The sequence below is a fragment of the Lacerta agilis genome, chromosome 14, assembly GCF_009819535.1.
Source record: "Lacerta agilis isolate rLacAgi1 chromosome 14, rLacAgi1.pri, whole genome shotgun sequence".
NCBI lineage: Eukaryota > Metazoa > Chordata > Lepidosauria > Squamata > Lacertidae > Lacerta > Lacerta agilis.
Genome location: NC_046325.1, coordinates 7,953,604 through 8,096,653, shown reverse-complemented (window position 1 = coordinate 8,096,653; position 143,050 = coordinate 7,953,604). Strand labels below are relative to the sequence as shown.

At 41.0% G+C, this 143,050-nt stretch overlaps 11 protein-coding genes and 2 gene segments (V, D, J or C); 3 read left to right on the top strand and 10 right to left on the bottom strand.

Moving 5' to 3' along the window:
- The window catches only part of LOC117057279, a 593-nt gene extending 432 nt beyond the window's left edge, over positions 1 to 161 (top strand). The window contains 1 exon segment of the V gene segment in view: positions 1 to 161. This exon segment is cut by the window's left edge and continues 267 nt beyond it. Coding sequence covers positions 1 to 161 — 161 coding nt within the window.
- A 22,323-nt stretch (positions 162 to 22,484) lies between these two features.
- On the top strand, positions 22,485 to 23,132 carry LOC117057278. The segment is given in 2 exon segments: positions 22,485 to 22,563; positions 22,780 to 23,132. Coding segments are annotated over 2 exon segments (399 nt in total).
- A 9,687-nt stretch (positions 23,133 to 32,819) lies between these two features.
- Positions 32,820 to 38,522, bottom strand: LOC117057277 (vomeronasal type-2 receptor 26-like). Its single transcript, XM_033168119.1, has 6 exons — positions 38,308 to 38,522; positions 36,219 to 36,510; positions 35,233 to 36,096; positions 34,786 to 35,013; positions 33,814 to 33,940; positions 32,820 to 33,721 (listed from the first exon to the last, which is right to left on the bottom strand). Exons 1-6 carry the CDS (start codon positions 38,520 to 38,522, stop codon positions 32,820 to 32,822), a joined length of 2,628 nt encoding a protein of 875 aa, XP_033024010.1.
- A 5,571-nt stretch (positions 38,523 to 44,093) lies between these two features.
- LOC117057275 (vomeronasal type-2 receptor 26-like) lies at positions 44,094 to 45,172 on the bottom strand. Its single transcript, XM_033168118.1, has 2 exons — positions 45,088 to 45,172; positions 44,094 to 44,995 (listed from the first exon to the last, which is right to left on the bottom strand). The coding sequence occupies exon 2, from the start codon at positions 44,991 to 44,993 to the stop codon at positions 44,094 to 44,096; it is 900 nt and encodes a 299-aa protein (XP_033024009.1). The 5' UTR covers positions 44,994 to 44,995; positions 45,088 to 45,172.
- A 9,645-nt stretch (positions 45,173 to 54,817) lies between these two features.
- Positions 54,818 to 61,254, bottom strand: LOC117058988 (vomeronasal type-2 receptor 26-like). The gene is made up of 6 exons (XM_033170420.1): positions 61,217 to 61,254; positions 60,382 to 60,673; positions 57,055 to 57,918; positions 56,650 to 56,877; positions 55,819 to 55,945; positions 54,818 to 55,719 (listed from the first exon to the last, which is right to left on the bottom strand). The coding sequence occupies exons 1-6, from the start codon at positions 61,252 to 61,254 to the stop codon at positions 54,818 to 54,820; spliced, it is 2,451 nt and encodes an 816-aa protein (XP_033026311.1).
- Positions 61,255 to 65,900: 4,646 nt separating this feature from the next.
- On the bottom strand, positions 65,901 to 66,955 carry LOC117058987 (vomeronasal type-2 receptor 26-like). Its single transcript, XM_033170419.1, has 2 exons — positions 66,895 to 66,955; positions 65,901 to 66,802 (listed from the first exon to the last, which is right to left on the bottom strand). The coding sequence occupies exon 2, from the start codon at positions 66,798 to 66,800 to the stop codon at positions 65,901 to 65,903; it is 900 nt and encodes a 299-aa protein (XP_033026310.1). The 5' UTR covers positions 66,801 to 66,802; positions 66,895 to 66,955.
- Positions 66,956 to 77,772: 10,817 nt separating this feature from the next.
- Positions 77,773 to 79,548, bottom strand: LOC117058986 (vomeronasal type-2 receptor 26-like). The gene is made up of 2 exons (XM_033170418.1): positions 79,431 to 79,548; positions 77,773 to 78,674 (listed from the first exon to the last, which is right to left on the bottom strand). The coding sequence occupies exons 1-2, from the start codon at positions 79,540 to 79,542 to the stop codon at positions 77,773 to 77,775; spliced, it is 1,014 nt and encodes a 337-aa protein (XP_033026309.1). The 5' UTR covers positions 79,543 to 79,548.
- Positions 79,549 to 87,017: 7,469 nt separating this feature from the next.
- LOC117058985 (vomeronasal type-2 receptor 26-like) lies at positions 87,018 to 90,227 on the bottom strand. Its single transcript, XM_033170417.1, has 4 exons — positions 89,427 to 90,227; positions 89,017 to 89,244; positions 88,018 to 88,144; positions 87,018 to 87,919 (listed from the first exon to the last, which is right to left on the bottom strand). The coding sequence occupies exons 1-4, from the start codon at positions 90,225 to 90,227 to the stop codon at positions 87,018 to 87,020; spliced, it is 2,058 nt and encodes a 685-aa protein (XP_033026308.1).
- A 5,093-nt stretch (positions 90,228 to 95,320) lies between these two features.
- Positions 95,321 to 96,440, bottom strand: LOC117058983 (vomeronasal type-2 receptor 26-like). Its single transcript, XM_033170415.1, has 2 exons — positions 96,320 to 96,440; positions 95,321 to 96,222 (listed from the first exon to the last, which is right to left on the bottom strand). Exon 2 carries the CDS (start codon positions 96,218 to 96,220, stop codon positions 95,321 to 95,323), a length of 900 nt encoding a protein of 299 aa, XP_033026306.1. The 5' UTR covers positions 96,221 to 96,222; positions 96,320 to 96,440.
- Positions 96,441 to 103,388: 6,948 nt separating this feature from the next.
- On the bottom strand, positions 103,389 to 106,469 carry LOC117058982 (vomeronasal type-2 receptor 26-like). Its single transcript, XM_033170413.1, has 4 exons — positions 105,669 to 106,469; positions 105,318 to 105,545; positions 104,418 to 104,544; positions 103,389 to 104,290 (listed from the first exon to the last, which is right to left on the bottom strand). The coding sequence occupies exons 1-4, from the start codon at positions 106,467 to 106,469 to the stop codon at positions 103,389 to 103,391; spliced, it is 2,058 nt and encodes a 685-aa protein (XP_033026304.1).
- A 2,956-nt stretch (positions 106,470 to 109,425) lies between these two features.
- On the bottom strand, positions 109,426 to 112,842 carry LOC117058981 (vomeronasal type-2 receptor 26-like). The gene is made up of 4 exons (XM_033170412.1): positions 112,042 to 112,842; positions 111,630 to 111,857; positions 110,423 to 110,549; positions 109,426 to 110,327 (listed from the first exon to the last, which is right to left on the bottom strand). The coding sequence occupies exons 1-4, from the start codon at positions 112,840 to 112,842 to the stop codon at positions 109,426 to 109,428; spliced, it is 2,058 nt and encodes a 685-aa protein (XP_033026303.1).
- A 7,445-nt stretch (positions 112,843 to 120,287) lies between these two features.
- LOC117058980 (vomeronasal type-2 receptor 26-like) lies at positions 120,288 to 121,406 on the bottom strand. Its single transcript, XM_033170411.1, has 2 exons — positions 121,286 to 121,406; positions 120,288 to 121,189 (listed from the first exon to the last, which is right to left on the bottom strand). Exon 2 carries the CDS (start codon positions 121,185 to 121,187, stop codon positions 120,288 to 120,290), a length of 900 nt encoding a protein of 299 aa, XP_033026302.1. The 5' UTR covers positions 121,188 to 121,189; positions 121,286 to 121,406.
- Positions 121,407 to 140,978: 19,572 nt separating this feature from the next.
- LOC117058979 (vomeronasal type-2 receptor 26-like) lies at positions 140,979 to 142,111 on the top strand. The gene is made up of 2 exons (XM_033170410.1): positions 140,979 to 141,108; positions 141,210 to 142,111. The coding sequence occupies exon 2, from the start codon at positions 141,212 to 141,214 to the stop codon at positions 142,109 to 142,111; it is 900 nt and encodes a 299-aa protein (XP_033026301.1). The 5' UTR covers positions 140,979 to 141,108; positions 141,210 to 141,211.
- Positions 142,112 to 143,050: the final 939 nt, after the last annotated feature.

Genomic DNA, 143,050 nt, shown 5'->3' with positions numbered 1-143,050 from the left:
AACTGGAAGATTCCGCCATGTATTACTGTGCAAGAGACACACAGAGAGAAAATGTCTCTCACAGGCTGTGCAAAAACTACTCTTCTGGAAAACCAGTGATACATGTATTTTTGTGCACTGCAGCGAGAAAGGGAACCCTCTTTAGACATTTCATTTCCTGAACCACTGGTGCATTCAATTCCACAGTATTCATATTGCAACAGCCTTGCTTTTAAAAAACAGCAACCTTGAATTCCAGAAGTTTGTTCCTATCAAAATTTGTAATCATCAGTGATAATTTATTTACGTACAAGAGTTCATAATGACATTCTGCGTAGCTGTCAGGTTTTGGGGAATTCTTTCCCTCCCACTGTGGCAGCAAGAAGCAGAGAAAAGCAAAGAAGAGTTCTTACCAATTAGTTTATTCACTAATCACAGCGGGAGACAAAAGAATTCAGTTTCTCTCTCACAAATGGCGTTCCAAGTAAAGTCCCTCCCCCTACATCCCTCCTATTCTACGTCATTTCTGCATTGGCTAATCTGAGCTTTCTGTCACAGAGATCTCTGTTCTACTACCCTCAATGCCTGTCTGGTTCTAGGAGAAGGGGGGGGAGGTCTGGAATGCTTTCTAATGTGTCAACCAGCTGTTTTGGCTCTGCTGCTCCCCCCCTCCATTATCTCCCAGCTCTGTCCTTCTGTCTCAGAATCATGACCTTCTGCAAACCACTGTTGTAAATGTATACTGTCCTCCTCTTCTTGGGAAGGTTCAGGAGGGGGTAGGCTGGCCTCCACCATTCCTCTTCAGTCCAGTCCCTGACAATAGCCATGAAGTTGCATGGATTTAAATTGTGTTGGCGTGTGTGTGTGTGTGAGAGAGACAGACAGACAGACAGACAGACAGACAGACCCTACAGTCCCCATGCTGACGATAGCTGATGAAACTTTTAGTACAGCCTGGATAGTTGGTTAAAACATGGTGCTGATAATGCCAAGGTCGCAGGTTCGATCCCCTTATGGGACAACTGCATATTCCTGCATTGCAGAGGGTTGGACTGGATGATTCTCAGGGTCTTTTCCAAGTCTACAATTCTAGGAAAACATCTGGATGACACCTGGTTAGGGAAAGCTGCTTATATGTGTCCACAACAAAGACCTAGGAGTACACGTCAATACCAGATATTTTAGTATTACAGTGACAATTCTATTCACAGTTACTTGGGAAATTTCTGGGAATCTGATATGAGATAGACACACAGTGGAAATGTGGATCTTGCTCACAGTACCTCTCACCACATGGAAGCAGAGTTCATTCTAAATCTTTTACTGCTGTAGAAGTAGTAGTCTCAGGCTCAGCAAACAGCTTGAAAATATGTTCCAGCTTGTAGGCTTTTCAGTTACAGATATATACAGATACAGTATGTATAGGGTTGCCATATGTCCAGAATTTCCCAGACATAGCTGGAAAACGGTAGCCGCAAGCAGTGTCCAGGAGAAATAGTCTGGGAAAATCCAGACGTCTGGCAGCCCATGTTGGCAGTGTCGATTTTGCTGATTCCCAGCAAGAATGTTACTTGCCCCAAAAGGGCAAGAAGCAGAAGTCCCAGCAAAGGAAGAATGGATACAAAAACTTATGGAATATGTAGAAATGGTAAAATTTACTGGAAGAATAAGAAACCAATATAAAATTATATATATATATATATATATATATATATATATATATATATATATATATGTAAAAGAATGGAAATGGTTTATTGAATATTTACAGATAAATTATAAACAGATAAAAATATTTCCAGGATTATTGTAACAACCTGCCATTTTAGAAGAGTACATATTTAAAGAAGATGAATAATTGAACAAATTATGTTAATTTGGATATCCAGAAGATATTAAAAACAAATTTAAGGAACCGCAGAAAGAGGGGTAAGGAAGTCAAGTTTTGAAATGCCAAAATGATTGTAAAATTAGTGAAGTGTATAAAATTACAGTGGTACCTCGGGTTAAAATCTTAATTCATTCTGGAGGTCCATTCTTAACCTGAAACTGTTCTTAACCAGAGGTACCACTTTAGCTAATGGGGCCTCCCGCTGCCACTGCGCTGCCACTGCATGATTTCTGTTCTCATCCTCTCAAGGTTAGCGGAGTCTGTAACCTGAACCGTCTGTAATCTGAAGCATCTGTAACCTGAGGAACCACTGTAGTGAAATGTATAAATTTGAAAAGAATGAATGAATGAATGTGTGTGAGGGGGAGATTGCATCATAGGAACCAACTCCTAGGGACTGATGTCCCTTTAGCCCCCCCCCCATAAAACATTTAAGGGGCCAGGCCCCCTGAAGTTGATGGGCATTGTCATTCAAATGTTTGTGCACCACAGAATGTGATTGATTGTGTGGGCTGGGGCTTTCCTCCCACCCTCACCCCCCAATATTTCAGCCAAGTTGGCACCCCTGCTATCTAGCTATCTAACTCGCTAGAACTGCACTTTCTGGAGATGGATCAACATGACAAGGCACAGAAAACCAGGGGATCCTGCTGGTACGTTCCCTCAAGCATGAAAACATTGTCCCGTGATATTGTGCAAGAGACCAACTCTTAAGTGTGTGTGTGGGGCGGGGGGGGGGGTGCTCCAAGTCTGCTAAAAAAACAACAACCCTCCCCCCCCCAAAAAAAAGAGTGATCAGTCATTAACATCTGTGTGTGCACAAGCATGTTGAATTCACCTCCCCTGAGAGAAGCACACAGCTGGTTTCTCTAGTCCCTGTTAGCCTTTATGTATGAGAATTAAGCATTGTGAGCATGGGGCACCACAGTGGTTTTCCTCTGCACAAAAACCCAGGAGGTCAGAGAACCATGGGAAGCTGCAGCTGATAGCTACAGAAAAATGCACTTTTGTAGGGTTATGACAACCTGCGAAGCTTTAAAATTTGTGGAGGGTAAGGCTTTTGATGCCTACACCTTAGAGTGGTTATGCTCTCCCCCCTCACTCTTAGAGGCAATATGTCCCTGCATACCATTTGCTGGGAATCACAAGTGGAGAGAGGGCTATTTCACTCATGTCCTGCTGGTGAGGATCCTCTAGACCTCAGTGGTTGCTCATTGGAAGGCATGGTATTTTGGCAAACCTCTGAAGCACGACAAGCCTCTTCTACTCAACAGGTCTTGTTGCACTGGATAGATCTGTCTAAAGGGTCAAAATCTGGTAGTTTCCTTCACCCATCACTGCTCCATTGAAAGGAAGAACAGCTTCATTCCTTTCACTTGAAGTTCCCAATTAATTGTCCCTTGTGTGCATTTCTGATGGTTGAAGTCCATTTGGATATCCCACTCAGAAAGCCTTAGCATTTTGTCCTTCTCTCCACCGCCTGCAACCCTTTTCATCTTAGTTATGCCCCACGCCGCCCAGAATATGTAAAACTCATACACTCTCACTTCCTTTTAAAAGGCCGACCTTTCTCCTCTTCAGGAAAAAAGTAACAACACACAAAGATTTCCTGGAACCTGCTTCAGCCACCAGTAGGGTTCTTCGTTTCAGTGTTCACAATGTTCTGGCTATTGAATTCCTTCATCTTCATAACTGGGCTTTCTTGTAAGTAATTTTTACAGCATATGTTTTGGTAGCATTTATTTTAGCAAAATGTCAATCAAGAAAAATAATAACCTGATCCAACCACAATATTTATTTACAAATTCAGCTGGTTAACCTATGTTCGCCTCTACTCTCTTCAGGGGCCAGTTCGCAGACTGTTCTCACCCAGTCGGGGCCAGAAGTAAAAAAGCCTGGAGAGTCTGTGAGGCTCACCTGTACTACAACAGGAGTTTATATTAACGGTGCTCACATGCACTGGCTCCGTCAGTCTCCAGGGAAAGGGCTGGAATGGTTGGTTCGTTATCAGTCATCATCTAGGTATACCTACTCTGCAACCATCAAAGGGCGTTTCACTGTCTCCAGGGTCGTCTCCAGATTTTATCTTCAGATGAACAGCCTGAGGCAAGAAGACACAGCCATATATTACTGTGCCAGAGAAAGACACAGTGTTGGAAACTGAACTTGAGCTCACACAAAAACCTTTCCCTATTTAACACAAAGACCGCAGGTGGCACTGGAGAGCTTTCAGTTAGAATGAATGCACCAAACTGAACACAATACAATACTCATAAAGTCTCTATATTGGTCCCTCGAGGAAAGAATAGGGGTTGCTGGTGCCATCTGTCTTTGGCAGGTGTGATGGGGGCCTCAGGGTTATATGTCATGGGGGGAGGCATCATGATTTTAGAGATGCTTAGGTGGGTCATAGCCACTGGTCTAGAGCTAAGAGCACCACTGAAAACAGAATCCTCTTCACTGGAAGTTTTTAAGCAGAGGTTGGATAGTCATGGATACTTTAGCTGAGATTCCTGAATGCAGGGGGTTGGACTAAGTGACCCTTGGGTCACTTCCAACTCTATAGTTCTATGACTCTCTGATTCATTATGTACATTTTCTAGACCTCAGATTTCTGATGTCAACAACCAATTCACACAGAACTTTCTTCCTTGTGTAGCAACAAAACAAATCATAGCAAAAGGAAAGTACTTTTCCAAAGCAGGGAACACACAGTGACACACATCACTCTAATCAACATTAGGAAAGCACATTCTTTGAATCCCTCCACAGTCTACCTAAGGCCCCAGTATTTCTTATCAATGCTCCATCAAGGGATTCGTCTTTGCTGGATTTCGGGACTTTGGCAGCATCACTGCTGCATAACTATTGTACTGAGTGCAACCACCTGGTAGAACCATAACATGCTGTTTCGTTGCTGGACATGAGACAATGATGCAGAATTCCATGTGCTTTCTGGAAGGCATTGCTCATTCATTTTTTAAGTCTCCGTTTGAACCCACAACTTTAAAAGCAGAGATCATTAGGATACTAAAATATGTGCTTGCACCAAATCGTGAATTACACCATACCTTTGTGTTGACTTTAGAATATTGCATTGATCTTATCCTGTCTTCTTTAGGCTTTCAGTTATTTCCATTATTAGATGCACCCATGACAACATGCAAATGAGTTTGTGCTGTGGCCTTCTTTAAAGAGGGTGTATGGGCCAAAGATACTAAATTCAGGTCTTCAATAGATTTTAGTTCTTTTTTCTGTTCCTGGGACCACCTGCAACATGGAAATGAATCTTCTGATCAGTTTCCTCATGATCTTCCCTGCCTGTAATAAAGTTTTTAATTTCGCTATGTGAAGGGGGTCCAGGGGTTTTGGTATAATTTTCTCACGTTGTTTCTCCTCCTCCTCCTCCTCCACTTTTTCTATTTCTTTCTGATAAATACAGATCCTTCCTCATAAGTTGGATGCACTTCCGGGTGGGTCCGGGTTGTGGTCAGGCCGCCGAGCTTCCCGCCCCCATGACCCGGCAGCAGATTCAACCTCGGTTAAGTAAGCAAGAGACTGCCTCTCCAGATGAGGAAGAAGTGTCAAGTTTCAGAGCTGACAGTCCACAGCCCCTCCTTTCCAGGACAGACCCTGCTAGCTTGGATGAAGAGGGAAAGTTGGAATGCAGCCAAGGCAAAGCAGGGTTGCAAACAGATAAGATAGGCTCAGAAACTCTGTCCACTGACTGTGCTGAAGGGCCACTCCAGGCTCTCAGTCCTCTCTCCCGGCGATGGGAAAGACTAAAAGAATGGAAGAGGATTGGTAGAAAGACAAGGTTCTTCCGTAGTTCCTGTTGGGGGCAGGGGTATGATTCAGACTAGAGCACCTATCGTTGCTGAGAGAGAGTGCGAAGCCCTGCTCTGGGTGTCTGTTTCTGTAAATAAAACTATCTTGAACTGACCGGAGTCTTCTTACTGCTGGTCAGCCGGCTCATTGCCAGAGATTGGTATACAAGAGCTGCATGGTGATGGGAATCCAGTCAGGGTTTATATGAATCAGTGAATGGTAAAACAACAACAACAACAACCTTTTGTTACAAAAGCTAAACCAATGACTTGCTGATGGTGGCGCTCATGATCCATGGTAGTGGAGACTGAGGAAAACCACAGAACAGCAGGTACTTAGAAAATGATAGAAACCACAAAACCACAAGTAGGGGAGATACTAGAGAGAGAAATCTCCTTTAACCAGAGGAAGCAGGTGTCTAGGAACGGCTTTTTTGAAATAGATGAATACAGGATGCACAAATTTAATGTTTCACATACATCTGCACCACCCAATCTTTTCATCTGTGGTTTGTCCCTTTCTTTCTTTCTTTCTTTCTTTCTTTCTTTCTTTCTTTCTTTCTTTCTTTCTTTCTCTCTTTCTTTCTTTCTTTCTTTCTTTCTTTCTTTCTTTCTTTCTTTCTTTCTTTCTCCCTTTCTTTTGAAGTTCTTTCAATTTCTAAGCTATTCAACCAAAAGAGATAGCCAATTTCAATTTTCACTTAAAATTGAGAGAGTTTCTCTTCTTAGGTTCACAATGTAGCTCCCTAACTAAATATTGTTTCCATATACCCAAGGGATATAACATTTCCTTGAACTGGAAACTTGTCTTCCTCAAGTATGTCCAACATACCAACTCTTTGAGTCACATGATCCAGGGACATTGCCTTTCTCTGAAATGAGATTAGGCTGTCCCATTTTCTGTGTGTCTGGCCACTTCTCACTTCTCACAGCAAAATACAGAGAGGAATCTGTTTGGCCTGTTTTGTTAGATGGACTAATCCAGCCCAGCACTCCTGAGGTTCCTTGTGGATAGGGAGACAACCGTCAGTTAGATTATACATGTCTCCAGATTTTGCATTCTTCACGTGCACATGAAATATAGCATCTTACAGAAAAGATGAGTACAAAACGCATATTCTACTAGTGAATGTGTTGAAGAAAACTGAAGAAATGTGTATGTTGTGAAACACAGTGTGCCCAAAGTATATCCAAAACACAGTAGTACAGAATGGATGGGGTGAAATGGAATGGAATAGGGTGGATTGGACCCAGTGCTTTTTCTGGGGGATGCAGGGGTACGCATGCCCCTAAACATTTTGTGGATCTTTGTACTTTTGTCCATTTACTGTGTTTATTTTCTAATAATAATAATAATAATAATAATAATAATAATAATAATAATAATTTATCAAATTTGAACTATAAAATGGTGATTTTCTTGAGTCAAAATGAGAGTACCCCTAAACATTATTATTATTATTATTTAGGAAAAAAGCACTGATTGGACCCATGAACCAGTGAACCACTAGTTTCTTCTGAGCACCTCCACCAAATGAGTGAAACGGAAAACCTAAAGTGAGAGTGTCCACCCCCCCCCCCCGTTTTTGGTACCCCAGTTATGGTGTCACCTTCCCAATGACTTGTATCATCTTTATGGTCTTTTTGGAGACTAAGGGAAGCTTATTGTATACATCCAGACATTTTATAATCCAGACATATTATATAACTTCAGCTTCCTATTTGTGTTATCATTTAAAAAATAATAATTGGAAATATTTCAAGTTTTTTAATATACTAATATTTAGCTTTGTTTGTGTTTATCTGCACTATGCTTTGTGAGCTAACTCAGATAACTATTGTGATGCCGTGGTGGTGTACATGCAAGAAAAACACAAACAGGGTCTGAAGATAACTTGCCTCAGACACAAGATGCTATAATACACTCCATCTGTGTTTTATATTTTACATGGGATCAAACTCTCTTTAAACAGTTGTGGCTACACCAAAGAATCCTGGGAACTGTAGTTTGTTAAGGGTGCTGAGAGTGGTGAGGCAACCCCTATTCCTCTCACAGACCTACAATACCCAGAGTTCCCTGGGGGAAAGGACTTGGTTGTTAAACCAGGAGGGAACTATCAGTTGAGAAAGGAAATGCTTAAGCTGATATCCAGTGAACCACACCTCTTTCATATCAGATGTTTCCAGGCCCGCCCAAAATATGCAAAAACAAAACCTTTCATTTCACCTTTAAAGGTTGACACCAGTCCCCCTCAGGCTGAATCAAATATCAGCTTCAGTAATTTATTTGAGTCCTCAACACTTCCAATATACTTTTTTTAAAATGCTGTGGCTGTTAAATTTCCTCGTCTTTATAAGCAACTTGCCATGTAAGTCATACATTTTAAAATCTTTATTGTATATACTTAGGGTTGGGTGGGGGGGGGGGCGTTATTACCACATTGGGTCATTCATTTATTCCAGGGTTGTTGATTTTTGTGTGTTTGCTTCAAAATGCACACAGTTAAGCAGCGTGTCTCTTCTCTCTGCAGGGGCCAGTTCACAGGTTGTCCTCACTCAGTCGGGCCCAGAAATGAAAAAGCCTGGAGAATCTGTGAGGTTAACCTGTGCCACGAGAGGTTTTGATCTTAGCAGCTATGGCATGAACTGGGTTCGGCAGTCTCCAGGAAAAGGGCTGGAATGGCTGGTTTACTATTATTCATCATCCAGCAATAACTACTCCCCAATCATCCAAGGGCGTTTCACTGCCTCCAAGGACAGCACCAACCATTATCTTCAAATGAACAGCCTGAAGCAAGAAGACACTGCCGTCTATTACTGTGCCAGACACACAGTGGTGGAAATTGAACTCGAGCCCAGACAAAAACCTTTGTGTTTTAAATTAAACGAATGTAGGTGGCACTGTAGAGCTTTCAGTTCAAATGATTGTACAGTGGTACCTCGGGTTACAGACGCTTCAGGTTATAGACGCTTCAGGTTACAGACTCCACTAACCCAGAAATAATGCTTCAGGTTAAGAACTTTGCTTCAGGATAATAACAGAAATTGTGCTCTGGCGACGCAGAGGCAGCGGGAGGTCCCATTAGCTAATGTGGTGCTTCAGGTTAAGAACGGACCTCCAGAACGAATTAAGTTCTTAACCCGAGGTACCACTGTACTGAATAAACCACAAGCAAATACCGGTAAATACATATCAAGTCTCTCTACATTGGCTTCCCATCTATCCACAAAGGTGGCAGAAACTCCTTATCCTAGCCTCCACAGCTCTTGGGATCAAATAAATCAATTGAGTTACCCTGGCTTTATTTCCCTGCTAGACAAATCATTGTGGGAGTGCAAAGCATTGTTGTGGTTGTTGTTGTTGTTGTTGTTGTTGTTGTTGTTCTTCTTCTTCTTCTTCTTCTTCTTCTTCTTCTTCTTCTTCTTCTTCTTCTTCTTCTTCTTCTTCTTCTTCTTCTTCCTATTTATATACTTCCCGATACACCAAGGTCCCAGGGCAGTTAAGTACTTTTTGTCCCAAAGTACATATTATCCCAAACAATAAACAATAAATTTATTTACTGTCTATTTTCAAAATTAATTCCCATAGTGTACAACACACACCTGTCCATAGATATCATAATGCTACAATCTACAGCAACTGTTCCTGATGCTAGCGTGTAGATGGGAGGTCAAAGCTCGCATTTGTGCAATAGCTGGGAAGAAAGCATCACCAAAAAGTACTATTCCTGCCTATGTCTAATACTGATCAGTTCTCCTTGCAACAATAAAATATACATTAAAAAACCAATTGTAATAATAAGGCATCATAAAACGGTACAGTGGGGGGTGGGATGGGACAATATAAGAAGTTTGTAAGGCATTGGCTTCTCTGAAGCTTTAGCGATGGAACATCAACAGTTTTAGCCAAAGGATCCACACAAAGAGAGATCTAGGGGAACATGGCAGGTTTTGCCACAATGGCTGCAGAGCTTCTGGGACTCCACAGCAGGAGCCACAGCAATGATGTCAAATGGAAGGTGCCGGATTTTGGAGTAACACGGGGTACCACTGAAATTTGAGGTGCCAAGGTCCGCCACTGACTTGCCAACCCTTAAGAATATACAAATGGAAACCAAAGCAACTTTTCATTGCAAAATATCACATTATAAACTACAGTGGTACCTCTGGTTACGAACTTAACTCATTATGGAGGTCTGTTCTTAACCTGAAACCGTTCTTAACCTGAGGTACCACTTTAGCTAATGTTGCCTCCAGCTGCCACTGTGCCGCCAACACACAATTTCTGTTCTCATCCTGGGGCAAAGTTCTTAACCCGAGGTACTACTTCTGGGTTAGCGGAGTCTGTAACCCGAAGTGTTTGTAACCCAAGGTACCACTGTACTTAGATACATGTGACTCCATATTTTAGAAGTCCCTTATTTTTCCTTTTAGAAATATGAATACTATTTTCACTGTTTTCATCATCTATTTCTAGCTCCTGTCTTTCGTTTGCTTACAATTTCATTGCCTGATTCATTGGCATTTTAAAATGGATATTATATTATAATTCAGGACTCCTGTTGCTCACTTTTCAACAAACATTGACTGGCATAAAAAATTAGAGGAGAGATCCTATATTATTAATAATATAAAATAAAGTACATAAATAATGTGTCCTTAATGTTGGGGCAAAATATGTCAGGCCAAAAGTTCTTCTAACAAAATGACAAAGGCAGCGTGTATAGAGGCAAATGGAAACAAAGGCATTAAGGACTAAGAAATGGGATCCTCCTCAGAGAGGGTCTTGGTTGTGCATAGGCCTCAGGACGCCCCCAACCTATTGGTAAGGTCCAAGGGGTGGAGCTAAGCCAGCGTAACATTTAATCGGCAGCGCGACGTGGCCCATGGCACTTGCTTCGTTCTGTGGAATACCCACCCTCCCTCCCTAATTTTGGGTTGTGCTCCTTTGGCCTTGCTTTGGGTTGGGTTGCCTGTTTTGGAACAGGGTAGGATTTTTTTCAATTGGCAGATTGGCTGTAGCCACTTGATTTTTGTCGACCCCCTTAGCAATCGTCACAGCTTTGTAAGGTTTGGCAATTTAGGCATTGGTTTGGGGAGCTGTTTGGGAGGGGAGTTGCGACCATCACCTGCCCCTCCATGAATAAAGGTATTCTGTTAAAGGAATCTGGGGGTCCTGGATCTTGTCCGCCTGAGGGGCTAGGGCCATGCCAAGACCACAGGAACCCTGGGGTGAGCTTCAGTTGATTTACACCTCGTTTGGTGTTTACCCTTCCAGACTTGCTGCCAGAGAGGCAGGAGTTAGTTATAGTCGTTGCCAATGCCTAAGCCAGTGTTTTTCAACCTTTTTTTGGGCAAAGGCACACTTGTTTCATGAAAAAAATCACGAGGCACACCACCATTAGAAAATGTTAAAAAATGTTAAAAAATTTAACTCTGTGCCTATATTGACTATATATAAAGTAATTTTTCAATTTTTCCCATGGCACACCAGGCAACATCTCGCGGCACACTAGTGTGCCGCGGAACAGTGGTTGAAAAACACTGGCCTAAGCCAATACAACTCACTGTTGCTGTATTCAATCAAGTTGTGGCCTAAATTTTGCCCAATAACTTAAACTAAATTATGTGTCAATGTGAAGTTATTTCTTGGGGTGGCTCAGGGCCTCAGGGCACAAGCATTTCAACTGAAAATGTTCCTCTGGGAAATATTATATATAGAGGAGGATATGCAAATAGTGGAACAGTCCACGCTTTAAACCTGAGCTGTCCTCTTGCTGAGGGTTCCAGCTGAGTTTGCAGAAGTATCCTCATCCTGTTAGACAGACACCAGCTTTCCATCCAAACAATCCAGTAGAAATGATTTTGTGGATACATTTCATATTTAGCTTCTTCATTTTCAAAGGTACTTAATCCCTTTGGCTGGAATGCAGTTGGTGTGATTTGTCAGGAAGCTTTTAAAAGCCATATATGTAAGGTTTGCAACTCAACCTCTCTCTCTCTCTCTTTCCAGGTGTCCATGCAGATATTTCTCTGGTGGAATCTGGAGGGGATGTGAAAAGACCCGGAGAGTCCCTTCGACTGACATGTACAACATCAGGATTCAACATAGACAGCTACTGGATGAACTGGGTCCATCAAGTTCCTGGAAAGGGACTCAAATGGCTCTCACGAATTAATACGGGCACCACTTATTATGCAGATTCTGCTAGAGGGCGGTTCACAATCTCCACAGACAGTTCCAAGAAGCTGATCTATCTACATATGACTGGTCTGAAAGCTGAAGATACTGGCATGTATTATTGTGCTAGAGGACACAGTGGTGGAAAGTGAATCTGAGTTTATACAAAAACCCATTTGGATAATAAAGAGAAATAACCTGGTGGCTTCTAAGGGTTGTAAAAGCTGTTGGGATTTCCGTTGGGTGATCAAGCAAATCAGATCGTTGGCACAGATCTTGTAATACGCAGAGGAACTTCTGATGGTGTTTCAGAGCAGATGTTATTGACTCAAACCCTATTCCAGAAATTTTCACATCCAGTGTATTTTTGGGTGTTAATATTCTGTATTGGGTGAGTTTGGGTCCATTTCTGAGCCTAAACTACCACATAGGGTTGTTCTGAGGATATAACAGGGCAAGGAAGAACCCTGCATGCACCCTTGAGCTGTTTGGAGGAACCTTGAGGCTGCATCATCATCATCAACAACAACAACAACAACAACAACAATAACATAGAAGCCATATTTAATCAATTTGACTACTGATTTCTTCATTTAAATAAAATACATTAATATTCAATAGCTGTGTGGTAGAAGTGGGTGGTCCTGTGGGATGCTGTGGTAATCTACGCAGAAGTCAACACTCAGCATTATGCAATGGGGAAAATTATACTGTTGGTTCATAGGGATGATTGGTGGCAATCTAGTTGCCTTGATGATGGAGACTCTGCCACATCACCACATGACTGAGTGGCCTTGTAAAACATAGGGAAGACAGAGAACACGTGGAGCCTCCTACACGTCTCTGAAAGAGGAGGAGCAAGATATTGTACTTATGGAGTCTGAAGGGCTGGGAGGCATAAAATTCCATTCCAAATCATGAGTCATCAGTCATGAAAATCTCTATGTGCACAAGCAGTTGGGAATCATGCTATTGGCCATCCAGTCAAGCACATCCCTGTCTCCTGTGCACTGCATGTGTGTCCCTTGTAGTAAACCCATGACTGGTTACTCTGCCAATATCTATGTCTGATAATTCAGTGGTTTTTTGCAGCTACAGTCTAATGCACTTTGGCAGAGTTATGAAATCGGGGTGAACACAATTTTGTTGGCTTTCAAGGAACATTAGGTGAATTCATGTCAACAATCCATACTTGCCATGTTGTGCCTCCAGTATTGGTAAAAGTATGGCTCTAAATATTAGCTGCTAGGATGCACAAGTGGAATAGTGCTCCTGTGTCGTCAGGTGAAAGCGATCCATGGGAAGGAGCATGATCTCTGGTAGAGGACAAACAACACATATTACTGTTGAATGCATTTAACAACACTGAGAGGTGTGTGTTTCATGGGGGAGGGGAGGGAGAGAAGTGTCCCCAAAATGTGTCCTAAATAAATACAGTGGAACAGAATGGATGCAATACATCACAATAGACTTATGATGCAGTGTCAGTGAGACTGAAGTGAGACAGAATCAACTGTCCAACCATTAGTTTGTTCTTCCGCAAATGAAGTGAAATGGATAACCAAAAAGGAGAGGGCCTTTTTATAGTATTGGTGCCCCAGTTTTGGAGTTGCCATCCCATTAATAGGCACCATATGCAACCAGATATTATAAATAACTTACATTTTAAATTTTTAACTTCCCAGATTGCCATTTCAATGGGTGTTTTCATTTTAAAACAAATTTCTATCAATTTTTTTACATCTAATAATGATTTGCTTTCTTTGTGTTTATTTATGGTGTGCTTTGTGAACCAAGTCAGAGGACTCATGCACTGAGGTGATGATGTAAATGGAGGGGGAAATAAACCATCTGCAGCAAAGTCACAACATGAACAAGCCAGGATTTGGAGACAGGTTCTCCTGGCCCAAGGCCCTATCCTAGGTCCAGCGGGTGAAAATTCAACTGAACCAGAAAATACTGAAGTTGAGGTCCAGCACACCTCATCTCCTTTATATCAGACGTTTCCAGGCCCGCCCAAAATATGCAAAACCAAAAGCTTTCATTTCATCTTTAAAGGTAAACACCAGATCCCTCAGACTGATTCAAGACTCAGTGGATCTGCTTCAGAAATCTATTTAGGTCCTCAACTCTCCCATTATAAGTTTTAAAATGTTGTGGCTGTTACATTTCATCATGACTATAAGCATGTTGCCATGTAAGTCAATTCTTTGTATCTCTATCATAGTAGTGTGGGGAGTTATTTCCACATTGGGTCACTCTTGATATACTTGTTTTTGTGTGTTTGCTTTAAACTGCACACGGTTGAGCAGCATGTCTCTTCTCTCTGCAGGGGCCAGTTCACAGGTTGTCCTCACTCAGTCAGGCCCAGAAATGAAAAAGCCTGGAGAATCTGTGAGGTTAACTTGTGCCACAAGAGGTTTTGATCTTAGCAGCTATTACATGCACTGGGTCCGGCAGTCTCCAGGAAAAGGGCTGGAATGGCTGCTTTACTATTATTCATCATCCAACAATAACTACTCCCCAACCATCCAAGGGCGTTTCATTGCCTCCAAGGACAGCACCAACCTTTATCTTCAAATGAACAGCCTGAAGCAAGAAGACACGGCTGTATATTACTGTGCCAGACACACAGTGGTAGAAACTGAACTCGAGCTCAGACAAAAACCTTTGTGTGTTAAATTAAAAGACTGCTGGTGGCACTGTAGAGCTTTCAGTTCAAATGACTGTACTGAATAAACCACAAGCAAATAAATACATATCAAGTCTCTCTACATTAGTTCCCTATCTATCCACAAGGGTGGCAGAAACCCCTTATCGTAGCTCCTAAAGCTCTTGGGATCAAATAAACCAATTGAGTTACCCTGGCTTTACTTCCCTGCTAGACAAGTTCTTCTTCTTCTTCTTCTTCTTCTTCTTCTTCTTCTTCTTCTTCTTCTTCTTCTTCTTCTTCTTCTTTCTTCTTCATTATTATTATCATTATTAACTGAATTTATATACTGCCCTATACAGGGAGGTCTCAGGGCTTTTTAAGTACATTGTGTCCTAAAGAATAAAGAATAATTTTATTTACTATTTGTTTTCAGAATGAATTCCCATAGTGATAGGACACACACAATAGATATCATAATGCTACAATCTACAGCAACTGTTCCTGATGCTAGTGTGTAGATTGGAGGTCAAAGCTCACATTTGTGCAATAGCTGGGAAGAAAATAACACCAAAAAGTACTATTCCTGCCCATGTCTAATACTGATCAGTTCCCCTTGCAACAAGAAAATATACATTAAAAACCTATTGTAATTATAAGACATCCTAAAACTGTACATTGTGTGTGAAGTGGGGACAACATAAGAAGTCTGTAATGCATTAGCTTCTCTTAACCTTTAGAGAGGAAATATCACGAGTTTTAGCCAAGGGGCAAATACAAAGCAGATCTAGGGGAGCATGACAGTTTTAGCCACACTGGCTGCAGGGCTTCTGGGGATCCATAGCAGGTGCCACAGCAATGATGTCAAATGGAAGGTAAGAATATACAAATGGAAACCAAAATAACTTTTCATTGAGAAAAATCACATTATGTCAAGGCAAAGGCACAGGCAACGTGTACAGAGGCAAATGGAAACAAAGGCATTAAGGACTGAGAAGCATTTCGACTGAAAAAGTTCCTCTGGGAAATATTATATATAGAGGAGGATATGCAAATAGTGGCACAGTCCACGCTTTAAACCTGAGCTGTCCTCTTGCTATGGGTTCCAGCTGAGTTTGCTGAAGTATCCTTGTCCTGGTGGACAGACACCAGCTTTCCATCCAAACAATCCAGTAGAAATGATTTTGTGGATACATTTCATATTTAGCTTCTTCATTTTCAAAGGTATTTTATCCCTTTGGCTGCAATGCAGTTGGTGTGATTTATCACGAAGCCTTTAAAAGCCACATATGTAAGGTTTGCAACTCAATCTCTCTCTCCCTCTCTCTTTCCAGGTGTCCATGCAGATATTTCTCTGGTGGAATCTGGAGGGGATGTGAAAAGACCCGGAGAGTCCCTTCGACTGACATGTACATCAGGATTCAACATAGACAGCTACTGGATGCACTGGGTCCATCAAGCTCCTGGAAAGGGACTCAAATGGCTTTCAGCTATCAATAAGGGCAGCACTGCTTATGCAGATTCTGCTAGAGGACGGTTCACAATATCCACAGAAAGTTCCAAGAAGCTGATCTATCTACATATGACTGGTCTGAAAGCTGAAGATACCGGCATGTATTATTGTGCTAGAGAACACAGTGGTGGAAAGTGAATCTGAGTTTACACAAAACCCATTTGGAGGATTGTATAAAGAGAAAGAATCTGGTGGCTTCTAAGGGTTGTAAAAGCTGTTGGGATTTCCGTTGGGTGATCAAGCAAATCATACCGTTGGCACATATCTTGTAATACTAAGAAAAACTTCTGATAGTGTTTCAGAGCAGATGTTGTTGACTCAAACCCTAGTCCAGAAATCTTCACATACAGTGTATTATTGGGTGTTAAGAATGTGCACTGGGTAACCTTGGATCATTCTCTGAGCCTAAATTACCCCATAGGGTTGATCTGAGGATAGAACAGGGCAAGGAAGAACCCTGAATGCACCCTTGAGCTGTTTGGAGGAAACTTGTGGCAACATCATCAACGACAACATAATACCGGAGAAGCCAAATATATAATCAATTTGCCCTTCAACACCTCTATGCTTGAAGACTGCATTTCATCTAGATGGTATAGAAGAATTCAAGATAAAATCTGTAGTTTGGCATTGCTCTTGAAAGCCTTGAAGCATGTGACGAAAGTTACATATTCCAGACAATCAGGCAGCAGCTCTACGACATGAAAGGTAGCACTTGTTACCTCATACTCCAAGATCCTGTTCCCTGGAGGCCTTAGGTATTACAACTTCCTATGGAACCTGTGCCAAGTATCTAAAGGATCTACTACTCCCTTCCCATCGAAGACACTGCCACATCACCACATGACTGAGTGGCCTTGTAAAACATAGGGATGACAGAGAACATGTGGAGCTTCCTACACTTCTCTGAAAGAGGAGGAGCCAGATACTGTATTTATGGGTCTGAAGGTCTGGGAGGCATAAAATTCCTTTACAAATTCAAGAGTCATCAGTCATGAAAATCCCTATGTGCACTAGCAGTTGTGAATCTTGCTATTGGCCATCCAGCCAAGCTCATCCCTTCCTCCTGTACACTGCATGTGTGTCCATCGTAGTAAAAACATAGCCGGTTACTCTGCCAGCATTTATGTTGAGAATTTAATGGTTTTCTGCAGCTACAGTCCAATGCAGAGTTCTGAAACATGGTGAATACAATTTTGGTGGCTTTCAAGGAACATTACGTGAATTCATGTCAACAATCCGTGCTGGCCATGTTGAGCCTCCAGTATCGGTGAAAGTATGGCTCTAAATATTAGTTGCTAGGGTGCACAAGTGGAGTAGTGATCCTGTGTCGTCACGTGTAGGCGATCCATGGGGAGGGGCAGGATCTCTGGTGGGGGAGAAACCACACATATTACTGTTGAATGCATTTAAGAGCACTGAGAGGTGTGTGTTTTATTGGGGGGGGGGAGAGAAGTGTCCTCAAAATGTGTCCTAAATAAATAAAGGGGGAGTGGGGGTGAAGGGACAACCGGAGCCGGGCTTCAGGGGACATGCCCCAACCGGGATGCAAATGCGGCGACAAAGCCCGCGGTGAGCGTCCAAGTTCTACCTGCGAAGAATGGAGCTAAAAACCCGGTGGTCGTGAGTAAAGATTTGGATTAAAAATCGCGTTTTTGGAACGATCCGGGGGGAAGGGGAAAGGTAGCCTGCCTCCCTCCCTTCGAGCCGAAGAATGTAACCAAATGAGGGTTTACTGCTACAGAACTGGTTTCAATGTAGCTAAAATTGACACATGAGACTGGCAAACTCTTTTTTCGGGCAGTTAATTAGAGGAAAATATCTCCATTTAAAGTTGCGGTGTTTGCGCTTCAGCACAGAAAAATGGCGTTGAACAAAGAGGAGAGCAGAAATACAACACCCACTTCCTCCTCCTCTGCCAGTATGCTGGGTTTTGTCCTTGAACTGGTATTGAACTCTGGACTAACAGATGAACAGAGACTCATTGCCTTGAAGGTGGAACTTGTTTATAGAAAAGTCAAAGTCTTGTGTGGGGATCTGAAAGGGAACCAATTGCCCACAGAGGAGGCTTTTAAAACTTTTGACACTTATGAAGAATGTCTTGCTAATGAGCTGAGAGAGTGGATGGAAAGATGGAGAGAACTGAGTGAGCAACTTCGGAGAAGAAATTCGCTTTTTGGGGGTGGCAGCCCCAAGGCGACGTTAAGATTTGTTATATCCAGTCCCCGGGGTGTGAGCTCGGGGGCCAGGGACAGAGAATTAAGGTATTTACAAGAAGAAAAGGAACGTTACAAAGAACCGAAGAAGCAGGGAGATGATGAGATGGACACCTCTGAACTCGTGGCAAGAAGAGACATGGACTGTGCCTGGATCTGTGGACGTTGGGAGAGAGAAGTTACACGGATGTTCAGTGCCGATGCCACCAGGAGAAGAATAATGGACAGAGGGGGTGTGGGGTGAAGTCTTAAACAAAATTTAAAGTAGTCTAACACGGCAAATCGAAAGTGGAGGGTGAATACTGTCAACAATACTCTGTTATATTTTTGTTTGTATATGAAAGGAGATATTTCAAGTTTTTATGTTACTAGCAGTAATCTTAAGGATAGAAGAATTAGATTTGATGCGAGGAGCAAGATTAAGACTTAGATTAAGTTAAGAAATTGATAAGATTGAATTAAGAAGAACTAGGATGAGGTATTATTATGGTGATGTATTTACTAGTAAGGTGTTGAAAAGATAATTTGATGTAATTTTTTTTTTTTTTTTTTTTTTTTTTCAGAAGAAATGGTTATAAAATAGATTAAGGATATAAAATCGAAGGTGAAAAGGCAGGGGAAGTCAATGGTCAAGATATGGAAAAAGAAATTTTTCTTTTTAGAAAGATACTATAAGAATCTTGACATTGTTTGTATTTGCAATACATCACAATAGACTTATGATGCAGTGTCCGTGAGACTAAAGTGAGACAGAATCAACTGTTCAACCATTAGTTTGTTCTCCAACAAATGAAGTGAAATGGATAACCAAAAGGGAGATGGCCTATTTCTGGTATTGGTGCCCCAGTTATGGAGTTGCCATCCCATTAATAGGCACCATATGCAACCAGATATTATAAATAACTTACATTTTAAATTTTTAACTTCTCAGATTTGCATTTCAATTGGTGTTTTCATTTTAAATTAAATTTCTATCAATTTTTTTACTGCAGATGGCACTGAAGAGCTTTCAGTTCAAATGACTGTACTGAATAAACCACAAGTAAATACATACTTTCCCAGTCTCTCTACATTGGTACCCCATCCAACCCCAAAGGCGGCAGAAACTACTTATCCTAGCCCCCAAACACATATTCCTAACCCCCACGTCCCTGGGAGGATAGAAATCAGTAGGGCTCTCCGAGTTTTATTTGCCTCCTAGCAAGCTATTGTGGACATGCAAAGTGCATTCTCATTCCACATCATAAATTAGGGTTTCATTTCTGTATCTTATGAAAATTTATTCCCAGAGGGTGACAACCTTCCAGTGTTGGCCCATCTATGAGGCAAAGTTGAGGTTGCTGCCTCTGTCTGTAGGATCAACAGGGGCTGCAGATCCAGACTTCAAGGAATGTATCACCTGCTGTTGCCGCCATGGTGGCATCTGTGGCTGAATCATGTTGCTGGATCTGGCTCTTCCTTGGCAGCCTCCCGCTACCACCCCTCTAACACAAATGTTGACCCTACAGTGGCCTCTTGGTAAATAGGAGGCACTGCTGGTCTCCTCCCACCCCTTGGGATGAATTGGCAGCTGCTACTCTCTGGAGTCTCCGGGGTCTGCACCCACCCTTTCCTCTCCACATTGACCTTTAAATCCCACTTTAGCTATTGGATAAGGTTCATTTGATTTTCCCCATCCTGGCATTGTCAGACAAGGAATGTCTAGAGTAAGGAATTAACTATTTATTGTCAAATGTCCATGTAAAAAGTTAGGAAAAGGCATGGTGAGGAAGGTGTCCTGGGGAGAGTCCTAAAGGCTAGATGAAGAGGTTTGGAGGGCCACATTTGGCCCCTGGGCCTGCAGTTCCTCACTCCTGGTCTAGAGTCTGCAGGCACTATTAACAGCAAGACTGGCAAGATCACATTACATTAAACTTACCCTTTCCAATGAATTTGCATAAAAACATAGAGCCAGTTTATCAATAACAATAACACTATTTAAAGTATATGTTGCAATTGTACATAGTTCATAATCTGTTGGTTCAGGGAGCCAGGGAAGTCCAGTGACATCTCCTCCCAGAGGCGGAGCCACAGCGAGCATCCCAGGGGATGAGCCACCCATGGGGGTGGAGCGAGCCACCCATGGGGGGGGGGAGTGAGCTGGCCATGCTGGGCTAGTTCCTGGGCACAGGGGAGCCGCACCGCTTTGCCTGCAGCCTTCCTCCCTTCCTTCTTCCTTTTGACAGCTCGGGGGGAAGCTTCCCCCCCCTGGAAGCAGCCCAGGAGTGGGGGCCAACAGCATGCTGCCCACCCACGACTCCCAAGCCTCCGCCGAGCTGTCGAAACAAAGGTGGAAGACCACTGGCAAGGCAGCACAGCTCTGCCCCTTCCCCCAACGGCTCAGGGTAGGCTTGGGAGTCACGGGCGGCACACCGAATGTCACCCCCCTCAGTGATGACACCCAGGGTGGAACGCCCCCACCGCCCCCTTCCTCCGCCCCTGTCTCCTCCTCCTCCTTCTTTTACAAAGCAATTCTTAGGATGGTTCAGTGGTGTGGGGAGGTGGGGAGGAGGGTTGCGTTTTTCAAGTCCCTTATAAGAGTAATACTCATGGCATAATGCAAATGATTGTATGGTGTGGCCTGTTTAATGCAACTCAAGGTCCTTCCAGTGTTAGCAGTTGTTACCATCTATCAGAATCATGAAACTGAAGCTCTTGATAAGTATCTTAATGAGCATCCCTGCATGTAAGAAAGGGTTAATTTCTTCCTTTGTGCAGATGGCAATCTTGACGATGTGCTATCTGTTACTGATATGCATTTTCACTGTCTATATATTCTTTCCTGTCATGCAGGTATCTCACCACAGTCTTATGCAGCAGCAGATGGTGGAATGAAACGAACTGAAGAGACTCTACAGCTGACCTGTACAGTGTCTGGATTTTCTGTAGACAGCTTTGGTGTACATTGGATCAGTCAGTCACCAGGGAAAGGATGGAAGTGGGCCGGACTCATCCAGGGTAACGGAAAGACATATTATAACAGTGCTTTCCAAAATCGGATCAGCATCACAAGAGACATTGCCAGAAATCAAGTGTTCTTGCAACTCAACTCCCTGAAGGCTGAAGACACTGCCATGTATTGTTGTTCAAGAGATGCACCCACACTGAGAAAATTCCTCTAAGAGACAGTACAAAATCTACCCTCCAGAAAGCGAGTGATCAGCCATGCATGGGTTTTTGTGTGTGCACTAACTCAAAACAGAGTCCTCTCCATTTTCTAAACCACTCATGGAAGAGACAATGCAACATTCCTACTGTTCTTTTGTTATTCTTTTGAATAAAGTTTCTCCAAATATATCACGCAGAGCACCCCTCCATGTTATCCCAAGTGGTAGAGCATCCTGTGGGGTGGGAGGTGGATCTGGCTGATGGGCCAGACCTAGAAGTGACAAGGTCCTGCAAGCCACATGGGGAAATACATTCCAGCCAAACAAAGACACTCAGTGCAGATGTGAAGCAAGGCCTGGGAGGGGCATGGCCCAGGGAGAGGGTGTGTTGTCATGGGAAGAGTGCATGGGACAAGGAAGCTTGGCATACCATGTTTGACCCTTGGACCTGAGGTTCCCCATCTCTATCCAAGAGCTTGGTTTCCCAAGGTCCAAACCTCTCCACTGCTCCCCTTCTCACCTGCACCAGGAACAATAGACTGAAGTGGAATTAGTGTATACATTGAGAAAACCTCTTCATCAAGTAATGGGAACTGGAACAAGGTCCTGTGCCTATTGACTTGCTTGTATATCATCTTTCCGGGGGTCATGTGTAAAGAGGCATCCCATAGCTTTTTCCTGTTTCTTCCATTTCAGGCATCTTGGTCTGTGTTGGACTGACCAGTTTAAATTTACCTGAATGCTATTCAAGCCAGATATAGAGATAGATACTTCCATAGCAGACCTGATGTGCTTTTGTTCCAAGTAAATTTTAACCTAAACCTGATTTTCAATCATATACATGGAAATAATAATTACTGCCCAATGCCATCTCATGGAAACAGCAACCGATGGCCAATCATCTCTACTCAGTCATGAAAGCTGGAGAGGCTTGGATTGCCAAAGGGCTGTGTTGCTCTTTTATCCTGAGCTTTATGTAAATGTGGGCTAGCTTCCTCTATAAATCAGTCACACACCTTCCCTGCCTATAAGAGATACATGTACAGAGAATCACAACACTGTTAGCCAGTGTCAAGTTTCTTCTTAATTTGCCTCAAAACATCACCGGGGCGAAATGCTTCTGTGGATTTATTTTGTTTTATTTTCAGCAGCCATCAGAGGTAATAATCCATTAGATGCGGTTAGCATGCAAAAGATCAATATGTTCTAGGGGTTAATGCAGGGACAGGGAAACTGTGACCATTCAGATGTCATTAGTCTGCTGCAACTCCCATAATTCTGGACTGGGGGTGATGGGAGTTCAACAACAACTAGAGGGCTGCAGGTTCAGATATTATTAATCTGAAGCAGAATTTATAGCATCTCTTTCTTTCTAGATGTCCAATCAGAGATTCAACTGGGAGAATCTGGAGGGGACGTAAAAAGGCCAGGAGAGTCCCTCCGCCTCACCTGCCGAACCTCTGGCTTCACCTTCAGCAGCTACAACATGAACTGGGTGCGACAGGTTCCTGGAAAGGGATTGGAATGGGTTGCCTTTATTGCTACCACTACTATATACTATGCAGACTCAGTGAAGGGTCGATTTACTATCTCCAGGGACAATTCCATCAGCACACTCTACTTGCAGATGAGTGGTTTGAAGGTGGAAGATTCAGGCTTGTACTACTGTGCTAGAGACACAGTGACTGAAAAGCTAGCAGTCAGCGGACAAAATCTTCGGTCTTCTTGACTGCACTTTTCCTGTTCATGGCAAGGGGGAAGCAGACACACAGCAAAAACAGGAGGCAAACCACAAGCAAATGTATGCAGCACAGACACATGTAGCCCAGCAGAATTCAGCTGCAAAGCATATAATATTGTGGGATGTCATCACCATCAGATTTCTAAAAAGAGGGATGAGGGTTTGAACCTCATTTGAAGATAGATCTGGAAAACTTCCACAGAATAACATTTTGAACTGTGGGATAGATGTCAGTGCGTTCCATGTTGTCCTGCATTTCCCATGAAGAGACAAAAAAAATATATAAGAACAGCCTAGCTGATGGATCAAGAAGCATGTCACCTCGCCTGCCAAAAGGTCAAACATAAAAAGGTCAAGACGTTAAGAGTGCAGACATGATTTAAGAGGATACCTTGATATACATATTGAGCACCTAAAATTGTAATTCAGAGGAGCCTCTTTTATGTGAAAGACCATAGCTCAGTGATAGAGCACATCCCTTGTATTCAGGTGGTGCCCAGTTCCAAGCTCAGCATCTCTTTGTAGGGCTGGGACCCCTGCCTAAAATCCAGATAGCTGCTAACATTTATTGTATACAATACTCCGGTAGATGGACGGATGGTCTGGTTCATAATAAGGCAGATACTTATAAAGCTGAATGTGTCTGCCCTATGGAGAAGTATGCAAATAGTGCTAGCAGACACTTCTATAAATTGGCCTTGTTCCAGTCAAACAACATTACTGTAGGTGGGTCAACCTTCACCTCCACATTTCAGAAGAAAATATCAAGAAATCACTTTTAGAATATTTCCCAAACGCTTAAAAATAATGACACTTTGGCTCCATTTGTTGATTCTCATTACAACGTGGGAAGGTATTTTCCTCCTTTTTAAATCTGGAATTAAAAATTGTTTTCCTTGGCTGTAATTATAAACAATATCTTACATATTGATCTTTACGATGAATGAAGCAATTTAATTTATCCGATCATAACTGCTGCTGTTTTCATTTTTTCACGTTTCCTTTGCAGGTTTATATTCACAAAGTGTTGTTCTGACACAAGTGGGTTCAGAACTGAAGAGACCCGGAGAGTCTGTCAGACTGAAATGCGCCACCAGTGGGTTTGTGCTGAATGACTGGGGTATGAACTGGATAAGACAGAAACCAGGGAAGGGACTGGAATGGCTGGTGTGGTACTGGAAACCTTCAGAAACCAATTACTATTTGCCTACGATCCAAGGACGCTTCACCGCCTCCAAGGACAGCTCCAATTTTTATCTGCAAATGAACAATCTGACTCCTGAAGACACTGCTGTGTATTACTGTGCGAGAGACACAGTGGGAGAAAATACATATGTGATCATTCAAAAACTCTTGTAGTGAAGCAACTCTAGAAGGCATTGTCTGGTGGGGGAGCTCAAGAGGCACTGTCGTCAGAATTGAGGGGACTTTTTGTCTTTTCACCAATAAATAACACTGAGATTCTTTTTCTCTCATCTCCCAAATGGGATAACACAGGAAGCAGATGGCCTACGAATTTCACCAGAGCATGACATAATATGAATGAAGAGATGCTTTTGTGTTGTTGTTTTTTGGCACTGTCCTCTATCTGAAGATTAAAGAAAGTTAAGGTGGTTGTTGTGGTTGTTGTTTTTAAAAAAGATTGTGCTGCTGGTTTTTAACACCCACACAGAGCAGAGCATTACTCACAAAGTCCATCTTAATGATGATTGTCAGTGGTAAAATATTACTATATGTCAGAGTGGCCGGGGAGACCCAGCCAGATGGGCGGGAAATAAATAAATAAATAAATAAATAAATAATACATAATATGTATCATTATAAGCCTAGAACAGGGGTCAGCAAACCTTTTCAGCAGGGGAGCGATCCACTGTCCCTCAGACCTTGTGGGGGGCCAGACTATATTTTTTTGCGGGGAAGAAGGAATTCCTATGCCCCACAAATAACCCAGAGATGCATTTTAAATAAAAGGACACATTCTACTCATGTAAAAACACGCTGATTCCCAGACCGTCCGCAGGCCGCATTTAGAAGGCAATTGGGCCGCATCTGGCCCCTGGGCCTTACTTTGGGGACCCCTGGCCTAGAAGGTCACTGGAGCAACCTGGTCAGAGTCAAAGAAGGCATGAAGAGTGAATGGATCTCTAAGGCAGATGGCAGAGGCATATTAATTACTCCACAACCAAAACTAATCACCTAATGAGGGCTTTGTGATTTTAAGTTCACAGAACATATCATCCTTGCATATCCTCCATCAAACTTAGCCTAGTAATCTTTCAGTGCTTTCACTATACTACCAGATACATTCATTCATTCATTCATTCATTCAGCAGCAACAGAATCAGTAAACAAAGATTGTGTGTAGTTCTTTCTCCTTCTTCTGTCTCCAACCTTATACTTCACATCCAAATCATAACATGTACGAATCAAACACCTTGCCCTGTCAAAGTAACACAAAGTCAATTGCTTGGTAACTGTGGGCATTGCACAAACAGAAATCAGAATCTATACTAGCCTACACTTTGAGTACCCAGATTATGACTCTGAGGCAACCCTCAGTTTGTGTATTTATGTTGGGGGATATGCAAATAGAACTGACATTCAGCTCTATAAACGCTATTGTTCTTTCTGCCCTGCATTTGGTAGGTCAGTCCACAAGGCTCCTGTTTCAAGAGGAAGGTCTCGAGCAATTGCCTTTAGAGTTATCTTTCAAATACTAAAAGAAAATGCAGTTTTGGCTCCTTTTCATATCTATTGTTGCTGTGTGGGAAGCTATTTTGCCCAGTAAGTTTTCTTTTTATCTTTATGGTGATTTTATGTATTTATTTCATAGCATTTATATACCCATTGATTGTAAAAGACTTCAAAGTAGATTAAGATATGATTCCCTCCTCTCAATCTCCTTTCCAGGGGTCTGTTCCCAGATTGTTCTGACTCAAGTGGGTTCAGAATTGAAAAGGCCTGGGGAATCAGTTCAACTGCAATGTGCTACAAGTGGATTTGTTTTGACTGACTACTGGATGAACTGGATAAGGCAGAAACCAGGGAAGGGACTGCAGTGGCTGGTGAGGTACTGGAAATCTTCACAAACCAATTACTATTTGCCTGCCATCAAAGGACGCTTCACCGCCTCCAAGGACAGCTCCAATTTTTATCTGCAGATGAACAATCTGACTCCTGAAGACACTGCTGTGTATTACTGTGCAAGAGACACAGTGGAAGAAAGGGTACCAGCTATCATTCAAAAACCCTTGTGAGAAAACAACTCTGGAAGGCATTGTCTGGTGAGGGAGCTCAAGAGACACTGTTGTCAGAACAGAGGGGCCTTTTTAGCTTTTCACCCAGAAATAACACAGAGATCCTTCCTCTTCCATCTCCCGCATGGACAGGAAGCAGATGGCCTATGAACTTCATCAGAGCATAACATGGTAGTAATGAGGATATGGTTCTGTTTTGTCGCAGGAAAACAACCATCCTCTATCTATCCCAAGATATAATGAAGCTTATTTAAACAAAAAAAGTTGCAGTGGTGGTTTATAACATCCTCACAGAGCAGACCAAGCACCACAAATTGCACTTTGAGGATAACTGAAAGGTGACAAACTATTGATCTATTATACATATCCACCATATCTATAATGATAAGCCTAGGAGGTCAGTGAAAAACAACATCAAACCTATGGTTACATACTCAATAAACACACGAGAAGTAACTGGCTGTACTCTTGCATATATACAGTATACTATTCACTGTATCATATTATAGATTTCAACTGAAATAACTAATAAAGTTCAATGGAAAAAGCAGAAGACCCGGTAGATCAGTTCATTCTCTAATCAGTTTGTGCATGAGGTCCATACATGTACTAGTGTCTATTCCCCCTGTGTCTGTTCATAAAGTGCAAACAATCCACATGAAGGGTTGTTACAGTTCCACAGAATCTTTCCACAGAGTCTAAGACAAGGATTTCCGGAATATTGACCTCGTTTTGCTATCCTGGGGTTCATCAGTTGTACTAGTTCTGGGTAATGCAAATAAATACAATGTCGTAACAAGATAGTGGATCTTATGGCACAGTTGTAGCTGCCATAAGATCCACTATCTTGTTACATCACATATGGTATGCACAGTTGCTTATGGTATTTATATTATTCTTTCTGTAAAAGTGTGTGAGATCATGACATTGTATTTATTTGCATTACCCTTGATCATTTTTTGCATTACCCTTGATCATCCTTATTGCCTCCTCTACACATGTTCAAGCTTGTCAATATCCTTCTTAAATTGTGACACCCAGAACTGGACACAGTACTATAGGTGTGGTCTGACCAACAAAGAATAGAGTGGTACTATTACTTCCCTTGAACTGGACACTAGACTTCTGTTGATGCAGCTTAGAATAGCATTCATTTATTTGCTGCCGCATCTCACTTTTGACTCATGTTTAGTTTGTGTTTGCAACAAGTTATACTGTGAATGAGGGTGAAGGGGCAAGGGAACTGGGAATGTGTAAGGGAACTATGAATGTGTATTATTATGAATAATAGCCTTTGTATGTAACTGTGTTTTTTTTTTTTTACATTTACATATACCCCAATAGAAGGTTCTCATGCATTTTATGTTTTCTAACTAGCTAGTACCTATTCCAAATTGTTAAACATTAATAGATAGCTATACTCTGGTAATCAATAGGAAATGGCTATGCTCTCTTTGATCTGTAATTGACTATGAGTTTCTATGTCTGTTAATTAAGAAGAAATAACAATGTGCTTTGATCTATAAGTGAGTTCCATGCAGTTAATTTGCAGCAGCCAGGGCGAATAGTTCAACAGTTAATCAAGGAGCAACTTATCTGTACCGAACTACAGCAATAAATTTGGAATTCCTGAAGGTTAGGTGATAAGACCGGTAACTTTTGTTTTCCTGGAAATCATGTGTTTTAGGGGAAATCACGTGGGGCTCTATTGCCATAGGTTTCGAATTCCTGAACCTGTATATAAAAGGAAGAGCTCACCTCTTAGGGGTTGTGCAGTCGGCAAGCTCATTTGCACTGCACCTTTGCCTAGCATATGCATGACAAATAAATTCAGTTGCACCCTGCATGGCGTATTGCCTCTTTGTGATTGGATCCTTTGCTCCACATCCCGAGGAAGGTTCAGGTCCAACAAAGGCATTGCAAGAGAATTTAATATAAGTTTTAACAATACGCCTACAGTTAGTGTCGCAGTAAAGAATGTATTCCTGAACTCTATCTCCATGGCCTGGAGAAGAGAAGGTTAAGGGGTGATATGATAGCCATGTTCAAATATATCAAAGGATGTCATATAGAGGAGGGAGAAAGGTTGTTTTCTGCTGCTCCAGAGAAGCGGACATGGGGCAATGGATTTAAACTACAAGAAAGAAGATTCCACCTAAACATTAGGAAGAACTTCCTGACAGTAAGAGCTGTTCGGCAGTGGAATTTGCTGCCAAGGAGTGTGGTGGAGTCTCCTTCTTTGGAGGTCTTTAAGCGGAGGCTTGACAGCCATCTGTCAGGAATGCTTTGATGGTGTTTCCTGCTTGGCAGGGGGTTGGACTCGATGGCCCTTGTGGTCTCTTCCAACTCTATGATTCTATAACAATATAACCCACACAAAGTACAGCTATCCATTATTATTTTCTGCTTAGCTGCTCCCTGCAGTTCAGTTCAGGTTTCAAGAGGATGATGTAGCATTTAGGGAGGAAGATACAAGCCAGTACACCAGCACTGGAAGCCAAGATGGAGAAGACCTCCACAGCCACCATGTGTTTCCCTCTTGTGCTTAGGTAGGTTGGAACAAAGGAGACCCACACACTGCAAAATGCCAACATGCTGAATGTTGTAAATTTAGCTTCATTAAAACTGCCCGGTAACTTGCGGGCAAGGAATGCCTCAATGAAGCTGGCAATGGCCAAAAGACCTAAGTAGCCCAGGACACAGTAAAACATTGCAACAAGCCCTTCATTACACTGCACTATAATTTCTTCAGTTACTGAATACATGTCTAAATGGGGGAATGGGGGAGAGGTTGATAACCACACAGCACAAATGCCTACTGGAATAAGGGAGCATGAAAGGACAATGGAAAAAGCCAGTCTTCTCCCCAGCCATTTCTTCATTCTAGAGCCAGGCTTTGAACCCATAAATGCTAGAGAAACAATGGTAGTTTTTGCCAGAACGCATGAAACAACCACTGAGAAGATAACGCCAAATGTTGGTTGTCGGAGAAGGCAGATCGTTTCCCCAGGCTGGCCAACGAATAACAAAGAAGAGAGGAAGCAGAGCAGGAGGGAGATAAGGAGAGTGTAGGTAAGTTCCTGGTTGTTGGCTTTGACTATGGAGGTGTCTCTGTGCTTAAAAAAAGTTCCTAGGATCAAGGCTGTGATCAGAGAAAAAGAAATTGCAAGTGAGGCTAAAGTGATCCCTATTGGTTCTTCATATGAGAGAAAAGTTTTGACTTTGGGGACGCAGCCATTTTTATTCTTGTTTGGATATTGATCTTCTGGGCATCTGAAGCAGTCATCCATATCTGAAAAATAGAACAAGGGGGTGTGGGAGAGAGAGAGATCCAACTTCAGTGTATATTCATCGACTACAGCTAATTATGATGGTAAAATGACATGATATACCAGTCTGGTTTGAAATCTTCCCTTCTGGGCATGGGGCGCAATTATAGCCATACAGCCATACTTTTCTCCTTCCTTTTTTTTTCCTTCTGATGACCAGGCTGGCAGTAATCATTACACATAGAAAGAGGAAGCACCTATTCATAGACATAAAAATGTTTATGCTGGGTGGCATGGGGGGGGAGGAGCTTGTCTAGCCCAGTAGCATGCCTGGTAGCTCATGAAGAAATAGTATTCCTTTATTATCAGCACTATTGACCCACCCTTCATCCTACGTTCCTAGTGTAGGGTATATTCAGAAGTAATGTAATAAGTTTAAACAATATACTAAATGCATTTCCCCCCATAAGAATTGAGATATTTGGCATTGCAACCTTACATATAGTGTTGAAGTTTTAGGTGGCACTGACTGCTTTCCAGAACTTGACGATTCACCAGAAAACCATGTTAGGTGTTAGTAATAAGAATAAGAATATTAATTTTACTATTTATAAAAAAAAAAAAATATTTGAGAGAGACTTCTAAAGGGGGAAGCCCTGTTACTCTTTTGCAGGAATAAAACAAAGTATCTTGTGCATTTTAAATACAAAATTAATGAAGTGGCTAATGCTACCATACTACAACTTTTATCATCCATCATCCATCATGCTTCACTGAGGATAATGGGAGCTGGAGTCCAAAAACGTCTGGTTCATCACTATTGACCAGCAGCATTGTTAAGATATTGTAGAATAGGTTCTCATAAAATCATTACAAAGGCAGTACTGCATGTTATACATTATGCAGTCACAATTTAGAAGTCTGTGCTAATATTCAGTCACCATCTATACCCCAACAGTTCTCATCCAATGTTTTCAGTCTTGCTCATTGGTGCAACAGGGAATAAGTCAAACCATGTGGGTGTGATGTCCTTTCAGTTATATAGTGGGAGAAATTATGGCTTCCCTTTTTCTTCCCGTTTTCATGCTAAACATATTCAGACCTAGAATTACCGCTCACCCATTAAAGTGGTGGGCGGGGTTTGCAACCTGGTGCAGGCTTCCCTAGCCCGGGTGACACCCCCTTCCTGCGTGCTGGCTGTCACTCCGCCCCCCCCCCCAGCTAGCCAATCGGCTGCTGGCTGGGGGGTGGAGCAAGGACCAGGTAGGGAAGTCTCCAGCCGACCACCTCATGTTGTTATTAAATGTGTACACATGTTTTATGACTGTTTTGCTTCCATGATTTTCTTTCCGTCTCATTTTAAATTATATCCATTGGTTGTGTAACTTCATGATAGAAATTAAAAAAAATCAGTTTTTTTGGGGGGGGGGGCATCATGAGTTGTTGACCTTTTCTGGGGCGATTGCCTGCTCATCTCCCCTGCCATCTCTCAATCGCCACACCAATCAAGCAAAAGGGAAGAGGCAGTGGTGGAGGCTCCTGAGATGCAGAGGGGCATTTCTGGGCACTGGATGGGCTCTGGAAGCTCCAGTCCCAGTGTGGCTACCAAATGCTGCCACCACCGGTGGCTTCCTTAGCAGCCGCTCCCAACCCAAGCCAGGAAAGATGCATATGCACACAGATAGCACACAGGCCTCACACACAGTCACATCTGGCCAAGGCAACTGTTTCTGTCTCTGGGGCACAGTTACAAACAAACAAACCCCAAAGACCTGGACATTTCCTATAAAATTCAAAAATCCCCATGGATGGGGATGTAGGCCCTCCAAAAGAGGACTTATCAGGGATTTCCCGGATGTATGGCAACCCTAACATATTTTGAACTGGCAATAAATAACATACCATTATCTAGAAAGGCAAAATAAAAAAGTGCCTGTTGGAACAGTGACAATTATATATTAATAAATATTCATATAACGTATATTTAAAAACAATCTGTAGGTACATCCAATTTTATATAATGTTTATTTTTCCATCTCTCGTGCTCGACTAGGGATAATGGGAGCTGGAGTCCAAAAACATTTTGAATTCAACAAATTCATCACCACTGACCATCAACATTGTTAAGATATTACAGAGTAGCCTCCATTAAAACCATTACAAAGGCAGTTTGTTAAATTAAGCAGTCACAATTTGGAAGCCAATCCTAATATTCAGTCACTCTCCATACCCCCAAATGTTTACATCCACTGTTTGTAGTCTTGCTCACTGGAGAGACAAGGAGTAAATCCACAACATGCAGGGTGTGGTGCCATTTCAGTTATATAGTGGCAGAAATAATGGCTCCCCTTAATCTTCCCTTTTCATGCTAAGCATATTCAGATCTTCAGCATTTTGTTATTTAGAATCTACTCTTTTCTTTCTCGTTACAGGTGGGTAGCCTGGATAAATGGACATAAATCTGATATCAGGAATCACAACACAGAGAAACCAGTATGAGAACACTTCAATCTCCCAGGGCATTCTATAAAAGATCTCAAAGTAGCTGTCTTAATACAAAGAATTTTCAGAAATAGACTGGAAAGAGAAGTGGCTGAATTGCAACTAATCACCAAACTTAAAACCATGGAGAAACCTGGTCTGAACAAAGACATTGGATTCTTATCTCATTATACATGACAAAGCTATCTTTAGCCATCTCACCCTTTGCCTTTCCCTGCAAGACTAATTGCAGCCGTTAAGAGTCGTCAACAGGTTTTCCACACCTATAAGCTGATCACCCATTCCCACCACCATTCTGAGTAATACCCCTCCCCACTCCCTCACTATATTTAAGGATCTGGAGACTTCTGTTTCAGTGTATCTGAAGAAGTGTGCATGCACACGAAAGCTCATACCAAGAACAAACTTAGTTGGTCTCTAAGGTGCTACTGGAAATATTTTTTTTATTTTGTTTTGTCTTTTCTTTCTCGTTTAGCTTCTTTTTTCTGTCTCATATTGAATTATATCATTTTGACATGTAAAGGTAAAGGGACCCCTGACCATTAGGTCCAGTCGTGTCCGACTCTGGGGTTGCAGCGCTCATCTCGCATTACTGGCTGAGGGAGCGCTGTAACAGTATGATAAAAAAGGGGGGGGATAAGGTTTACTCAATGCTTTCTCCTTATCAGTTGCTCCCTGCTATTCAGCTCTGGCCTCAGCAAAATGATGTAGCATTTAGGGCAAAAGATACAACCCAGTAACCCAGCGGTGGAGGCCAAGATGGAGAAGATCTCCACAGCCACCATCCCTTTCCCTCTGGTGCTCAGGTAAGTCGGAATAAAGGACAACCAAACACTGCAAAAGGCCAACATGCTGAAAGTGATGAATTTGGCTTCATTAAAACTATCAGGCAACTTGCGGGCTAGGAATGCCACAATGAAGCTGGTGATGGCCAGAAGACCCATGTAGCCCAAGACGCAGTAGAACATGACGGCTGACCCTTCATTACATTGCACAATGATTTCTTCCTTTGCTGAGTACATGTCTAAATCAGGAAATGGAGGAGCGGTTGCCATCCAAGCAGTACAAAACCACATTTGAACAAATGAACAGCAAATTACAATGGAATAGGACACTTTCCTCCCCACCCATTTCTTTATTCTGGATCCTGGTTTTGTAGCCATGAATGCAAGAGAAACTATGGTGGTCTTTGCCAGCACACAAGAAACAGCCGCTGAGAAGACGATGCCAAATGTTGGTTGTCGGAGAAGGCAGGTCACTTTCCCAGGTTGGCCAAGGAATAGCATAGAAGAAAGGAAACAGAACAGGAGGGAGACGAGGAGAGTATATGAGAGGTCCCGGTTGTTGGCTTTCACCATTGGCGTATCTTTGTGCTTTATAAATATTCCTAACACGAGGGCTGTGAGCAGAGAAAAAGAAACTGCAGCTAAGGCTAAAGTGATTCCTAAAGGTTCTTCATATGATAGAAACGTTTTAACTTTGGGGGTGCAATCATTTTTATTCTTGATTGGATACTGAGCTCCTGGGCATTTGAAACAGTCGTCCACATCTGAAAAATAGTAAAAGGCCCCATTTCAGTGCCAATTTATTAGACACAAGAAAGTACATTAGCCCTTATGGTGGTAGAATTTAGTCAACTACCAGTCTGGTTAGAAATCTTCCCTTCTGGGCACAGAGCACAATCATAGCAGCAAGATTTCTCCCCTTCCCTTTTCTTCTTCTGATTACCAGGCTGGCAGTGTTCATTACACAAAGAAATGGGAAGCACCTATCCACAAAACAGAAGGAAGATTAGTACGGAAGAAAATTATGTCCAGTTTTATTTGATTTCATCCCTACTGCTTCCAGTTTCCAACTTTGCTGTATACTGATCAGAAAATGTGGAGTTAAGTAGTAGAAAATTGTTGAAAGAGCTAATTAAATATGCAAGAGGCGTGAGTCTTCATTTGCAGCTCTACCCTAATGCCTTACACCAGTGGTGTCCAAACTTTTTTCAAAGAGGGCCAGATTTGATGAAGTGAAGGGCCGTGAGGGCCAACCAAAGAGTCAACCCAAGTTGTTAACCTATTTTTAGGATTGAAGTTGTTGAGCTTTTTTATGATTGAAGGATTTTACCCCAGGGGCCAAATTAAAATGACCGGTGGGCTGGATTAGGCCCCTGAAATGGACTTTGGACATGCCTGTCTTAGACTATAGTAACAGAAATTACCAAATTTGTGTTTGCAGATGACATGAACTGAAAATGAGTAAAGTGAAATAGCTCACTTTAGGCAACTAAGGAAGAAAAATGTCTCCTCTCTCACTAAGGGAGAATCTAGTTTCAGAAGATAAAATGCTTTATATCTTCTCATAATGTAATGGGCAAAGTCTACAATATCTGAATTAGACATAAAAACCCAAAAGATTACAAGCTTTGGGAATTTGTTTGGAAAAGATACTTTCAGTGTTTGGTTTTGTGTGTGTTTTTTTTAAAAAAATCAAGAACAATGAAGGCAATTTACAATCCATTCACAGTTTGGTGGCCCATTGCAAAGCCAAGTTATAGAGAAAAGAGAAGTTCATACATCATTATTACCCACCAAGGGTTCTCCAAAGAAACTGCAGAATACATACCTCATTAAAACGTCTTGGCCACACAATTATATCATCATTGATCATGAATTCTTCTCCATCAAGGGTATTGGTATCAACCCTTCCAACTTTCACTCTCTGGAATGACTTGTTTGGGAATGTAATCATGTTTGTTATATCAAAGCCACAACCCATTTCCCATTTATCATTAAATGCCATAGTTTCTCCAACTGAGTTGTTGAATGAAATGCCTTGAAGAAACAGGTGGAGCTGATTGAAAGAAGGAAAGAAAGAAAAATAGAACACAATCGCATAACAACATGCTAAAGATTGCAAGCTTTAGTTATAGGAAGAAATGTAGACCCACTGATCACACCACTGAAAAAAACCTTTTTGATCAGTTATACAAGGTGGAGGAAACTGAATATAGGCACCACTTGTATTAATTATTCTGTTCATTGTATCAACATTTTGTTGTGGAGCTATTACCTGCCAAGCCTGCAGGGGCTGAACGTCAACACTGCTACCAACCATGGTTGGTCTGTGTTTGGATCTAGATGAGTACATGGCATGCACAGCATGGGCAATGACATATACGGCATTATAGATGCTGTAGCTCTGGCCACTCATGTGCATTTCAAAAAGACCTGCAGGGAGACTTTCCAGCCTCTCCTCTCCAGTACAGGTGTCATCATCCATTGCAGGCATCTCTGGATCTGGAAATAAACAATCAAAGGCTTGCTCCCAGAAATCTTTCAGAAAGCCATCTCCTTGAGTCCTGTTTGGCTTTATGTTCTGAATAAATTCCCTGAAACCTGGTACCTCTTTTGTGTGAATTGCAAAGGAAATGGCACCCTGGAACATCTGGAAATCCAATCCTCTTGAAATCCCATATAATGCAAGGTCTATCTGGGTTGTCATAATCCACACCTTCCCAAATAACATGTTTTCATTATTTCCATAATTTTGTGAGCCTATAAAAGTTATCAGCCACAGAATTGTCACAGGATCTCCATATACAATATTTATATTGGCTTTATAATCTGTAGAAGACACGCTAATTAAATTTGCGCCATGAAAGTGATTTAAAAGCTCCTCCATACGAGCTAGTTGTGGAATTCTTTTTGTGAAGGCTGAACAGATTCCATGCCTGGAAAACAATGACTCCAGTATTTTAAGGAATTGTTCTCCACTCTTATCCTCCACCACAAAGAGCCCTACCCATGTCCACCTAAAATGCCGAAATAGCCAGATCATTCCCATAAACTGAAGGTTTTCATTCGGAACCATGCGGTAAAAAGGAGTGCTTTCCATATTTTGGATCTCATCTGGGGCAAATGAACCATATGTAAGCTGTAAAAAAATGGATAACATCAAGTGAGCTATGATTAGTCTTTTTCAATGAAAGTGATTTTAATAATATTTCTTCTTTCTTGTAAACTTGCAAGTTGAGTAATGCTATCCCCACATATTACCTGTGGGATCTTGTAGAGACCTGTGATGTCCCTCATATGAAAAGAGGTGTCAGATCCAAGTCCTCCAATAATTGCTAGGAGGTCTTTGTGTGACCCACATTCGTAGTTGGGAAGAAAACTGTCTGACTTGAAGATCAGATCCAGTGTGGTGCGATAGGTCATCCTTGCATCATGATAGCTGTCAGAGATGTGGAAACCAAGTGTGACGTTAGGTAGCATCTTCGGATTCTTGTTGATGTCATTTATGGCAAACACCAGAGCCAGGATGTGCGAGTAGAACTTGGTCACCACGCTGCCAAGAGAGTTGATTTCATTAATTTAAAAGATGAGTGTATAATGAACAAATTCATGATGCTATAATACAAGAAATTCCTATGTGTAACTAAATCAGAATATTAGATTGAATTAGATTGAATTTTATATTTGTGATTCCCTCACCTCAATGCCACACCATCCTCTTCAGTGGAAAAGTTAATTGTGCAAAATAACATAGAATGAGAATACCTGAAAGAACATTGTAAAAATCTAAATTCTTTGACAGGCCTGGATTGACATCTACATGAAATAAGAGAACTTTACAAAACTAACACAACCGAATAAAGTTAACTGCGCAGTCAAAAATGTAATTTAGGAAGCACATGTGGGAATCATGTGTGAACTTTATTATTATTATTATTATTATTATTATTATTATTATTATTATTATTATTATTGCAAAGAGTATCAATTTTGGATCATTTTTGTTTTGTGTTGTGTTTTTTAAAAAACCAATAATGCATTTAAAAATTAAGAAAAAATAAAAAAGAAAAGCCAGTATTCTGATGCCATGTGTGCATATGCATGAATGTAATATTGTAGTGGTTGTCACAGTACCAGAATTTTGGGAAATCTTTCCTATTTGTTTCCAATATCCTGTGGCTAATAAATCATTTTCAGCTAAATAATGCTTCTAATATATGATGCAACGGATCATACTTGCCATATGTTATTTTTAGGGGATTGACACATTTTGTGGTCTTTCAGTAAATTATAACAATCCATTTCTCCCTCTCTGTGGCCATTCCAGTGGGTGTATCCACATTTTTTTTGTATTTTATTTATGAATTTTTCAGATTGTATTTTACATATATTCATCATTTTGTTATAAGCTTCTTTGGACTTCCCAACCTATCCTTCCCTACACAAATCAATCACTTTTTTGTTTATATTTGAAAGACTATACATTACGCATACTTGATTTGAGACATTTTAAGAGCACTCATTTGGTACCAAGAGGGCAGAGAAGAGAAGAAATAAACATTTTCTTTTTTCCAGAAAGATAAACAAGTGTGTCAAAGGAGTCAGAGGGAAAAGGCAAATACTCTGATGCATGAAAAATGATATTGCAGTAATATATTTTTCCATGTCTTTCTATCTCTCCATTTATGAATCCTCTTCTTTGCTTGCCTGCTCATCTTTTTGTGCAAGTTTTCACATTTAAAATTCTTATACACTTTTTGAAGACTGGTATTGCTAACACTAGGGATGCGGGTCGCTCTGTGGGTTAAACCACAGAGCCTATGGCTTGCTGATCAGAAGATTGGCCATTCGAATCCCTGCAACAGGGTGAGCTCCCGTTGCTCGGTCCCTGCTCCTGCCCACCTAGCAGTTCGAAAGCACGTCAAAGTGCAAGTAGATAAATAGGGACCACTCCGGCAGGAAGGTAAATGGCCTTTATGTGCACTGCTCTGGTTCACCAGAAGCGGCTTAGTCATGCCGGCCACATGACCCAGAAGCTGTACGCCAGCTCCCTCGGCCAGTATCGCGAGATGAGCGCCGAAACCCCAGAGTAGGACACGACTGGACCTCACGGTCAGGGGTCCCTTTACTTTTTTATTGCTAACAGCAGCTCTTTCCCTAGCATTTTCAATGTTCCGCCTGAGTCCTCTCCAATTCCTGCATACAATTTTAAGGCATCTAGAGGCGTACAAAATTAGCAGATTAAATGCAACAATTGAAGTTGTCCCCCATTCTTCAAATGGCAGAAATAGTATTCACTTTTAACAACTAAAATGCAATGCATTCAGGAGGTGTGAATGGGGATTCTTACTGTGGAACATCAAATATTGTCTGAGACGGATGTTCCTGGAAAGAGACTTCATTGAATAAATAAGAGTTCTGAGAAACGATCCCACCAATGCGGAGACCACCTGCCTGGTAGAAATCATGTGGAACAGGCAGGGGATCATCTCCGAGACATCTCATAATATCTACTTGGCAGACAATGGGGGGCAGAAGAAGTAGGAGCATTGTCATTCTCAACATGTTGGCACCAAAATGTCTTTGTAAATGCAAATTCTCTTGCATCCATCTCCTTGTTTCAGCGGGTTAGACTGAATGGTCCCTCACTCTGCCAAATTAGCCCTAGAATTTTCATTAAGAGTGTTACAAATGACTTGAATACTATCTGATATCACCAACTATTCAGTTTCAATGTGGTTTATAAAAAGAAAAGGGGGGAAGTGTAAGAGATGGCCATGTTTACCTCATGTACTTAACCCCAGAAGCCCAAGCTAAAGGGAGTTTTGTATAATCACTTTCAGGCCTGCATAGTGACTGTTTTCTTCTGCATTCTGGAGAGTCTTGGGAGCTTCAGACAGGTGAACACATTATAGTGTTTTGGTTAATTGTAGGGAAAGATAATTACTTCTTCAGAGTGTGGATCCTAAATGGCACTTTTGATAGGAAACATGTCGGCTCTTTTCCACAGTTGGCCAGAAGTCTTCTCTTCTTCCTAAGGAGATGGAACTTGGGACCTCAATTTCAAATTTCCAACTCCAAAAAGGAGTCTGGGAATACTGGCTGCCACTGTGACCACTTAGAGAAATGCTATAACCGTTTCTGACAGTAATGACAAACACTATTAGAAAGTAAAAGATATCAGATTTAGGCACTGGAATGGGTCGCTATCTACAGGCCCCTGACCCAGAAACTGACCCTGACTGAAATGCTGCTCTGTAACAGCTATGAACGAAACAAGAAACTGACAGGTCTCTACTCATGAATAATTAGAAGTAGCAAGAAGAGGGCCAAGACCTGTTGTGGAACAACTTGTAAACAATATCAATTCACTTATCCAAATCAACATATATGAGTGTGAAATCTCCCAGAAAGAATGGCACGGTCTTTTCATACTTAAATTTCAAAGGAGGAATGTCTCAAATATGATGTGATTTAGGGTGAATGAGAGCGTGAATGCACCTCCTAAAATAGGTGAATTTATTTGCTGCTGCTGCTGCAGCAGCAACAACAACAACAATGTTTTCCCCCCTATCAATTCTGAAGGAGTTCAGTTGAAATATTGACATAACTAAGGTCCTGCATTTAATCAGGAAGAACCAGCTGCACAAATATGAGATGAGGGACACCTGCATTGCCAGTAGTACATGTGGAAAGGATCTAGCGGTCTTAGTTGACCACAACCTTAGCATGAGTCAACAGTGAAATGCAAAGGTGCCCAACTGCCCCCTCTCTGCACAGGACTGGTAGGACCCAAACCAATGGCTTCAAGTTACAAGAAAGAAGATACTGACCAAACATCACAAATAAATTCCTGACTATTCAGCCCTTGGAAAGTGAACATATGCCATGGATGCTTTAGCTGAAATTCCTGCATAGCAGGTGGGATGACTAGATGTATCTTGGGTTCCTTTCCAACTCTACAATTCTATGATCCTATGATATATTGATAAGTAGTGTAACCTGTGTTCTTGGCTTAGTTCTAGCCCCCAATCACAACAGACAGTGTTTTGGCCCCTGTAACATCAGATCTCCCTGACTGTATTGAGTTTCTAAATCAATAGTCCTCTAGCACTTTTCATCAGCCACAGGTTGGAATACATCAGGTAGATTAACAATCTATGCCACCTATGGTGGTTGTCAAATTCACTACTACTAGTAGGAGTGAAATCCATAGTTTAACGATGTGTTGTGTAAAGGAGTACTTTCTTCTGTGTCTCCTAAACCTTTCAATAATCACTCTCACTTGATACCCGCAACTTCTAGTGTAATGAAACAGGGAGAAAAACTTTTATCTATGTACATTCCTCATAATATGCGCGCACACACACACACGCACGCACACATGCACCTACACACCTTTACAGTACCATGCCTCCTGGTACTTGCCTTTTTTAAAACTAGAAAGACCTTCCCATATTGTTCTGACTCAAGTGGATTCAGAATTGAAAAAACCTGGATAATCTGCTCAAAGGCAGTGTTCTATGAACTGATTTCTTGTGATTGACTACAGAGTGAGTTGGATAAGGCAGAAATCAGGGAAAGGACTGCAACAGCTGGTGTGGTACTGGAAATCTTAACAAACCTATGTCCTTGCTGTCCTCCAAGGATGCTTACAGCCTCCAAGGACAGCTCCAGTTTTTGTCTGCAAATGAACTATCTGACTGCCCAGGACACTGTTATGTATCACTGTGCATGGGACCCAGTTATCATTCATAAACCCTTGTGATAAAGCAACTCTGGAAGGAATTGTCTGGTGGGACAGATCAAGAGACACTGTTGCCAGATAAGAACTGATGGTGAACAACTTTTCTGTTCACCCAGTGGGAATGCAGAGATTCTTCTTTTTCTATTATTGGAAGAAAATAGTGTATGAACTTTATCAGGGCATAACATGCTGCTAATGAAGAGATAGTTCTGTTTCTAACAGGAAAACCACCATCCTGTAACCCAAGATAAAATAAAGCTTATTTGAAGAAAGAAGTTGCAGTACTGGTTTTTAACATCCACACAGAACAGAACATAGATAACAAATTTCTTTTTAATTATGAGTGGCAGTGGCAAAATATAAACATAGTGCAGATGCTCAGCACATCTATAATGATAGGCCTAGGAGGTCCATGGAACAAGTAACCAGGAGGACGTTAGTCTATTTGCCCTCCCCTGTGTCAGAAGTGTATTAGAGGGAAATCAAGGTCCACACAGATTGACCTGGCATGTGTAACAGACACTTGGTTGGACAAAGCAGATGGGCCTGTCCTTGCCACTGCTTGTCCACCAGGTTTCTCTTACGCACAGCAACCCAGGCCTTGTGGGCGGGGAGGGGGGTTGCAGTGATTTATAGGAAGTAATTAGTTTGCATCAGGCGTCCTATTGGGAAGACCCAGTTCTCTGAGTGCATGTTCTGGAAGTTGGGCAATAAGGGCAGGATTCCTTTTGGTGTACCGACCTCCCCACTGCACCAAGGATTCCCTGCCCAAGTTGCTTCAGGTGGTGGTGGATGTTCTCCTGGAGTCACCTAATTTGGTCATCCTAGGGGATTTTAACATCCATGCTGACAAGACCTTACAAGGGGCCGCTCAGGACTTCGTGGAAAGCGTGGCCTCCATGGGGCTGTCACTGAATAAGTCTGGTCCAACTCATAGCCGAGGACATGCCTTAGACCTGCTATTCACCTCTATGGATGTTGGTGATCTGACATTTAAAAAAAGCGAAACTAAAGAAGTGCCATGGTCAGATCACTTCCTGGTGCAACTGGACTTCTCTGTGACCCTTCCCCTCTGCAGGGAGGTGGGACCAATTCAGATGGTCCACCCCGGCCACTTAATGGATCCAAATGGTTTCCAGAGAGTCGTAGGGGATACTTTATCCCATGTTGATGGCCTTTCAGCTGATTCCCTTGTGGCCTGCTGGAATGTGGAGCTAACCAGGGCTATTGACTGTTTGGCTCCAAAGCGCCCTCTCCGGTTTCATGGAGCCCGGACAGCCCCGTGGTTTTCCCCGGAGCTGTGGGCGATGAAACAATTGTTGAGACGGCTAGAGCGCCGGTGGCAGAAAACCCAGTCTGAATCTGACCAGACACAGGTTAGAGCTCAACGTCGAGCCTACCAAGTGGCGATAGCGATGGCGAAGAAGACTTTCTTCACCGCCTCTATTGAATCTGCAGAAAATAGCAGCAGGAGACTCTTTCAGGTGGTTCGGAATCTATCAGAACCACCATCGTCATTGGGGCCTGGTAGGGACCCCAAGATCTCCTGCAATGCATTTGCAAAGTTTTTTGCAGATAAAACCGCTCAGATTCGGAAAGAGGTCGACTCCGCCGTGGGAGAAGGCCGGGGCGGGAGAGTGCCAGAGTCCTGTCTAGTCCAGTTGCGTGGGATCAATTTCAATCTGTTACCTCCGAGGATGTGGACAGGCGGCTTGGACAAGTGAAACCAACCACCTGTTTCCTTGATCCTTGCCCATCCTGGCTTATAAAAGCTAGCCGGGAGGGGCTGGGCAATGGGCTCCGTGGGGTGGTGAATGCTTCCCTCTGTGAGGGAGCATTCCCAGACCTGCTGAAAGAGGCGGTCATTAAATCGCTTCTTTAAAAAACATCTTTAGACCCGGCCAATATGGCGCTGGTCGATGATCTCCGGCGGGCTAGGGACAAAGGTGAGAGCTGTTTCCTAGTTCTGCTGGATCTCTCAGTGGCCTTTGACACCATCGACCACAACATCCTTCTGGACCAGCTAGAGGGGCTGGGAGCTGTGGGCACTGTTATACAGTGGTTCTGCTCCTTCCTCCTGGGCCGTGTTCAGAAAGTGGTGGTGGGGGATGAGTGTTCAGTCCCCTGGGCTCTCACTTGTGGGGTGCCTCAGGGTTCTGTCCTCTCCCCCATGCTTTTTAATATCTATATGAAGCCGCTGGGAGAGATCATCAGGGGGTTTGGGCTGGGTGTTCATCAGTATGCGGATGATACCCAGCTCTACCTCTCTTTCTAATCAGAACCAGTGAAGGTGGTGAATGTCCTGTGTGAGTGCCTAGAGGTGGGTTGGAGGATGGATGGCAGCTAACGGATTGAGGTTGAATCCTGACAAGACAGAAGTACTGTTTTTGGGGGACAGGAGGAGGTCGGGTGTGGAGGATTCCCTGGTCCTGAATGGGGTAACTGTGCCCCTGAAGGACCAGGTGCGCAGCCTGGGCGTCATTTTGGACTCACAGCTGTCCATGGAGGCACAGGTTAATTCTGTGTCCAGAGCAGCTACCAGCTTCATCTGGTATGCATGCTGAGTCCCTACCTGCCTGTGGACTGTCTCACCAGAGTGGTGCATGCTCTGGTTATCTCCCGCTTGGACTATTGCAATGCGATCTACGTGGGGCTACCTTTGAAGGTGACCCGGAAACTGCAATTAATCCAGAATGCAGCAGCTAGACTGGTGACTGGGAGTGGCCGCCGGGACCACATAACCCCGGTCCTGAGAGATCTACATTTACTCCCAGTACTTTTCCGAGCACAATTCAAAGTGTTGGTGCTGACCTTTAAACAGCCTCGGTCCTGTATACCTGAAGGAGCATCTCCACCCCCATCATTCAGCCCGGACACTGAGATCCTGCGCCGAGGGCCTTCTGGTGGTTCCCTCAATGCGAGAAGCAAAGCTACAGGGAACCAGGCAGAGGGCCTTCTCGGTAGTGGTGCCCGCCCTGTGGAACGCCCTCCCATCAGAGTTCAAGGGAATAAACAACTACCTGACATTCAGAAAATATCTGAAGGCAGCCCTGTTTAGGGAAGTTTTTAATTTGTGACTTTGTATTGTATTTTAATGTTTGTTGGAGGCCTCCCAGGGTGGCCGGGGAGACCCAGCCAGATGGGCGGGGTATAAATAATAAATTATTATTATTATTATTATTATTATTATTATTATTATTATTATTTGGAAGAAATTAAGACTCCTTTTAATCTTCCCATCTTCATGCAATGCTTATTCAGATCTTCTGGAGAATCTAACCTTTCCTTTTTCTTTGGTTTTGCTTCTCTTTTTCTTTCTGTCTCATTTTGAATTATATCCTTTGGACATGTAACAGTATGATAGATAAAAAGGGAAAAAATAAGTTTCCTCATAGCTTTCTCCTTATCAGTTGCTCCCTCCTATTCAGCTCTGGTCGCAACAAAATGATGTAGCATTTAGGGCAAAAGATACAACCCAGTAACCCTGCGGTGGAGGCCAAGATGGAGAAGATCTCCACAGCCACCATGCCTTTCCCTCTGGTGCTCAGGTAAGTTGGAATAAAGGACAGCCAAACACTGCAAAAGGCCAACATGCTGAAAGTGATGAATTTGGCTTCGTTAAAACTATCAGGCAACTTGTGGGCTAGGAATGCCACAATGAAGCTGGTGATGGCCAGAAGACCCATGTAGCCCAAGACGCAGTAGAACATGACAACTGACCCTTCATTACATTGCACAATGATTTCTTCCTTTGCTGAGTACATGTCTAAATCAGGAAATGGAGGAGCGGTTGCCATCCAAGCAGTACAAAACCACATTTGAATGAGTGAACAGCAAATTACAATTGAATAGGACACTTTCCTCCCCACCCATTTCTTTATTCTGGATCCTGGTTTTGTAGCCATGAATGCAAGAGAAACTATGGTGGTCTTTGCCAGCACACAAGAAACAGCCGCTGAGAAGACGATGCCAAATGTTGGTTGTCGGAGAAGGCAGGTCACTTTCCCAGGTTGGCCAAGGAATAGCATAGAAGAAAGGAAACAGAACAGGAGGGAGACGAGGAGAGTATATGAGAGGTCCCGGTTGTTGGCTTTCACCATTGGCGTATCTTTGTGCTTTATAAATATTCCTAACACGAGGGCTGTGAGCAGAGAAAAAGAAACTGCAGCTAAGGCTAAAGTGATTCCTAAAGGTTCTTCATATGATAGAAAGGTTAAAACTTTGGGGGTGCAATCATTTTTATTCTTGCTTGGATACTGAGCTCCTGGGCATTTGAAACAGTCGTCCATATCTGAAAAATAGAAAAAGGTCCCATTTCAGTGCCAATTTATTAGACACAAGAAAATACATTAGCCTTTATGGTGTTAGAATTTCATCAACTACCAGTCTGGTTAGAAATCTTCCCTTCGGGACACAGAGCACAATCATAGCAGCAAGATTTCTCCCCATCCCTTTTCTTCTTCTGATTACCAGGCTGGCAGTGTTCATTGCATGAAGAAAGGGGAGGCACCTATCCACAAAACAGGAGGAAGATTAGTACGGAAGAAAATTATGTCCAGTTTTATTTGATTTCATCCCTACTGCTTCCAGTTTCCAACTTTGCTGTACACTGATGAGTAAATGTGAAGTTAAGTAGTAGAAGATTGTTGAAAGAGCTAATTAAATATGCAAGAGGAGTGAATCTTCATTTGCAGCTGTAGCCTAATGCCTTAGACCAGTGGTGTCCAAACGTTTTTCAAAGAGGGCCAGATTTGATGAAGTGAAGGGCCGTGAGGGCCAACCAAAGAGTCAACCCAAGTTGTTAACCTATTTTTAGGATTGAAGTTGTTGAGCTTTTTAAAGATTTTACTCCAAAGTTTTGAGCTTTTTTATGATTGAAGGATTTTACCCCAGGGGCCAAATTAAAATGACCGGTGGGCTGGATTAGGCCCCCGAAATGGACTTTGGACATGCCTGTCTTAGACTATAGTAACAGAAAAATGTCTCCTCTCTCACTGAGGGAGAATCTAGTTTCAGAAGATAAAATGCTTTATATCTTCTCATAATGTAATGGGCAAAGTCTACAGTATCTGAATTAGACCAAAAAAAAAAAAAAAGATTACAAGCTTTTTAGTGTAAGTAACACTTAATTTTGGGAATTTGTTTGGAAAAGATACTTTCAGTGTTTGGTTTTGTGTTTGTTTGTTTTTTAAATCAAGAACAATGAAGGCAATTTACAATCCATTCACAGCTTGGTGGCCCATTGCAAAGCCAAGTTATAGAGAAAAGAGAAGTTCATACATCATTATTACCCACCAAGGGTTCTCCAAAGAAACTGCAGAATACATGCCTCATTAAAACGTATTGGCCACGCAATTATATCATCATTGATCATGAATTCTTCTCCATCAAGGGTATTGGTATCAACCCTTCCAACTTTCACTCTCTGGAATGACTTGTTTGGGAATGTAATCATGTTTGTTATATCAAAGCCACAACCCATTTCCCATTTATCATTAAATGCCATAGTTTCTCCAACTGAGTTGTTGAATGAAATGCCTTGAAGAAACAGGTGGAGCTGATTGAAAGAAGGAAAGAAAGAAAAATAGAACACAATCGCATAACAACATGCTAAAGATTGCAAGCTTTAGTTATAGGAAGAAATGTAGACCTACTGATCACACCACTGAAAAAAACCTTTTTGATCAGTTATACAAGGTGGAGGAAACTGAATATAGGCACCACTTGTATTAATTATTCTGTTCATTGTATCAGCATTTTGTTGTGGAGCTATTACCTGCCAAGCCGGAAGGGGCTGAACGTCAACATTGCTACCAACCATGGTTGGTCTGTGTTTGGATCTAGATGAGTACATGGCATGCACAGCATGGGCAATGACATATACGGCATTATAGATGCTGTAGCTCTGGCCACTCATGTGCATTTCAAAAAGACCTGCAGGGAGACTTTCCAGCCTCTCCTCTCCAGTACAGGTGTCGTCATCCATTGCAGGCATCTCTGCATCTGGAAATAAACAACCAAAGGCTTGCTCCCAGAAATCTTTCAGAAAGCCATCTCCTTGAGTCCTGTTTGGCTTTATGTTCTGAATAAATTCCCTGAAACCTGGTACCTCTTTTGTGTGAATTGCAAAGGAAATGGCACCCTGGAACATCTGGAAATCCAATTCTCTTGTAATCCCACATAATGCAATGTCTATCTGGGTTGTCATAATCCACACCTTCCCAAATAATATGCTTTCCTTTCCATAATTGTCTGAACCACTAAAAGTTATCAGCCACAGAAATGTTACAGGATCTCCATATACAATATTTATATTGGCTTTATAATCTGTAGAAGACGCGCTAATTAAATTTGCATCATGAAAGTGATATAAAAGCTCCTCCATATGAGCTACTTGTGGAATTCTTTTTGTGAAGGCTGAACAGATTCCATGCCTGGAAAACAATGACTCCAGTATTTTAAGGAATTGTTCTCCACTCTTATCCTCCACCACAAAGAGCCCTACCCATGTCCACCTAAAATGCTGAAATAGCCAGATCATTCCCATAAACTGAAGGTTTTCATTCGGAACCATGCGGTAAAACGGAGTGCCTTCCATACTTTGGATCTCATCTGGGGCAAATGAACCATATGTAAGCTGTAAGAAAATGGATAACATCAAGTGAGTTATGATTAGTCTTTTTCAATGAAAGTAATTTTAATAATATTGCTTCTTTCTTGTAAACTTCCAAATTGAGTAATGCTATCCCCACATATTACCTGTGGGATCTTGTAGAGACCTGTGATGTCCCTCATATGAAAAGAGGTGTCAGATCCAAGTCCTCCAATAATTGCTAGGAGGTTTTTGTGTGACCCACATTCGTAGTTGGGAAGAAAAGTGTATGACTTGAAGATCAGATCCAGTGTGGTGCGATAGGTCATCCTTGCATCATGATAGCTGTCAGAGATGTGGAAACCAAGTGTGACATTAGGTAGCATCTTGGGATTCTTGTTGATGTTATTTATGGCAAACACCAGAGCCAGGATGTGTGAGTAGAACTTGGTGACCACACTGCCAAGAGAGTTGATTTCATTAATTTAAAAGGTGAGTCTATAATGAACAAATTCATAATGCTATAATACCAGAAATTCCTATGTGTAACTGAATCAGAATATTGGACTATATTTTATATTTGTGATTCCCTCCCCTCAATGCCACACCATCCTCCTCAGTGGAAAAGTTAATTGTGCAAAATGACAAAGAGTGGGAAAGCCAGTATTCTGGTCCAAATATTCAACAGAGAGTGGAATATTTACAGAGAATACCTAAAAGAACATTGTAAAAATCTAAATTCTTTGACAGGCCTGGATTGACATCTACATGAAATAAGAGAACTTTACAAAACTAACACAACCGAATAAAGTTAAGTGCACAGTCAAAAATGTAATTTAGGAACAACATGGGCTTGACACATTTTGTGACTTCCTCAGTAAATTATAACAATCCATTTCTCCCTCTCTTTGGCCATTCCAGTGGGTGTACCCACATCTTTTTTGTATTTTATTTATGAATTTTTCTGATTATATTTTACATATATTCATAATTTTGTTATAATCTTCTTTGGACTTCCCAACCTATCCTTCCCTACACAAATCAATCACTTTTTTGTTTATATTTGAAAGACCATACATTACGTATACTTGATTTGAGACATTTTAAGAGCACTCATTTGGTACCAAGAAGGCAGAGAAGAGAAGAAATAAACATTTTCTTTTTCCCCAAAAAAGATAAACAAGTGTGTCAAAGGGGTCAGAGGGAAAAGGCAAATACTCTGATGCATGAAAAATGGTATTGCAGTAATCTATTTTTCCATGTCTTTCTATCTCTCCATTTATGAATCCTCTTCTTTGCTTGCCTGCTCATCTTTTTGTGCAAGTTTTCACATTTTAATTTCTTATACACTTTTTGAAGACTGGTATTGCTAACACCAGGGATGCGGGTGGTGCTGTGGGTTAAACCGCAGAGCCTACGGCTTGCTGATCAGAAGGTTGGCGGTTTGAATCCCCGCAACGGGGTGAGCTCCCGTTGCTCGGTCCCTGCTCCTGCCAACCTAGCAGTTCGAAAGCACATCAAAGTGCAAGTAGATAAATAGGGACCGCTCTGGCGGGAAGGTAAACAGCGTTTCTGTGCACTGCTCTGGTTCACCAGAAGTGGCTTAGTCATGCCGGCCACATGACCCGGCAGCTGTACGCCGGCTCCCTCAGCCAGTAACGTGAGATGAGCGCCGCAATCCCAGAGTCGGACACGACTGGACCTCATGGTCAGGGGTCCCTTTACCTTTTTATTGCTAACACCAGTTCTTTCCCTAGCATTTTCAATGTTCCCCCTGAGTCCTCTCCAATTCCTACATAAAATTTTAAGGCATCTAGAGGAGTAAAAAATTAGCAGTTTACATGCAACAATTGAAGTTGTCCCCCATTCTTCAAATGGCAGAAATAGTAGTGACTTTTAACAACTAAAATGCAATGCATTCAGGAGGTGTGAATGGGGATTCTTACTGTGGAACATCTAATGGTGTCTGAGACGGATGTTCCTGGAAAGAGACTTCACTGAAAAAATAAGAGATCTGAGAAGTGATCCCACCAATGAGGAGACTTCCTGCCTGGTAGAAATCATGTGGAACAGGGAGGGGATCATCTCCGAGACATCTCATAATATCTACTTGGCAGACAATGGGGGGCAGAAGACGTAGGAACATTGTCATTCTCAACATGTTGGCAGCAAAAGTTCTTTGTAAATGCAAATTCTCTTGCATCCATCTCATTGTTTCAGCGGGTTAGACTGAATGGTCCCTCACTCTGCCAAATTAGCCCTAGAATTTTCATTAAGAGTGTTCCAAATGACTTGAATACTATCTGACATCACCAACTTTCCAGTTTCAATGTGGCTTATAAAAAGAAAAGGGGGGGAAGTGTCAGAAATGACCATGTTTACCTCATGTACTTAAACCCAGCAGCCCAAGCTAAAGGGAGTTTTGTATAATCTCTTCCAGGCCTGCATAGTGACTGTTTTCTTCTGCAGAGCCATGGGAGCTTCAGACAGGTGAGCACATTATAGTGTTTTGGTTAATTGTAGGGAAAGATAATTACTTCTTCAGAGTGTGGATCCTGAATGGCACTTTTGATAGGAAACATGTCGGCTCTTTTCCACAGTTGGCCAGAAGTCTTCTCTTCTTCCTAAGGAGATGGAACTTGGGACCTCAATTTCAAATTTCCAACTCCAAAAGGAGTCTGGGAATACTGGCTGCCACTGTGACCACTTAGAGAAATGCTATAACCGTTTCTCACAGTAATGACAAACACTATTAGAAAGTAAAAGATATCAGATTTAGGCACTGGAATGGGTCGCTATCTACAGGCCCCTGACCCAGAAACTGACCCTGACTGAAATGCTGCTCTGTAACTGCTATGAACAAAACAAGAAACTGGCAGGTCTCTACTCTCGAATAATTAGAAGTAGCAAGAAGAGGGCCAAGACCTTTTGTGGAACAACTTGTAAACAATATCAATTCACTTATCCAATTCAACATATATGAGTGTGAAATCTCCCAGAAAGAATGGCACGGTCTTTTCATACTTAAATTTCAAAGGAGGAATGTCTCAAATATGATGTGATTTAGGGTGAATGAGAGCGTGAATGCACCTCCTAAAATAGGTGAATTTATTTGCTGCTGCTGCTGCAGCAGCAACAACAACAACAACAATGTTTTCCCCCCTATCAATTCTGAAGGAGTTCAGTTGAAATATTGACATAACTAAGGTCCTGCATTTAATCAGGAAGAACCAGCTGCACAAATATGAGATGAGGGACACCTGCATTGCCAGTAGTACATGTGGAAAGGATCTAGCGGTCTTAGTTGACCACAACCTTAGCATGAGTCAACAGTGAAATGCAAAGGTGCCCAGCTGCCCCCTCTCTGCACAGGACTGGTAGGACCCAAACCAATGGCTTCAAGTTACAAGAAAGAAGATTCTGACCAAACATCACAAACAAATTCCTGACTATTCAGCCCTTGGAAGGTGAACATATGCCATGGATGCTTTAGCTGAAATTCCTGCATAGCAGGTGGGATGACTAGATGTATCTTGGGTTCCTTTCCAACTCTACAATTCTATGATCCTATGATATATTGATAAGTAGTGTAACCTGTGTTCTTGGCTTAGTTCTAGCCCCCAATCACAACAGACAGTGTTTTGGCCCCTGGAACATCAGATCTCCCTGACTGTATTGAGTTTCTAAATCAATAGTCCTCTAGCACTTTTCATCAGCCACAGGTTGGAATATGTCAGGTAGATTAACAATGTATGCCACCTATGGTGGTTGTCAAATTCACTACTACTAGTAGGAGTGAAATCCATAGTTTAACGATGTGTTGTGTAAAGGAGTACATTATTCTGTGTCTGCTAAACCTTTCAATAATCACTCTCACTTGATACCCCCAACTTCTATTGTAATGAAACAGGGGGAAAACTTTTATCTATGTACATTCTCCATAATATGCACGTGCACGTGCATGCACACACACACACACACACACACACACCCCTACACACCTCTACAGTGTACTTGCCTTTTTTTTAACTAGAAAGACCCTCCCAGATTGTTCTGACTCAAGTGGATTCAGAATTGAAAAAACCTGGACAATCTGTTCAAAGGCAGTGTTCTATGAATTGATTTCTTGTGATTGACTACAGGGTGAGTTGGATAAGGCAGAAATCAGGGAAAGGACTGCAACAGCTGGTGTGCTACTGGAAATCCTAACAAACCTATGTCCTTGCCATCCAAGGATGCTTACAGCCTCCAAGGACAGCTCCAATTTTTGTCTGCAAATGAACTATCTGACTGCCAAGGACACTGTTATGTATCACTGTGCACGGGACCCAGTTATCATTCATAAACCCTTGTGATAAAGCAACTCTGGAAGGAATTGTCTGGTGGGAGAGATCAAGAGACACTGTTGCCAGATCAGAACTGATGGGAACATCTTGTCTGTTCACCCAGTGGGAATGCAGAGAATCTTCTTCTTCTATTATTGGAAGAAAATATTGTATGAACTTTATCAGGGCATAACATGCTGCTAATGAAGAGATAGTTCTGTTTCTAACAAGAAGAAGAAGAAGAAGAAGAAGAAGAAGAAGAAGAAGAAGAAGAAGAAGAAGAAGAAGAAGAAGAGGAAGAGTTTGGATTTTTGGATTTGATATCCCGCGTTTCACTACCCGAAGGAGTCTCAAAGCGGCTCACATTCTCCTTTCCCTTCCTCCCCCACAACAAACACTCTGTGAGGTGAGTGGGGCTGAGAGACTTCAGAGAAGTGTGACTTGCCCAAGGTCACCCAGCAGCTGCATGTGGAGGAGCGGAGACACGAACCCGGTTCCCCAGATTACAAATCTGCTGCTCTTAACCACTACACCACACTGGCTCCCAGAGAGAGAAAGAGAGAAGAAATTGCAAAGTCCTTTCTCAAAGGTAAATCTTAATCCTTGTTTCACACATTGGACCCTGCCAGCTCAAGGTCACCCAGCAGCTGCATGTGGAGGAGTGGAGACACGAACTCGGTTCCCCAGATTACGAGTCTACCACTCTTAACCACTACACTACACTGGCTCTCACCATCCTCTAACCCAAGATAAAATAAAGCTTATTTGAAGAAAGAAGTTGCAGTACTGGTTTTTAACATCCACACAGAACAGAACTTAGATAACAAATTTCTTTTTAATTATGAGTAGCAGTGGCAAAATATTAACATAGTGCAGATGTTCACCACATCTATAATGATAAGCCTAGGAGGTCCATGGAACAAGTAACCAGGAGGACGTTAATCTATTTGCCCTCCCCTGTGCCTGAAGTGTATTAGAGGGAAATCAAGGTCCACACAGATTGTTCTGTACCCCAGTAAAAGAGATTCTGAATCCCAGATTCTTCTTCAGGAGCCCCATTATTCATTTTGAGGCAAACACTTTTGCCATGAGGAAGGTGAAACCTCCAGAGTAGGGGAAATTCCTTCCAGGTTTCAAATAAGGCAACCACCAAAAGACCACAGCAAAGCCTGGCTAGCTGAAAAGAAATGGTCAGAGCAGTAATCAACAATTAATAAAGTGTGGGTGATGCTCCCATCCAACTTGATACTAGGCAAAGTGGTCGGCCAAGCTAAGTAGATGGTCATGCCCACCTTCCCTGGGCCACTGCGGATTGGCTCGTTTGAAGAATGGGTTTGACGGGAACCAGTGAGCTTCCTGTGGAGGGAACCTGTGGCTCTCCAGATATTACACTACAAAACCACAGAGTTCAAAGGGACCATGAGGGTCATCCAATACAACCCCCTTTTTAACTGCACCCCTTGTTACCATCCTTGCTAGGGCTGATGCAAGTAGGAGTCCAGATCATGCAATGCATCCTTGTTTTATGTAATGTGAAATAAAATACAGTCATACCCATGTTCTCGAACGGAATCCACTCCAGAAGTCCGTTCCACTTCCAAAAATGTTTGAAAACCAAGACACAGCTTCTGATTGGCTGCAGGAACTGCCTACACTCAATTGGAAGCCGCATCAGATGTTCGGCTTCTAAAAATAGTTTAAACAAAATAAAAAATTAAAAAAATCCTTCCTTAGAGACCAACTAAGGTGCTACTGGAAGGGTTTTCAAAAAAAAAAAAATATTTTGTTTTGACTATGGCAGACCAACACAGCTCCTACCTGTAACCAAAAATAGTTTGCAATTGTTTGTGGCGTTATGGTGCCAAAATGTTCGAGAACCAAGCTCTTTGAAAACCAAGGTATGACTGCACTATATAACTATGCAATTTTGCATTAGTATGTTCACTTTTAACAAATGCTGATTTCACTTCTGTTCTGATCATTTTTCATTTGTGCATTTTAATGTTAGACTTTATTATAATTTTAATGGATATTATCTATTTTAAATAAGCTGCTTATGGTTATATGGGTTATAAAGCAGTATGTAAATATGAACAGATGATTAAACAAAGTCATCTTGAGGGACACAGGTTTGTCACGCCTGATACAGAGAAAGAGAGGGTGAGTGGGAGACAAATGGAAAGGCAAAATTTCCTCTGCTGCATAAACACTTCACAAATATACAACGTCTGGGAGAATACTATTATATCATCAATTTGCCTGTCTTGCTGTCTTTCTTATCTGAAGACATTCAAAAAAGCTTTAGTAATGTTCTAGTCCCCTTCATGGATCACTGCCTTGTCGTGGCGAAGGGGCTTGAATTACTCAGGAAGCTATGGACAGGTCAAGATGGACAGGTCATAGTGGAGAGTTTGGACCAAACGTGATCCACCTGGAGTAGGAACTGGCAAGCCACTCCAGTATCCCTGCCAAGAAAACTCCATGGACAAAGACAACAGGCATATAAAAGATATGACGCTGGAAGATGAGCCCCTCAGGTCGGAAGGCGTCCAACATGCTACTGGGGAAGAGCGGAGGACAAGTACAAGTAGATCCAGAGCTGATGAAGTGGCTGGGCCAAAGCCGAAAGGACGCACAGTTGCTGATATGCCTGGAAGCGAAAGGAAAGTCCAATGCTGTAAAGAAAAGTATTGCATAGGAACCTGGAATGTAAGAAGCATGAACCCTGGAAAGCTGGATGTGGTAAGAATTGATGCTTTTGAATTATGGTGCTGGAGGAGACTCTTGAGAGTCCCATGGACTGCAAGAAGATCAAACCTATCCATTCTCAAAGAAATCAGCCCTGAGTGCTCACTAGAAGGACAGATCCTGAAGTTGAGGCTCCAGTACTTTGGCCACCTCATGAGAAGAGAAGACTCCCTAGAAAAGACCCTGATGTTGGGAAAGATGGAGGGCACCAGGAGAAGGGGACGACAGAGGATGAGATGGTTGGACAGTGTTCTCGAAGCTACTAACATGAGTTTGGCCAAACTGCGGGAGGCAGTGAAGGATAGGCGTGCCTGGCGTGCTCTGGTCCATGGGGTCACGAAGAGTCGGACACGACTGAACGACTGAACACAATGTTCTAGTAAGCCATTTGATCCTCAAACCTATGTCCAACCAACATAATATGATAGATACAAAACATGTAGATAATTCAACACTTTCTTCTTATTAGTTGTTCCCTGCTGTTTAGTTCAGGCCTCATCACAATGATGTAGCATTTAGGGGAAAAGATGCAACCCAGCAACCCAGAACTGGAAGCCAATATTGAGAAGATCTCCACAGCCACCATGTATTTTCCTCGGGTGCTCAGGTAGGTTGGAACAAAGGAGAGCCATACGCTGCAAAATGCTAGCATGCTGAAGGTGATGAACTTGGCTTCATTAAAACTGTCTGGTAACTTGCGGGCAAGGAATGCCACAAGGAAACTGGCAATGGCCAAAAGGCCTAAGTAACCAAGGACACCATAAAACATGGCAGCAGACCCTTCATTACATTGAACAATGATTTCTTCAGTTACTGACTGCATATCTAAATCTGGGAATGGCGGAGAGGTTGCCAGCCACAAGGTGCAAATACTCGCTTGAATGGAGGTGCAGGAAAGGACAATTGAATAGACTAGTCTTTTCCCCACCCATTTCTGCATCCTAGATCTAGGCTTTGTGGCCATAAATGCAAGAGAAACTATGGTGGTTTTGGCCAACACACAAGAAACCGCCATGGAGAAGATGATGCCAAAAGCAGATTGTCGGAGAAGGCAGGTCACTTTCCCAGGCTGGCCAAGGAAAAGCAAAGATGAGAGGAAGCAGAGCAGGAGGGAGATGAGGAGAGTGTAGGTGAGTCCCCGGTTGTTGGCTTTCACTATGGGGGTGTCTCTGTGCTTAATAAATATTCCTAGCATCAAGGCTGTAATGAGGGAAAATGAAATAGCAATGGCGGCTAATGTAACCCCTAAATTCTCTTTATAAGATAAAAAATGTATAGTTTTGTGGGTGCACCCATTTTTATTCTTGTTTGGATATTGATCTTCTGGGCATCTGAAGCAGTCATCCATATCTGAAAAATAGAACAAGGGATGTGGGGGGAGAGAGATCCAATTTCAGTGTGTATTCATTGACTACAGCCAATAAATGATCGCAAAATGACATGATGTACCAGTCTGGTTTGAAATCTTCCCCTCTGGGCATGGAGCACAGTCATAGCAGCAAAACTTCTCACCTTCCTTCATTTTCTTTTGATGCCCAGGGTGGCAATGCACATTGCACATACCTAGGGGATGCACCTATGCATAAAAAAGAGTAGCATGAGAAATACATGGAGTTGTTTACGTTAGGAGAGATGTACAAAAAAATATGCAAATCTACTTCAGTACATGAGGCTGGTATCTGAGGGCCATATTGCCTCATGATAAACCTCCAGGGGCCATATTCCACCTTCCTGTGCTGGGTGGTGCCAGAGACTAAACATGTGCACAATAGGACACATACATGTACCATCCAGGCTGAATGACACAAGGAGGGCTAGTGTTGCCTGGGCAGAGTCTCATCATACAACTACAGACATATTCACAGGGCTTGGGGTTCCTCACCTCTGCACTCCCATATCCCCTAGTAACTTTCATGTTAATTACCTACCATTTTTAAGCAAAGTCCGGCAAATGTTAGATGTGTTTCTTTGCATGGTGTTATTAATTATGTGTAAAAGGGCAACATTTTTTTCACAATAGGAACAGAGATTTATGGCATGTTGGTGGGAAAGTCACATCAATTTTTCTTATGGAGTTTGATGGCCCATCAGTTTAGGCAGAATAGGAAATTAATGCCTCAATTTAGAGCAGAAGATTGGCATTTCTGTATTTAGAAAGTGATTTCACTGACTCCATTCATCATTCTCAATGGTTGGGTTTGCCAGGAAAGGTAGTTTACAGTTCAATTGTTGCCTTATTTGAAAGCACAGGATTTGTCCAGCGAACCCAAGAATTCATACCTGGTTAAACAACCTGTGCCACACAATTCCATCCTCATTAATGATGAATAGTTGTCCTTCAGGAGCATTGAGATCCACCCGTCCAATTTTTACTTTAAGGAATGATTTGTTTGGGAATGTGACCATGTTTAGAATGTCAAATCCACCTTCCATCTCCCTTTCTGCATTGAAGGACACAACTTCATTTGCTGGGTTGTTAAATGAAACGCCTTGAAGAAATGGATGGAGCTAGTAGAAAAAGAAAGAGAATTAAAAATGTGGTGCAAAATTAATTCAGATTGAAATGTTTAACAGGCACAACCGTAGAAGGAAATACATGTATACTAAGAACATGTTGTCAGAGTTGTTGTCACTTTGTACTGAACTGCCCATTGAAATTAGAAGAGTCTGTTGTGAAATCATTACCTGCCAAGGCTGCAGACGGTTAGGTACAGCACTCTTATCAATTACCATTGATCTGTGCTTGGATCTGGAGCGGTCCATGGTGTGCAGAGCATGAGCAATAGCATAGACAGCATTATAGATACTATAACTGTGTCCAGTCATGTGCATTTCAAAAACACCTGCAGGGAGATTCTCTAGCTTCTCTCCTCCAGTACATGTGCCATCATCCATCAGAGGCATCTCTGGATCTAGAAATAAGCAGTCAAAGGCTTGCTCCCAGAAATTTTGGAGAAAACCATCTCTTTGTGTCCAATCTGGTTTCACAGTCTGAATAAATTCCTTGAAACCTAGAATATTTTTTGAGTGAGTTGTGAAGGAAATAGCACCTTCAAAGATCTGAAAATCCCAGGATCTGTCCATGCCTGTCATTATGAAATCGATCTGTGTTGTCATGATCCACACCTTTCCAAATGATGTGCTTTCTTTTCTGAAGGGATCTAACATAATTATATATGCTCTCAGCCATAGAAAGGTCAAAGTTTCTCCATAAATGATAATTACACTGACATCTATTTTTCTTAAAAGTTCAAGCACATTTGAAGCTTTGACCACAGGATCATTCAGAGAAGGCAGCTGGGTTTGTTGTGGTAGTCTTTCTGTGAAGGCTGAACAGATTCCATTCTGGGAAAGCAATGGCTCTAGGGTCTTCAAGAAAAGTTCTCCAATGTTATCATCCACAACAAAGAGTCCGACCCATGTCCATCTAAAATATCGAAATAAGCTGATAATCCCCATATACTGATGGGCTTCATTTGGGACCAAACCATAAAAGGAAGATATATGCATTGTTCTAATATCCCCTGAGGCAAAGGAACCATATGCGAGCTAAAACAAAATGTACAGTCCTTGTAGAGACAAGTAAGAAATAGTCTCAGTGTGCAAATGAACAATAATACCACAAATATCAGTTGCAGGATTTTTCAGTAACATCATTATTTGCTTCCTAATCTGTCCCTGTCAAGAGTGTAATTTATGACCTCTCTTTCACAGTACCCACTCTGGTTATATTGATAAGATTTAAGATGTTTCCCATATACGTAGGCAGAGGTATCAAGAGCTAGGTTTTTGTGGATGTCATAAGAACTAATGGGGACAATTGGAGAGGAGGTCCATATTGGTGAGGTAGGTCATCTTTGCATTGTAGCAGCTGATACACAAATGAGAATGAAGTGAATAGATAAAAGTTTTAGCCAAGCTCTCATGGACATACAATGAAGCTTAATGTTGGAAGATTCAGCACAGACAAAATAATGTCATTCCAACTTAATGGCGGCATCTTTGCCACTCCCTGGCATCCCTAAGAAAGTAGTCTCCATGGTATTGCCCAGGGGGGGAGTTAGCAATGACAGACAGGTCCTGAGTGGGAGTTAGCTGCATTTTGTTAGGTAGCTCCTGCCCACGGTTCTTCACTTCCCTCCAATAGTTGCACCCCCCCTCCATCCCTTGGCAGTATGGCTCTTCTTTTCACCTACTCCATACTGCTGGAAGTTTGGGTTTAAAAAACCAACCCTAGTGTGTGTACTACATGTACAGAGTCAATCACATTTTTATTATTCATGTATTAAGAGCATTAGGACTCTACTCTAAAGGCTCACCAAACAGCTTACATACAGTCATAGAATCATAGACTTGATGAGGTGGAAGGGACCCATAATTATTATTATTATTATTATTATTATTATTATTATTATTATTATTATTATTATTATTATTATTATTTATCTATACCCCACCCATCTGGCTGGGTTTCCCCAACCACTCTGGGCAGCTTCCAACAAAATATTAAAATACAATAGTCCGCCAAACATTAAAAAGCTTCCCTAAACAGGGCTGCCTTCAGATGTCTTCTAAAACTCTGGTAGTTGTTTTTCTCTTTGACATCTAGTGGGAGGGTGTTCCACAGGGCAGGTGCCACTACTGAGAAGGACCTCTGCCTGGTTCCCTGTAACTTATCTTCTTGCAGCAAGTCAACCAAAACAAGAAAGTCCCCACCTGTAGGCTTACAATCTTAACCCCACTCCCAGCACATACACCCCCCAATAGACACTTGCAGAAGGACAGGGAAGTAAAAGTAAAATCAAAACTCAGACACCGGTTTCTTAACAGCTGTTCCTATAATGACCAAATGGCACAGTTCGGGGTGCTGGGCCTCCAGAGAAGCTGATGAAATTAGGTCTGCTTCCTGTCTCTCCCACTGATGGAAGGGCTGGTTGCCAATGAGAGTTAAGGGACAAGAGGACAGGCCTAGCTGGTCACAGTAAAGGCAGTGGAGTGGCTTCTGCTTCCCAGTTCTCATACTGCTGAAATGGCAGGTATGTTAGGACAGGAACATTGGTGTCACGGCAGCCATGAAATTCTGAACCATTCGTTACTCAGTGGTTTCTGTGTGGATGTTGAGTATAATCAGGAGGGTCTGCAACGTCATGTCCAAGACCACTTACACCAGCCCAGGCAGAGAGAATGCTGAGCTGTGGGGTTGGTAGTACACCAGCAGAACCCCCAGTCTTTCCTTCTTGTCCATGAGAATATCCAAACACTCCAGACTTGCAGTCAGGTTAAGAGGAAGCCTAGAAAGAAATGTACCATACTTTCCCATCTATAAGACACCCCCATGTTAAAAACAAACAAAACAAAACCCTATTTTGGGAGACTCAAATTTAAGAAAGGGGGGAGGAATGGCTCCGCTTTTTTTGTGGAGCATTGCCCAGAGTGTTACAGCTTTTTTGTGGGGGTGAATTGCCAAAAACTGCTCACATGCAGCATCAATGCTGACAATCGCCAGCAGCCAACAATCGCCCACTTGCCACAGCAACAGCCAATCGCGAACAATCTCTTACCCAACTGAGAAAAGCTGTCAGCTGGCAATCACATGCATCCCAGAACAGCAGCCGCCAATCGCGGCAATGACAGCCGATCCACAGCAGCGTTTGCTGCAGAAGCCACTCACCAACCCAATTAGAGAAGCAGCAGCTGACCCAAAGCAGCCCTTCTAGCAGCCAATCACCCCTTCACCCCATTCACTATCCATGTATAAGACAAACATAATTTGAACATAATTTTAGAGTGAAAACGGCTGGTCTTATACACGGAAAAGTACGGTGCTCCCCAACACTTCATCTGATTCTGGAGAGCACAAGCAGGGCAACCTTCTGATTCTTTCTTCTGCATGGACCTGGTGCAAGCTGCTTAGGCAAATGCAGAGCATCCTTTTAGTTGGGTAAATGGAATAAGGGATGTCTAAGCCATCTTCCTCTTACCTACTCATCATGCCACTCTCCCAACACCTACCTGTGGAACCTTGTAGAGCCCCAAGATGTCTGCCACATGGAAGGAGGTAGAAAAGCCCAGTCCACCAATGATGGCCTTGATGTTTTTCTGATGGCCACATTCAAAGTTTGGGACAAATCTATGCAATTTGAAGAGCAGGGCTAGAGTGGTTCGATAGGTCATCCTCACATCATGGTAGCTATCATAGATGTGGAAACCAAGCGTAACATTGGGCAAGAGCTTGGGGTTCTCGTTGATCTCCTTTATGGCAAATGCCAAGGCCAGGGAGTGCTGGTAGAATTTGGTCACTGTGCTGGCAATAGAGTTAAGCAACTATTTCAGAAGAGAATTCTAGCACACATTTAGGTATGTTGCCACAAGTCATGGTGCAAACCATTGTAGTCATATGTGGTGCAAAGGAACCCATGCTTTACCAGAGCATAATGCCATAAAAGAGAAAGTTGAGTTCTGTGGTGTGGCTGTGGCTTCTTCCCCTGTCTTTATTAGGTGTGTGTATAGTGTTGAGTGTATGGCACATTGGTGTGTGTGCGTGTGTGTGTGTACATGACTGGCAGCATATTTTCCATGTTTATTCATTGATTTAGCAAATTACTTCACAAGACTAATCACCCCATATTCCTTTGGGAAATGCATTCATTGGTAGATGTCTGTGTGTGTTGGAGGAGGAGGATATCTATAATGCATACATAAGGCTTTAGTAAAGTGCAGATGAAATAAATGAACTGAGAAGGAAGAGGAGTCCTAGTTTGGACCAATCCTAACTAAACATGTGTCTTCAACTCTGACTGACAACAGATTTCCAGGGTTTCAGACAGGAAGTCTCTCCCAGTCCTACCTGGAGATGCCAAGAATTGAACCTTGGACTTCCTGCATGCAGATACTCTACAAATAATATGTGCTCCTTCCTACATGTGCATTTGTTGAGCATATTTGAGATCTGACAAAACTCATAAGATGGGTGACTTACTGTGGAATATCAAACAATTTGTGAGAGGGATGCTCATTGAATGAAGTTCCGTATAAAACGTAAATGATTTGAGATCCAACAAAACCAATGAGGATGCTTCCTGGCTGGTACCATTCATGTGGCACAGGGACAGGGTCAGAAGTGGGGCATTTCATAGTCTCTTCTTTGCACACAATGGGATGCAATAGAAGCAGGAACATCAGAAGCCATGACATCCTAGCACCCAGCCCTGTGGTGTAGTGGTTAAGAGCGGCAGACTCGTAATCTGGGCAACTGGGTTCGTGTCTCCGCTCCTCCACATGCAGCTGCTGGGTGACCTTGGGCTAGTCACACTTCTCTGAAGTCTCTCAGCCCCACTCACCTCACAGAGTGTTTGTTGTGGGGGAGGAAGGGAAAGGAGAATGTGAGCCGCTTTGAGACTCCTTAGGGTAGTGAAAAGCGGGATATCAAATCCAAACTCTTCTTCTACCATGTCCCAGATGCATGGTGTCAATACACCTCTCAATAAAAAACCAATTCGTCATAAGTTTAGAATCAGCAGAGATATAATTGGAAGCCTTGAATAAAATCAGACATCACAAATTATCCAATCTGAAGTCTGGGTTGTAAGACACAGAAACGAAAGACAGAAATATCATAAAACAAACTTGCAGAGCCATGCCTCCCTCTCTGTCCTCCCTCCCAACTCTCCATAGTACAGGGGTTTATTTATAACCACTTTCAGGCTTGCATATCCATTGTTTTCTCACGTCTTCTGTAAAGCCTCTGGAGCTTCAGACATGTGAACAAATTATAGTGCTTGAGATAATTTTTTTTGGAGGGTGCAATTTTCTCTTCGTGGAGAGGATATTTAGTGAAACCTTTTGTAGGAGGCGTGTTTTTTTTTTTAAGTCAGACCACAAGTCTTCTCTGCTACCCAGAGGGAAATGGGGCTTTATGGTTGAAGTGATTGGCTTGAATAGAGAACCCAATGTACTGGTAGGCCTGGAAGGTGTGGAAACAAGTCTTTTTTTGCTTCATAACAAGATGAGAAGTACAGGTTCCAGATTTTGAGGGTGAGCAAACACCAGCAAGAAACTGAGGTCATGTGCCAGATCTCCTCATTTCATCCATGAGATTATACTGGCAACCAGAGTCCAATGTACCCTACACCTGACATCATATAGCGTGTGAGATATGAGGCAACATTGTTGAGTCTCTTCAAAAACACAGCTCAATATAACTCTTTGCAAGGAGCACCACAAAGCGGCCCTGTAAAGCTCTGTCCAAGGTGCTACACTGAGCCATGCTTTTCAAGGTTTTTTTTTTTTTTAACCAAGACCTGTCAATCATAACAAGTCTCTCTCTTGCATTTTTTCCCAGCATCTGCCCATGCTCCCATTTGCCCAGGCGAGTCTCAAGGCTTCTGTCTCCACTGCCTGTGGGCAGTGCGACTGCCCCATCCCTCGCTCAGGAATGCAGTGCCTGCTCTGCCTCACCTGAACCTCGCTTGGGACGAGGGAGGGAGGGAAGGCGAAGAGGCGAGAAGGTCAACCTGTCCAGCATAGTTCCCCCACCACACACTCCCCACCCCAACACTGCCTCTCTGCGCGTTGGAGGAGAGTTGCCAACTCCCAAGTCTCCATACTCTGGAGTCACTTACAATCCGAGGAGCTGCCCAACTCTACTTCCCAGCAGAGGGAAGGGAAGGAAGCTGCTCGCTCAAAACAGAAGTGAGCACTCAAATTGGAGCATGTTCGGCTTCTGAAAAATGTTCGGAAACCGGAACATTCATTTCTGGGTTTGAAGTGTTCGGGTTCCAAGTAGTTCTAGAACTAAGCTGTTTGGAAACTGAGGTACCACTGTACACACATAAATATACACATACCCATTCATGAGGAACCTCCACAGGAAAAAATGTTTCCAACTGAAGTCATTAGGCTTTCATTAGGTGGAATGCAATGACTAATGTTCCTGGAGGAGGAGCTAATATCCTTGTTCTCATTCCCCCCTCCTTAAAACATTATAACTTTAAACTATTTAAAAGAGATTAAGTAATAAACATGTTTCCAAATTAAGAAAATAGAACAAGAGAAGAATTATTTTTAGAAGGGAGATTTATTATAGTGAAGAAAGAACAGTGGGGGGAAAATCGGAACTAATCTCAATCTCTTCTGACAATCATACACCTATTTATTTGGTATTTACAATTCCTCTGTGATTGGTGTATTTGAAACCATGTAGTACACAATGAACAAACATATCTCTTCTATCAACATCTGCCTCATTTACAAATCAATCACCTTTCCTGTATTTCCCTTTCAAAATAAGTGACTTCCAAATGGGGAAGCCCTGTAACCCTTTTGCAGCAATCACTGTTCCCCACATCAAATGGGGGGCAACTTTTGCTTGGTCACACACAGCCCCCTGGATCCCACTGCAGCTTCTGGTAGTTCGGGCTGGCTTCACCTTCCCTAGGCTGGATACCTGTGGTCTCCGCCTACCTCAGACACCGAGAGGTTGTCATTTCCCTCCCCCTCCAGCGGCGGCGAACGGGGGGCGGGCTCACTGCTGGAACATATGTTCTCCAAAGCCAGCCCAATCCCCACACATTCTGGATAACCCTGAAGTGTCCCAGATCCCTGGCTGGGGGCTGGGAAGGATAAACGCCCAATGCCTGAGCCAAGGTCTCCCTACAACTGAATCTTAACAAAGTTGTGGCCAATCTTTAATCCCATAGCACGTTGTCTTGTGTCATTATTCCGCTCAGAGGCCGCCTGGGGTTTGGGGGACTCCGCCTGTCCATGCAAAAGCAACAAAGTATCTTATGGCACCTAAACTACAAAGTTGCTAAAAGGCATCCATGAGTACAAACCTATTCCTATTTGATCTGAAGTAAATAACATGAATTCATTGAGGTTTATTGCAGCCTGTCACAAAACAATGTTTTCTCAGGTGTGTGTGTGTGTGTGTGTGTGTGTGTGTTTGTGTGTGTGTGTAAACTCATTTCCCAGGCACCAGGGAGGGAGAGTTTAGCTAAAAATGAAAAAAGTTAAAAAAAAAGTGGGGGGAGGAAAGAAATTTCAAATGCAATTTTACTTCACAAACAAAGATTTGGGAGAATGACTCAGAAACTACCAGATGGTTACCCCCACATTGTCAAGGAGGCTGAGAGTTTAACTGAGGAGTATGGATAAGATCCACAAGTATATAAAAATAACATGCTTTCAAGTGAAATGAACAATAATGAGTGATATTTTCCATTATGTTTTTTTAAAAAATCAAGGTAGGAAGCAGATGAAATTCTCACCCCACTTCCTTCTCCTAAACCTCTCTGATTTTGGTGGGATTTACTTTTGAGTAGACATGTTTAAGATTACATTCGGGGGCAAACTCCCCCCCCCAAAAAACCTAGATCTTTCCTATAAAATGGAAAAATCCCTCCAAGATGGGGGTGTAGCCCCCCCAAAAGAGGATTTATCAGGGATTTTGTGGACGTAATATATTTTTAACTGGCAATAAACAACATACCATAAACCAGAAAGGCAAAAAAGTGCCTGTTGGAACAATGACAATTATGCATAAATATTCATACAATGTATATTACAAAACAATTTACAGGTACAGTTGTACCTTGGAAGTCTTAGTTCCGGAATGTTTAGGCTCCCAAACGTTGCAAACCTGGAAATGACTACTCTGGTTTGCAAACTATTTTTGGAAGCTGAATGTCTGACGGTGCTTCTGCAGCTTCCAATTGAGTGCAGGAAGTTCTTGCAGCCAATCAGGAGCCATGCTTTGGTTTTCAAACGTTTTTGGACGTTGAACGGACTTCCGGAACGGATTCCATTCGATTTCCAGTGTACGACTGTACATCCAATTTTATATAATGTTTATTTTTCCATCCCTCATGCTTGACTGAGGATAATGGGATCTGGGGTCCAAAAACATCTAGAATGGAACAAATACAACACCACTGACCAGCAGCATTGTTAAGATATGACAGATTAAAGGTAAAGGACCCCTGACAGTTAAGTCCAGTCACAAACAACTCTGGAGTTGCAGCGTTCATCTCACTTTGCTGGCCGAGGTAACCGCCGTTTGTCCACAGACAGTTTTTCCGGGTCATGTGGCCAGCATGACTAAACCACTGCTGGTGAAACCAGAGCAGTGCACAGAAACACCGTTTACCTTCCCGCTGGAGTGGTTCCTATTTATCTACTTGACTTTGACGTGCTTTCGAACTGCTTAGCCTCTCATAAAACCATTACAAAGGCAGTGTGCAGTAAGCAGTCACAATTTGGAAGTCTATCCTAATATTCAGTCACTGTCTATACCCCCAAATGTTTGCACCCACTGTTTGTAGTGTTGCTCACTGGAGTCACAAGAAGTAAGTCCACACCATGGGGGGGGGTTGATGACCTTGAAGTTATGTAGTGGCAGAAATTAAGACTCCTTTTAATCTTCCCATATTCATGCTATGCATATTCAGATCTTCTGGAGAATCTAACCATTCCTTTTCCTTTTGGTTTTGCTTCTTTTTTTTCTGTCTCATTTTGAATTTGAATAAGTTTCCTCAGTGCTTTCTCCTTATCAGTTGCTCCCTGCTATTCAGCTCTGGCCTCAGCACAATGATGTAGCATTTAGGGCAAAAGATACAACCCAGTAACCCAGCGGTGGAGGCCAAGATGGAGAAGATCTCCACAGCCACCATGCCTTTCCCTCTGGTGCTCAGGTAAGTCGGAATAAAAGACAACCAAACACTGCAAAAGGCCAACATGCTGAAAGTTATGAATTTGGCTTCATTAAAACTATCAGGCAACTTGCGGGCTAGGAATGCCACAATGAAGCTGGTGATGGCCAGAAGACCCATGTAGCCCAAGACGCAGTAGAACATGACAACTGACCCTTCATTACATTGCACAATGATTTCTTCCTTTGCTGAGTACATGTCTAAATCAGGAAATGGAGGAGCGGTTGCCATCCAAGCAGTACAAAACCACATTTGAACAAATGAACAGCAAATTACAATGGAATAGGACACTTTCCTCCCCACCCATTTCTTTATCCTGGATCCTGGTTTTGTAGCCATGAATGCAAGAGAAACCATGGTGGTCTTTGCCAGCACACAAGAAACAGCCGCTGAGAAGACGATGCCAAATGTTGGTTGTCGGAGAAGGCAGGTCACTTTCCCAGGTTGGCCAAGGAATAGCAAAGAAGAAAGGAAACAGAACAGGAGGGAGACGAGGAGAGTATATGAGAGGTCCCGGTTGTTGGCTTTCACCATTGGCGTATCTTTGTGCTTTATAAATATTCCTAACACGAGGGCTGTGAACAGAGAAAAGGAAACTGCAGCTAAGGCTAAAGTGATTCCTAAAGGTTCTTCATATGATAGAAATGTTTTAACTTTGGGGGTGCAGTCATTTTTATTATTGCTTGGATACTGAGCTCCTGGGCATTTGAAACAGTCATCCATATCTGAAAAATAGAAAAAGGTCCAATTTGAGTGTCAATTTATCAGACAAAAGAAAATAAATTAGCTCTTATGGTGTTAGAATTTCATCAACTACCAGTTTGGTTTGAAATCTTCCCTTCTGGGCACAGAGCACAATCATAGCAGCAAGATTTCTCCCCTTCCCTTTTCTTCTTCTGATTACCAGGCCGGCAGTGTTCATTACACGAAGAAATTGGAAGCACCTATTCATAAAAAGCAAAAAAGAAGATTAGTGTGAGGAATAATTTTAGTTGATTTCATTTCTTTGCTTTCTGTTTTCAATTCTCCTGTGCACTGATTAGTAACTGTGAAGTTAAGTATTAGATAATTGTTGAAAAAGCTAATTAAATATGCAAAATGAGTCAACTTCCAATTACTGATGTAGCCTAATACCTTAGACCATACCCAACAAACCATTTTATCCTCTGAAGTGCCCTGAAACTTGCAGGTATACGGCAGTATATTAATTCAATTAAGAACAACAACAACAACAACAACAACAACAACAACAGATACTACCAAATTAGTGTTTGCAAGTGACTTGAACTGAAATTGAATAAAGTGGACTAATTTATCTTTGACAGCTATGAGAGAAAACTTTCTTCTCCCTGAAGCACAATCTAGTTTCAGAAGATAAAATGCTTTATATCTTCTCATAGGATGGGAAATCAACAAATGTCTACAGTATCTGAATTAGATAAATTTGGAGACATATGAGCCACATTTTTGTAAATGAAGATTTTCCAGATTTCACCCCCAAAAAATGTGTACAAGATTTTTAGTGTAAGGAGCACTTAATTTTTTTGAGATTTGTTTACAGGGCATGCTTTCAGAATAAATGAAATTCACAACCCATTCAGCTTGTCTTGAATACATGCTATCTGCCACATTTTAGATATTTAACTGTAAGGTTTTTTAATGCAAATTCAGGTGGTACGGATTAAAAGGGGTTGGTATTCAAATTTTCCAAGAAGCAATGGAGTGGTGATGCTTGTCAACTTGGGTAGCTTTAAGAGCGGATCACAAAAATAATCTTGGTGAAAAGAATGATCAGTCGTTACTAGCCACAATGGGTATATTCCAATTCAACTGTCAGAAGAAATACTGTATGTATATGCTGGCAACCACAAGTGGGCAGAGTGCTGTTGTGCACAATTCCTGCTTGTTTTCCTCCCATAGATGTATGGTTGGCTCCAGTGAGAACATCTAATTAAATTAGATGGGTCTTTCAACTGATGTGATGCAGTAGGGTCTTCTTATGTTGTCCTGGGTATTAAATTTGTGATGATGAAAAAATGCAGTTTGAATATGTTCTTCTGCTCAAAGTTGATGTGAAAATCACAGAAAGGTACTGCTGGAGGGATGTGTAAGAGGTAGAAGGTAATGTGCTTCTAACATTGTCCTCAGAAGCACCACCTCATTTATATCCTATACCATTATCCACAAAAGATTCCATGAACCTTACAAGCAGCAGCCTTTAGATGATCTGAGAGGTGGAGTCAACATACTGATGCAGAAACAGTGTCCTGATGTAGCTAAGAGCTGTAAGGCCCACAGTTCATGAAATATTTACAGAAAATCCAGCATGCTTTTCAAAATAAGAATAGCAATATATGGAATTTCAATATATTATCCTATTTTTGAAAATAAAAGTTATCACTCAGTTAATTCTGAAGCTTGGTGACCCAATGCAAACTCAGGTTATGGAGAAAAGAGAAGACCTTAAATCATCACTAATAACAAAGGGTTCACCAAGGAAACTACAGCATCCATACCTCATTAAAATGTCTTGGCCACACAATTATATCATCACTGATCATGAATACTTTTCCATCAAGGGCATTGGTATCAACCCTTCCAACTTTCACTCTCTGGAATGACTTGTTTGGGAATGTAATCATGTTTGTTATGTCAAAGCCACAACTCATTTCCCATTTATCATCAAAGGCCATAGTTTCTCCAACTGAGTTGTTGAATGAAATGCCTTGAAGAAACAGGTGGAGCTGATTGAAAGAAGGAAAATAAGAATCACAACTGGATAACCACAAGCTAAAAAAGTGCAAGCTTTTGTTATATGAAGAAATGTAACCCCACTGCTCCACACATACACCCCAAAATGTTGTAGAAAACATTTTAATTAGTTATACAGTGGTACTTCGGTTGATGAATGGCTTGGCTCCAGAACTAATCGGCTCCTGAATGCCGCAAACCTGGAAGTAATGTTTTTTGGAAGCCAAACGTCCAGCATGGCTTCCACTTGACTGCGGGAATCTCCTGCAGCCAATCAGAATCTGTGCCTTAGTTTTAAAATGGTTTCAGGAGTCGAATGGACTGCGGGAGCAGATTAAGTTGGAGAACCAAGGTACCACTGTACAAGGTGGAGGAAGCTGGATATAGGCCCAACTTATATTACCGTATTTTTCACTCCATAGGGCACACTGGACCATAGGGCGCACCTCGTTTTTAGAGGAGGAAACAAGAAAATTTTGTTTCTGGTTTTCCTCCTCTAAAAGCTCTATTTTTTTGAGGCTCAACTAAAAGTTTTGTAGCTTTTTTGCAAAGGGAAAAGCCCTGTTTTTTTTTGAGGATCAGCTAAAAGTTTTGCAGCTTTTTTTGCAAAGGGAAAAGCCCTGGTTTTTTTAGGATCAGCTAAAAGTTTTGCAAAGGGAAAAACCCTGTTTTTTGAGGATCACCTAAAGGTTTTGCAGCTTTTTTTGCAAAGGGGGCAAAGCAAAGCTCCTTTTGCAAAGGGGGAAAAGCAAAGAGGAAAAGCCCCATTTTTATGTGGTTCAACTCACATTTCTGCAGCTTCTAAAGGAAAGGAAGCCTTTCCTACAGTTTCCAGACAGATAATCTAATCAGCCAGTCACATGTCGCTGGGAAAACAAACAACCTCCCTCTGCAGCACATTCAACAAAGGAGGGCGGGGCTGAAAGAGAGCCGGGACTCTTATCTCTCTCCCGATCTCTTGCTGATCAGCTCCTTTCAACACCCCTTTTTCTCTTTGTAAAATAAAAAGCATGATCCTCTTTTGGCCCCTGGGCAATTCAGCTCCAGGGACCAGCACTCGCTCCATAAGACACACAGATATTTCCCCATACTTTTTAGGAGGAAAAAAGTGTGTCTTATGGAGCGAAAAATATGGTAATTAATCAATTCATTGTATTAAGAAGGTTTTTTGTGGAGAAAAGAAAACCCACTGCCCACCCAAATATTATCAGTTATTCAAGGAGGAGAAATTTGGTGGTAGCCACACCTTGTTTGTTCAATTTGTTCATTGAACAAATAAGATTTTGTTGTGGAACTATTACCTGCCAAGTCTGCAGTGGCTGATGTTTAACCACTGTTGATCTATGCTTGGCTCTAGATGAATACATGGCATGCAAAGCATGGGCAATGACATATACGGCATTATAGATGCTGTAGCTCTGGCCACTCATGTGCATTTCAAAAAGACCCGCAGGGAGACTTTCCAGCCTCTCCTCTCCAGTACATGTGTCATCTTCCATTTCAGGCATCCCTGGATCTGGAAGTAAACAGTCAAAGGCTTGCTCCCAGAAATCTTTCAGAAAACCATCTCCTTGAGTCCTCTTTGGCTTTATGTTCTGAAGAAATCCTCTGAACCCTGGTACCTCTTTTGTGTGAATTGCGAAGGAAATGGCACCCTGGAACATCTGGAAATCCCATCCTCTTGAAATCCCAGATAATACAAATTCTATCTGGGTTGTCATAATCCACACCTTTCCAAATAATATGCTTTCCTTATTTCCAAAATCTTGTGAACCTACAAATGTTCTCAGCCATAGAACTGTTACAGGATCTCCATATGCAATATTTGTATTGGCTTTATGATCTGCAAAAGATACACTGATTAAATTTGTGTCATAAAATTGATCTATGAAATCCTCCATATGAGCTACTTGCGAGATTCTTTTTGTGAAGGCTGAACAGATTCCATGCCTGGAAAACAATGACTCCAGTATTTTAAGGAATAGTTCTCCACTCTTATCATCCACCACAAAGAGTCCAATCCATGTCCACCTAAAATGCTGAAGTAACCAGATCATTCCCATAAACTGAAGATTTTCATTCGGAACCATGCGGTAAAAGGGAGGGCCTTCTATACTTTGGGTCTCATCTGGGGCAAATGATCCATACGTAAGCTGTAAGAAAGTGAACATATACCTGTACAATCAAGATGAGTTATAAATATCCCTATCCTTATCCTATCATATCCCTAGTCCCAGTAAAGGAAGAATGGCTACAAAAGCTTATGAAATATGCAGAAATGGTGAAACTTACCAGAAGAATAAGAAATCAAGATAACAAATACTTTATTAAAGAATGGTATATTGAACATTTACAGATAAATTGAAAACAGATAAAAACATTAGCATGGTTATTGTATTAACCTGCCGTTTTATAAGAGTATATATTTACAGTAGATCATTAAATGAGTAAATTAAATTAATTTGGTTATGCAGAAGAAATGAAAAAAAAATAAAGGAACCCCAGAAAGAGGGGGAAGGAAGTCAAATTTTGAAATGTTAAATGGATTGTGAAATTAATGAAATGTATGAATTTGAAAAGTATAAACAAAAAACAAAAAAGAGAGGCTGTGTTTAGGATTGGGTTGATGCAATATATACTTTTGAAATTGGATGAATTTGCTGAAAACCAGTAAAGGAGACTTCTATGTGAATTTTATCAAATTATCGAAACCTAATACTATTACCAAAATTTTAACTATTGTCATTAATATTGCTCCTTTCTGGCTCCCCAATCTCTCTCACTGTCAAAGAAAACAGATAAACAAATAGATGAAGAACCTAGCTACATAACGTTGAAACAAAAACCCCATACATGCACTATGCGAAAGAAGGAAAAATCATCACCCCCTCTTTCTCCCACCCCTCCTTCCCCACATTTTCTCCCCTCCACACATTGCAATGCCTATGATAGCAATGTATCACACCAAAGGTAACAGACCTGTAGATAGGACTCTATGAACTGAAAACAGAAACATTATATATACCTTAGTTATCCATGAAAATTGTTCAATGAAATTGATTTTAATAATATTGCTTCTTTCTTGTAAACTTCCAAGTTGAGTAATGCTATCCCCACATATTACCTGTGGGATCTTGTAGAGACCCATGATGTCCCTCATGTGAAAAGAGGTGTCAGATCCAAGTCCTCCAATAATTGCTAGGAGGTTTTTGTGTGACCCACATTCGTAGTTGGGAAGAAAACTGTCTGACTTGAAGATCAGATCCAGTGTGGTACGATAGGTCATCCTTGCATCATGATAGCTGTCAGAGATGTGGAAACCAAGTGTGACGTTAGGTAGCATCTTGGGATTCTTGTTGATGTCATTTATGGCAAACACCAGAGCCAGGATGTGTGAGTAGAACTTGGTGACCACACTGCCAAGAGAGTTGATTTCATTAATTTAAAAGATGAGTCTATAATGAACAAATTCATGATGCTATACAGTGGAGGCTCGGGTTGTGAATGTGATCTGTGCGGGAGGCACGTTCACAACCCGCAGTGCCGCGTTTGCGCACGCACGGGTGGTGATTCAGCGCTTCTGGGCATGTGCAAAGTGCGATTTAGCGCTTCTGCGCATGCACGAGTGGTGAAACCCGGAAGTACCCATTTCTGTATTTCCAGGTTCGGCGCGGTGCGCAACCTGAAAACGCACAACCTGAAGCGTCTGTAACCCAAGATATGACTGTAATACTAGATATTCCTATGTGTAACTGAATCAGAATGTTAGACAATATTTCATATTTGTGATTCCCTCCCCTCAATGCCACACCATCCTCTTCAGAAGAAAAGTTAATTGTGCAAAATGACATAGAGTGGGAAAGTCAGTATTCTGATGTCATGTGTGTATATGCATGTAGGTATGTAATATTATAGTGGCTGTCACATGTAGTACCAGATTTTTGGGATTTTTTTCCCTATTTGTTTCCAATATCCCATAGTTAATAAATCCCTTTCAGCTAAATAATGCTTCTAATATATGATGCATCAGAACATATTTGCCTTATGTCATTTTTAGGGCCTTCACACGTTTTGTGATCTCTTTTTTCTGTTTATTTTTTAATGAACAAATATGGTCACTTAAGCAAACTTGATTCAATACATTATAAGAGCAATCATTTGGTACCAAGAAGGCAGGGAAAAGAATAAATACCCCCCCCCCGAGATAAACAAATGTGTCAAAGGAATCAGTGTTTTTCCATGTCTTTCTATTTCTTCATTTATGAATCCTCTTCTTTGCTTGTCTGTCCATCTTTTTGTGCAAGATTTCTTATTCACTTTTTGAAGACTAGTATTGCTAACAGCAGCTCTTTGCCTAGCATTTTCAATGCCCCCCTTAGTCCTTTCCAATTCCTGCATAAAATTTTAAGTAATCTGGAGGCGTACAAAATTAGCAGATTAAATGCAACAATTGAAGTTGTCCCCAATTCCTGGTTTCCATGATAAAAGTAACTTCTCATTCTTGGAATGGCAGAAACAGTATTTACTTTTAACAACTAAAATGCAATGCATTCAGGAGGTGCAAATGGGGATTCTTACTGTGGAACATCAAATATTGTCTGAGACGGATGTTCCTTGAAAGAGACTTCACTGAAAAAATAGGAGATCTGAGAAGCGATCCCACCAATGAGGAGACCGCCTGCCTGGTGGAAATCATGTAGAACAGGGAGGGGATCATCTCCGAGACATCTCATAATATCTACTTGGCAGACAATGGGAGGCAGAAGAAATAGCAGCATTGTTATTCTCAACATGTTGGCAGCAAAATTTCTTTGTAAATGCAAATTCTCTTGCATCCATCTCATTGTTTCAGTGGGTTAGACTGAATGGTCCCTGGCTCTGTCAAATTAGCCCTAGAATTTTCATTAAGAGTGTTCCAAATGACTTGAATACTATCTGACATCACCAACTTTCCAGTTTCAATGTGGTTTATAAAAAGAAAAGGGGGGAAGTGTCAGAAATGGCCATGTTTACCTCATGTACTTAATCCCAGTTGCCCATGCTAGGGGGAGTTCTGTATTATCACTTTCAGGCCTGCATAGTGACTGTTTTCTTCTGCATTCTAGAGAGTCTTGGGAGCTTCAGACAGGTGAGCACATTATAGTGTTTTGGTTAATTGTAGGGAGAGATAATTATTTTTTCAGAGTGCGCATCCTGAATGGCACTTTTGGCATGAAACATGTTGGCTCTTTTTTCCACAGCTGACCAAACATATTCTCTGCTTCCTAAAGAAATGTGACATGGGACTTCAGTTCCAGATTTCAAACTCCAAAAAGAGGCTGGCAATATTGGCTGTCACAGCGTCCAAAGAGAGCTTTGCAATTATGGTTTCCTACAGTAATGAAAGAGCACCATTAAAAAAGCAAAAAAATAAATAAAAAAATTTAAAAAATCAGGATTAGGAATTGGAATGGCATTGCTCTTAGCAATGGCTGGGAGGTATGTAGCATAATGATTTCCTTAAAGAACCCCTCAGCAACTTGATTTTCTAAAAAAACAAAAACACAAAAACACACCCATGTACTGTATAGGACCCAAACCAATGGCTTCAATATACCAAAAAGAGAGAGATTTTGACTAAACATCAGGAAGAATCCTCTGACAGTTCAGCCTTTGGATGGTGGTTGACTCTCCTTCATTGCAGGTTTTTAAGCAGAGGTTAGATGGACATCTGCCATGGATGCTTTAGCTGATATTCCTGAATAGCAAAGTGTTGGACTACATGACCCTAGGGGGTCCTTTCCAACTCTATAATGCTGTGATATTATGATAAGCAGTGTAACCTGAGTCATTGGCTTACCTCTAGCCCCAATCATAATGAACAGTGTTTTGGACACAATAGCCCCAGATCTCCCTGAGCGAATTGAGTTTATAAACTGATAGTTCACTAGCACTACATATCTCACAGTTTTCTTTTAATGTTTTCTTTTCCCTTCCCCTTTACCTGAGGCCTGAGGAATTCTATAAAACCCCAGTTCCAAAAGCACTGGAAGCTCAGTAGAGTCAATGTTGCTCAATTTTAGTTAATACGGAACATGGAAATACCAGGGATTGAACCCTGTACCTCATCTATTAAAAATAGGGCTGTCTGTCATAGTGCCCAGGAAAACCCAGATGAATGGCAGGGGGGGGCGGCACACACACACACACACCAGATTTTCACTCTGGGGAATATGGAAACACTAATTTAAAAGATGTGTTCTTCCTTTGAACTTTTCACCAGTCACAGGCTGGCATACTTCATGTAGATGAACAATCTATGCTCCATGTGCCATAAGTGGTCTTCTGTGTGGATCTCCAAACATAGAATTTCATTGAACTCCCACTGGTTGTGAGAGCTGCTGTAAAAATAACTGTATGCCCTACCCATAGAAGCAACAGCAGCCTCAGAAGAACATTTTTACTTTCTGCAGTTTCCAGTAACTAGCATTTAGATTGCTGCTACTGGTGGAAATAGAACATCACCATCAGGGCTGGTATCCACTGATAGATATCCTTCATCAAAATCACTAGTAGGAGTGAAATCCATAGTTTAACTATGTGTTGTGTAAAGGAGTACTTTTTTGGGGTCTCCTGAACCTTTAAATAATCACTCTCACTGGATATCCCCAACTTTTATTGTTATGAAACAGGGGAAACGTTTTAATCTCTGTGCTTTCTCCATAACATGCAAAAATGTACTGTATACACTTCTATCATGTCTTCTGGTGCTTGCCTTTTCATTAAACTAGAAAGACCTTCCCAGATTGTTCTGACTCAAGTGGGTTCAGAATTGAAAAGAGAATCTGTTTGAAGGCAATGTTCTATGAGGGGATTTGTTGTGATAAGGCAGAAACCAGGGAAAGGACGGGAATGGCTGGTGTGGAACTGGAAATCTTAACAAACCTATGTGCTTGCCATCCAAGGATGCTTACAGCCTCCAAGGGCAACTCCAATTTTTGTCTGCAAATGCACTATCTGACTCCCAAGGACACCGCTGTGTATTACTGTGCATGAGACGCAGCTGTCATTCAAAAACCCTTGTGATAAAGCAACTCTGGAAGGGATTGTCTGGGAGGAGAGCTCAAGAGACACTGTTGTCAGAACTGATTTAGAACCTCTTGTTTGTTCACCCAGTGGGAATGCAGAGATTCTTCTTCTTCCATCATAGGAAGAAAAAATGGTGTATGAACTTTATCAGGGCATAATATCCTGCTAATGAAAACCACCTTTCTCTAACCCAAGATAAAATAAAACTTATTTGAAGAAAGAAGTTGCAGTGCTGGTTTTTAACATCCACAAAGAGCAGTCATAGATCACAACTTTATTTTTAATGATAATGGGCAGTGGCAAATTATTGATATATTGCAGAAGTCTACCACACCTATAATGATAAGCCTAGGAGGTCCATGGAAAAAGTAATCAGGAAGATGTTAGTCAATTTACCCTCCCCTGTATCTGAAGTGCATTAGATGGGGATCAAGGTCCACACAGGTTGTTCCATATCCTAATAAAATTGATTCTGAATCCCAGATTCTTCTAGGGTATTCTCCATATTATTCTTTGTGAATGTAGCAACAAAGGGCAACACTTTTTTTTAGTAGGGATAGTGGAGAATATTCTGGCTCTTAACTGGAATTTAGCAATGTGGCATTGGACTAAGTAGAGTTGCTAAGTGATGTCTATGGATATATATGTGTAAACAACATGGAATAAGAAGATAGGGAAGGTTGGTTGTTGGCTGATATATTATCTATTCTGTTTCATATGTCTGTTTTCTGTAAAGCATAGGTGGCTAACCTGTGGCTCACCAGATACTAAATAGAAACAGATTTGTAGAGTTGGAAGGGATCATGAGGGTCATCTAGTCATACCCCCTTTTGGACTCCACCTCTTATCACCATCCTGGTTAGGGCTGATGCAAGTAGGAGTCCAGATCATATCATGCATCCTTATTTTATGTAATATGAAATAAAATACTATATAACCATGCAATTTTGCATTATTATGTTCACTTTTAAAAAAGGCGATTTCACTTATATTATGAGCATTTTAACAGTTAATTTGTGCGTTTTAATGCTAGACTGTATGACTATTTTAATAGACATTTTATATTTTATGTAAACTGAGTAGATTATATGGATGATTAAGCAGTATATAAATCTGAAAAAATAATAATTAAACAAAGTCATATTGCAGGCCACAGGTTTGTCACCCCTGATACAGAGAAGAGTGACAAGGAGACAAATGGAAAACCACAATTTCCTCTAATGCATATAAAAAAATGTGAAATGGATTGGTTACACCTCTAATGCTATCAACATCTCATACTCCATGCAAGTGTCTCATTAGCACCTCAGTCTCTGTCTATGAATGTAACAGAATGACATTGTAGAATTATGAAGTGGCAGAAAGGATGCAAACACTTCAGGTGATGTGGGGGATACCATTTTTGACTGCTTCTCTACTATTAAAAAACCACTTCACAAATATAGAACATCTGGGAGAAAATTATTGTATCATCATGAAGATTGTGAAATTATTGTATCATCATTGTATTGTGTCATGAAGAGCATGAGAAGGTATGATGAAGGCAAAGAAGCTTTAGAAATCTATCATCTATCATCTATCTATCATCTATCTATCATCTATCATCATCTACAGAAGTGTTACTGGATCATCAATAATGATCTAGTAAGCCATATGCTCCTAAAGCCTACTGTATGTCCAACTCACCTAATATTTTGATTCAAACCATATGAAATATTTAATTCTTTCTTCGTATTAGTTGTTCCCTATTGTTCAGTTCAGGCTTGATCAAAACTTTCGGTGAATATCTATCAGTAATGTACTAGTAAGCCATATGTTCCTCAAGCCTATATCCAACCCATCTAATAATATGATATATACAAAACATATAGATAATTTAACACTTTCTTCTTATTAGTTTTTCCCTGCTGTTTAGTTCAGGCCTCATCACAATGATGTAGCATTTAGGGGAAAAGATGCAACCCAGCAACCCAGAACTGGAAGCCAATATTGAGAAGATCTCCACAGCCACCATGTATTTTCCTCGGGTGCTCAGGTAGGTTGGAACAAAGGAGAGCCATACGCTGCAAAATGCTAGCATGCTGAAGGTGATGAACTTGGCTTCATTAAAACTGTCTGGTAACTTGCGGGCAAGGAATGCCACAAGGAAACTGGCAATGGCCAAAAGGCCTAAGTAACCAAGGACACAATAAAACATGGCAGCAGACCCTTCATTACATTGAACAATGATTTCTTCAGTTACTGACTGCATATCTAAATCTGGGAATGGCGGAGAGGTTGCCAGCCACAAGGTGCAAATACTCGCTTGAATGGAGGTGCAGGAAAGGACAATTGAATAGATTAGTCTTTTCCCCACCCATTTCTGCATCCTAGATCTAGGCTTTGTGGCCATAAATGCAAGAGAAACTATGGTGGTTTTGGCCAACACACAAGAAACCGCCATGGAGAAGATGATGCCAAAAGCAGATTGTCGGAGAAGGCAGGTCACTTTCCCAGGCTGGCCAAGGAAAAGCAAAGATGAGAGGAAGCAGAGCAGGAGGGAGATGAGGAGAGTGTAGGTGAGTCCCCGGTTGTTGGCTTTCACTATGGGGGTGTCTCTGTGCTTAATAAAAATTTGTAGTATCAAGGCTGTGGTAAGAGAAAAACAAACCACAAGTGAGGCTAACGTGACCCCTATTGGTTCTTCATATGAGAGGAAGGTTATAACTTTAGGGATGCACTCATTTTTATTTTTGTTTGGATATTGATATTCTGGGCATGTGAAACAGTTGTCCATATCTGAAAAACAGAAAAAGTCCAAATGCGGTGTTAATTAATGTGACACAGCAAAATAAATAAACCCTGTGTGATGGCCAAATTACATGACCTGCAGGTTTTGTGTCCTATCTTCCCTACTTGTTAAAGAGCACAATCATAGCAGCAAATATTTACCCCTTCCTTCTTTTTCTTCTGATGACCAGGGTGGCCATAATCATAACACAAAGAAAGGGGAATAATCTACAAACAGGAAAGAAGATTAATATGGGAGATAATCATGGCTAATTTTAACTGATCTTTATAATATGTCAATTTTTATTCTTACTTTGGAACTGATAATCAGATCACTTCAAACATCCATCCATATCTGACAAATAGAAAGTTTTAATCCTAATTCACCTGACCATTAAGTGTATTAAAGGTAAAGGGACCCCTGACCATTAGGTCCAGTCGTGTCCGACTCTGGAGTTGCGGCGCTCATCTCGCATTACTGGCCGAGGGAGCCAGCATACAGCTTCCTGGTCATGTGGCCAGCATGACAAAGCCGCTTCTGGCGAACCAGAGCAGCGCACGGAAATGCCGTTTACCTTCCTGCTGGAGCGGTACCTCTTTATCTACTTGCACTTTGACGTGCTGTCGAACTGCTAGGTGGGCAGGAGCAGGGACCGAGCAACGGGAGCTCACCCCGTTGCGGGGATTCGAACCGCCGACCTTCGATTAGTTAAGTGTATTAGTCATATACAATTGCAAATTTAGATATTTGAGGACAATACCTACCAGTCTGCTTTGAAATCTTCCCTTCAGGGCATGGAGCACAATCATAGCAGCAAAACTTTACCCCTTCCTTCTTTTTCTTCTGATAACCAGGCCAGCAATGGTCATTACACATAGAAAGAGGAAGTGCCTATCAATGGACATTAAATAGTTTAAACTGGATGATATTCAATCAATTTTGTTGATCTTGTCCATCACCTTACTTGATAGTCCAGAAATAACTAGCATTCATTTATTATCAGTACTTTTGACCTATTCTTTATCACATGGTCCCAGAGCACATTACGTACAGAATCAATATAAGAAATTCAAACAACCTACTAAATGCCAGTTTTCATAAGAATTGCTATATTTGGCATTGAAACCTTGCATATAGCTTTGAAGTCCTAGGTAGTACCAGCCTTCTAGAGTTTGACGATCCATTTGAAAGTCATGTGAAAGTCAGGTCCTGTGATTTGTCCTGTGATTTCTCAGCACTGGGCAGAGAGATTTTTTTCTTGCCCCACCACCTTCCCTGTGAAAACTTGCTCTCCAATTCAGCAGTAAACACTAGGGTTTGACCAGGGTAAGCAGTGGGACAAAATTAAAACCTCTTACATCTGTATCTAGAAATCACGGGACAAGTGGAAGTGTGGGTGACCCTTCAGTCCTGACACACTGATTTCACAATTAGTTTAAAGAGGATATCCCAAGAGAATCACAGCGTCCATACCTGATTAAAATGTCTGTGCCAAAAAATTATATCCTCATTTATGGTGAATTTCTTTCCTTGCAGATCATTGGGATCCAGGCTTCCAACTTGTACTTTCTGGAAATACTTGTTGGGAAATGTGACCATATTTACAATATCAAACCCACCTCTCATTTCCCTCTTGTAATTAAAGGACACTTCTTCATTAGCTGAGTTGTTAAATGAAATGCCTTGAAGAAATGGGTGGAGCTGGTTGAAAGGAAGCGAGAGTAACAGAAGGGTAACAAAACTCTGGAGTGTGCAGAAACAAAATATTTTCAGTTTCCAATTGTAAGAGGATATGAAAATAGATAAAACATTGCCAGTGAATATGGTCTAGCCTATGGCATAGAAGCACCTTTCAACACAGCTGGGCATTCAGTTTGTTGAGTCTCTTGGCTCTATGAAGGGCAAGGTGTGACTTTTCTAGACAGGTCTAGTTTTTAATCACATTTTCCCAGGATTAATAACAGTGATTCTTTGGGTAGGAAGCAATAGAGTGGAGGAGAGGCTGCAGCCTAGGCTGGTCCTACTCTTTTGTTCAAATGAACTTACTCCAAGGTAAATGTGTAGATGATTGCAACCTTAAGGTGAGAGGCAACTAAGTCACATACTCGAATCATTCTTATCATTGGCATTAAGTTGCTCGTGCTGTGAGTTCAGCTGGTATACTCTGAATATTTAGCTAACATCAAATAGTACCCATGACCTCTAAGTAGGGTGGATCCAGTGTACTATGCAGTGTACATCTGGCCATTTTAAGTGCTAGTGAGGCCTATTTTGCACATTGTCTAACATATTGCAAGTCAATTATACATTTCAAGTTATATTATAATTTAATTAAATTATATATCAGTTATATTTCAGCATTCTTCCAAGACTGACTCAGTTTCACCTGGTGAGATTCATGGCCAAATGAAACATCAATATTATTATTATTATTATTATTAATCATCATCAACAAACATGAATTCTCCCCATGTATATTGGAAAGCCCCACGACTCCAGCACAGCACACTCCTCATTTCAACAACTTTCTGAGAGCTGAAGGAACTGCTGCTGAACAGGTAAATCTTCTCTCCTCAAGTCAAATGTATCTTGTGGGGTACTGTGAGAAGAGACTTTGGGTGAAAGGTGGGTCGTTGTTCTGATCCAATAGGAGTCTTATGCTCATTGGTAAGCCTTTGATTTGGAACCCTGATTTTGCATGGTGAACATTCAAGGAGAGAAGATTTCCTGCTTCAGAAAAAATGCTCTTCAGTTCAAGGTGGAGGGTTGTTAAGATATTGGGTGTGATGTGCCAGAGGCTGGAATATGACCAATCTCAATGAGCACCCAAATTAAAGTGAAATCTTAGAATATTTCATTGTGGAGCAGGGGCGTCGTAAGGTGGGGGCGGTGGGGGCGGGCCGCCCCTCGTGCCGCCCCTAGGCGGGTGTGTGCGGTGCTGCTGCTCCCGGGGTGACGGAGGGAGCGGCAGCGCGTGGGGTGACAAGCGGCGGCCCCTCCCACCACTCCCATGCGCCGCCGCTCCCTCCGTCACCCCGGGAGCAGCAGCGCTGCACGGACGAGGCTCCCAAAGTGGCGGCCCGGTATCCCCAGGGGCGGGGCGTCACCGCGTGTGCGTGCGTCATGACGCACACGCAGCGATGCCCCGCCCCCGGGGATGGCGGGGCCGCCGCTTCGGGAGCCTCGGTGGGCTGCAAAGAGCCCCGAAGCCGCAGCCTGGCACCCCTTTGCACTACGGCAGCGGCTTCGGGGCTCTTTGCAGCCCGCCGAGGCCCCCAAGCCCCCGCCCGGCATACCCTGGGGGCGGGGCGGGGCCGCGCGTGCGTGCGTCATGACGCACATGCAGCGATGCCCCGCCCCCGGGGATGCCGGGCCGTCGCCGCGTGTGCGTGCGTCATGACGTCATGACGCACACACGCGCCGCGATGCCCCGCCCCCCCAGGGGTGCCTCTTGGCTTCCCGCCCCGGGCAGCCAAGGGGCTAGGAACGCCCCTGTTGTGGAGACATTACCTGCCAAGGCTGCAGAGATAGAAATTCAATACTATTACTCCCCAGAATTGTGTTGTGTTTGGGTCTGGTTGTGAGCATAGTATGCAGTGCATGAGCAAAAGCGCAGACAGCATTATAGATGCTGTAGCTGTCACCAATCATCTGCATTTCGAAAAGACTCGCAGGGAGACTTTCCAGCCTCTCCTCTCCGGTACATGTACCATCAACCATGATAGGCATCCCTGGATCTGGAAATAAACAGTCAAATGCTTGCTCCCAAAAGTCTTTGAGGAAACCATTTCCTTGTTTCCTATCAAGTTTTGTGATCTGAAGAAATTCTATGAATCCTGGAAGCTCATTTGTGTGAATTGTGAAGGAAATGGCACCTTGGAACAACTGAAGATCCAAACTCCTTTGAGGGCCTGATAAAATGAAATCACTCTGGGTTGTCATAATCCACACTTTTCCATATAATGTGTTTTCATCATTTAATGTATCTTGAACGAGTATAAAAGTTCTGAAAGTTGAAAGTGTCATTGATCCTCCGTACATGATAAACACACTGGGTTTTTTATTTCTCAATGGTAAATGCAAATTGGAAGCTGTGTTGAGTATGTCCCCAAAATTTTCAAAATGGGCTTGCTGTGGAATCCTTCTGACAAATGCCGAACAAATTCCATTCTGGAAAAATAATGATTCTAGAGCCTGCAAAAATTGTTCTCCGCTGTTCCCAGCTGCAACATAGAGCCCAACCCATGTCCATCTAAACTTCTGAAGTAGCCAGATGATCCCCCTGTGCTGATGGGACTCATTTGGAGCCATGTGGTAAATTTGGAGCCATGTGTCTATTATCAGTTTCTTTCACTGGGGGAAATGAGCCATATGTGAACTAAAAGAAAAAATGTATAGATATAGCATAAAAAACTTAAGAGCAGTCTTATGTGCATGTCCATTTTATATATTTATTTATGCAATACAGAAACACCCACCCACACCCACACAAAAAAAACCCCACATGCACTTGTTTAGGTAGCAGTGAGAAGAATAAAATATGAATAACCCCAGAGCCCCCAAACAAATCCTACCTGTGGAATCTTGTAAAGACCCAAGATGTTTGCCATATAGTGGGAGGTATGAAAACCAAGTCCTCCAATGATAGCTATGAGTTTTTTCTGGCTGTCGCATTTGTAGTTGGGGACAAATCTATCTGACTTGAACAGAAGGTCCAGAGTGGTACGGTAGGTCATCCTTGCATCATAGTAGCTGTCATAAATGTGGAACCCAAGTGTAACATTGGGCAAGATCACGGGATTCTCATTGATCTCCTTCACAGCAAATGCCAAAGCAAGGGCATGCTGACAGAACTTTGTCACCACACTGCCAATATAATTGATCTGTTATTCCTTGAATATGAGATCGGAAAGGCTGAGAAGTGTTTAGTCAGATCCAGGTTATACACTGAGATGAAGAGGAGTAGCTCTGGGTGACCTTCATTAGACTCCTTGTAAACAGATAAGGCTGAATAACATCACCCTCCTGCAAATACTCAGTGCAGGATAAAATAAAACAAGCAAGCAAATCACCTGTATTGCAGGTGTTTGCCACTGGTGTCCTTTACAAAACAGGACTAAATTTAGTGAGGGAAAAGTGGGGCAAGAGAAAAGAGTGAAACAGAAGAAAGGGAAATTTAGAGATACAGAGGGATTTAAGAGGGAACTGCAAAGCAGTGCTAACTCTTACTTTTATTTTGCTCTAAATTTTGCTATCGGTTTTTGCTTCTTCTGTTGCATTGGGAGACCAGGACATTTGCCTTATGATCTGTTTCAGAAATGTTATTTCACATAGGGATTTCTTCCCCCTAATATCTCCTTATTTTCCCATTTAAACTGTTCTTGAGCTTTAAGGCTAGATCCTGAATTCATCTCCCTCAGTTTTCCACCTGAGTCTACAGAAGCCAGATAGTTTCATCTCTGTTCAGATTGGTAGCTCACTAACTTCTGATTTTGTATATTTTCATCAAATGTTTGCGTTGCCTTAAATAAATCTTTCCAACTTATTTTATTTTGGTCTGACACATGCCATTTTCTTATCACCACCAGGAAAGGGGGTGGTGGTATTGGAAAAAAGACCCATATCTGCTCTATATTGGGTGAAATGCATGAATCTATAGAATGCATATGGGGGAAAACAATACTTACTTAGGCACCTCAAAAAGGTTCAGAGAAGGATTTTCCCTGAAGGAAACTTCATGGATAACATAAAACATCTGAGAAGCCATCCCACCAATGACAAGGCTGCCAGGCTGGTACCACTCGTGTGGAACAGGGAGGGGTCCATCTTTGGGGTATTTTAAGGTGTCCACTTTGCACACCATGAGAAGCAACAGAAGCAGCCACACAGCTCTGCCCAACATTCGGGAAGCAAAGTATATCTCTAGATGCAAATAGTCCTGTCCCATATCTAGGCAATGCCTGACATTATCAAATTTCATTGGATGGTGCCGGACTCTCCCCACACACCAATCAATGGGAAATTTATCAGGCTTACTTTTAGCATCAAGAGGATTACAAATGGCTTCAAGAGTGTCTGAGACAATATGAAAACGAGGGCAGTGTCAGAGTTGGGCTCTACCTACGGTATCCCTTGCACCTAAACCCAACTCTGCAGTCTATTTGCAACCACTTCCAGGCTTGTTTATTGGCTGTTTTGTCTTGTCTTCTCCAAAGCCTTAGAAACTTTGGCAAGGTGAACAAATTATAGTGATTTGGATAATTGCAGGGGGAGATAATTACTTCTTCACAGTTTAGATTATGAGTGGTACTTTTGGCAGGAAACATGTTGATTCCCCCCACCTCAATGCAACCTCTCCCTAAAGGGGTGAGAAGCTGAGGCCTTATTGCAGGTTTTTGTGGTGAGGAAACTCCAAGAAAAAGTAACGTTAGAGGCAAGGTTTCCCCAATTGACCAGGAAGACCATTTTGGTCAAATTACACATAACTATTCTATACCTAGGGGAATGCATGTCAATCTGTTCTGACATTTATTCACACTTGTATTTGTTATTTTGTGTTTCTACACAGTTGGTTTATTATGTAAAATTCTCTATTCCTTTTTATATTCCACTGATGCATATCAAAACAGACACTCAAATATTATCTTATTGAGAGCCAGTGTGGTGTAGTGGTTAAGAGTAGTAGACTCGTAATCTGGTGAACCGGGTTCGCGTCTCCGCTCCTCCACATGCAGCTGCTGGGTGACCTTGGGCTAGTCACACTTATTTGAAGTCTCTCAGCTCCACTGTTTGTTGTGGGGGAGGAAGGGAAAGGAGAATGTTAGCCGCTTTGAGACTCCTTAGGGTAGTGATAAAGCGGGATATCAAATCCAAACTCCTCCTCCTCCTCCTCTTCTTCTCCATCAACATATGCCTTATTTAAAAATCAGTTGCCTCCTTTGTATATCCTTTTTCAAAATTAATGAATTTCCAAGGAGGTAGCCCTGTTACTCCTCAGCAGAAAAAGAGCAGAGTACCTTGTATTTAAGGTTAGCAACATGGCTAGTGGTCCATCACAAAGGCATCTGGGACTACAAGCATAAGCATGTCTACTCAGATATAAATCTCATGAATTCTTTGGTGCTCATTACCACATAAGTGTGATTGGAATTGCAACAATCACAGCATTGATTTCTTGTCATCTTATATCATTTCCCACACTCAGACATTAGAGAGGGAAAGTTGATCGGGGTGGAGAAAATAAATTTTAAATTTAATTTTACTTTTCAAACAAAGATTTGAGGGAATGGATGAGTGGTCAATAATGAGCACTCAGATCCAGATGGTTCTGCCCACTTTGGCCGAGACGCTCCAAATTTAAGAGAGGAGCACAGATAAAGGCCATAGGTAGCCAAAGAGATTACCTCTTTGCATGTGAAAAGAACAATAGTGAGTGATGCATTCCATTGTTTGTTTGTTCCCAGTGGGAATTATACATAAATGAATATGTAAATAATGCATATTGCAAAGCAATTTATGTATCTAATTTCAATAAACATGTAAATGTTAAACAGTCATTTTCACTACTAAGGCAAAAAGCATTCACAGCATGAGTCCTTGCATCAGTCTTCCAATGTGGATCTGCAAATCAGACCCACAAATTTGACTGGGGATTCTTGCAGAACCCTAGTGTGTAGTTGTCTCCACATTCATGTTGTAGTCATATGCTAAATTACATTCAATTTCATTTATTAGAAGCATGTCATGAAAACATGAGAAGAGCCTCACTGAATCAGACCAGTGGCCCATCTTTTTCAGAGTCCCTTTCCCACATTAGGCTACCAGATCCACATGTGAAGTCCACACACAGGACCTGAACAAAACACCACATCCCCCCCTTTCTCTATACATTTGGAAAATATGTAGGATGTCATCTAGTCCTACCAAGTGTTTATTACAACATAGTGGGGGCAATATGAGGATACTTCCCCCACCCGAAAGCCAAGGTATGTATAGAGCTAAACAACCTTCACCCATGTGGTTTCCTAAAAATGCTGATGGAATGCAACTCCCATCATCCCTCATACTTGACTGGAGGTAATGGGTGCTGGAGTTGAATAACATTTGGAGTACTCTAGCTTCATCACGACTGACAATCAATATTGTTGAAAATTGACAGAGTCACAAAAAGCACAAGAACTCTGCCCAAATGAATTCTTATGAAAATGTTTCTTGAATGAAGCATTTTGCGAAATGTACTAAGGCGAAATCTTAGCATGAACAGAAACTTGCCAAGAGACATCAATACTCCTACTCCAAAAGCTCTTTTCCAACATGTATAACTATATGATAGAATGAAAATATAAGATTCCTTAATACTTTCTCCTTGTTAGTTTCTCCCTGCTATTCAGTTCTGGTCGCAACACAATAATGTAGCATTTGGGGCAAAAGATACAACCCAATAACCCAGCAGTGGAGGCCAAGATGGAGAAGATCTCCACAGCCACCATGCCTTTCCCTCTGGTGCTCAGGTAAGTCGGAATAAAGGATAACCAAACACTACAAAATGCTAACATGCTGAATGTAATGAACTTGGCTTCATTAAAACTGTCAGGCAACTTGCGAGCAAGGAATGCCACAACGAAGCTGGTGATGGCCAGAAGACCCATGTAGCTCAAGACGCAGTAGAACATGACGACTGACCCTTCATTACACTGTACAATGATTTCTTCATTCACTGAGTGTATGTCTAAATCAGGGAATGGGGGAAAGGTTGCCAGCCACACAATACAAATACCTATTTGAACAAGTGAACAGCAAATTACAATTGAATAGGACACTTTCCTCCCCACCCATTTCTTCGTTCTTGATCCTGGTTTTGTAGCCATGAATGCTAGAGAAACTATGGTGGTTTTGGCCAGCACGCAAGAAACAGCCACTGAGAAGATGATGCCAAAAGCTGCTTGTTGAAGGAGGCAGATCACTTTCCCAGGATGGCCAAGGAACAACAAAGAAGAGAGAAAACAGAGCAGGAGGGAGACGAGGAGAGTATAGGAGAGGTCCCTGTTGTTGGCTTTGACTATTGGGGTATCTCTGTGCTTAATAAACAGTCCTAGCACCAGGGCTGTGGTCAGTGAAAAAGAAACTGCCACAGAGGCCAAAGTGATCCCTAGAGGTCCTTCATATGATAAAAAGGTAATAAGTTTAGGGATGCAACCATTTTTCTTCTTGTTTGGATACTGATCTTCTGGGCATTTGAAACAGTCGTCCATATCTGAAAAATAGAAAAAAAGGGTCCAAATTCAATGTCAATTAGTGTGACACAGGGGGGAAAAACAACAACATCTGTGATGGCAAAATTACATCACGCACCAATCTGGTTTGATATCTTCCCATCTAAGCACGAGACACAATCATAGCAACAAAAGTTTTCCCCTTCCTTCATTTTCTTCTGATGACCAGGATGGCAGGGCTCATTACACACCGAAAGAGGAACCACCTATCCATAAACAGGGGGGAAATTAGTACAAATATGTTTTTGGTTAACTTTGACTGACCTTGTTTACTTAAGTGGTATATAAACTGTTGAAACAAACTGACAATATTCGAAACAAGTTATTCGTTAATTGCTGATATAGCCTAATATCAAAAGTTACAATAGGTAAGTTTATGTGTGGACAAGTTCATCTCAGGCTGATAGAGATGAAATTTGCTTCCCCTTGTGTCTTAAAGCAGAATATAGCTTCTCCACATTATATTTAGTAGGAAATCATCAAATGTCTATAATCAGTGCTTTTTTTCCTTATTAAAAATGTTTAGCGGTACTCTCATTTTCCTACTCATATTGAAACACTGCCCCTCAATGAGGGCAAACTTAGATTCACAAAATGTTTAGGGGCATGCATAGCCCTGTGCCTCCCAGGAAAAAAACACCGGTTAAAATATCTGAATTAGATAAAATTTCCTATGGATAGCTGTCAACTATGTATAGGAAATGCATAGCTGTCAAATTCCCTTTTTCCGAATAGGATTCTTCGCAAGAAAAGGGAAAAGTTGACAGCTGTGTTGTGCTTAAAGGGTGTTGGTTGTAAGATATTCCAAAAATGGAGGGGAGAGTAAATAACTCAGAATGAATGAAATAAACTTTGAAGCTTTCATTCTGTCCAGTATCCACGTTATCTATCTCCAGCACTGATAAATGTAAAAGGTTCTGTGAACTACTCCGATCAGCAGATTGCTTGCAATCAGAGTGGCAGACTTATCCTATTACTTCAGGATCACAGAAGCAAAGTGATGTAAACCTCAGAGTTAATAAACAATGCATAGAAAATTTGACACAGTTTTCAAATTAAGAACAAACAGAATCCATGCCGTATTGAAACCTCTAGGCCACATAATTCTATCATCATCGATGGTGAATCGTTTTCCTTCATGGACACTGGGATCAACCCTCCCAACTTTCATTTTCTGGAATGAGTTATTTGGCAAGATGACCAGGTTCATGATGTCAAATCCACCTCTCATTTCCCGTTTATCGTTAAAGGAAACAGTTTCTCCAACCGAGTTGTTAAATGAAATGTCTCGAAGAAACAAGTGGAGCTAATTGAAAAAGATGGGGGGAGGGATTCATGAATAACAAAACTCTGCAAATTGCAACCTTAAGTTATAGAAGGAAATATGAACCCAATATTTGCATTAATGTCTTAAGGAGAAACCTGGATGTAGCTTCACATTGTACTACACTCTATGTTGAAATACTTTGTTTTCTGGCAAGCCATTACCTGCCAAGGCTGCAGGTTCTGAAGTTCAATATTGTTACCAACCAACATTGGCCTGTGCTTGGATCTAGATGAGTACATGGCATGCATAGCATGAGCCAAAGCATAGACAGCAATATAAATGCTGTAGCTGTGACCAGTCATGTGCATTTCAAAAAGTCCAGCAGGGAGACTTTCCAGGCTCTCATCTCCAGTACAGGTATCACCATCCATTACAGGCACCCCTGGATCTGGAAAGAAACAGTCAAAGGCTTGCTCCCAGAAATCTTTTAGAAACCCATCTCCTTGAGTCCAATTTGGCCTAATGTTTTGAAGAAATTCTCTGAAACCTGGTACCTCTTTTGTGTGAATTGTGAAGGAAATGGCACCCTGGAACATCTGGAAACCCCATCCTCTTGCAGCACCCGTTAATATAAAATCAATCTGCATTGTCATAATCCACACTTTCCCAAAGAATGTGTTTTGCATATTTCCTGAATACTGTGAACATATGAAAGTTAACAGCCACAAAATAGTTAAAGATTCTCCATACGTGATAATTGTACCAGCTTTACGTTCTTGGAAAGATACATCAATTGAACTTGCATCATTAAAATTATTGATGAATTCCTCCATACGAGCATCTTGTGGGATTCTTCTTAAGAAGGCTGAACAGATTCTATGCCTGGAAAACATTGGCTCCAATATTTTTAGGAATTGCTCTCCACTGTTATCATCCACAACAAAGAGCCCCACCCAGGTCCACCTAAAATGCTGAAGTAACCATATAATCCCAATATACTGAAGGTTTTCATTTGAAACCATGCGGTAAAATGGAGGAACACCCATTGTTTGGATCTCATCTGGTGCAAATGAACCATATATAAGCTGTAAGAAAATGTACAGAGACCACAGAAATTCATTAATACCCGATAATTCAGTCCATTGCTGATAAGCCAGTTGACCTTCGTCTTGCTTGGGTTCTCCAAGATGTGGACCCTTATATAACTCTACAGGTTGCTAGATTCCTAACAGCCGTCATCTCGCACAAGAGACAAAATGGGATGTCAGCCGATTACTGATAATTAGATATGTTTTTCAAAAATAGAATTAGACATTGGTTTTAGTTTTGGGTGCCTAAATTTTAACCTTAATTCTTTTTTAGATATGTTTTATCTAAGTGATAGTTTTGGTCCCTGTGAGTTGTGTTATTATAACCACGGCCTGTATTGGGCTGTCGTTTTATTTGATTTTATCTGATTTTTGATTGACTGCTTGTTTTGTATTGTATGATTGTATTGTATGATGGGCGCAAATGCCGAATAAACATCTATCTATCTATTTATCATTAATACCCATCTATTTATTCCAGAAGTCTGTGACTGGGAGTGGATATATGCAACAAATAATTTTGAAGTATTTCTAAATCTATCTTGAATTAAAGGGATATTATAATGTCCACAAGATTTCACTGCTTGTCATCAATAATATTCCCTTCTTTGGATCTTCAAAGCTGAGTAATAAATAATTTTCCAACATCCACAGATATTACCTGTGGAATTTTGTAGAGGCCAGTGATGTCCATCATAAGGAAAGAGGTGTCAGAGTCAAGTCCTCCAATAATGGCAAGAAGGGTTTTCTGTTTCCCACATTTGTAGTTGGGGAGAAATGTATGTGACTTGAAAATCAGGTCCAGTGTCGTCCGATAGGTCATCCTTGCACTGTCATAGCTGTCAGATATGTGGAAACCGAGGGTGACATTGGGCAGGATATTGGAATTCTTGTTGATCTCATTTACCGCAAATGCCAAAGCCAGGCTGTGCTGGTAGAACTTGGTTATGACACTGCCAAGAGAGTTTATTTTAATTTTTCAGAAGATACATCCATAATGCAAAAATTCATTATGCTACAAACCCAGGAATTTCTAAGTGCAACTGAGCCAGAATTTTGCAATACCCTTTTTATTTGTTTCTGATGCGCCACAATTTATGCATAGCACCTTCTTCAACAAAGTTTTAAGCATACAAAGCTATGAGGAGTGCAAAGTTTAGTATTCTGTTACATTTAGATTGCACTTAGATTGTCCATTTTACCATCTAAGCACATGCTAAATCAAATATTTGCATTCCTTTATCATTAAGTGATTGTGTGTGCATGTGTGTGCATGAATATGTGCAAGATAGGTACTTAAGAGTTCCCCAAGAAGAAGAAATATAACTTTTGTTTACCCCAAAAGGCAATTATACTCGAGCTGAAAAAGACTATAGTTTCCATAAGCTGACCACCATCCCATCCCAAGTGACATTAATCAGTGCTTTCATATCTTCCCTTTTTGATTTTTTTTTTTTTGTGTGTGTGTGTATGCTCATTGTGTGGGTGCACACAAAAGGTTCTGCTGGTTTTCATATGTAGAATTTCCATTTTTATTCTGAAGCCCTGCTGTTTTCAAGATTTTTGTTGGAAGCCGCCCAGAGTGGCTGTGGAAATCCAGCCAGATGGGCGGGGTACAAATAATAAATATTATTATTATTATTTTTATTATTATTATTATTATCCCAACTCTTCATTGATTTTTCAATACTCTCTACTTGTCCTTTCTGATGGCTTTCCTGTACCCTGCTTTTTCAAACAGAAAAGACTTTCATATCTGGAAGGAGAGTATCCATGTATACTCTTGATAATTATAAGGTATACAACTTAGAAAATGCAGATGGAGTGAGGGATCCTTACCTTGGAAAAACAAACAGGTTCTGAGAAGGGTGTTCCTCAAAAGTAACCTGGTTCACCATATAAGAGATCTGAGAAGCTATTCCACCAATGAGGAGGCAACCTAGTTGGTACCAGTCATTTGGAACAGAGAGTGGATCACCAGTGTGACATTTCAGTGCTTCTTCTTGGGACACAAGGGGAATCAGCAGGAGCATCAACACTGCTATTTCTAACATGCTGGCAGAAAAGAATTTCTGACTCTGTAAATTCCCTCATTTGTAACTTGCATCCTATGTGAGATTGCCAGTGCTAGAAGTCAGAGATTCAAAAAGGAGAACATGTCATAGACAGACCTGCCTGCCTCTTGCACTTAATTATAGCCTAATTATACAGGGGGGTTTTTATAACTACTTTCAGGCTTGCTAACTGACTGTTTTCTCTTGCCTTCTAGAAAGCACCAGAATCTTAGAAAGGTGAGCAAATTATAGTATTTTGGATAATTGCAGAGAGAAATAATTGCTTCTTCAGAGATCAGATACTGAGTCACACTTTGCGTAGGGGAAAAAATGGTTCATCTTTATGGAACAGTCCACAAGTCTTCTCTATTCCCTATAGCAGGTGTATTAATAATTTGGCACTTTGTTGTTGGACAACTACATCCATCAATTTTTGTTAGCAAGATCAAAGATTCAAAGACATCTAAAGGTTCACAAATATCCCATGAAGCAATGAGAAAGAAATTTTGTATACCTCATGTTATGGATGCTTCAGGTTACGTGTTTTCGGGTTGCGAAACGCAGGAAACCCAGAAGTACCGGAATGGGTTACTTCCGGGTTTCACCACTCACACATGCACAGAAGCACTAAATTGTGCTTCGTGCATGTGCAGAAGTGCCAAATCGCACTGGTGCCTGTGCAGATGTGGTGCTTCAGGATGTGAATGCTGTGGGTTGCAGACGTGCCTCCATCATGGATTATGTCCGCAACCCGAGATTCCACTGTATATCTCTGAAAAACAAATTAAATCAGGAGAGTGACACACTCTGGTAAAGCCAGTAACTTGACTGAATAACCCAAGCAATGATAGTGCTGGAACAAAGGTTGCTGTGACTTAGAATTAGAGTTTCATTTTACCCACCTGCCAATCACTTGGCATCAGGTGATTTTGCCACCATGTCTTACTAACAAACTATAGGAGTAAAGGAATAGGGCTTTGGAAATGCCAATGATTGGCTGCTGGATGGCGCCTGCCATCCCTGCTTTCTTTGCTTGTGTGAGTAAGGACTACAGATTAACGCAGACTTCAGATTAACATAGACCGTGGGTGGGTTATACAGGTGAAACTTGAAAAATTAGAATATCATGGAAAAGTTCATTTATTTCACTAATTCAACTTAAAAGGTGGAACTAATATATGAGATAGACTCGTGACATGCAAAGCGAGATATGTCAAGCCTTTATTTGTTATAATTGTGATGATTATGGCGTACAACTGATGAAAACCCCAAATTCACAATCTCAGAAAATTAGTCAAAACAAAATAAAAAATAAGAAATTCCTTCAAGTAGCGCCTTAGAGACCAACTAAGTTTGTTCTTGGTATGAGCTTTCATGTGCATGCACACTTCTTCAGATACCTGAAGATACTTCTTCAGATACCTGAAGAAGTATCTGAAGAAGTGTGCATGCACACGAAAGCTCATACCAAGAACAAACTTAGTGGGTCTCTAAAGTGCTACTTGAAGGAAAAGAAACTTTCTTTTCTTTTCTTTTCTTTTTTTGATTATGGCAGACCAACATGGCTACCTACCTGTATCAAAAAATTAGAATATTGTGAAAATTCACAATCTCAGAAAATTAGAATATTGTGAAAAGGTGCAGTACTCAATCCATAACACCTGCAAAGGGTTCCTGAGCCTTTAATGGTCTCTCAGTCTGGTTCAGTAGGAATCACAATCATGGGAAAGGCTGCTGACCTGACAGTTGTGCAGAAAACCATCATTGAGACCCTCCATAAGGAGGCAAAGCCTCAAAAGGTAATTGCAGAAGAAGTTGGATGTTCCCAAAGTGCTGTATCAAAGCACATTAAAGGAAAGTTATGTGGAAGGGGAAAGCGTGGAAGAAAAATAAATGAACTTTTCCACGATGTTCTAATTTTTCAAGTTTCACCTGCATACACTTTGGATAGTACTGACAGTTATTGCTTTGCTTTCCACTCTAATACCTAGTTGGTGCAATAAAAATATAAAGATCATGTCTATATCAAATGATCAATCAGCAGACAGATAGACAGACAGATATTTATTGTGTTAATGCAGATCCCATTAAGAGGAAAAGAAGAAGCCAATAATAGACATTGCCATGGCTCAATATCTATATGCCCCTTCCCTGTAAGCTCTGAAATCCCCCTCCAGATGTTTCATAACTGGGGTGAGGACACTGCCGATCTCAACAGCACAACACTTGGAATTTAGAGGAAGGGGATAGCGCTTTATTTAATCTTCAATTGTGTTTAGGAGTTCTGTGTGCTGTGCAGTGCTTTTTCTCTGGGGTACTCAGTGGTACCCAGTACCAGCTTCTTTTTTCTCCCCAAATGTTAAAAGTGTGGCATTTACTGTAACAACATCATAGAGATTACCAGCACCTCTCTCTCTCTCTCTCTCTCTCTCTTAAAAACAAAAGCATTAGTGTTGTGGAACTACTTGTATAAAATAGTTGTACACTTATCCAGTTCAGTATATAAAATAGTATAATTTTCCATTCAAAAGATGTGATCATATCATATTTAAGATCAAAGGGAACAATCTCAAAAAATAAAGAGAGAGAGAGAGAGGGAGAGAGAAGGAGTTAAGGGGATGGAGGGTGAAAAGGAGGTCAATGCACCTTCAGCAACTGTTGAATTTCTGCTTAACAAAAAACAGTGCCTTTTTTGAGATCACACTTCCATACTGGAAGACTTCCATTGAAGCTATGTCCTCTGATCACTTGACTAATCTCTAGCCCCCATCATAACTGATTGCATTCCAGCTTTCTTAGGGAACTATTCTTAAATTTAAGTAAATAGAGGGTTGGTATTATACAATTTGCCTGCCGGTGGTTTGTCTGCCCACAGTTTATGTATTATTTTACAACAAAGTCCTTGTAGCTGATCTGTACCTAAAATACTTGCCCATCATGCAAAGCAATATGATTGAAGAAAGGACGGTTTTCTTAATTCTTTCTTCTCATTATCTGCTCCCTGCTGTTCATTTCAGGCCTCAGCACAATGATGTAGCACTTAGGGAAAAAGATGCATCCCAGAAGCACAGCACTGGAGGTCAAGATGGAGAAGATCTCCACAGCCACCATGCCTTTCCCTCTGGTGCTCAGGTAAGTTGGAACAAAGGACATCCAAACACTACAAAATGCCAACATGCTGAATGTAATGAATTTGGCTTCATTAAAACTATCAGGTAGCTTGCGGGCAAGGAATGCCACAACGAAGCTGGTGATGGCCAGAAGACCCATGTAGCCCAGGACACAATAAAACATGGTGACAGACCCTTCATTACACAGTACAATGATTTCTTCATTCACTGAATGCATGTCTAAATCAGGGAATGGGGGAAAGGTTGAGAGCCACACCGTGCAAAAGCACAATTGAACAAGTGAACAGCAAACAGCAATTGAATAAGACACCTTTTTCCCCACCCATTTCTTCACTGAGGATCCTGGTTTGGTGGCCATGAATGCTAGAGAAACAATAATGGTTTTGGCCAACACACAAGAAACAGCCACTGAGAAGATGATGCTGAAAGCTGGTTGTCGGAGAAGGCAGGTCACTTTCCCAGGTTGGCCGAGGAATAGCAAAGAAGAGAGGAAGCAGAGCAGGAGGGAGACAAGGAGAATGTAGGTGAGGTCCCTGTTGTTGGCTTTTACTATGGGGGTCTCATTATGTTTAATGAAGGTAGCAAACACGAAGGTTGTGATGAAAGAAAAAGAAGCTGCAGCTGAAGCTAAGCCTTTTCCTAAAGGTTCATCATAAGACAGAAAATGTATAACTTTGGGGTTGCATTGATTTCTCTTCTTGCTTGGATACTGATCTTCTGGGCATTTGAAACAGTCTTCCATATCTGAAAACATAGGGTGGGGGAGTTCAAACTGAGTGTCAATTCATTGAATACCACAAATTATTTTTACCCTCTCTTATGGCAAGATGACATGACCTACCAGTTTGGCTTGAAATCTTCCCCTCTGGACATGGAGCACAATCATAGCAGCAAAATTGTTTGCCCTCCTTCCTTTTCTTATGATGACCAGGGTGGCAGTATTCATTACACACAGAAAGAGGAACCATCTGTCCATATAAATGTTTTTTTTTTGTTTTAAAAAAGAATTAGTGATATTGAAGAAATATATTTCTTACTTACTGATGACATACAGTATCATAGCAATGGAGACAACCCTGCCCCATGTTCAAATCAACTGAAATTATCTATGATATATAGATGCAAGATGTCTGTGCATGTGTAGATTTTTTAAATTTAATTAGTATTCTGTTCCTCCTCTTCCATTACTTTATGTAAAATTCAAATTATCATGGTAGATCTCATAGAGGTGCCTGTATGTGAGTTGCCTGAAATGTTCAGAAGAATACGTACAGTAATGTCAACATTATGATGAACAAAATGAAGCTTGAAGCTTTTGTTTTTATCAAGATGGTCATAAGATGACCAAAAGTGTCAGGGGTTGTTACTATGATGTGCCAGAATAGGAGGGACTTAAATAGTAATATTTCCCTAATAATCACCCCCACATTCATCACTTATTCTACTTTATTCCATACTGACATGGCTGATTGTGTCTTTACCAGCAGTAGAATTTTCATGATGCCCCTAATGAACTTCTAGAACATAGAATTGTTCTCGTTTTATTCCAGTGGGTTTATTAATTGTAGTTTGATTTTATAGTATTGATTGATAATCTTTGTTTGCTATCTTTGTAAACCACTTAGAGATTATTGTAGTTAAGTGGAATATAAATCAGCGTTGTTGTTTTTTTAAAAAATAAAGTAGATATGCAGAAGACCTTACAGTGCTATCATGTAGTAACTCAGATCACTGACACATCAAACTCAGTAACCTCAAACCTCACACATCAAACTTAGTAACCAGCAGTTCTTTATAATTTTAGGCAGAGTTTTTTCCCCTCAGTCATACCTGGAGATGCTAAAGACTGAACATGGGGTCTTTTGCATGGAAAACATATGCTGTACCATTGAGCTCCAGCACTTTCAAATGTAAAATGCAAGGACACCATTAGGAATGATAGACTCATAGAACTGTTGAGTTGGAGGCGAATATGACGACCATCTAGTACAACTCCCTGCAATGCAAGGATCTCAAATGAAGCACCCATGACAGATGGCAATAAAACCTCTGCTGAAGTAGTGTGATGGTAAAAATTTCAGAGCTGATGTGCAGTATGCTTCTGAGCTCAAATCAAAGTGTTGGTTGCTGACTTTTAAAGCCCTAAACGGCCTCGGCCCAGTATACCTGAAGGAGCGTCTCCACCCCCATCATTCTGCCCGGACACTGAGGTCCAGCTCTGAGGGCCTTCTGGCAGCTCCCTCACACAGAGAAGCGAAGTTACAGGGATCCAGGCAGAGGGCCTTCTTGGTAGTGGCGCCCACCTTATAGAATGCCCTCCCATCAGATGTCAAAGAAATAAACAACTATATGACATTTAGAAGACATCTGAAAGTAGCCCTGTTTAGGGAAGTTTTTAATGATTGATGTTTTAATGTATTCTTAACCGTCTGTTGGAAGCTGCCCAGAGTGGCTGGGGAAACCCAGCCAAATGGGTGGTGTGGAAATAAATTATTATTATTATTATTATTATTATTATTATTATTATTATTATTACACTGCAAGATCAAAGTAATGGAGCAAAGGAAGTGGACAAGCAAGGTAGCTAAGACAATGATTTCAGGATGACACAATCCTGCGTTAGGTTTCTACGAAGTGAATTAAAGTTCAGAGTTCATTAGCTATGTATGGAAAAGGTAAAATGATACTCAAAATAGGAGCAGCATTATCAGAATTTAAATGTAGCTACTAGTTTCTGGATGTAAAAGGAACTATCAAAATCAATTTAGAGTTTGTACCATTCCAAGATCAGATCATGGGGGCTGGGAGAGAGGGAATTACTCATTCCTTCATAGATCAACACAATAGGTTCACCAAGATAGCCCCGAAAACAATACCTCATTAAAATATCTGTGCCAGATAATTCTGTCCTCACTAATGGTGAATACTTTCCCTTCAGGAGCAAAAGGAACAACACTTCCAACTTTTATTCTCTGAAAGGAATTGTTGGGAAAGGTGACGAGGTTCATGATGTCGAATCCACCGCTCGTTTCCCATTGATCATTAAAGGACACAGTTTCTCCAGCTGAGTTATTAAATGAGATGCCTTGAAGAAACTGGTGGAGCTGTTTGAAAAAAGGGAAAGAAACAAAGACAAAATAAAAGAATGCTGAAGATTTCAGAATGGCCTTCCTTTCAAGTTTCAGTCATAGAAATGAAACGTAAACCCACTTTTTAAAATGAGAAAGATGTGGAATATTGTCATTATTTATTCAAGGAGGAGAAAAAGGAATGTATTCTCAACTGTTCACTGAACTATGAAGCATTTGCGGAAAAGACATTACCTGCCAAGGCTGCAGAGATTGAAGTTTGACATTGCTACCAACTACCTTTGATTTATGTTTGGATCTAGCAAAGTCCATGGCATGCAGAGTATGGGCCAAAGCATAAACAGCGTTATAGATACTGTAGCTGTGTCCAGTCATGTGCATTTCAAAAAGACCTGCAGGGAGATTCTCCAGTCTCTCCTCTCCAGTACAAGTGTCATCATCCATCACAGGCATACCTGGATCTGGAAATGAACAATCAAATGCTTGCTCCCAGAAATTTTTGACGAAACCATCTCTTTCCGTCTTGGTAGGGTTTATATTCTGAAGAAATTCCCTGAAACCTGGAACCTCTTTTGTGTGAATAGCAAATAAAATGGCACCCTGGAACATCTGGAAATCCCATCCTCTTATAGAACCGGTTAATATAAAATCTGTCTGGGATGTCACAATCCACACCTTTCCAAATAATGGGTTTTTTGTATTTCCTGAATCCTGTGAACGCATAAAAGTTCTCAGCCGTAAAACTGTCAAAGATTCTCCATATATGATCATTGTTCCAGCTTTATGATCTTGGAAAGATACATCAATCGGACTTGCATCAAAAAATTGATTTATGAATTCCTCCATACGAGCTTCTTGTGGGATTCTTTTTGTGAACGCTGAACAGATTCCATGCCTGGAAAACAATGGCTCCAGTATTCTTAGGAATTGCTCTCCACTGTTATCATCCACAACAACAAGCCCCACCCATGTCCACCTAAAATGCTGAAGTAACCATATAATCCTCATATACTGAAGATTCTCATTTGGGACCATGTGGTAAAAGGGAGGAGCTTCCATTTTTTGGGTCTCATCTGTGGCAAATGAGCCATATGTAAGCTGTAAGAAAACATACAGATACTGCAGAGATAGGTTAGGAGTTGTTTCCTTTTTCAGGAGGCTGTTGTTAGGAACTTCTGCATGACAAAATGCATTTTCCAAAAGAATTTTTTGAAGTTGGTGAGAGATAGAGTCTTTTTCTGGCTGAATTTTGAAATATCATTTTATTTGCAGATACAACCAAATTCTAGTCACTAATTCTTTCTTCTGCACATTATGCAAGTATTAAATATAGAAAAAAAATACTATTACCATCAGCACCCATGCACATATCCTACCTGTGGTATCTTGTATAGACCTAAGATCTTCATAAAATTGAAAGAAGTGTCAGAGCCCAGTCCAAAATAGTGGCTAGTAGGTTTAGTCTTATACTTTTGAAGTTGGATGAATTTGCTGAAAACTAGTAAAGGACACTTCTATGTGAATTTTATCAAACTATCAAAAGCTAATACTATTCCCAAATTTTAATTTTTGTGATTAATATTGCTCCTTTCTGGCTCCCCAAACTCTCTTACCACTGATGAAAATTGATAAACAAATAGATGAAGAACCTAGCCACATGATGCTGAAACAAAAACAAACAAACACCCCATACATTATGCAAAAGAAGGGGAAATTGCCACCCCCTCTTTCACCCACCCCTCCTTCCCCGCATTTTCTCCCCTCTATACCTCACAATGACTATGATAGAAATGAATGCAACCAAATGTAACTGACCTGTAGATAGGACTCTATGAACTGAAAACAGAAGCGTTATATGTACCTTAGTTATCCATGAAAATCGTTCAATGAAACTGATTTTAATATTATTGCTTCTTTCTTGTAAACTTCCAAATTGAGTATTGCTATCCCCACATACCCCTGAGTACATATTACCTGTGGGATCTTATAGAGACCAGTGATGTCCCTCATAAGGAAAGAGGTGTCAGAACCAAGTCCTCCAATAATTGCTAGGAGGTCTTTGTGTGACCCACATTCATAGTTGGGAAGAAAACTATCTGACTTGAAGATCAGATCCAGTGTGGTGCGATAGGTCATCCTTGCATCATAAAAACTGTCGGAGATGTGGAAACCAAGTGTGACATTAGGTAGCATCTTGGGATTCTTGTTGATGTCATTTATGGCAAATACCAAGGCCAGAATATGCTGGTAGAACTTGGTAACGACACTGCCAATAATGTTACTCTCATTAATTCAGAAGGTGAATATAAAATACATGAATTCCTTATGCTACAAACCTAGTAATTCCTGTGTGTTACTGAGTCGAATTCATTTGCAGCAAAAGCCAAGGGAAATTCATTCTGCTAGAACTTGGTCACCACCGTGACAATAGATCCCCCCCACCCATTCAAAAGATGTATCTCCAATGAATGAAGCTGTTATGGTATAATCCCATTAATCTATATGAGAAATTGAATTTCACAGGATTGGGAATATCTTTTCCATTTGTTTCTGATTCCCTACAGTCAAGCATCACCATTCTCACCAGCCAAACGTTTAGTTATACTTTCTTACCGAAAACAATTTGATTTGTCATTTGTAATGCACAGTCTCTTTGTGATCTCCTGAGAAAAATATATCAATATATTTAATTCCTCTTTCCAGTGCATAATATACACGTAGAGTTGAATTTGATGAATGCTATATAACATCCTTTGACTTCTGTGAATTCTCCCCATACACAAATCACTACAACATTGGATACTACCCCTTATTTACTCTAAATTCACACAATTCATGCAGTTTAAAAGATCAAGAAAGGAAGATCCTTACTGTGGAATATCAAAGAGGTTCTGAGTAGGATGTTCCTTGAATGAAACTTCATGGAAAAAGTAAATGATCTGAGAAGTAATCTCACCAATGAGGAGACTACCTGGCTGGTACCATTCATGTGGTATAGGCAGGGGATCACCTGTGAGACATTTCTTGGGACCTACTTTGGACACAATGGAAGGCAGAAGAAGCAGTAGCAATGTTTTTCCTAACATGCTTCCCTCAAATCTTATTTGTAAATAGAAGCTGCCTTGCACCTATTTCCTTACATCGATGTTATAACAGGTAAAAGAAGAAGTGTGTCTGATATGGCCCTGCCAGCCTCTTGCACTTAATCCAAGCTTCCATTGACACAGGTATTCATAACCACTTTCAGACTTGTTTACTGACTGTTTCCTCCTGCCCTTTTCAAAGTCTCTGGAGGTTTGACCATATGAGCAAACGATAGTGTTGTGGATAATTGTGTGTGTATGTTAGGGTAAATTGCTTTCTACGTTCTTTGATACCGAGTGACACAATTTGGAGGAAACACATTGTTTCTTGTCTTCCAATTGTGACCAAAAGTCTTCTCTGCTCCCTGAACAGATGGGAAATGGGAACTTGGTTCCAGATTTCCATGAGAAGCAGTCTCCAACAGGACAGTGAGGCCTTATGAGCATTCGCTGTGGCACCTAAACTGTGGCATTCCCACTCCACAGTAGTCTCTCTGACATCTTCACTAAATGGCTTCTGGTGAATGCTGGAGATGCTCCCAAATACTGGTGCAAGATAGAAGGACAACAAATGGGAAATAAACTGGGAAACTAACAAGGATTATATTGGGAAAGGTCCCTTGTTCTCCTCTGTAGGCAACTAGGAGGAACAACTCAGCACACCATTTTTTCTGTTGCTGCACATTACATGTTCTCTCTCTCTCTCTCTCTCTCTCTCTCTCTCTCTCTCTCTCACACACACACACACACAGAGAGACAGTTTCTAATTCTTATTTTTCCTGCTAGCCTAAAAGCCATTGTTTATTTTAGATAGTTGTAACTGTGCTCAAGGTTTCAAATCTCGAACTCACCCATGAAGTTCACGAGGTGCATTACAAAGGCATCTAGGACTACAAACATATGCATATCTACTAAGATATAACACTCATGAATTCATTGGGGCTCATTACCACAAAAGTGTGATTGGAATTGCAACCTATATCAGAGCATTGATTTCTTGTCATCATATATCATTTCCCTCACTCAGATATCAGAGACCTAGACTCTGTGGTTTAGACCACAGCGCCACCCGCATCTAGTCCTACCAAGTGTTTATTGCAGCATCTGGAAGGCACAGTGCACCGACATCATGGGTGGGGGCAATATGAGAATACTTTTTTTTTTTTTTTTTTAAGCCAAGATATGTAAAGAGCTAAACAGCCTTGTGGTTACCTAGAGATGCTGCTGGACTACAACTCCCATTATCTGTCATCCTTGACTGGAGGTAATGGGAGCTGGAGTTGAAAAACATATTGTGCTGTTGCTGTGACCCCCCCCCCTGTAATAATAATAATGGCGGATATCATATCTCCCCTTAATCTCTATGCTAAGCATGTCCAGTTCTTGCAGTTGTTGATATTTGATATTGACCCATTCCTTTTAAGCTTGTTTTGTTTTGCTTCCTTACTTTATAATTCTGCCCCATTCTCCACTATTTTCCATTTTAGTGAACCTGATGCAGATGACAACTAGCATAAGAACCCTGTCCAAGCTACTCCCTAGGAAAAGTTCCTTGAATGAGATAATTGAAAAAAAAGCATTTTGCGAGGTTTACATAGGCAAAACCTGAGCATCAGCAGAAACTTTGCCCAGAGACATCAATATAATTGGAAGTGAATATCTACCAATATTCTGATCTGCTCCTAAGGCTCATTTCCAACATGTATAACTATATGATAGAATGGCAATATAAGATTCCTTAATACTTTCTCCTTATTAGTTTCTCCCTGCTATTCAGTTCTGGTCGCAACACAATGATGTAGCATTTCGGGCAAAAGATACAACAAACTAACCCAGCAGTGGAGGCCAAGATGGAGAAGATCTCCACAGCCACCATGCCTTTCCCTCTGGTGCTCAGGTAAGTCGGAATAAAGGACAACCAAACACTGCAAAATGCCAGCATGCTGAAAGTGATGAATTTCGCTTCATTAAAACTGTCAGGCAACTTGCGGGCAAGGAATGCCACAATGAAGCTGGTGATGGCCAGGAGACCCATGTAGCCCAAGATGCAGTAGAACATGACAGCTGAACCTTCATTACACTGTACAATGATTTCTTCATTCAGCGAGTGCATGTCTAAATCAGGGAATGGGGGAAAGGTTAAGAGCCACACAGTACAAATACCTATTTGAACAAGTGAACAGCAAATTACAATTGAATAGGACACTTTCCTCCCCACCCATTTCTTCATTCTAGATCCTGGTTTTGTAGCCATGAATGCTAGAGAAACTACGGTGGTTTTGGCCAGCACACAAGAAACAGCCACTGAGAAGATGATGCCAAAAGCTGCTTGTTGAAGGAGGCAGATCACTTTCACAGGATGGCCAAGGAATAACAAAGAAGAGAGAAAACAGAGCAGGAGCGAGACGAGGAGAGTATAGGAGAGGTCCCTGTTGTTGGCTTTGACTATTGGGGTATCTCTGTGCTTAATAAACAGTCCTAGCACCAGGGCTGTGGTCAGTGAAAAAGAAACTGCAGCAGAGGCCAAAGTGACCCCTAGAGGTTCTTCATATGATAAAAAGTTTATAACTTTAGGGATGCAACCATTTTTCTTCTTGTTTGGATACTGATCTTCTGGGCATTTGAAACAATCGTCCATATCTGAAAAATAGAAAATGGTCCAAATTCAATGTCAATTAATGTGACACAAGGAAGTAAAAAAAGAAAAAAAGAAAAGAAAAAGAAAAAGAAACAAAACCCTCCATGATGGCAAAATTGTATCACCCACCATTTTGGTTTGATATCTTCCCATCTAAGCATGGGACACAATCATAGCAACAAAAGTTTTCCCCTTCCTTCATTTTCTTCTGATGACCAGGATGGCAGGGCTCATTACACACCGAAAGAGGAACCACCTATCCATAAACAGGGGGGGGGGAATAGTACGAGATATACTTTTGGTTAACTGACTTTATTTACTTAACTGGTAAATAAATTGTTGAAAAAAATAAATAAGGAATATTCAAAGATTGTTATTCTTCAATTGCTGATATAGCCTAATATGAAAAGATGCAATAGGTATGTTTATGTGTTTGCAGAATAAATGATTTAATGTGAAACCTTCTTGGACAAGTATAACAGTGGACTTGTTCATCTCAGACTGATAGGGATGAAATTTGCTCCCCCTTTTATCTTAAATCATAACATTGCTTCTCCACATTATATTTAATGGGAAATCATCAGATGAGTATACTATCTGAATTAGATAAAATTCCTATGATGTGCTTACAGGGTGTTGGTTGTAAGATATTCAAAAAAAATGGAGGGTAGAGTATGTAAATGAGAATGAATGAAATAAAGTTAGAAGCTTTCATTTTGCTCAACACCCAATGCCAAACTCTCAGAAAGTGGGTATTGCTGAAAGAATATGTCAGAGGCACAAGAAATCCAGCAAACAGCAGTTTCCTAGAAATCGCCACCTTATCTATCTCCAACACTGCTACTTGTAAAAGCTTCTGGGAACCACTGCCACCAGCAGACTCTTTGAAATCAGAGTGGCAGAGTTAACCTCTTACTTCAGGAAAACACTTTGTTTGGTGAAGAAGCAAAGTGATGCAAACCTGAGTTGATATACAATGCATAGAAAATTTGACACAGTTTTCAAATTAAGAATAAACAGAATCCATGCCTCATTAAAATATCTGGGCCATTCAATTGTATCCTCATTGATGGTGAATTGTTTTCCTTCATGGGCACTGGGATCAACCCTCCCAACTTTCACTTTCTGGAACGAGTTATTTGGCAAGATGACCAGGTTCATGATGTCAAGTCCACCTCTCATTTCCCGTTTATCATTAAAGGACACAGTTTCTCCAGCTGAGTTGTTAAATGAAATGTCTCGAAGAAACAGGTGGAGCTAATTGAAAAAGATAGGCGGGGGAATTCATGGATATTTCCATTAAAGATTTAAGGAGAAACCTGGATGTAGCTTGACATTATACTACACTGTATATTGAAATACTTTTTGGTAAGACATTACCTGCCAAGACTGCAGGTTCTGAAGTTCAATATTGTTACCAACCAACATTGGCCTGTGCTTGGATCTAGAGGAGTACATGGCATGCAAAGCATGAGCCAAAGCATAGACAGCAATATAAATGCTGTAGCTGTGGCCAGTCATGTGCATTTCAAAAAGTCCAGCAGGGAGACTTTCCAGGCTCTCCTCTCCAGTACAGGTGTCATCATCCATTATAGGCACCCCTGGATCTGGAAAGAAACAGTCAAAGGCTTGCTCCCAGAAATCTTTTAGAAACCCATCTCCTTGAGTCCAATTTGGCTTAACAATTTGAAGAAATTCTCTGAAACCTGGTACCTCTTTTGTGTGAATTGTGAAGGAAATGGCACCCTGGAACATCTGAAAACCCCATCCTCTTGCAGCACCCGTTAATATAAAATCAATCTGCATTGTCGTGATCCACACTTTCCCAACTAATGTGTTTTGCATATTTCCCGAATTCTGTGAACATATAAATGTTCTCAGCCACAAAATTGTTAAAGATTCTCCATACGTGATAATTGTAACAGTTTTAGGATCTAGGAAAGGTACATCAGTTGGACTTGCATCATTAATATGATTGATGAATTCTTCCATACGGACATCTTGTGGGATTCTTTTTGTGAAGGCTGAACAGATTCCATGCCTGGAAAACAATGGCTCCAGTATTCTTAGGAATTGCTCTCCACTGTTATCATCCATAACAAAGAGCCCCACCCAGGTCCACCTAAAATGCTGAAGTAACCATATAATCCCCATATACTGAAGGTTTTCATTTGGAACCATGCGGTAAAATGGAGGAACACCCATTGTTTGGATCTCATCAGGTGCAAATGAACCATATATAAGCTGTAAGAAAATGTACAGAGACCACAGAAATTCATTAATACCCATCTATTTATTCCAGAAGTCTGTGACTGGGAGTGGATTTGTGCAACAAATATTTTTGCAGTATGTCTAAATCTATTTTGAATTAAAGGGATATTATAATATCCACAGGATTTTACTACTTGTCATCAATATTATTGCCTTCTTTGGAACTTCAAAGCTGAGTAACAAATAATTTCCCAACATCCAAAAATATTACCTGTGGAATTTTGTAGAGGCCAATGATGTCCATCATAAGGAAAGATGTTTCAGAGCCAAGTCCTCCAATAATGGCAAGAAGGGTTTTCTGTTTGCCGCATTTGTAGTTGGGGAGAAATGTATGTGACTTGAAAATCAGGTCCAGTGTCGTCCGATAGGTCATGCTTGCACTGTCATAGCTGTCAGATATGTGGAAACCGAGGGTGACATTGGGCAGGATATTGGAATTCTTGTTGATCTCGTTTACTGCAAATGCCAAAGTTAGGCTGTGCTGGTAGAACTTGGTTATGACACTGCCAAGAGAGTTTATTTTAATATCTCAGAAGGTGCATCCATAATGCACAAATTCGTTATGCTACAAACCAAGAAATTTCTAAGTGCAACTGAGTCAGAATTTGCAATACCATTTATATTTGTTTCTGATGTGCCACAATTTACTCTTTGAGAGCTCCTCAGCAAAACAAAGCAATATATTTTTCTCTTCTCTGTCAAATCCACTTTGTATACCCACATCAATGGCCTCTAATTTAAATAACCTTTATTAAAATATATGTCATGGTAATTACATTTGTTTTCACAAAGAAGTAAGAGTACTGGACTGAAAAAGACTATAGTTTCCATTAGCTGACCACTATCCAACCCCAAGTGACATTAGTCTGGGCTTTTATATCTTCCCTTTTTGAAATTTCATTTTGTGTGTGTGCTCAGGGTGCAAGTGCACACAAAAGGTTGTGCTGGTTTTGATATGCAGATTTACCATGTGTATTTTGAAGCCTTGCAGTATTCAAGATCAAGGTCACACCCATTCCTTCTTATTTTTAATGCTCCCTACTGATGGCTTTCCTGTACCAACACCCTATTTTCCCAAACAAAAAAGGCTTTCATTTATTGAAGGAGAACATCCACACTCTTGATAATTGTAAGGTATACAGATTAGAAAATAAAGGTGGAGTGGGGGGATCCTTACTGTGGAAAATCAAACAGGTTCTGAGCAGGGTGTTCCTCAAAAGTAACCTGGTTCACCATGGAAGAGATATGAGAAACAATCCCACCAATGAGGAAGCAACCTAGTTGGTACCATTCATGCGGAATAGAGAGGGGATCACCTGTGTGACATTTCATAGTGTCTTCTTGGGACACAACAGGAGTCAGCAGGAGCGTCAACACTGTTATTTCTAACATGTTGGCAGAAAAGAGTTTCTGACTCTGTAAGTTCCCTAAATTGTAACTGGCATCCTATGTGAGATTGCCAATCCTAGAAGTCCAAGATTCAGAAAGGAGAACATGTCATAGATGGACCTGCCTGCCTATTGCACTTAATTATAGGCGAATGGCACATGAGTTAATTTATAATCACTTCCAGGCTCACTTACTGACTCTTTTCTCCTGCCTTCTAGAAAGCACCAGAAGGTTCAGAAAGGTGAGCAAATTATAATTATTTTGATAATTGCAGAGGGAAATAATTGCCTCTTCAAAGCTTTGATACTGAGTGACACTTTGGGTAGGGGAAAAATGCTTCATTTTTATGGAACAGTCCACAAGTCTTCTCTATTCCCTAAAGCTGGTGCATTACTAATTTGGCACTTTGTTGTTAGACAACAACTTCCATCAATTCCTGCCTGCAAAATCAAAGATTCAATGACATGTAAATGTCCACAAATATCCCTTCTCTGCCATGAAGCAATGAGAAAGAAAAGTTTGGTTCCTGATCTCTCTGGAAAACAAATTAAACCAGGAGAGTGACACTCTCTGGAAAAGCTAGTAACTTGACAGAATAAACCAAGCAGTGATAGTCCTGCAATGAATGGGAGTGTGTCTTAGAGTTCGAGTTGCATCTTACCCAACTGCCAATCACTTGCCATCAGGCTATTTTGCTAGCATGTCTTACTAGGAAACCATAGGGGTAAAGGAATAGGGCTTTGGAAAGGCCAATGATTGGCTGTTGGGTGGTGCCTGCCATCCCTGCTTCCTTTGCTTGTGTGAGTAAGGACTGCACATTAATGTAGAATGTGGGTGATTTTGTTTAGATTTCTGCAGTTATTGCTTCACTTTCCACACTAATAGCTAGTTGGTTGTCATGATCCAGTTGGCCAGTAGGCTTAATTAGGCAGCAAGCAGAATTCGTCAACTTTCAAGCAGTTTTATTATATACACTAATTACACTCAGAGCCATTCACACAGCTACCGGCTCCTTCCAAGACAGTGAAACACCTGGGCTCTGATTTCACAGCCAACAAGATACCCTCCAGGAAGTCCCCTTTCAATTCTTTGATTGATATCTTTCCTTGACCCTCGTTAAATATGAGAGCTCACTGGAAGGACAGATCCTGAAGTTGAGGCTCCAGTACTTTGGCCACCTCATGAGAAGAGAAGACTCCTTAGAAAAGACCCTGATGTTGGGAAAGAAGGAGGGCACAAGGAGAAGGGGACGACAGAGGATGAGATGGCTGGACAGTGTTCTCGAAGCAACTAGCATGAGTTTGGCCAAACTGCGGGAGGCAGTGAAAGATAGGCATGCCTGGCATGCTCTGGTCCATGGGGTCATGAAGAGTCAGACACAACTGAACGACTGAACAATCTACCAATATTCTGACCTGCTCCTAAAGCTCTTTTCCAACATGCATAACTATATGATAGAATGAAAATATAAGATTCCTTAATACTTTCTTCTCATTAGTTTCTCCCTGCTATTCAGTTCTTGTCGCAACACAATGATGTAGCATTTTGGGCAAAAGATACAACCCAGTAACCCAGCAGTGGAGGTCAAGATCGAGAAGATCTCCACAGCCACCATTCCTTTCCCTCTTGTGCTAAGGTAAGTCGGAATAAAAGACAACCAAACACTGCAAAATGCCAACATGCTGAAAGTGATGAATTTTGCTTCATTAAAACTGTCAGGTAACCTGCGAGCAAGGAATGCCACAATGAAGCTGGTGATGGCCAGAAGACCCATGTAGCCCAAGATGCAGTAGAACATGACGGCTGAACCTTCATTACACTGTACAATGATTTCTTCATTCACCGAGCGCATGTCTAAATCAGGGAATGGGGGAAAGGTTAAGAGCCACACAGTACAAATACCTATTTGAACAAGTGAACAGCAAATTACAATTGAATAGGACACTTTCCTCCCCACCCATTTCTTCATTCTTGATCCTGGTTTTGTAGCCATGAATGCTAGAGAAACTACAGTGGTTTTGGCCAGCACGCAAGAAACAGCCACTGAGAAGATGGTGCCAAAAGCTGCTTGTTGAAGGAGGCAGATCACTTTCCCAGGATGGCCAAGGAACAACAAAGAAGAGAGAAAACAGAGCAGGAGGGAGATGAGGAGAATGTAGGTGAGGTCCCTGTTGTTGGCTTTGACTATTGGGGTATCTCTGTGCTTAATAAACAGTCCTAGCACCAGGGCTGTGGTCAGTGAAAAAGAAACTGCAATTGAGGCCAAAGTGATACCTAGAGGTTCTTCATATGATAAAAAGTTTATAACTTTAGGGATGCAGCCATTTTTATTTTTGTTTGGATACTGATCTTCTGGGCATTTGAAACAGTCGTCCATATCTGAAAAACAGGAAAAGGTCCAAATTCAATGTAAATTAGTGCGTCACAGGTGGAAAAAACAACAATATCTCTGATGGCAAAATTACATCACCCACCAGTCTGGTTTGATATCTTCCCATCTAAGCACGGGACACAATCATAGCAACAAAAGTTTTCCCCTTCCTTCATTTTCTTCTGATGACCAGGATGGCAGGGCTCATTACACACCGAAAGAGGAACCACCTATCCATAAACAGGGCGGGGGGGAATTTGTATGAATATAATTTTGGTTAACTTTAACTAATCTTGTTTACTTAAGTGGTAAATAAACTGTTGAAATAAATAAATAAGGAATATTCAAAGAAGGTTATTCTTCAATTTCTGATATAGCCTAATATGAAAAGTTACAATAGGTAGGTTTATGTGTTTGCAGAATAAATGATTTGATTTGAAACCTTCTCACAAAATTATATCAGTGGACATGTTCCTCTCAGATTGATAAGGATTAAATTTGCTTCCCCTTGTGTTCCTGTATGTAAGGTTTGTATTTGTTTTCTTTGAATTTGTTGATGTTATTTGTTTTTTCTTTGTATGATTGTTATTATTTGTTGTTGTTTCTTTAGTTGTATTTGTTCTTGTTTTTAATGTGGAAAATCAATAATTTTTTGTTTAATAAATTTTTGCTTCCCCTTGTGTCTTAAAGCAGAATATAGCTTCTCCATATTATATTTCATAGGAAATCATCAAATGTATATAATCAGTGCTCTTTTTCTTTATTAAAAAATGTTTAGGGGTACTCCAATTTTCCTACTCATATTGAAATACTGCCCTTCAATGAGGCCAAATTTAGATTTACAAAATATTTAGGGGTATGCATACCACTGTGTCCACCAGGAAAAAAGCACTGGTTATAATATCTGAATTAAATTAAATCTCCTATGTCATGCTTAAAGGGTGTTGATTGTAAAATATTCCAAAGATGGATGCGAGAGTAAGTAGATCAGAATGAATGAAATAAACTTTGAAGCTTTCATTCTGCTCAGCGCACAATGTCAAACTCTCTAAAAGTGGATATTGCTGGAGGCACAAGGAATTCAGCAACCAGCAGTTTCCTAGAACTCGCCACCTTATCTATCTCCAACACTGCTACTTGTAAAATGTTCTGTGAACTACTCCAATCAGCAGATTGTTTGCAATCAGAGTGGCAGACTTATGCTATTACTTAGGAACACATAAATCAATGTGATGTAAACCTCAGAGTTAATAAACAATGCATAGAAAATTTGACATGGTTTTCAAGTTAAGAATAAACAGAATCCATGCCTCATTAAAAGCTCTAGGCCATACAATTGTATCCTCATAAATGGTGAATCGTTTTCCTTCATGGACACTGGGATCAACCCTCCCAACTTTCACTTTCTGGAACGAGTTATTTGGCAAGATGACCAGGTTCATGATGTCAAATCCACCACTCATTTCCCGTTTGTCATTAAAGGACACAGTTTCTCCAGCTGAGTGGTTAAATGAAATGTCTCGGAGAAACAAGTGGAGCTAATTGAAAAAGATGGAGGGAGGGGAATTCATGGGTAACAAAACTCTGCAAATTGCACACTTCAGTAATAGAAAGAAATATGAACCCAATATTTGCATTAATAACTTAAGGAGAAACCTGGATGTAGCTTCACATTGTATTACACTGTAGGTTGAAATACTTTGTTTTCTGGCAAGACATTACCTGCCAAGGCTGCAGGTTCTGAAGTTCAATATTGTTGCCAACCAACGTTGGCCTGTGCTTGGATCTAGATGAGTACATGGCATGCAAAGCATGAGCCAAAGCATAGACAGCAATATAAATGTTGTAGCTGTGGCCAGTCATGTGCATTTCAAAAAGTCCAGCAGGGAGACTTTCCAGGCTCTCTTCTCCAGTACAGGTGTCACCATCCATTATAGGCACCCCTGGATCTGGAAAGAAACAGTCAAAGGCTTGCTCCCAGAAATCTTTTAGAAACCCATCTCCTTGAGTCCAATCTGGCTTAATGATCTGAAGATATTCTCTAAAACCTGGTACTTCTTTTGTGTGAATTGTGAAGGAAATGGCACCCTGGAACATCTGAAAACCCCATCCTCTTGCAGCACCTGTAGATATAAAATCCATCTGCATTGTCATAATCCACACCTTTCCAAATAATGGGTTTTCCTTATTTCCTGAATCTTGTGAAAGTATATAAATTCTCAGCCACAAAATTGTTAAAGCTTCTCCATACATGATAATTGTACCAGCTTTACGTTCCTGGAAAGATACGTGAATTGAACTTGCATCATTAAAATTATTGATGAATTCCTCCATACGAGCATCTTGTGGGATTCTTCTTATGAAGGCTGAGCAGATTCCATGCCTGGAAAACATTGGCTCCAGTATTCTTAGGAATTGCTCTCCACTGTTATCATCCATAACAAAGAGCCCCACCCAAGTCCACCTAAAATGTTGAAGTAACCATATAATCCCAATATACTGAAGGTTTTCATTTGGAACCATGCGGTAAAATGGAGGAGCACCCATTGTTTCTATCTCATCTGGTGCAAATGAACCATATATAAGCTGTAAAAAATGTGTAGAGACCACAGAGATTCATTAATACCCATCTATTTATTCCAGAAGTCTGTGGCTGCGAGTGGGTTTGTGCAATGAATATTTTTGAAGTATTTCTAAATCTATTTCTTAAAGGGATATTATAATGTTCCCAAGATTTTATTACTTGTCATCAACATTACTCTGTTTTGTTGAACTTCAAAGTTGAGTAATAAATAAGTTTCCAACATCAACATCCACCGTATAAATGAATGAATCTTTATTTGCGTCAGCCATCGGCCATAGCAATAAAACAACAATACGATATACAAAGAATTTTTTTTTAAAAAAAATCAATTATACAAAATGCATATTAGGGTTGTTAATCAATATTCAAATAGTGGATCTTATTCTAATTGCATCAGCTAAAAACCTTGTAATCTTTGCTGTCACCTGCGCATCTTAATCGGCCAAGAGAAGGGACACTGTCATAGTGGCTGGGCAACCCAAAAAATAAAAGAGGGGTGATAACCTCATTCCTCAAGTCTTTATTCAGAGTGCAGGCCAGAAGGACATGCGCCACAGATTCGGTACTGCCATCTCCACAGGGCCAAAAACGCTTTTCGTGTGGAATCTGTTGGAATCGTCCCTCAAGTACAGCTGAGGGCAATACATTCAATCTTGCGATAGTAAAAAAAACCCCTATATTTTAGAATTGCTAGGTTATGCATATAGGGTGCAAGAGAGTCGAAATGGGTAGGTGGAAAATAGTCATATCATGGGCAAAATTTCCTTATTGTGGCCAAGTTGTTCTGACGCTCGATATCATTTAGGCGTTGACAAATTAGACTGTTTGCTTTACTAAATCCCAAAGCAAGTAGCTGTTGTGGTGATAAACCACAAGAGTGAAGCTTCTGATAGACACTTTTATTCAAGGCGCTCTTGTGATGATCTTGCAGCACTAGGGATACTAGACCGGGGGGTGGGGCTTTAAGTTTAGGCAAAGCCCATAGTTAAGTGTCCTATGCCAAATCCGTAATTCTACTGAGGGAAGATTAGCCTCTAGGTGCAATGGTACTTTTGGGACACAGGCTGGTACAGAGAAAATTTGCTTTAAGTACTTTGATTGGACAACTACCATAGATCCAAGGTGAGTGCCTGTCGAAATCTGAGCCCCATATAAGAACTGTGCTAGGGGTTTAGCTTGGAACACTTCCAGGACTGATGGTATAATGTATGTTTACCACCTTTTGTGTAGGAAAGGCATGTCAGAGTTTTGGCATTTGGGGACACTTTTTGTTTTGCACATTTCTGGTGTGCTCCTCATGACCTGTCCATGTGTGTGTGTGTGTGTGTGTGTGTGTGTGTGTGTGTGTGTGTGTGTGTATATATATATATATATATATATATATATATATATCCATCCATCCATCCATCCATCCATCCATGATATTTGGAGATTTTAACCTTTTAAATTACCGGTAGCTGTTTATCCATGCACAATCTATGGGCCCTACAGTTTCTTGAGAAAACCATGGCTTTGGTTTTCTTGTAATTCATGGCCAGTTGTTCTCTTTGGCAATATCCTGAAAATACCCTCATCAGTCTTTTTAGGGCTACTTTTGTTTGGGATGGAAGAACCACATCATCTGCATATAATAGCATTGAGATGGGTTTTATGGCTAATTTGGAGGCATGGTACTCTGGAGATGTTAGACACGGGACAATATCATTTATATATAAGTTTAATAGTGCCGGGGCTAGGATACACCCTTTGACTCCCTTTGTGGCTGGTACAGATCCTGTAAGTTTTCCATTTGTGGCACAGTGCACTTTCAGCACAGTATCTTTATATAAGCATTTAATCAAGTACAACACTCTTTTTTCTATACTTGAGGAGATATCTTGAATTAAAGGGATATTATAATGTTCCCAAGATTTTACTACTTGTCACCAATATTACTCCCTTCTTTGTAACATCAAAGCTGAGCAATAAATAATTTTCCAACATCCACATGCACAGATATTACCTGTGGAATTTTGTAGAGGCCAATGATGTCCATAATAAGGACAGAGGTGTCAGCGTCAAGTCCTCCAATAATGGCAAGAAGGGGTTTCTGTTTGCCACATTTGTAGTTGGGGAGAAATGTATGTGACTTGAAAATCAGGTCCAGTGTCGTCCGATAGGTCATGCTTGCACTGTCATAGCTGTCGGAGATGTGGAAACCAAGGGTGACATTGGGCAGGATATTGGCATTCTTGTTGATCTCGTTTACTGCAAATGCCAAAGTCAGGCTGTGCTGGTAGAACTTGGTTATGACACTGCCAAGAGAGTTTATTTTAATATTTCAGAAGATACGTCCATAATGCAAAAATTCATTATGCTACAAACCCAGGAATTTCTAAGTGCAACTGAGTCAGAATTTTGCAATACCCTTTTTATTTGTTTCTGATGTGCCACAATTTATGCATAGCACCTTCTTCAACAAAGTTTTAAGCATACAAAGCTATGAGGAGTGCAAAGTTTAGTATTCTGTTGCATCATAGATTGCACTTAGATGGCCATTTATTGAGAATTTAAATTTAATAGATGTTTGGAGGTACAAAAACCCATTAGAGAGGCAATATACACATTATTCACAGGCAAAAAAAGTCTGCAGAGAGGATCAATGGTATCTGGATCTCAAATAATTTATTGTTAAAAACCAAAAAAGCAGAAATACAACCCAGAGTATTAACAGATCATAACCCAGTTATTTTGGAATTACGAGATAAAAAGGTGGTAAAAAGAAGATGGAGAATGAATCAAAGGTTACTAAATGATGAAAAGGTCTTAAGTAAAGCACAAGATTTACTCAAAGAATTCTTTCAAAATAATAAAGGACAAGATACAGATAGCAGGGTAATGTGGGAGGCAAGCAAAGCATTTATAAGAGGGTTTTACATCCAACAAAATGTGATTCAAAAAAGAAATAGGGAAAGAAAAACGGACCAAATAAAAAAAAGAAATAGCAGAAAATGAATTTTTTTTTTAGCTAGAATTAGAAATTTCGAATATTCAAATAAGTCAGGAAAATTGCTTGTGTGGCAATTAAAGAAGAGGCAAAAAGAATTAATTATTAATAGATTGAGGAATGAAGGTAAAATAATAGATGAACAAGAAGAAATTAAAATATCCTTTGCCAGATATTATGCAAAATTATATGAAAAAGGAAATGAAAAGGAATTGGATATAGTTAATTTTCTACAAAAGAGGATATTGCTAAATTAACAAAGGTTAATATAGACAATGATGGAGGTGGAACAAGCCATTTTCAAAAGTAAAATTGAAAAATCCCCTGGGCCAGATGGCATTCCAGCTATCCATTATAAAAAAAGTAAAACATGTAATATCAATACCCTTAAAATCATTATTAAATAAGATATTAGAAGAAGGGAAATTGCCAGACACATGGAGAGAAGCACACATAATATTACTTCCAAAGCCAGGAACAAATAAAGAATTGACAAATAATTACAGACCGATCACGTTATTAAATACGGATTATAACACAACAGAAGACGAGATGGTTGGACAATGTTCTTGAAGCATCTAGCATGAGTTTGGCCAAACTGCGGGAGGCAGTGAAAGATAGGCGTGCCTGGAGTGCTCTGGTCCATGGGGTCACGAAGAGTCGGAAACAACTGACTGACTGAACAACAACACAGATTTTACCTTGTATTACAAAATAATCAATCAATAAATATTAAATATCAAAAAGATTGTTCATTTATTGTCCATTATACCATCTAAGCACCTGTTGAATCAAATATTTGCATCCCTTTCTCATTAAGTGATCATGTGTTCATGTGTGTGCATGGACACATGCAAAAATAGTGCTGCTTTTCACCTCTAAAATCAGATCATTATTTTTTACATTCTTCCTGTTCGTTTCTGATATTCCTACAGCCATAAATCTTCTTCAGTTAAAATAATCTTTGCAATCTATGCTGCATCAGATCGTATTTGTCATATGTAATGGGCATGTTGTGACATGCTTTGAGAGCTCAGCAGCAGAACAAAGCAATCCATTTTTATTCTCTCTGTCAAATGCACTGTCAAATACGCACACCCATGACCTCTAGTTTAAATATTCTTTAATAAAATGTATGTGGTGGCTTGAGAAAGAGTTTTATCTGAGGTACTGAAAAGGTCACCAAGAAGAAGAAATATAGCTTTTGTTTTCACAAAGAGGCAATTGTACTGGGGATGGAAAAGACTACAATTCCCATTAGCTGACCAATATCCCATCCCAAGTTACATTAGTCAGGGCTTTTATATCTCCCCTTTTTGAGATTTTATTTTTTGTGTTTGCTCACTGTGTGAGTGCACACCAAAGTTTGTGCTGGTTTTCATATGTAGATTTTCCATGTTTATTCTGAAACCTTGCAGTATTCATGATCCAAACTTTTCCTTAATTTTTCAATACTCCCTGCTTGTCCTTCCTGATGGCTTTCATGTACCAACACCCTGCTGTCTAAAACAGCTTTCATTTTTGGAAGGAGAATATCCACATATACTCTTGATAATTCTTAGAAAATGCAGATAGAGTGAGTGATCCTTACTCTGGAAAGTCAAACAGGTTCTGAGAAGGGTGTTCCGCAAAAGTAACCTGGTTGACTATATAAGAGATATGAGAAGCAATTCCACCGATGAGGAAGCAGCCTAGTTGGTACCATTCATGTGGAACAAGGAGGGGATCACCGGTGAGACATCTCACGTTTTCTTCGTGAGACACAAGGGGTGTCAGCAGGAGCATAAACACTGCTATTTCTAACATGTTGGCAGAAAAGAGTTTCTGACTCTGTAAGTACCCTAAATTGTAACTGGCATCCTATGTCAGATTGCCAATCCTAGAAGTCCAAGAGTCAAAAAGGAGAACATGTCATAGATGGACCTTCCTGTCCCTTGCACTTAATTATAGCCTAATGCCACCAGGGTTGTTTTATAACTGCTTTCAAGCTCCCTTACTGACTGTTTTCTCCTGCCTTCTAGAAAGCACCAGAAGCTTCAGAATGTTGAGCAAATTACAGTTATTTGGATAATTGCAAATGAAAATAATTGCCTCTTCAAAGCTTTGATACTGTGTAACACTTTGGGTAGGGAAAAAATGCTTCATTTTTATGGAACAGTCCACAAGTCTTCTCTATTCCCTAAAGCGGGCGCATTAATAATTTGGCACTTTGTTGTTAGGCAACAACTTCCATCAATTCCTGCCTGCAAGATCAAAGATTCAATGACATGTAAATGTCCACAAATATCCCTTCTCTGCCATGAAGCAATGAGAAAGAAAAGTTTGGTTCCTGATCTCTCTGGAAAACAAATTGAACCAGGAGAGTGACACTCTCTGGTAAAGCTAGAAACTTGACAGAATAAACCAAGCAGTGATAGTCCTGCAATGAAGGGGAGTGTGTCTTAGAGTTAGAGTTTCATCTTACCCACCTGCCAATCACTTGCCATCAGGCTATTTTGCTAGCATCTATTACTAGGAAACCATAGGGGTAAAGGGATAGGGCTTTGGAAAGGCCAATGATGGGCTTTTGGGTGGTGCCTGCCATCCTTGCTTTCTTTGCTTGTGTGAGTAAGGACTGCAGATTAATGCAGACTTGCGGGTAGGTTATAGACACTTCGGATAGTACTGATAAGTCTAGATTTGTGCAGTTATTGCTTCGCTTTCCACTCTAATAGCTAGTTGGTTGTCATGATCTAGTTGGCTACTAGGCTTAATTAGGCAGCAAGCAGACTCCATCACCTTTCAAGCAGTTTTATTATATGCACTAATTACACTCAGAGCCATTCGCACAGCTACTGGCTCCTTCCAAGACACTGAGGCATCTGGGCTCCCATTTGGCCGCCAACAGGATACCCTCCACGAACTCCCCTTTCAATTCTTTGATTGATATCTTTCCTTGACCCTTGTTAACCTACAAGCGCACAGGGTGTGTGTGTTTCTAATTGCCGTCCTAGCCTTCCATCTGATCTGATGAATCATTCCCCCTTTCTGTTGCTGCTAGAGACCACTTATCAGTATCTTGGTGGCTTTCCAGACCTCTCTCACTTCCCTGAGAATTTATCTCCTCTTCTCCAGCAGATGAGAAGAGGGGTTTCTGGGGAGCTGTCTTCAAACGGCTGGGAAGGAAGAAGAACTGCTCCTCCCTCCTCTTCTAACTCCCTCTCCCTCTGTGGGGAGCCCTGTCTCTGGCATTCTCTGGCTCTCTGTCCCCTTCACCGTCCCCATCATCTCTGGGGGGTGCCCTTTCTCTAACATTGGTGCAATTAAAATATAAAGATTATGTCGATATCAAATTATCAATCAACAGACAGATAGACACAAAGACATTCATTGTGTTAATGCAGAGCACCATTAAGAAGAAGAAAAAGAAATCAAAGAATAGCCCTTGACATGGCTCAATATCTTTTTGCCCCTTCCCCTAAAGCTCTGAAATCCCCCGCCACATTTGTCATAAATGGGGTGAGGACACTGCCAGTCTCAGCAGCACAACACATGAAAGTGAGAAGAGGAGGGGTAGTGCTTGATTTAATAATGAATAGTTTTTAGGAGTTATGTGAATTGTGCAGTGTTTATTTTGGGGGGTTCACAGGGCTACTCAGTACCAGCTTCTTCTTTCCTCCCCAAATATTAAAAGTGTGGCATTTACAGTAACAACTTCATAGAGATTAATGGCACCCCTCCAAAAAAAAGCAAAAAAAAAAGCACAGGTGTTGTCGAACTACTTGTATAAAATAGCTGTACACTCATCCAGTTCAGCATATAAAAGAGTATAATTTTCCATTCAAATTACATGATCACATCATATTTAAGATCAAAGGGAATGAGAGAGAGAAAGAGAGAGAGAGAGAGAGAGAGAGAGAGAGAAGGGGTTAAGGGAATGGAAGGTGAAAAGGAGGTCCAATGCATCTTCAGCAACTGTTGAATTTCTGCTTAACAAAAAACAACAAAAAAAACAAAAAAAACCACAGTGCCTTATTTGAGATCACACTTACATTCTGGAAGAGTTCAATTGATGCTATGACCTCTGATCAGTTGGCTAAGCTCGAGCTCCCATCATAACTGATTGCCTTTTGGCCACTCTGGCTCCCTTAAGGAACTGTTCTTAAAATTAAGCATTGGTATTACACAAAAATATTCCTGTAATGCAGTAGGAGCCCTTCTTAGCATTTTGAAAACCCTTGCAGTTCTTAAACTCTTAGTTTCTGACAATTTATACATACGTAGCTTCATTTGTCTGCGCACAGTTAGTCTGCTCACAGTTTATGTATTATTTTATACCACTGTCCTTGTAGCTGATCTGTACCCAAAATAATTGCCCACCATGCAAAGCAGTATATTGGAGAAAAGAGGACAATTTTCTTAATTCTTTCTCTTCATTATCTGCTCCCTGCTGTTCAGTTCAGGCCTAAGCACAATGATGTAGCACTTAGGGGAAAAGATGCATCCCAGAAGCACAGCACTGGAGGCCAAGATGGAGAAGATCTCCACAGCCACCATGCCTTTCCCTCTGGTGCTCAGGTATGTTGGAACAAAGGACAACCAAACACTACAAAATGCCAGCATACTGAAAGTAATGAACTTGGCTTCATTAAAACTGTCAGGCAACTTGCGAGCAAGGAATGCCACAACGAAGCTGGTGATGGCCAGAAGACCCATGTAGCCCAAGACACAATAAAACATTACGACTGACCCTTCATTACACTGAACAATGATTTCTTCATTCACTGAATGCATGTCTGAATCAGGGAATGGGGGGAAAGTTAAGAGCCACACCGTGCAAAAACACATTTGAAGAAGTGAACCAGAAACAGCAATTGAATAGGACACTTTTTTCCCCACCCATTTCTTCACTGAGGATCCTGGTTTTGTGGCCATGAATGCTAGAGAAACAATGATGGTTTTGGCCAACACACAAGAAACAGCCACTGAGAAGATGATGCTGAAAGCTGGTTGTCGGAGAAGGCAGGTCACTTTCCCCGGTTGGCCGAGGAATAGCAAAGAGGAGAGGAAGCAGAGCAGGAGGGAGACAAGGAGAATGTAGGTGAGGTCCCTGTTGTTGGCTTTGACTATGGGAGTCTCTTTATGTTTAATGAAGGTAGCAAACACCAACGTTGTGATGAAAGAAAAAGAAGCTGCAGCTGAAGCTAAGCCTTTGCCTAAAGGTTCTTCATAAGACAGAAAATGTATAACTTTGGGGTTGCATTGATTTCTCTTCTTGCTTGGATACTGATCTTCTGGGCATTTGAAACAGTCTTCCATATCTGAAATTTAGGTTGGGGGAATCTGAACTTAGTGACAATTCATTGAATATGGCAAATTATTTTCAGCCTGTATTACGGCAAAATGACATGACCTACCTGTTTGGTTTGAAATCTTCCCCTCTGGACATGAAGCACAATCATAGCAACAAAATTTTTCACTTTCCTTCGTTTTCTTCTGATGACCAGGGTGGCAATATTCATTACACACAGAAAGAGGAACCACCTGTCCATATACATATTGATTGGTTTTAGAATTCGTGATATTTTAATAAAAAATACACTTCTTACTTGCTGATGTAGCCCAAACCCCATATCACAGTGATGGAGACAGCCCTGCAGCATGTTCAGACCAAATGAAATGTATCACATTTAATAAACATAGATTCATGAATTTTATTTCAGTGTAGGTTTTTTTTAAAATAAGTATTCTGTTTCCTCTTTCCCATTGTTTTATGTGATATTCAAACTATCATTACAGAGCATACAAAGGACTTGAGAATAATATTATTTCACACAAAAATTCACTCTCACAATCATTTCTGATTCTATTTTATTCCATCCTGGCATGACACTCAGGGCATGTACATCGAAACACATGTGGGTACTAGATATGTATTTGGGGGCAGTTGTGCAGAGGGCTTGTTCTGAAACAAGATGAGCTCCACATCCCATAGTTTCTTTGACTGAACTTAGCTGTCCAGGTGTCTTTTACCTAACTTTACCTAGAGCAAAAAGTTAATTAAATTGAAATGTTCATTAAAGATGTATGGAAAGGTTAAATAATATTCAAAACAGGAATAGTATTATATGGAATTTAAATGCATGTATTTGTTTCTGAATGTGAAATGAATAATTGAAATCATTCAACAGCTTTATGTGCCATTGCAAAATCAGAATATGTTTTTTTTTTGGGGGGGGGATATTAGTTACCTGAAGGAGCGTCTCCACCCCCACCGTTCTGCCCAGACACTGAGGTCCAATGCTGAGGACCTTCTGGCAGTTCCCTCACTATGAGAAGCCAAGTTACAGGGAACCAGGCAGAGGGCTTTCTCGGTAGTGGCACCTGCCCTGTGGAATGACCTCGCATCTGATGTCAAAGAGAAAAACTACCAGACTTTTAGAAGACATCTGAAGGCAGCCCTGTTTAGGGAAGCTTTTACTGTTTAATAGATTATTGCATTTTAATGTTCTATTGGAAGCCGCCCAGAGTGGCTGGGGAAACCCAGCCAGATGGGCGGGTATAAATAAATTATTATTATTATTATTATTATTATTATTATTATTATTATTATTATTATTATTAGTTCATAGTTGAACACAATGGCTTTACTAAGATAGAACTAGAATCAATACCTCATTAAAATATCTGTGCCACACAATGTTATCCTCACTAATGGTGAATATTTTCCTATCAGAAGCATAGGGATCAATACTTCCAATTTTTATTCTCCGAAAGGAATTGTTTGGGAAGGTGATCAGGTTCATGATGTCAAACCCACCACTCATTTCCCATTGATCATTAAAGGACATAGTTTCTCCAGCTGAGTTGTTAAAGGAGATGCCTTGAATAAACTGGTGGATCTATTTGAAAAATAAAAGGAAAGAAATCAACACAAAATAACAGCATGCTGAAGATTTCAGAATGCAATTCATTGCAAATTTCAGAAATAGAAAGGAAATGTAAACCCACGTTTTAAGAGAAAAACAGTGTAAAAGGTTTTCATTATTTATTCAAAGAGAACAAAAAGTAATGTATTCTCACCCTGTAGCAATCTGGGTGATTGAAATCAGCAGAGTTTGTTGAGAAGAAATTACCTGCCAAGGCTGCAAAGATTGAAGTTGGATATTGCTACCAACTATCTTTGATCTGCGTTTGGATTTAGAGAAGTCAATCGCATGCAAAGCATGAGCCAAAGCATAAACTGCATTATAGATACTGTAGCTGTGACCTGTCATGTGCATTTCAAAAAGACCTGCAATGAGACTCTCCAGCCTCTCCTCTCCAGTACAAGTGTCATCATCCATCACAGGCATACCTGGATCTGGCAAAAAACAATCAAATGCTTGTTCCCAGAAATTTTGGAGGAAACCATCTCTTTCCGTCCTGTAAGGTTTTATATTCTGAAGGAATTCCCTGAAACCTGGAACCTCTTTTGTGTGAATAGCAAATAAAATGGCACCCTGGAACATCTGGAAATCCCATCCTCTTGCAGCACCTGTTAATATAAAGTCTGTCTGGGTTGTTACAATCCACACCTTTCCAAATAATAGGTTTTCTGTATTTCCTGATTCTGGTGAATGCAGGAACGTTTTCAGCCGCAAGATTGTTAAAGATTCTCCATACATGATCATTGTACTGGCTTTACGATCTTCCCGAGATAAATCAATTGGCCTTGACCTATAAAAATGATTTAGGAATTCCTCCATACGAACTTCTTGTGGGATTCTTTTTGTGAAGGCTGAACATATTCCATGTCTGGAAAATAATGGCTCCAGTATTTTTAGGAATTGCTCTCCACTGTTATCATCCACAACAACAAGCCCCACCCATGTCCACCTAAAATGCTGAAGTAACCATATAATCCCCATATACTGAAGGTTTTCATTTGGGACCATGCGGTAAAAAGGAGGAACTTCCATTATTTTGGTCTCATCTATGGCAAACGAACCATATGTAAGCTGTAAGAAAACATAAAGATACTGCAGAGATATGTTCAGAGTAGTCTACTTTTTCCAGGAGGCTTCTGCATAACAAAAAAGAATTTTTGAAGTTGGTGAGAGATAGGGTCTTTTTCTGGCTGAATTTTCTTAAGTTATTGAGATCTTATCTTATTTGCAAATACAGCCAAATTCTAAGTCACTATTTTTTTCTTCTGAAAGATAACAGAAAAAAAAACATAATATTACCATCAGCACCCATGCACATATCCTACCTGTGGTATCTTGTGCAGACCTAAGATGTTCATCACATGGAATGAAGTGTCAGAACCCAGTCCTCCAATGATGGCTAGGAGGTTTTTCTGTGTGCCACACTTGTAGTTGGGGAGAAATGTATGTGACTTGAAAATCAGATCCAGGGTGGTGCGATAGGTCATCCTTGCATCGTAATAGGTGTCAGAGATGTGGAAACCAAGTGTCACGTTAGGTAGTAATTTGGGGTTCTTGTTGATTTCATTTATGGCAAACACCAGAGCCAGAACATGCTGGTAGAACTTGGTAATGACACTGCCAATAGTGTTTCTTTCATTAATTCAGAAGATGAGTCTATCATGCATGAAATCATTATGCTACAAAGCTCGTAGTTCCTGTTCGTAACTGAGTTGAGATCACTTACAGCAAATCCAAAATAAATACATGTTGCCAGAACTTGGTCACCACCCTGACAATAGACATCCCCCCCCCCACCAATTGATGTATTTAACAATGCATGAAGCTGTTACGCTATAATCCCACTAATCTATATGAGCAATTGAAACTCTTTCCAATTTAATATCTATTCCATTTGTTTATGATTCCCTACAGCTAAGTATCACCATTCTTGTCAGCCAAACCTTTATTTATACTTTGGTAGCCCTGCACAGCATAGCATATAGCTTCTCTGAGTTATTCAAGTCCCTTCGCCACGACAAAGCAGTGATCCATGAAAGAGAAACAATTTGTTTTGTCATCTGTAATGCAAAGTCGCTTTGTGATCTCTTGAGAAAAATATATCAATATATTTAATCTCTCTTTCCAATGCACAAGAAATACTCATAGAGATGACTTCTATGAATGTTTTATGACTTCTCATGCATAAATCTTTAGAGCAGGGGTCAGCAAACATTTTCAGCAGAGGGCCGGTCCACTGTCCATCAGACATTGTGGGGGGCCGGACTATATTTTGGAAAAAAATATGAACGAATTCCTATGCCCCACAAACAACCCAGAGATGCATTTTAAATAAAAGGAAACATTCTACTCAAGTAAAAACACGCTGATTCCCGGACCATCCGTGGGCCGGATTTAGAAGGTGATTGGGCCGCATCCAGCCCCCGGGCCTTAGTTTGGGGACCCCTGCTTTAGAGCATTGGATACTACCCCATATTTATTTTACATTGACAAAATTTCTACATTATTAGAGATTCGGGGGGGGGGGTCCTTACTGTGGAATCTCGAAGAGGTTCTGAGTAGGATGTTCCTTGAACGAAACTTCATGGAAAAAGTAAATGATCTGAGAAGTAATCTCACCAATGAGGAGACCCCCTGGCTGGTACCATTCATGTGGTATAGGCAGGGGCTCACCTGTGAGACATTTCATGGGACCTACTTTGGACACAATGGAAGGCAGAAGAAGCAGTAGCAATGTTTTTCCTAACATGCTTCCCTCAAATCTTAATTCTAAATATGAGCCGCCTTGCACCTATTTCCTTATATCGAGCTTGTAAAAACAAAGGGAGAAAAGTGCCAGAGGTGGCCCTACCTGCCTCTTGCACTTAATCCCAGCTTCCCCATGGCACAGGTGTTCATTTATAACCACTTTGAGGCTTGCTTACAGATTGTTTCCTCCTGCCTTTTTGAAAGTCTCTGAAGCTTTGACTGCATGAGCAAATGATTGTGCTTTGGATAATTGCTGGGGGATAGTAATTGCTTTCTCAGTGTTTTGATAGTGAGGGACCCTTTTGGTAGGAAACACATAGTTTCTTCCAGTAGCACCTTAGAGACCAACTAAGTTAGTTCTTGGTATGAGCTTTCGTGTGCATGCACACTTCTTCAGATACCCTGAAGATACTTCTTCAGATACCCTGTGTGCATTCAGATTCATGTGCATGCACACTTCTTCAGATATCCTGAAGATATTTCTTCAGTATCTGAAGAAGTGTGCATGCACACAAAAGCTCATACCAAGAACTAACTTAGTTGGTCTCTAAGGTGCTTCTGGAAGGAATTTTTTATTTTGTTTTGACTATGTCAAACCAACATGGCTACCTACTTGTAACTGGAACATTGTTTCTTGTCTTCCATTTGTGACCAGAAGTCTTCTCTGCTTGCTGAACAGAAGGGATATGGGACCTTGGTTCCAGATTTCCATGAGGAGCAGATACATTTTGTGTATCTAACAGGAGAAGAAACTAAATTTGTTAAAATTTTTAGTTTCTTCTCTAGCACGGTTAATCGTCAGTTCCGTTGCTAGCCCCAATGGCGGCCTCACTTGCTGTCATGGTGGTTCCTGAGTCTCAGACAGAAACGAGCATTTAATGTGTGAAGTAGGAGTTGGAATCTAACACGGTGATTGGTCAGTTTCGTTGTATTTACTGTATTTATTTTTCCTGATTTGAACTATAAAATTGTGATTTTCTTAAGTCAAAATGCACACACTTTTGTAAATCAAGAAAATCTTTAATAATAAATAAATAAATAAATGAAAAAATGAGAGTATATATATAGAGAGAGAGAGAAAGAGAGAGAGAGAGAGAGAGAGAGAGAGAGAGAGAGAGAGAGAGAGAGAGCACTGCAATCAACATTGGCTCTGCTTAAGCAGGGTTTTCTTTGGTGAGAGAAAGACTATCACCAACATATATGTTCAATGCTAAAAAGTTTGCACTAGCTGTTAATGTTTTATTAGGCTAGGTTCAAGGTTCTTTCATTAATTTACAGTTTGGGTACAGGATACCCCTTACCAATGGTGGTTGAAAGATAGAATGCTTAATGTGTTCTCCTTAATCGTTGTTCCCTGCTGTTCAGTTTGGGACTTGGCACAATGATGAATAGGATATCCCAGGATATCCCATACCTTTAACTCTCTTCTCTTATGCCTCTGAGGTCTTTGAGGGAGTCACTATTGGTGGTCCCTCAAGCCTCAGGTACAAAGCCCATGGCCAGATTTTATTTTGTAACTTAGGGAGTTTCTTTGTTGTTTGTTTCTTAGTTCAAGTGCAGACATCTGCCCAGTACCTTCTACTGTGAAGACAAATGGATTTATGAAGAAAGCTTCATTGTCTCTAGCATCTTCCAACTATACTTGGTAAACACATCAGCACCCCTGATGATACCTCCACAGATCTGCAGTATACTGTATAAACCAGCTGATTCTCCAATCCTGTTTTTTTTTTTTTGACAACTCCCAAGCATTTTGTAGTAATTTGATTCCATTGACATTGCTTCCTAAATCCCCCCCCATCCCCTCTTTTGGAGGTAAGGTTCCTCTTTGGAAGTAGAATTTGACTGTAATGGCTTTTCTTGGCAATTGGTCATTTATATTTATTTCAGCAGTCACTGCTTCCAACTGGTTAAACAGCATGACATCTTTCAACAAGTTCTGATTGCCTCTTAAGATAAAGTCCAAGGTCCAAGGTCATTTTCTGTCTAATCATTCTGTGACCAACTGTTCTAGGGTATAGTCTCTGTAAGGATAGTTGAAGTTACCCATTACTACAACAGTTCCTGTTTGGAATGATGATGATGATGATGATGATGATGATGATTTCTGCATCTCAAGTTCTTGCTAAGCATTGTTTTTAGATGGAAATAGTACACCCCAAGTACTAAATTACTCTTGGGGTTTTGTATCAGCACTCATAATAACTTCCGGGAAGGAGTCTGTCCCTTTTTGGATTTATAGTTTGCTGGACTCAATGACCATTTTGACAAACAAAGTGACATTCTCCTTTGGTACATTCTTACCTGTCGTTCCTAAACATTTTTTTAAAATATATAATTAAGCATAGCTAATGTTATGCAAAGGTATCTCCCCACAAATACTTGGACTTCCGATAGTCTTCTGTTTGGCCACTGTGTGAGAAGGATCATGACTAGATGTTACGATGTAGTGGCTGAAAGATAGAATGCTTAATGTTTTCTCCTACTTAGATGATCCCTGCTGTTTAGTTCAGGTCTCAAAACAATGATGTAGCATTTAGGGGAAAAGATGCAACCCAACAACCCAATACTAGAGGACAGCATGGAGAAGATCTCCACAGCCACCATGTGTTTGCCACGTGTGCTCAAGTAGGTTGGAACAAAAGAGACCCAAACACTGGAAAATGCCAACATGCTAAATGTAATGAACTTTGCTTCATTAAAGCTGTCAGGTAACTTGCGGGCTAGGAAGGCCACAATGAAGCAGGTGATGGCCAAAAGACCCATGTAGCCCAGGACAGAGTAAAAGATGGCAACAGAGCCTTCATTACATTGCACAATAATTTCACCCATTACTGAGTGCATATCTAAATCAGGGAAGGGGGAAAACATTTCTATCCAAAAAGCACAGATGCTTGCTTGAATGAGGGAGCACGAAAGGACAATGGAGGTGGCCAGTCTTCTGCCCCCCACTTCCTCATGCTGGAACCTGGCTTGGGGGCTATGAAAGCTACAACTACAGTGATGGTTTTGGCTAAGAGACAAGAAACGGCCACTGAGAAAATGATGCCAAAAGTGGGTTGTTGAAGAAGGCAGGTCACCATACAAGGTTCACCAAGGATTAAGAAAGAAGAGAGGAAGCAGAGAAGTAGGGAGATGAGAAGAGTGTACGTAAGAGCTCGGTTGTTGGCCTTCACAATGGGGGTGTCTTTGTACTTAATAAAAATCCCTAACACCCAAACTGTGATGAGGGAAAACCCCAAAGCAACTGATGCTAAAGTGATCCCCATTGGTTCTTCATATGACAGAAAGTTATTACGCTTTGGGATACAATCATCTCTGTTTATGCTTGGATACTGATCTTCTGGGCATTTGAAACAGTCATCCATGTCTGAAAAATATAAAAAGCACCAGTTCAGTCCCAATTCATCTTTAAAATCACATTGAATTAAACACATATGATGACAACGTTGTATAATGAGGACAATACCTACCAGTCTGGGCATGGGACACAATTATAGCAGCAAAACTTTTCCCCTTCCTCCCTTTTTTTCTGATGACCGGGATGGCAATATTCATTACACACAGAAAGAGGAAGCACCTAGCCACAAATATGATAGGAGTTTTGGGTGTGAGATTTTGAAATGGTTTTTAAATTGCTGGCCTCCAGAAACATACCATATTGAAGCAAAGTATTAAGAGAAAAAGAACCACGACTGCTAAGCTTACTCAGGAGTCTTTGGTACATTACATTGTCAAAAGCTTTTTTGATAGTCCAAGTTCAGTGGTACCTCGGGTTACAGATGCTTCAGGTTACAGATGCTTAAGGTTACAGACTCCCCTAACCCAGAAATAGTACCTTGGGTTAAGAACTTTGCTTCAGGATAAGAACAGAAATCGTGCGGCGGCGGCATGGTGGCAGCAGGAGGCTCCATTAGTTAAAGTGGTACCTCAGGTTAAGAACAGTTTCAGTTTAAGAACAGACCTCCAGAACGAATTAAGTTCTTAACCCAAGGTACCACTGTACAGTGTTTCGATGAGATCAGCTCTGTCAATATGCTTGTTTACTCAATCAAAGATACCTAATAATTTAGTGACATGGGAGTTGCCCTTGCAAAAGGCATGCTGGTTCTGCTTCAGGAAGTCTTGTTTTTCTATCTGCTTGGTTATTTATCTTTAGCAATACTTTCCACTAGTTTTACGCTGGACATTGAGCTAACTGACCTGTAATTTCCAGGATCAGCCTCCGATTAAAAAAAATGGTGTTACATTAGCCCTTTCTCAATCCTTAGCGATGATTACATATTTTTGTTAGAAGATAAGCACTTTCACATTTGAATCCTTTGAGAGCTGTCAAGTTGAGTCTATCTCTACCTGATGATTTCTAACTTTCTCATTTATCCAATAAGGCCTAGAACATGGCATTCTATCGCCAACATCAGCCTTAGTTCCTTAGGCTTCCTTCCAGCACCAAGAAGGTTAGTAAATATTATTCAGATTAGCACGCTTTGTTTGATGGCTTCCAAGGCTGCATTTGACAAAAGAGGATATCTCTCCCCCCCCCCCGGACCCAGATTACCCACAGCAGGAAGAGAGAGTCCACCAGGAGACCGTCACTATCCCTGCCTGAAACCATGACTCTTTGTGATAGGCACTTTTTCCATTCTCTAACCCAATCTCTCCAGAGTTGGGAGTCGGTATGCTTCTGAATACCAGTTGCTGGAAGCTGGATGTGAGAAAATTGCTCTTGTGCTTGGGTCTTCCTTGTACATTTCTTGCAGACACCTGAGTGGCCACTGTGCTCAACTAGATGCGCCATTGGCCTTACATCAAGCTCTTCCTGTGTTCTTCTCTGCCACCTGAAACCTGTTGCTCAATAGGGCTTATATTGCTCCCTATCCACTTTGCAAGAGAAAGGCTTCTCTCTTCTGTGAGCAGGCAGAAATGAGTCAACCATACAACTGACAGTCATGGTGGTTAATCACATAACCTTTAAGAAACAAACAAACCACCAATGAGTGGACAGTTTCTTTCATTGCTGAGTTGCTCTGTGTGAATCTTTAAAGTTTCTTTTTCAACCTACAACAGCAGATGGAGCAAGAAAGGCCAACTGCTTGTTTTGTCCCCATCCTCCTCCCTGCTGGGCAACACTGAGACTAAGGAGGAGGAAGCTGACAGGCAGGTCCACGCCCTGGACTGGTTGTAAGCAGTTGGACTGGATGGCCCTTGTGTTCTCTTCCAACTCTATGATTCTAAGATTCTAAGATATCAGGCAAAGAGCAGAATGGCACTCCCACATCCAGCATACAGAAGCCAGCTGCTCTGCATTCATCCTTGAAATCCTCCAAGAGTGCTGATTTTACAAGCAGCTTTTTACACAGCTGAACTGCTGTATTTTATTTTTACTTGATTTTAAATCAGTCTCCTTGACTTACAATTTGAACTGTGATTCTTGCCCTATTACTGTGCATGTGTGTGTGTGTGTGTTCTAGTGGTTAGCACATCCTACTAGGACCTGGTGACCTTCTGCCAGTCATTGTCACCTAGCATAATTTACCTCATGAAATTGCTGTGAGGATAAAATGGGGAGGATGAGAACCATATATGCCACTTTGAGGCCATGGAAGAAGACGTAAATGAAATAATAATAATAATAATAATAATAATAATAATTACCACCTACTCCTAGGGATGGGGCAGAAATTAAATTTCATTGCGATTTAAAGGAGAACACACCTCATACAAACTTTCTGAAACAATAAATGAACCAAGGTAACCATCTTTCAAAATTCATACTTCTCTGAATCTTGCAATGCAGTTCTACAGCCAGACAGCCAGGCAATGTGTACAAAACAACAACAACCAAATCATATAGTGATGTAAACTATGCAGATATATGCATATATTTGTGAAAATACCCTGAAGCAAAATTGCATACAATAATGTGCATATTAGGAGAAATCTGCTGATGAAACTTCGGGGAAATATACAGGTGAAACTCAAAAAATTAGAATATTGTGGAAAGGTTCATTTCTTTCAGCAATTCAACTTAAAAGGTGAAACTGATATATGAGATAGACTCATGACATGCAAAGCGAGATATGTCAAGCCTTTGCTTGTTATAATTGTGTTGATTATGGCGTACAGCTGATGAAAACCCCAACTTAACAATTTCAACTTTGGGGTTTTCATTAGCTGTATGCCATAATCATCACAATTATAACAAGCAAAGGCTTGATATAATTCGCTTTGCATGTCATGAGTCTATCTCATATATTAAACTCCAGTAGCTAATGAAAACAATTGGTGGAAGTATGTATAACTGAAATTAAGTTTGGAAAACTGGGGCAAACTGAGAGGAACCGGGAGACACTGAATTCAGTAGATTTACTCATCCCTACCAAGTCCCCAATTCATGTTCGCAAAAAGACAGAGGTTGCAAACTGGCTGCATCTCTCTCTTATCTTCACTGTGGTATGCAAATAAAGAGGCAGCTTCCTCTTTAAATCAGTCAACATTGTCTCCCTACCCAGGGCCACAATCCCATGTCTGTGACCACTTCCAAATTCATATCTCTCCAAATGGCAGTAGGAAAAATGTTCTTTTGGCTCCAATTTGTCTTCTTTGCAGCAGTGCTCAGAGGTATTTCCCTGCCCTTTCAGCTTCCCTTGACAAGAAGGTGCTGAAGTACGTAGTGGTTTGTTTTATAATATATATTTCTTTACAGGCATCCACTCAGCAATTGAGCTTGAGCCATCTGAAGGGGGCATTAGAAGGCCCGGAGAGTCCCTCCGCCTCTCCTGTAAAGGTTCTGGATTCACTTTCAGTAGCTATGAGATGCATTGGGTGCGACAGGTTCCTGGAAAGGGATTGGAATGGATTGCAAGGATATACGAGAGTGGGAGCACACAGTTTTATGCCGATTCAGTAAAAGGACGCTTCACCATCTCTGGGGACAATCCATCAAGTATGGTGTACCTGCAGATGGGCAATCTGAAACCTGAAGACACTGCTCTATATTACTGTGTGAGAAGAGGCACATTGATAGGAAGTGAATCTGAAGCTAGGCAAAAACCCTCCTTAGCAGATGGTAGCTCTCAAAACTGATCCAAATGCATGAGTCTGAATGAATGAGGCAGAAGTGGGTATTTCCCTTGGTGACTAGAGAATTTACTACAAATCCTAGAGTTCCCATGAGGAGCTGACCAAACATATGTCATTTGCACCAGAGGGAGACTTCCCCAGCCTTACCTGAAGATGGTTAGGAATGAACCTGAGACTTTTTGCTTAGAAAGTATGTGTTCCACCACTGAGCCATGCCTCTTTCCTAGTCAGTAAGTTATGGCAAATAGGTTTTTCCAATATTAACCCAATATTATCGCAGAAGACCATTGCCTCAGAAGAGCGGGGAACATTCTCAGGGATGACTCACACCCTGGCCAGCACCTTTTTAATCTCCTGCCCTCAGGCAGGAGATATAGTAGCATAAGCCGAACCAACAGGTTAAAGAACAGTTTCTACCTGTGGGCCGTGAGGCTGCTGAATGGAAGACAGCAACATTGTGGTTGTACAACAGCACATAGAGTGTAACAAGGACTGAGAGATTGGTCTTGTTTAATCTCACTGTGAACACGTGGTACGGTGACAATGAAGTATTTCTATGCTTCTATTTGTATTCTAATTATACAATTTATGGGTCGCAGGTGGTGCTGTGGGTTAAACCACGGAGCCTAGGGCTTGCCGATCAGAAGGTTGGCAGTTCAGAACCCTATGACGGGGTGAGCTCCCGTTGCTCTGTCCCTGCTCCTGCCAACCTAGCAGTTTGAAAGCACGTCAAAGTGCAAGTTGATAAATAGGTACCGTTCTGGTGGGAAGGTAAACGGCATTTCCGTGCGCTGCTCTGGTTCACCAGAAGCAGCTTAGTCATGCTGGCCACATGACCCAGAAACTGCACATCCCTCGGCCAATAAAGCGAGATGAGCGCCACAACCCCAGAGTCATCCGCGACTGGATGTAATGGTCAGGGGTACCTTTACCTTTATCTATACAATTTATACAAATGCCAATTAATTCCAAATTGGAATTTGGAGGTGAATTTGGTAATTTAAGCCCATGCCTGTGCTGCTAAAATCTCTCTGTAAACCCTTGGCCTAGCTTCAAGACAACTTAGACAGAGTTTAGTTCAGGCAGAGTATTTAGCCATTGATGTGTGGTTCTCATTGGGACTGGGAGGAAAGAAGGTTCGGAGGCCAACGATAAGTAAGGTCAGAGCCAATAACAGGCTCCAGCAGATTTAGCACCTCATTGTGTCCCCAGTCAAGACGATGGCTTTGCCTTGGGGCAGAGGTACAAACTTGAATAAAATATTGGGGGAGGGCATGTAAATCCTGCACTGCATAATCTGTCACATGACATGGTGCATGGGCAGCATTTGAATGCAAATTGTTCCCCCGTCAACTTTTAATGGCAAATGGTTCCCCTATCAACCTCAAATATTTTATCAGGTGGGTCAAAATCCCTTCGGCCTCAAGGAGTTTGCTCCTATGCCTTGGGTTCTACTTTTTTTTTTTAAGAGAACAAAGAACATTTGTGGTCACAGCTTTTTTTGTGGTCACAGCTTTAAAAAAAAAAAAGAATCATTGTTCTTCCAACCAAATTTTCCACTAAGGCCAAACCTTTTATGTAACCTTTACTTGCATCCCAAACCATCTGTATCCCTTCGAGAGCCAGTGTGGTGTAGTGGTTAACAGCAGTGGACTCGTAATCTGGTGAACTGGGTTCAATTCCCTGCTCTTCCACATGCAGCTTCTGGGTGACCTTGGGCTAGTCACACTTTTCTGAATTGTCTTAGCCCCACTCACCTCACAGAGTGTTTCTTGTGGGGGAGGAAGGGAAAGGAGATTGTTAGCTGCTTTGAGATTCCTTAGGGTAGTGATAAAGCGGGATATCAAATCCAAACTCCTCCTCCTACTCTCTTCTTCTTCTTCTTCTTCTTCTTCTTCTTCTTCTTCTTCTTCTTCTTCTTCTTCTCCTCCTCCTCCTCCTCCTCCTCCTCCTCCTCCTCCTCCTCCATGTCTTTATCAAAATTATTCTCAAATAAGCCTTTTAAACTTTGTTTGCAATCTAGTACAACCTTCTCTTGTTGTAACAACATTTCATTAAACCTCCATCTAATAAAACTTTTGAGAGTCATAATGACTGGATTGTAACCTGAGAAAAGCTTTCATAATATGTCTACTTTATTCACTTCAGTAGCTAGCATCTTAGTCAACCATATCATATCTCTTACAGTGGTACCATGGGTTACAAACACCTCGGGTTACAAACACTTCAGGTTACAGACTCCGCTGACCTGGACATAGTAGCTCGGGTTAAGAACTTTACCTCAGGATGAGAACAGAAATCGTGCGGCAGCAGCGGGAGGCCCCATTAGCTAAAGTGGTACCTCAGGTTAAGAATGGTTTCAGGTTAAGAACGGACCTCTGGAACAAATTAAGTTCGTAACCAGAGGTACCACTGTATTGAGAAACAGCTGGGTCTCTCACTGAAATATGTAAATTGCTTTGCATCTCCATTTTTATATCTCTGGATGTTAACAATTTCCATATTATCCATCATTTCAAAGAAAACTTTAGGTAGTTTACCCTGTAAAACTTTAATATTTTACCCTAAAGCTCTGTCCTGTATTGAGGAGACTCCATTCCAGTCTCCCATAAGGCAGCAATTTTTATATAAAAAGTCCTTCTACCTGTCCATAAAATATAGATTACTCCTCATTTGGTGCTTATATGTCTACAACCAATGTTTTATTCCCTTGAATATTAACTCGCAACCCAACAATCACAATTTTAATCAATCAATAAGTTTTATTGTATACAGGTATAAGCCAAATGTGTTTACAACAGGCAATAGGGAATAAAAAGAAACTTTCATTAAAATCATACAATATAACCTGTAGCAGTTTACAACATAAAAAGAAATTTACAACATTAAAGCTTATGATTGGATTATATTCACATAGCTACATAACTACCTCAGTTTGGGGCAAAAGGGGGAATGCATATAAAGAAAAACTCAACTTTTCCCAGATCAGTCCTGCAGAGATAAATTCCTCACGTGGCATCCAATAACATTTTGGATTTTCAAGAATACTACTTTATTGTATACTGACTAAAGAACATCAACCCACTTACAGTTACAGCACAAATATATGCTTCTTTCAGTATAGTATCCAGAAAAAGCATACATACAGAAATTATTAGATGTAATAATGAGCCATAGATGAGGTATAAATTGCACTTTTTGATTAATAGGAAAAACTACTTGTTCAGTCAGGCATGATATTTTTGATCATGCAAATCTGGAGTCAAGGTCCCATATCTCATCTGCTTGGGGACCAGAGAAAACATCTGCTCACAAATGGAAGACAAGAACCAACATGTTGCCTAACAGAAGTGTCACTTAATATCAAAACATTGAGAGAATAATCCCCCCTCTCTCACATACACAGTTATCCACAGCTCTATCATTTACTCATGTGGTCAAAGCTCCTGAGACTTTGAAAAGAGTAGGAGAAAACTGTCAGTAAGCAAGTCTGAAAGTGATGATAAATGAACACCTGTGTCATGGGAAGTTGGGATTAAATGCAAGAGGCAAGCAAGGACATCTCCGACAATTTTCTCCTATTGCCTTGTCAAAGCTATTAAGAACAAAATAGGTGCAGGATGCCTTATGTTTAGAGAGAAGCTTTGAGGAAAGCATGTTAGGAAAAACAATGTTGCTTCTTCTTCTGCCTTCTACTGTGTCCAAAGTAGGTCCCATGAAATGTCTCATAGGTGATCCCCTACCTATACCACATGAATGGTACCAGCCAGGGGGTCTCCTCATTGGTGGGATTACTTCTCAGATCATTTACTTCTTCCATGAAATTCTGTTCAAGGAACATCCTTCCCAGAATCTCTTTGACATTCCACAGTAAGGATTGTTTTAGCCAAATCTGTTAAATTGCATGAATTTTGTAAATGTAGAAGAAATATAGGGTATAATGCTGTAACAATTTCTGCATGTGGAAATACATCTTTATGTATGTTCATCGTGCATTGGGATAGAGGTGGAGTATATTGTTATATTACCCTCAATAATATATTGAGTTTCTAAAGGCACTAGGCATGATTGATGACAAACCCATATGTTATATGTAACACAATATAAATAAAGGTTGGCTGGGGAAATCGTAACAATGTATGGAATCAGGAAAATATATTCCCACTCCTGTAAGATTCACGGACGTGGGTGGTGCTGTGGGTTAAACCACAGAAATTTGGCTTACCGATCGGAAAGTCGGCGGTTCGAATCCCCGCGGCGAGGTGAGCTCCTGTTGCTCAGTCCCAGCTCCTGCCAAACTAGTGCAAGTAGATAAATAGGTACTACTCCAGCAGGAAGGTAAATGGCATTTTTGTGTACTGCTCTGGTTTCACCAGAAGTGGCTTAGTCATGCTGGCCACATGACCTGGAAGCTGTACACTGGCTCCCACAGCCAGAAAAGCGAGATGAGCGCTGCAACCCCAGGGTCATCTGCAACTGGACCTAATGGTCAGGGGTCCTTTAACTTTACCTAAGATTCAATTGCCCATTTAGATTAGGGGGATTATAGAGCAACAACTACGTACATTGCAGGCACATCTTCTGAATTAGAAAAATAATTCTATTCTCAGTATGGTGAGCAAGTTCTAGGAGGATGGATTTCCCTTGGCTTTTGCTGTAAATAATCTTAATTCAATTAGATACAGGAATTACGAGGTTTGTAGCATAAACTATTCCTCATTGTAAATTCATCTTCTGAATTAATGAAATTAATGTTATTGGCAGAGTCATTCCCAAGTTTTACCAGCATGTTCTGGCTCTGGTGTTTGCCATAAATGACATCAACAAGAATCCCAAAATACTACCTAATGTGACACTTGGTTTCCACATCTGTGACACCTATCATGATGCAAGGATGACCTATCGCACCACACTGGATCTGATCTTCAAGTCACATAGTTTTCTCCCAAACTACAAAAGTGCCACAGAGAAAAACCTCCTAGCTGTCATTGGAGGACTGGGCTCTGACACTTCTTTCCAGTTGACGGATGTCTTAGCTCTATATAAGATACCACAGGTAGGATATGTGCATGGGTTCTGGTGGTAATATTACCTGTATATATTTATGTATTTACAACTTGGAATAATGTGATGGTTGAAAAGAAAGAACTAGTGATATCGAATTTGCTTGAATTTCAAAGACCCCCAAAAAAGACCCTAATGGGAAAAAAAAACTACTCCTAACTTATCTACGCAGTATCTGTATGTTTTCTTACAGCTTGCATATGGGTCATTTACCATAGATGATACCAAAAAAATGGAAGTTCCTCCCTTTTACCGCATGGTCCCAAACGAAAACATTGAGTATATGGGAATTATATTGTTACTTCAGCATTTTAGGTGGACCTGGGTTGGGCTCTTTGTTGTGGATGATAATAGTGGAGAGCAATTCCTAAAAATACTGGAACCATTGTTTTCCGGAAATGGAATCTGTTCAGCTTTCACCAAAAGAATCCCACAAGAAGCTCATATGGAGGATTTCATAAATCAGTTTTATGATTCCAGTGCAATTAATTTGTCTTTCCAAGATCGTAAAGCTGGTACAATTATCATGTATGGAGGATCTTTAGTAATATTACATCTGAGAGTTTTTATATATTCACAAGATTCAGGAAATATGAAAAACCCATTATTTGGAAAGGTGTGGATTGTGACAACCCAAACAGATTATATATTAACAGGTGCAGCAAGAGGATGGGATTTCCAGATGTTCCAGGGGGCTATTTCATTTGCTATTCACACAAAAGAGGTTCCAGGTTACAAGGAATTCCTTCAGAATATAAAACCTTACAGGACTGAAAGAGATGGTTTCCTCCAAAATTTCTGGGAACAAGCGTTTGATTGTTCCTTTCCAGATCCAGGTATAACTGAGATGGATGATGACACTTGTACTGGAGACGAGAGACTGGAGAATCTCCCTGCAGGTCTTTTTGAAATGCACATGTCTGGACACAGCTACAGTATCTATAATGCAGTTTATGCTTTGGCTCATGCTTTGCATGCCATGGACTTTGGTAGATCCAAACCTAAATCAAAGGTAGTCGGTAACAGTGTCAAACTTCAGTCTCTGCAGCCTTGGCAGGTAATGTTTCCCCAACAAATGCTTCGTATTTCAATGCAAATATTTGTACTGGGTGAGAATACATTATTTTTTTTGTTCTGCTTTGATAAATAATGACAATGGTATACATATTCTCGTTTCAAAAATAAGGTTTACGTTTCCTTTCTTTGAATGAAACTTGAAAGGAAGGCCATTCTGAAATCTTCAGCATTCTGTTTTGATTTCCTTCTCTTTTTTTCAAATAGCTCCACCAGTTTCTTCAAGGCATCTCATTTAACAATTCAGCTGGAGAAATCATGTCCTTTAATGATCGATGGGAAATGAGTGGTGGATTTGACATCATGAACCTGGTCGCATTCCCCAACAATTCCTTTCAGAGAATAAAAGTTGGAAGTGTTGCTCCACATGCTGCTGATAGGAAAGTAATTACCATTAGTGAGGATAAAATTGTGTGGCATGGACATTTTAATGAGGTATTGATTCTACCTCTATACTGGGGTATCCATTGTATTGAACTATGATGTCAGGAGTAATCTTTTCTCTATAACCCGACACGGCAATGACACCTGAAAATTTAGAGTGAATTCCATTTTTCCTTTCACATTCAGAAACCAGAGGTGGTTTCAAGGCAGCACAAACAGTTCCTCCCACACTGGGCACAAAGCAGAGGGGGCTCCCAGTAAGCACTTGCCCAGCTATGGGACGGGAGTGTGAGGGCTCTGGAAGGGTCACAGAAACTTCAATGCCCTCCCCAAACCCTAGTTAGCACTTGTCCAGCTTGGGAAGGTGCTGGAATGGATCTATGACCCTTTTGATGCTTTCCCCCCTCCTTCACTCTTGGGTGGGTGGGTATTATGCTGTCATGTCTTCTGGGCTCCATTTGACATTAAGACTAATGCCAGTATCAATACATTTCATAAAGGGTATCTTTTTGTATATCACATTATGCCAACTTCATGGATGTCATGATCTACCAAAATAAACCATAGCAAGCATTAAGATAACGGCAGTATCAATACATTTCATACAGGGGGGTCTCTTTGAACATCATATTATGCCAACTACATTGATGTACTAGAATACTAGAATAAACCATAGAAAATGTTTGGATTGGCACACACAATTACAATAAATAAATAAATTGTGTCTTCCTGACAACATTATCTTAGTGAGCTGTCTTGCCTGTCTTCCTTTGTCCCATTTCTTTGCTCTTGTAATGCAGTATCCCAACAATGAAATCTACACCACCATATCACTTCAGCAGAAATTAGATTGTGCTAGATGACCCATATGGTCTCTTAGGGTCCTTTCCAATTCAACAGTTCAATCATCTATGACACATTACAGTGTCTTTTCATGTTATATGTGAAAGTGTTGGAGTTCAATTGTAGAGCATATGTTTTCCATGCAAAGGGTCCCATGTTCAGACTTTAGCATCTCCAGGAATGACTGAGAAAAAACCCTGACTAAAATTCTAGAGAACTGCTGGTGCTAAGTTTCAACATGACTGTGTCAATGGTCTGAGTTACTATCTGACAACACTGTAATGTCTTCTGTATTTCTGCTTTACTACACACACACACACACACACACACACACACACTCATTCCACTTAACTACAGTAGTCTCTAAGTGGTTTACAAATATATTATACAAAAATATTCAGTGCATACTATGAAATCAAACCACATTAGCAAGACCAGCAGAATCAAACAACTCTATGTATTGGAAGTTCAAAAGGGGCATTATGGCAATTCTGCTACTAGTAAAGACACACTCAGTCATGCCAGGATGGAATAAATTAGAATCAGGAATGAATGTGGGGGTGATTTTTATGGAAATATTGGCCATTCAAGTTCTACCAGATCATAGTAACATCCTCTGACATTTAAGGCCATCTTGATGACAATCATGATAAGAACAAAAGCTTCAATCTGTATTCCGTTTATCATGATTTTGTCATTCTTGCATGTATTCTTCTGAACATGTTCAGGCAACTTACCTAGAGGCACCCTCTGCCATGATAATTACAATTTCACGTACACCAATGGGAGAGGAGAAACAGAATACTTATTACTAAAAATCAAACAAGTTACACTGGCACAAATATCCCACACCTATATATTAAAGAAAATTTCATTTCACTTGAACGTGCTGCAAGGCTGTCTCCATTGTTAGGATATTTCATCAGTAAATGAGAAATATATTTTTTAAATATAACTAATTATTTTTACAAAACTTGTATATGGACAGGTGGTTCCCCTTTCTGTCTGTAATGAATATTGCCACCCTGGTCACCAAAAGGAAAGGAAGGAGGGTGAAAAGTTTTGCTGCTATGGTTGTGCTCCGTGTCCAGATGGGAAATTTTCAAACCAAACTGGTAGGTCATGTCACCTATACATAACAAGGAGTAAAAATAATTAGCTGTATTCAATGAATTGCCACTAAGTTGGAATTCCCCCAACTCAACCCATTTTACAGATATGGAAGACTGTTTCAAATGCCCAGAAGATCAGTATCCAAGTAAGAATAGAAATAAATGCATCCCCAAAATGTTACATTTTCTGTCTTATGAAGAACCTTTAGGCAAAGGCTTAGCTTCAGCTGCGGCTTCTTTTTCTTTCATCACAACCTTGGTGTTTGCTACCTTCATTAAGCATAATGATACCCCCATTGTCAAAGCCAACAACCGGGACCTCACCTACATTCTCCTGGTCTCCCTCCTGCTCTGCTTCCTCTCCTCTTTGCTTTTCCTCGGCAAACCAGGGAAAGTGACCTGCCTTCTCCGACAACCAATGTTTGGAATCATTTTCTCAGTGGCTGTTTCTTGCATGTTGGCCAAGACCACCATTGTTTCTCTAGCATTCATGGCCACAAAACCAGGATCAAGAGTGAAGAAATGGATGGGGAAGAAAGTGTCCTATTCAATTGCTGTTTGCTGTTCACTTGTTCAAATGTGTTTTTGCACGGTGTGGCTCTCAACCTTTCCACCATTCCCTGATTCAGACATGCATTCAGTAAATAAAGAAATCATTGTACAGTGTAATGAAGGGTCCGTCACCATGTTCTATTGTGTCCTGGGCTACATGGGTCTCCTGGCCATCAGCAGCTTCATTGTGGCATTCCTTTCTCGCAAGCTACCTGACAGTTTTAATGAAGCAAAACTCATTACCTTCAGCATGGTGGCATTTTGCAGTGTTTGGTTGTCCTTTGTTCCAACTTACCTGAGCACCAGAGGGAAAGGCATGGTGGCTGTGGAGATCTTCTCCATCTTGACCTCCAGTGCTGTGCTTCTGGGATGCATCTTTTTCCCTAAGTGCTACATCATTATGCTGAGACCTGAACTGAATAGCAGGGAGCAGATAATAAGGAGACAGCGTTGAGGAATTTGTCCTCTCTTCTGCAATTATGCTGCCTTCCTTGAGGAACATTTATTTCAGGTACAAATCAGTTAGAAGAACAGGGGCTAGAAACCTTCGGCCTCCTCGTGTGTCTTGTGAGGCCGTTTCCCCAAAACCACTCTCGCCAGCCGTTCACCTGACCTCATATGTATATGAAGTCAAGGTAGGGGCAGGTTGAGACATGGCTGCAGACAGCAGGATTGAACTCCTTGCACAGCAGCTGATGTGTGGGGAGCTCAGTCCTACTTACCTCAGCTATGCTAGGGATCTCCAGTAGGGCCACAGCCATGCAAGAAGCATAATTGAATCCCTAGATATCAGCTGCTACACTGACTGTTCAATCCTGCTTTATTTGGGTGCAGTGGCCAATCTGCTAGAAACTGGCTTTTATTCCCACTCTCTCCAGATAGCAGGATTGAGCTCCTCACACATCACCTTCTCCATGAGACTTCAATCCTCCTAGGCCATATCTCTCCCACTCACAAACGCCAATGTTGATTTTCACTTCTGAATATCTTTAAATCTGTCAAGAATCCTTAAAAAACAACAGACGAAAAACAAACAAACCCTCCAAACCTATGATTTTTCCGTAGTTTAATTGCTCCTTCCCCTATCTCAGAAAAAAAATATTATTTGAAAATAAGCTAATGTATGCAGGGAATAAAATGAGATTAATGAAAAAGAACTGGAGTAACAACTACACAATAGTGAGAGAAATAGGTCAAGGCGTAAGAGAAATGGCTGAAATTATCTCAAATTGTCTATAGAAGCTAAGGATAGAGAGAAATGGTTTTTGTTTTTTTTTATAAGAATTTATTGGCGTTTTTCTATAACAACATATACCCACACCCACACCTACAATTAAACAAATGCAAAACAAATAAAACAAATACAAACAATGTCAAGTTTTCTTATTGCATC

Excerpts from the sequence above, each read along its gene's own strand:
- LOC117057277 (XM_033168119.1), bottom strand. The coding sequence starts at position 38,522 with ATGTTGAGAATGACAATGCTCCTACTTCTTCTGCCCCCCATTGTCTGC. Across the intron at positions 36,097-36,218 it reads GTCTCTACAAGATCCCACAG|CTTACATATGGTTCATTTGC; the intron begins GTAATATGTGGG and ends ATTTTTTTACAG. Across the intron at positions 35,014-35,232 it reads AGCCCCTGCAGGCTTGGCAG|CTCCACCTGTTTCTTCAAGG; the intron begins GTAATAGCTCCA and ends TCTTTCAATCAG.
- LOC117057275 (XM_033168118.1), bottom strand. The coding sequence starts at position 44,993 with ATGGACGACTGTTTCAAATGCCCAGGAGCTCAGTATCCAAGCAAGAAT.
- LOC117058988 (XM_033170420.1), bottom strand. The coding sequence starts at position 61,254 with ATGCAGGAAGTCCAAGGTTCAATTCTTGGCATCTCCAG. Across the intron at positions 60,674-61,216 it reads TCAATTCTTGGCATCTCCAG|CACAGTGACCAAATTCTACC; the intron begins GTAGGACTGGGA and ends CTCTATTGCCAG. Across the intron at positions 56,878-57,054 it reads ACCGTCTGCAGCCTTGGCAG|CTCCATCCATTTCTTCAAGG; the intron begins GTAATGATTTCA and ends TTTTTCTACTAG.
- LOC117058987 (XM_033170419.1), bottom strand. The coding sequence starts at position 66,800 with ATGGATGACTGTTTCAAATGCCCAGGAGCTCAGTATCCAAGCAATAAT.
- LOC117058986 (XM_033170418.1), bottom strand. The coding sequence starts at position 79,542 with ATGTGTAATGACCATTGCTGGCCTGGTTATCAGAAGAAAAAGAAGGAA. Across the intron at positions 78,675-79,430 it reads GAAGATTTCAAAGCAGACTG|ATATGGACAACTGTTTCACA; the intron begins GTAGGTATTGTC and ends TCTGTTTTTCAG.
- LOC117058985 (XM_033170417.1), bottom strand. The coding sequence starts at position 90,227 with ATGGTTTCAAATGAAAACCTTCAGTATATTGGGATTATATGGTTACTT. Across the intron at positions 89,245-89,426 it reads AGAACCTGCAGCCTTGGCAG|CTCCACTTGTTTCTTCGAGA; the intron begins GTAATGGCTTGC and ends TTTTTCAATTAG. Across the intron at positions 88,145-89,016 it reads GGCCTAGAGGTTTCAATACG|GTGGTTCCTCTTTCGGTGTG; the intron begins GCATGGATTCTG and ends GTTTATGGATAG.
- LOC117058983 (XM_033170415.1), bottom strand. The coding sequence starts at position 96,220 with ATGGAAGACTGTTTCAAATGCCCAGAAGATCAGTATCCAAGCAAGAAG.
- LOC117058982 (XM_033170413.1), bottom strand. The coding sequence starts at position 106,469 with ATGGTTCCAAATGAAAACCTTCAGTATATGGGGATTATATGGTTACTT. Across the intron at positions 105,546-105,668 it reads AGAACCTGCAGTCTTGGCAG|CTCCACCTGTTTCTTCGAGA; the intron begins GTAATGTCTTAC and ends TTTTTCAATTAG. Across the intron at positions 104,545-105,317 it reads GGCCCAGATATTTTAATGAG|GTGGTTCCTCTTTCGGTGTG; the intron begins GCATGGATTCTG and ends GTTTATGGATAG.
- LOC117058981 (XM_033170412.1), bottom strand. The coding sequence starts at position 112,842 with ATGGTTCCAAATGAAAACCTTCAGTATATTGGGATTATATGGTTACTT. Across the intron at positions 110,550-111,629 it reads GGCCTAGAGCTTTTAATGAG|GTGGTTCCTCTTTCGGTGTG; the intron begins GCATGGATTCTG and ends GTTTATGGATAG. Across the intron at positions 110,328-110,422 it reads GAAGATATCAAACCAGACTG|ATATGGACGACTGTTTCAAA; the intron begins GTGGGTGATGTA and ends CCTGTTTTTCAG.
- LOC117058980 (XM_033170411.1), bottom strand. The coding sequence starts at position 121,187 with ATGGAAGACTGTTTCAAATGCCCAGAAGATCAGTATCCAAGCAAGAAG.
- LOC117058979 (XM_033170410.1), top strand. The coding sequence starts at position 141,212 with ATGGAAGACTGTTTCAAATGCCCAGAAGATCAGTATCCAAGTAAGAAT.